Source organism: Ipomoea nil, unplaced genomic scaffold, assembly GCF_001879475.1.
Source record: "Ipomoea nil cultivar Tokyo-kokei standard unplaced genomic scaffold, Asagao_1.1 scaffold2926, whole genome shotgun sequence".
NCBI lineage: Eukaryota > Viridiplantae > Streptophyta > Magnoliopsida > Solanales > Convolvulaceae > Ipomoea > Ipomoea nil.
This window is the reverse complement of record NW_017619354.1, coordinates 3159724-3299956: the sequence shown is the minus strand read 5'-3', so window position 1 is coordinate 3299956 and position 140233 is coordinate 3159724. Positions and strand designations below refer to the sequence as shown.

At 34.9% G+C, this 140233-nt stretch overlaps 16 protein-coding genes and 1 long non-coding RNA gene across 36 annotated transcripts; 7 read left to right on the top strand and 10 right to left on the bottom strand.

The window, feature by feature from the left end:
• Nucleotides 1-10684: 10684 nt before the first annotated feature.
• Nucleotides 10685-11458, bottom strand: LOC109161695 (glycine-rich RNA-binding protein-like). Its single transcript, XM_019310185.1, has 2 exons — nucleotides 11301-11458; nucleotides 10685-10987 (listed from the first exon to the last, which is right to left on the bottom strand). Exons 1-2 carry the CDS (start codon nucleotides 11409-11411, stop codon nucleotides 10685-10687), a joined length of 414 nt encoding a protein of 137 aa, XP_019165730.1. The 5' UTR covers nucleotides 11412-11458.
• A 964-nt stretch (nucleotides 11459-12422) lies between these two features.
• On the top strand, nucleotides 12423-13430 carry LOC109162164 (glycine-rich protein 2-like). Its single transcript, XM_019310888.1, has one exon. The coding sequence runs from the start codon at nucleotides 12526-12528 to the stop codon at nucleotides 13162-13164; it is 639 nt and encodes a 212-aa protein (XP_019166433.1). The 5' UTR covers nucleotides 12423-12525; the 3' UTR covers nucleotides 13165-13430.
• Nucleotides 13431-14432: 1002 nt separating this feature from the next.
• On the bottom strand, nucleotides 14433-19057 carry LOC109162163 (protein DETOXIFICATION 24-like). 3 transcript variants are annotated; one of them, XM_019310884.1, is made up of 8 exons: nucleotides 18953-19057; nucleotides 16252-16518; nucleotides 15632-16173; nucleotides 15471-15557; nucleotides 15323-15379; nucleotides 15001-15239; nucleotides 14797-14915; nucleotides 14433-14712 (listed from the first exon to the last, which is right to left on the bottom strand). In XM_019310884.1, the coding sequence occupies exons 2-8, from the start codon at nucleotides 16507-16509 to the stop codon at nucleotides 14554-14556; spliced, it is 1461 nt and encodes a 486-aa protein (XP_019166429.1). In that variant the 5' UTR covers nucleotides 16510-16518; nucleotides 18953-19057; the 3' UTR covers nucleotides 14433-14553. The 3 variants fall into 3 exon arrangements, with proteins under 3 accessions (XP_019166429.1, XP_019166430.1, XP_019166428.1); XM_019310885.1 differs by having other exon boundaries at nucleotides 16252-16513; nucleotides 18953-19056; XM_019310883.1 differs by having other exon boundaries at nucleotides 18987-19040.
• Nucleotides 19058-21815: 2758 nt separating this feature from the next.
• LOC109162033 (protein DETOXIFICATION 24-like) lies at nucleotides 21816-27760 on the bottom strand. Its single transcript, XM_019310676.1, has 9 exons — nucleotides 27611-27760; nucleotides 24047-24299; nucleotides 23405-23946; nucleotides 23098-23184; nucleotides 22942-22998; nucleotides 22619-22857; nucleotides 22415-22533; nucleotides 22249-22335; nucleotides 21816-22148 (listed from the first exon to the last, which is right to left on the bottom strand). The coding sequence occupies exons 2-9, from the start codon at nucleotides 24293-24295 to the stop codon at nucleotides 22071-22073; spliced, it is 1458 nt and encodes a 485-aa protein (XP_019166221.1). The 5' UTR covers nucleotides 24296-24299; nucleotides 27611-27760; the 3' UTR covers nucleotides 21816-22070.
• Nucleotides 27761-62754: 34994 nt separating this feature from the next.
• LOC109162034 (protein DETOXIFICATION 24-like) lies at nucleotides 62755-71517 on the bottom strand. Of its 3 annotated transcripts, none has more exons than XR_002050997.1 (9): nucleotides 68471-68590; nucleotides 64894-65146; nucleotides 64255-64796; nucleotides 63892-63978; nucleotides 63766-63822; nucleotides 63451-63689; nucleotides 63238-63360; nucleotides 63064-63154; nucleotides 62755-62957 (listed from the first exon to the last, which is right to left on the bottom strand). XR_002050997.1 is itself a non-coding variant. In XM_019310677.1 (9 exons), the coding sequence occupies exons 2-9, from the start codon at nucleotides 65140-65142 to the stop codon at nucleotides 62889-62891; spliced, it is 1449 nt and encodes a 482-aa protein (XP_019166222.1). In that variant the 5' UTR covers nucleotides 65143-65146; nucleotides 68471-68590; the 3' UTR covers nucleotides 62755-62888. The 3 variants fall into 3 exon arrangements, 2 of the variants coding, with proteins under 2 accessions (XP_019166222.1, XP_019166224.1); XM_019310677.1 differs by having other exon boundaries at nucleotides 63064-63150; nucleotides 63242-63360; XM_019310679.1 differs by lacking the exons at nucleotides 64894-65146; nucleotides 68471-68590 and adding an exon at nucleotides 71507-71517 and having other exon boundaries at nucleotides 63064-63150; nucleotides 63242-63360; nucleotides 64255-64816.
• A 5835-nt stretch (nucleotides 71518-77352) lies between these two features.
• On the top strand, nucleotides 77353-79290 carry LOC109162037. The gene is made up of 3 exons (XM_019310683.1): nucleotides 77353-77712; nucleotides 77797-77883; nucleotides 79182-79290. Exons 1-3 carry the CDS (start codon nucleotides 77519-77521, stop codon nucleotides 79201-79203), a joined length of 303 nt encoding a protein of 100 aa, XP_019166228.1. The 5' UTR covers nucleotides 77353-77518; the 3' UTR covers nucleotides 79204-79290.
• Nucleotides 79291-81405: 2115 nt separating this feature from the next.
• LOC109162036 (U1 small nuclear ribonucleoprotein 70 kDa-like) lies at nucleotides 81406-83915 on the top strand. Its single transcript, XM_019310682.1, has 5 exons — nucleotides 81406-81434; nucleotides 82424-82851; nucleotides 83313-83388; nucleotides 83504-83568; nucleotides 83655-83915. Exons 2-5 carry the CDS (start codon nucleotides 82708-82710, stop codon nucleotides 83760-83762), a joined length of 393 nt encoding a protein of 130 aa, XP_019166227.1. The 5' UTR covers nucleotides 81406-81434; nucleotides 82424-82707; the 3' UTR covers nucleotides 83763-83915.
• Nucleotides 83916-84555: 640 nt separating this feature from the next.
• Nucleotides 84556-85915, bottom strand: LOC109162038. Of its 4 annotated transcripts, none has more exons than XR_002051001.1 (6): nucleotides 85869-85915; nucleotides 85472-85790; nucleotides 85283-85350; nucleotides 85080-85202; nucleotides 84865-84964; nucleotides 84556-84739 (listed from the first exon to the last, which is right to left on the bottom strand). It is a non-coding gene; the product is annotated as an uncharacterized LOC109162038 (long non-coding RNA). The 4 variants fall into 4 exon arrangements; XR_002050999.1 differs by having other exon boundaries at nucleotides 84556-84964; nucleotides 85472-85623; nucleotides 85723-85790; nucleotides 85869-85902; XR_002051000.1 differs by having other exon boundaries at nucleotides 84556-84973; nucleotides 85869-85913.
• An 880-nt stretch (nucleotides 85916-86795) lies between these two features.
• LOC109162035 (eIF-2-alpha kinase activator gcn1-like) lies at nucleotides 86796-89681 on the bottom strand. Of its 2 annotated transcripts, none has more exons than XM_019310681.1 (10): nucleotides 89622-89681; nucleotides 89026-89201; nucleotides 88848-88907; nucleotides 88647-88731; nucleotides 88150-88202; nucleotides 87876-88065; nucleotides 87633-87747; nucleotides 87409-87516; nucleotides 87179-87316; nucleotides 86796-87002 (listed from the first exon to the last, which is right to left on the bottom strand). In XM_019310681.1, exons 6-10 carry the CDS (start codon nucleotides 87938-87940, stop codon nucleotides 86979-86981), a joined length of 450 nt encoding a protein of 149 aa, XP_019166226.1. In that variant the 5' UTR covers nucleotides 87941-88065; nucleotides 88150-88202; nucleotides 88647-88731; nucleotides 88848-88907; nucleotides 89026-89201; nucleotides 89622-89681; the 3' UTR covers nucleotides 86796-86978. The 2 variants fall into 2 exon arrangements, with proteins under 2 accessions (XP_019166226.1, XP_019166225.1); XM_019310680.1 differs by lacking the exon at nucleotides 86796-87002 and adding an exon at nucleotides 87009-87100.
• Nucleotides 88690-91531, bottom strand: LOC109161694 (AP-2 complex subunit sigma-like). The gene is made up of 6 exons (XM_019310184.1): nucleotides 91497-91531; nucleotides 89622-89721; nucleotides 89173-89244; nucleotides 89026-89085; nucleotides 88848-88907; nucleotides 88690-88731 (listed from the first exon to the last, which is right to left on the bottom strand). The coding sequence occupies exons 1-6, from the start codon at nucleotides 91529-91531 to the stop codon at nucleotides 88690-88692; spliced, it is 369 nt and encodes a 122-aa protein (XP_019165729.1).
• A 565-nt stretch (nucleotides 91532-92096) lies between these two features.
• Nucleotides 92097-93581, bottom strand: LOC109161582 (membrane steroid-binding protein 1-like). 2 transcript variants are annotated; one of them, XM_019310046.1, is made up of 3 exons: nucleotides 93180-93581; nucleotides 92574-92797; nucleotides 92459-92539 (listed from the first exon to the last, which is right to left on the bottom strand). In XM_019310046.1, exons 1-3 carry the CDS (start codon nucleotides 93479-93481, stop codon nucleotides 92535-92537), a joined length of 531 nt encoding a protein of 176 aa, XP_019165591.1. In that variant the 5' UTR covers nucleotides 93482-93581; the 3' UTR covers nucleotides 92459-92534. The 2 variants fall into 2 exon arrangements, with proteins under 2 accessions (XP_019165590.1, XP_019165591.1); XM_019310045.1 differs by having other exon boundaries at nucleotides 92097-92797; nucleotides 93180-93579.
• A 9992-nt stretch (nucleotides 93582-103573) lies between these two features.
• On the top strand, nucleotides 103574-105164 carry LOC109161772 (random slug protein 5-like). The gene is made up of 5 exons (XM_019310274.1): nucleotides 103574-103690; nucleotides 103784-103960; nucleotides 104065-104163; nucleotides 104241-104483; nucleotides 104661-105164. The coding sequence occupies exons 1-5, from the start codon at nucleotides 103628-103630 to the stop codon at nucleotides 105030-105032; spliced, it is 954 nt and encodes a 317-aa protein (XP_019165819.1). The 5' UTR covers nucleotides 103574-103627; the 3' UTR covers nucleotides 105033-105164.
• Nucleotides 105165-108638: 3474 nt separating this feature from the next.
• LOC109161637 (transcriptional activator Myb-like) lies at nucleotides 108639-109998 on the top strand. The gene is made up of 2 exons (XM_019310126.1): nucleotides 108639-109157; nucleotides 109236-109998. The coding sequence occupies exons 1-2, from the start codon at nucleotides 108905-108907 to the stop codon at nucleotides 109775-109777; spliced, it is 795 nt and encodes a 264-aa protein (XP_019165671.1). The 5' UTR covers nucleotides 108639-108904; the 3' UTR covers nucleotides 109778-109998.
• Nucleotides 109999-114701: 4703 nt separating this feature from the next.
• LOC109161989 (probable serine/threonine-protein kinase kinX) lies at nucleotides 114702-120259 on the top strand. Of its 8 annotated transcripts, XM_019310604.1 has the most exons (6): nucleotides 114703-114944; nucleotides 115039-116036; nucleotides 116244-118291; nucleotides 119056-119375; nucleotides 119439-119504; nucleotides 119667-120259. In XM_019310604.1, exons 2-6 carry the CDS (start codon nucleotides 115076-115078, stop codon nucleotides 119944-119946), a joined length of 3675 nt encoding a protein of 1224 aa, XP_019166149.1. In that variant the 5' UTR covers nucleotides 114703-114944; nucleotides 115039-115075; the 3' UTR covers nucleotides 119947-120259. The 8 variants fall into 8 exon arrangements, with proteins under 8 accessions (XP_019166146.1, XP_019166148.1, XP_019166149.1 ...); XM_019310601.1 differs by having other exon boundaries at nucleotides 114702-114944; nucleotides 119439-120259; XM_019310605.1 differs by having other exon boundaries at nucleotides 119056-119471; nucleotides 119733-120259.
• A 131-nt stretch (nucleotides 120260-120390) lies between these two features.
• Nucleotides 120391-123449, bottom strand: LOC109161990 (somatic embryogenesis receptor kinase 1-like). Its single transcript, XM_019310606.1, has 6 exons — nucleotides 123074-123449; nucleotides 122382-122453; nucleotides 122092-122235; nucleotides 121856-121927; nucleotides 121683-121754; nucleotides 120391-120649 (listed from the first exon to the last, which is right to left on the bottom strand). Exons 1-6 carry the CDS (start codon nucleotides 123292-123294, stop codon nucleotides 120577-120579), a joined length of 654 nt encoding a protein of 217 aa, XP_019166151.1. The 5' UTR covers nucleotides 123295-123449; the 3' UTR covers nucleotides 120391-120576.
• Nucleotides 123450-125811: 2362 nt separating this feature from the next.
• On the top strand, nucleotides 125812-128355 carry LOC109162191 (protein arv1 homolog). 3 transcript variants are annotated; one of them, XM_019310932.1, is made up of 10 exons: nucleotides 126005-126155; nucleotides 126243-126292; nucleotides 126408-126497; nucleotides 126604-126649; nucleotides 126796-126878; nucleotides 126969-127063; nucleotides 127208-127274; nucleotides 127416-127491; nucleotides 127899-128063; nucleotides 128244-128355. In XM_019310932.1, the coding sequence occupies exons 1-9, from the start codon at nucleotides 126023-126025 to the stop codon at nucleotides 128021-128023; spliced, it is 765 nt and encodes a 254-aa protein (XP_019166477.1). In that variant the 5' UTR covers nucleotides 126005-126022; the 3' UTR covers nucleotides 128024-128063; nucleotides 128244-128355. The 3 variants fall into 3 exon arrangements, with proteins under 3 accessions (XP_019166478.1, XP_019166477.1, XP_019166476.1); XM_019310933.1 differs by lacking the exon at nucleotides 128244-128355 and having other exon boundaries at nucleotides 125812-126098; nucleotides 126245-126292; nucleotides 127899-128218; XM_019310931.1 differs by lacking the exon at nucleotides 128244-128355 and having other exon boundaries at nucleotides 127899-128218.
• LOC109162190 lies at nucleotides 128184-130960 on the bottom strand. Of its 2 annotated transcripts, none has more exons than XM_019310929.1 (3): nucleotides 130700-130960; nucleotides 130106-130606; nucleotides 128184-128668 (listed from the first exon to the last, which is right to left on the bottom strand). In XM_019310929.1, the coding sequence occupies exons 1-3, from the start codon at nucleotides 130848-130850 to the stop codon at nucleotides 128328-128330; spliced, it is 993 nt and encodes a 330-aa protein (XP_019166474.1). In that variant the 5' UTR covers nucleotides 130851-130960; the 3' UTR covers nucleotides 128184-128327. The 2 variants fall into 2 exon arrangements, with proteins under 2 accessions (XP_019166474.1, XP_019166475.1); XM_019310930.1 differs by having other exon boundaries at nucleotides 128184-128669; nucleotides 130110-130606.
• Between the last annotated feature and the right edge of the window lie 9273 nt (nucleotides 130961-140233).

Genomic DNA, 140233 nt, shown 5'->3' with positions numbered 1-140233 from the left:
AACAAGTTAGTTAATTTACAGAAACATGAACACATACTCAAAAACTGATTAACACATTAAAACATGTAATTTTAAACAAATTATCAAATAAATCACGAATTGCACATTTCATCAAATTAATTTGCATGGCATATGATCTCACGTTAAATAATACATGCAAATACATAAATAAGATCCTAACACATATTGCAGTTTTATCACATAAGTATTTCGAATAAAAACATGCATAGAAACACATAAAACAATTTATCCACGTAAACAATTAATCTTGAGCACAAGTATCAAATTAAATAGAGAGTTTAAGTCCAGTGATACTTAGCTCATTTCAATCATTCCCAGCTCGTGCCTTAAGGTAGAAAATCTCGTTTCGCATAAAGGCTTCGTGAGAATATCAGCAACTTGGTTTTCCGTAGAGATATATTCGATCTTCAGATTTTTCTTTTCAACGTGATCCCTTATAAAATGATGTCGAATGTCGATGTGTTTGGTTCTTGAGTGAAGCACCGGATTGTGAGTGATAGCGATTGCACTAGTATTATCACAATAAATACTGACGTCATCACAATTAACTCCGTAATCCTTCAATTGTTGCTTCATCCACAAAATTTGCGCACAACAACTTCCTGCAGCAATATATTCGGCCTCGGCGGTACTAGTTGCGATGGAATTTTGCTTTTTGCTGAACCAAGAAACAAGCCTTCCCCCCAAGAACTGGCATGTCCCGGAAGTGTTTTTTCTGTCTATTTTGCAACCTGCAAAATCCGCATCTGAAAAACCCGTTAGAGTAAAATCTGTACCTTTTGGATACCACAATCCAACATTGATTGTGCCTTTCAGATATCGTATGATCTTCTTTGTTGCGGTGAGGTGGCTTTCTTTTGGATTTGCTTGGAATCTTGCACACACTCCCACAGCATAAGAAATGTCCGGCCTGCTTGCAGTAAGATATAGAAGTGAACCAATCATTCCTCTATATTTTGTTTGATCGACATCTTTTCCATCTTCATCTTTGTCTGGCCTTGTTGATGTGCTCATTGGAATTTTGATCGATGATTTTCCATCAAGGCCAAACTTCTTTATCAAGTCGCAGGTGTACTTTGCTTGATTGATGAATACTCCTTCTTTCAGTTGTTTGACTTGTAAGCCCAAGAAGTAATTCAATTCACCCATCATGCTCATTTCGAATTTATTCTGCATAAGCTTAGAAAATTTCTCACACAAAGAATTGTTAGTGCTTCCAAAAATAATATCATCAACATATATTTGCACTAATAAAATATGATCACCATCTTGAATTCTAAATAGAGTTTTGTCAACAAGGCCTTTGGTGAATCCACAGCTTATCAAGAACATTGACAAGGTATCATACCAAGCTCTAGGTGCTTGTTTCAACCCATACAATGCCTTTTTAAGTTTGTAGACTTTATCACCTTCGCCTTTTACCTCAAAACCTGGGGGTTGTTCGACATAAACTTCTTCTTCGAGTAGACCATTCAAGAATGCGCTTTTCACGTCCATTTGATAAACAGTGAAATCTTTGTGTGCGGCGTAGGCTAGGAAAATTCTGATTGCTTCAAGTCGAGCCACCGGTGCAAAGGTTTCATCTAAATCAATTCCTTCTTCTTGAGAGTATCCTTTTGCAACGAGCCTTGCTTTATTCCTAACAATCACGCCTTCTTCGTTTGCTTTGTTCCGGAAGACCCATTTGGTTCCTACAACATTGTGGTTCGCCGGTCTTGGAACAAGTTCCCAAACATCATTTCTTTTGAATTGATCGAGCTCCTCTTGCATAGCATTTATCCAATCCGGATCATTGAGAGCTTCGTCAATTTCTTTTGGTTCAATCTGAGATAGATAACACGTGAATAATGCTTCCATGGTAGATGATCTTGTTTTCACGCCTTCATGAATATTCCCAATAATTAATTCTGGAGGGTGATTTTTGAGCCATCTTAAATCTGGTTGAAATGGGTGCATGGTACTGGGTGGATCCATTTGTTGTGAATTTGCAGTGTTGGTTCTAATTTCATCAATTAAATTGTCTTGAAATTGATTACCAACATCACATGCAATTTGATAATTAATTGGATCACCAACTTGTACTGAATTTCCATTCCCACGTGAGGCATCACTCCCAAAATTATTATTTAAAGAATTTCCAACTTCTTCTGGGTGAGGGATGGGATTTTCTAGAGAATTAATTTCCAACTCATCCATTCCCTGCAAAACATCATCTTCACACGTATCATTAGTATCACAAAAATCAATATGACACTTGTTACCATTTTGTGCAATTTCTTCGTCCAGAGCGCCATTTTTGATTTGTGATTTTTCATCAAATACCACGTGTATGGATTCTTCAACCACCATTGATCTTTTATTCAGAACTCTGTACGCCTTGCTGGTAGCTGAATATCCTAGAAAAATTCCTTCATCTGCACGCTCATCAAAAGCTTTTAGATGCAATTTATCATTAATATGAATAAAACATTTGCATCCAAAAATATGAAAATAACCAATATTTGGTTTTCTCCCTTTATATAGCTCGTATGGCGTCTTCTTGTACTGCTTATGGATCATGCTTCGATTTTGTGTGTAACAAGTAGTGTTGATAGCTTCCGCCCAATAGCGTTTCGGGAGACCGACAGCACTAATCATCACTCGTGCGGCTTCTTTGAGCGTCCGGTTTCTTCTTTCGGCAACACCGTTTTGTTGCGGTGTTCTTGCGGCAGATAATTGATGAGAAATTCCATGTGAATTGTAAAAAGCTTGTATAACTCCATTCACGAACTCGGTTCCGCGATCCGTTCGTATTTTTTATATTTGCAATTCTTTCTCATTTTGTAGTTGCTTCAACAGCTTCGGTAGAACTGGCTCAACTTCATTTTTCTTCTTGAGAAACACGGTCCAAGTGTACCTGAAAAAATCATCAACAACAACGAGAGTATATTTCTTACCACTTACACTTATTGGATCAACTGGTCCAAATAAGTCCATATGTAGTAAGCTTAGCGGTCTTGACGTTGACTCGTGCGTCTTTGATTTGAATGATGATTTGATTTGCTTTCCGTGTTGGCATGCATCACACACTCGGTCCTTTTTGAAGATAATATCTGGCAAGCCTTCTACTAGATTCTTCTTTGCAAGCTGATTGATGGTCTTGAAGTTTAAGTGGTTGAGCTTTCTGTGCCATTCCCAATTAGCTTCATTTGAATTTCTGGCCATTAAGCACACTGAATCTTTGCTAGTGCTCCAATCCACAATATGCATATTCTTTCGCCGTTTTCCAGATAAAATAATCTCATTTGTGAGCTCATTTTTGATTAGGCAATTATCTTTAGAAAATTCTACAAGATAGCCTTTATCACAAAATTGACTAGTGCTCAACAAATTAAATTTTAATCCTTCAACGAAAGAAACATCTTCAATCTTCAAACCATTTTTCTTGATCGTGCCAACTCCTTTTGTAATTCCATAATTTTGATTTCCTCCGAATATAACTTTTGGTCCATCGATTTCTTTGAAATTCACTAGATATGATTTATTTCTAGTCATGTGGCGTGAGCAACCACTATCAATGTACCAAACATCCTCTTCTTCCTCTGCTTCAAGAGCCATAGGACAATCTTTACTTGTACTCAACTCCATTAGCTTACATATTAGCGCCGTATCATCGTCCGAATATGAACTTTCATCGCTTGATGATGAATCCTCCGAATCATCATTTTCGTTTGGTTCGTTGCCAACGAGAGCTTTTCTTTTGTCGCGCTTGAACCTTTTGCTTTCGGATTTGCTCGGCGTAGATTCAACATTTTTGCCTTGATACTTGCTAACGATCGGATACGGACAATTTATTTTAAAATGTCCGGGTTTGCGGCAATTGTAGCACAAATCCTTATTTTCTTCGACTTTTTCTTCTTGTGTTATGCGAGAGATGAATTTTCCACGAGCAGAATTTTTGTTGTCTCCTTTTCGCATAAACCTTCTAAACTTTTTGACAAAAAGAGCAAATTGTTCGTCAGTCATAAAATCAACATTATTTTCTACTGACCTGGAGGTTGACGGTTGTTCGGCCATTAGAGCAGCATTTCGAGCTTCATGAACATCATCATCTTTGGCCTTCATTTCGAACTCATATGCTTTTAGATCACTAAATAATTTGTCTGTTGACAACATTCTTAGATCTCGGTGATCGCGCATAGCCGTAACCTTCATATCCCATGCAGATGGTAAGCCTCGTAGGATTTTGAGATTAATTTCTTTTTGGCCAATATTTTTGCCAAGATCACTAATCTCTCCAAGAACTTTGATCATTCGAGCTTCCATGTCTGCAACATTTTCATTTGAGAGCATTTTGAAATCTTCGAACTTCTTCATGGCGATTGTGAGCTTATTGTCTTTTTCTTGTTCATCTCCTTCGCCAATCTTGATGAGAGTTTCCCATATTTCTTTGGCAGTGGCACACTTTCGGATCTTCGGAAATATTGTATCATCAACGGCTTTGAATAGAATATCCTTGGCAATATTGTCAAGATTATTCCGCGTTCTATCGTCCGATGTCCATTCCGGTTTTGGCTTTTGTACGTACTGTGGAGCATCCGGGGATATAACAAACGCCGTATTGACTTTTAATATTTCTATAGGGCCAGTGGAAATAACTTCCCACATTTCATCGTGTAAGGCCGATAAGTGTACCTGCATACGAACTTTCCAATCATCAAATTTATCAAGAGAGAATAATAGATTTTGAGCTAAATCTTTTTTCATCATCATCACGTGAGATATGAAGGATTAATCCAATTCACACACTTTGTAGAATGGATCTGTCTAGCAGTCAAAAATAGTTGACCCACTTTAGGGACAATTTTGACTCGGGTAAACACCCGCTTTGATACCAATTGTTGGTCCCAAAAGAGGTTAGGTGAAAGTCTAGAGGGGGGGGGGGGGTGAATAGACTTTCAAACTTTTTCGCACAACACAACAATTGCTAAGACAGAGATAAACCAAAACTCTTAACTAGATTGTTAGAGTATGGTGCACAGCGGAAATAATTAAACATAAAGTGTGTGTGAGATTGTGTGAGCAGTATATCTTCGTGAGAGCGAATATGTAAAGAGCGGTATGTAAAGAAAGCAGTAAAGAACACAAGACAATTATAGTGGTTCGCGAGGTGGTGTAATCCTCCTACTCCACTTGCTCTTTTCTCCAAGAGCCAATTCACTATATCTACCACTCCTTGGTTCCAAGATACAATGAATTTCCGTGATCTAGTGCTTTGATCACAAAGCCCGCACTAATCATGCCCAGTGACACCACACTGTTGCTTCGGGTTTCACGTCGCCGCGCTACTATCCCAGGATTTCACGACTCCGCGTTACTTTCCCCCCGTCTTCCACACTCCGGTAGAAACGTATCCCGTGATCTGGTGCTTTGATCACCAAGCCCACACCAATCACGCCCAGTGCCTCCGACACTGCTGCTTCGGATCTCACAGCTCCGTGTGACAATCCAGGATTTCACAGCTCCGTGCTACTTTCCTCTCTTCTCTTGTTTTGCTCCAAAACAAGTGTTGTCTTGCTTCCAACTTCTGAGACTCTGTAGATGATCTTCAATGATGCGCAGGTCTCTTTGATGAAGATAAACACTCTGGAATGATTTCTCTTGACAGCTCTGAGTGTTTTCTCTTTTTGAATATATCAAGTAAAGCACTTGATATTTTGCTCTGCTTTGCTCTGTTTAAGAACTCTCAGAATATTTCTCTTTTGAAGCTCTCTGAGTTCTTTTTCTTTTCTCACACTTGAAGATTTTAGCTCTTAGAATTTTAGCTCTCTGCTCTTTTAAGCTTAATTGCTCTATTCGATCCCTTGATGGATTCGAATTTTCTGCTCTCTTGTTCACTGCTCTGTCCTTCAAGTCTTCATCATTTTATAGCTGGTGATGAGAATCTGTCCGTTGGAAAGAGACGCTCCCATGTCAGAGATCTTATCTTATCTTCTGCAAAAATGTCAGAAAGAGATAAGCTAGCCGTTTGAAAGATCTTCATCTCCATGTAAATGAGCTCCCAAACTTCATATGATATTCCTCCGTTTTAACGTTGGATGGAAATATCTGGGTCTCAGTTTTGGTGTAGAATGGTTTCTCTGATCAGCTCTGAAGTGGTCCTTGTATCTTTGGGATTCAAAAATAATCTTTATTTTAATCCCATACTAGTTAGACTAGTATTTTCCTTGTGAGAATATTTTTCACTGTAAGTTCTGCTTCATCTTCTTCATTCTCACGTCTGGGTGTTCTCAGACTTCAAACTGGCTTTGAACTTCCACCCAATTTGAATTTCTCCATTGTAATTGACACCTAATTTCAATTGGCTTGTAATTGGCACCCAAATTGAATTTCTCCTTTGTAATTGGCTCCCAATTGACTTTGACTTGCAATTGGCTCCCAACATCTCCTGGTGCTCCAATTACTTCTCAACGTTGACTTCGAAATTGGACTTCTCTTTGAATTTCATCTCAATTCAATTGTCTTCTTTTAATTTCAATTGTCTTCTTTTAATTGGTCCCCAATCTGAATTGCATCCCATACTACAACTTGAATTTGCATCCCATACTACAACTTCAACTTGAATTTGCATCCCATACTACAACTTCAACTTGAATTGGGAGTTGTCTTCTTTACAACTTCAACTTGAATTGGGAGTTGTCTTCTTTTAATTGGTCCCCAATCTGAATTGCATCCCATACTACAACTTGAATTTGCATCCCATACTACAACTTCAACTTGAATTTGCATCCCATACTACAACTTCAACTTGAATTGGCTCCCAATTTCAATTCTACATTGAAACTGGCTCCCAATTTCAATTGCTTCGAAACTAGCTCCCAATTTCAATTTCTATGAAATCGGCTCCCAATTCCTTTAAATTGGCTCCCACAATTGCATTTCAATTGCCACCCAAGTGAAATTGCTTCCCAATTTCCAATTTCCATTGCCACCCAAGTGAAATTGCTTCCCAATTTCCAATTTCCACTTGTAATCGGCGCCCAAAGCTTAAACTAGCGCCCAACTCCATCAGATTAATTTAATTTGACTTCTCAAATTTTACCTTGTAAAATTGTTGATGGTGAGTTTCAAACTTGAGCCATTTCGGATAATATATCAAGCATCATCCACTTCGTCCGTACAGCTTTTAATTAAATCTCCAATCACATTTGATGTAATTCTTCCTTTCCATAGATGCTTGAACTCCAAGTCAATTTCATGTATTCTTCCAATATTAATTTTCTTCACGAAAATTCTTCTGGGATATCTTCTTTGAGTAGTAGCGACGTGAATATTGTATCATTCATCTTCTTCTTCAATTTGTCATTTTCAACAGACAAATTCTTGATTTTCGGCTTTATATCTTCTTCTTCTTCTTCTTCTATTTTCATCCATTTTCTTATGTTTTTCTCTTTTCATAATTAAATAATTTCCCGATCATGGTCTAAGACTCTACTAGACCTATAAATAAGATTGGGGGATCTACAGATACAAATTTGGCATATCAAAACCATTACACTTTATTCCTAACACTGTGTGTGTATATATATATATATATATGTATATATATATAAAAGAAAAATTTGCACTCAATGAAAAGCTATATATGTATCATTTATTTTATTATGCTAATACATTGTGTAAGAGCTACAATACATAGCGAACTGATGACTGTGTACAATACTACGACACATAGCCAATTGGTTGTGTACAATGGTGTAACACATAGTCAACGGACAACATGTGTTACTTGTGTCCACTTGGCGAAAGATAATTGGACAATCTGTTTGTCACTGGCCATTCTTCATTTTATTTATTTATTTATTTTTAAAATTTTAACCGTTGAATATATAATATTTTATATGAAATGTTTGTTTTATTATATATCTCCTAACAAAGCAATTTGCAACTCACAAATTATAAAATTTTATCAATTGTAAATTTTCATAACATTTACTACTACTTTGTTACAAGTTAAAAATACTTTTCTTTATTATATTAAAAATAATAATTGTTATTTTATATCGAGTATTAATTATTTAATATTTAAAATTGTACTAAATATTTACTTATTTTAATTTTCGCGGTGGATATTACTTTTTTTTTTCAAAAATAAATTTTATTAATCAAAGGAATTAAAATAATTTACAAAGGATGGCCCAAAAGTGACCGTAAAACATACTTAGCCCTTTAGATTGGGCCTATACTAATCTAAAGAAATATAAATAACGAACGGACCCAAAACCCAAACAGGTCAAGTCTAAGGGATGAAAAGGAATAAATAAAAGAATTGACCCACGCCCAAATAATAGGCTAGATCAAAGAGTATAAAAAGGTAAAAAACAATAGTGGAGATGTCAGGATGGCGACGCATCTACCAGTAACAGTCAGACGTAAGCCTTTCGGCTGGCTAAACACGCTTATCTTGCAGTGCACCAATGAACGTAAAATCTGACAGCATAACGGCTATATCTAGGACTAATGTGGAGCCCTAACAACTGTCAAATAAACAGTCAAATAATGCTGGTGGACATTAATTTAATCACGCAATGCGCACATTAGTAATTACTATTAAATAAATAAATAAGAATGAGTTAATTCATGCATATGCTAGTAAGTTGTATACTATATATAAGAAAAAGTTGCACTCAACAAAAAGCTATGTATCATTTATTTAATTGTGCTAATAGGTTGTGTAAAGTGCTACAACATAGAGTCAACTGGTTGTTTACAATGCTATAGCGGTAGCCAACTGACACATTAAATAGCACCTAGTTAACGGAAGAAATAAACTTAGTGTATTTTTCACGCCTTGCTTAACGGGCAACATGCACTACATGTGTCCACCTGATGAAAGATAATAGTGGATAGCATGTCTCTCTCTGCCCCTTCCTTTTATTTATTTATTTTTTTTTTAAATTTTCAATATTTGAATATATAATATTTTATATGCAATGTTTGTTTCTTATAACTCCTCACAAATTGTAATATTTAATCAATCGTAAATTTTCATAATCTTTATTACTACTTTCTTAGACGTTGAAAATACTTATTTTGATTATATTAAAAATAATCATTTTATTTTATATGGAGTATTAATTATTTAATATTTAAAAATTGTACTAAGTATTTACTTATTTTAATTTTCATGTTGGGTATTAATTAATCACGCAATGCGCACGTTATTACTAGTAAATAAATAAATATTGATGAGTGAATTCACGCGCGCACGCGCACACACACACACACACACACACACACACACACACACACACACACACACACACATATATATATATATAAATAAGTGCACTCAACGAAAAGTTATATATCATTTATTTTATTGTGCTCTAACAGGTTGTGTATAGTGTTATAACACATAGCCAATTGGTTGTGTATAGTGCTACAACACAGCCAACTAGTTGTGTACAGTGCTACAACACAACCAACCTTTTTTTTTTGAAAGCCACAACACAACCAACCTGATTTTGTACAATGCTACAACACATAGTGAACTAGCTCTGTACAGCACTACAACACATAGCTAATTGGCACATTAAATAGCACCAATGAAAAGTAATAGTGGAGAACATGTTTGTCACGACCCCTCATTCCTTTTTATTTATTTTTTAATTTTTAACTGTTGAATATAGAATATTTTATATGCAATGTTTGTTTCATTATATCTCATTACAAAGCAATTTGCAACTCACGAATTGTAATATTTTAGCAATTGTAAATTTTTATAATTTTTTTTTTATATTTCATTGAATTTATGGTTATTTGAATTTTCAATGTTATATTGGCTTAAATTTATATTTTAAAAGAGCACAAGAAATATATAGCTTAATTAATATAATCTAGATTGGACTTTTGTTTGCAATGAGAAACTATATGACAAAAATAAGTTACAATTTCTTGAAAAATGAATAATTGAGAATAAGGTAAGAATTCAATTTGTATTATTTGGTTGTTGGAAATATAATTATTTGAAATTTCAATTCCTATGTGTCGTTTACATGAAAATTAAAAATGACTAAGTACTAATAATATCACAATATATATACATATTATTACTATTATTATTGTTATTATTGTAAATTACAATTAATTACACAATTATAATTTGGTAATAATTATACAATATAATATCATTATTATAATACTATTATCATAATCTTATTATAATAATAAATTCTCAGTAAACAATTAAATCGAATTGTAATTGAGTAAGAATAATGATTTTGTCCATTTCTTTAGATGATTCATAAAATTACAATTTCTCAACATGGAAAAAATATAAAGGCTCAAGTGCCAAATAGCACCATGAACCAACAACGAAATGTCATCCCGCACCCTAATCTTACATAAGTGATTATTCGATTCACAAACCAAAAAAAATTGTTCACCTAGCCTTTTTTACAGGTAACCTTCAAGTTAAAGGTAATAAGTTGGTGATGTGGAGGTGATTTGGCATAGATGTGTGTTATTTTGTAGATGTGGCAGCAATTTGAGAATATGTGGCATCCATTCATCAGTTTAATGTAATATAACATTCATTTCAATCCAACTCCTTTCGGCCAAAATTTCCTGCCAATGGGACTTTAATCCATTTTTTTGGATTAAAATTTCCAAAATTTCCCTGCTATAAAAATTCACAATCGCATACAGCCCAAAGGAGACCATCTATGCGGACACCATAAACGCCACCACCGTAACCACCTTCCCTGCGGCCACCATAACCGCCACCACGGCCTCCGCCCTCACGACGTCCACCACGGAAACCGCCACCGCCGCCGCTGCCGCGAGACTGAGCCTCGTTAACAGTTATGTTACGCCCGTCAAGAAACTGGCCGTTCATCCCCTGGACAGCATCCTTCATTGCTTGCTCATCCTTGAAGGTAACGAAGCCAAAACCTTTGGATCTCCCGGTCTCACGATCGTTGATCTGATCCACCACAAAATTCAACAACAAAGTCAACACCATCGAAATCTAAAGCTAAAAACACAGTAATAACACCGAACTTAGAAAATACATATATACGTATAGGGACGAAACACAAAAGCGATCGATCTTAACCTCTCAACAGAAAGAGGAAGATGAACGTACCGTTTCAGGGGAAAGTAATAGTAACAAATAGTAGCACAGAGAGAGAGAGAACAGTAGATCAATCAAGTAACATAGTAGTAGTAACAGAGAGATCATGTCAACAAAGCCGAATCGGTCAAACCGAGATTCGATCACTGCTCTGAGACAGACAGACCTTCGATTCGATGACCTCGCCGAAGGAAGAGAACGCATCATGGAGAGAGCTTTCGGTGGTGGCCCAGGCCAAACCACCGACGAAGCATCGGTACTCAACTTCTGCCATTTTTTCAGGACTGAAAGGAGAAAATACAAGAGACTACAAGAGAAGACGATGAGAAAAGGAGAGAAGGAAGCTGTGAATAAATAGGCGAATGAATCTTGAGAGACTTGTGGCTTCTAGTTTGCACTGAAATTCAATGGAGAACTGGAAACGAAAATTGGGTCGCCGGAAGTAGTCGTCTTCCATAGCTTCTGCGATAGGAGAAGATGAATTCAATATAAATAAGCGAAATTCATAATTAGTTTCCACGTCAGCCTTTAACCGGATCCATGTCATCAAAGCAACAGGGAAACCTATTAGAAATGTTAGATGGACAATTTTTTTTAGTTTGTGATTCGAATAATCACTTATGTAAGTATATGGTGCGGGATGACATATAGCAATTGGTTCAGGGTGCTATTTGACACTTCACCCAAATATAAATAATTGGAAACACAAATATAAATAATTGGAAACACAAATCTTTAATACTTTTTTTTTTTTTTTGAATGAATGCTACTAGCTCTATTACATGAGTATCTGTTCATATACTTTCTCAACCTACTAAAACACAAAAAGCTAGTAACGCCTCCGCTGAGGCTCAAACTCACAATCTTTCAAATGGAAGTCCAACCTGGATACCATTAGACCACATAGTCCTAGTTTTCATACTAAACTATAGAATTTTTTCCTTTTTGGAATTTGAGGGAAGGAATACCAAACATGCAATGATGGTATAACATTAAAAAGAAAATAAAGAGTCTTGGATATGTACTCAAAAAAAAAAAAAAAAAAAAACGAGTGTTTGATATTTTTAATAAGTTTTAGAAAAAAATTAAATGAGGTTACATGAAAATGAAAATATCTGTTGCGGAGAGCCCAAAATCCCAAAGTGACAGTAGCAGAAGGGTCATCTGCGAAACCCTGGCCGTTAGATATCTTCGAAAATGGATTACCCAATAGGAAGAGAGGCCCCACCGCCCACACAACTTCATCCGTTAAACCCCACCCCCCTAACGCACCCATAAACGTGGCACCTCCTCACTATATAGCCAAGCCATCGCTAAAGAGGACTCTAAAAATCGCTAGAGAGAGAAAGAAAGGAAGAGAGAGAGAGAGAGGTAGGGTTTGTGAAAAAATGGCTGAGGAGAGTGAACAGAGGATGAAGGGCTGCGTGAAGTGGTTCAGTGACCAGAAGGGGTTTGGGTTCATAACCCCCGACGACGGCAGCGAAGATCTGTTTGTTCACCAGTCCGGTATCAGATCTGAGGGTTTCCGCAGCCTCGCTGAAGGGGAGGTTGTGGAGTTTGAGGTTTCGTCTGGTGACGACGGCCGTACCAAGGCCGTTAACGTTACGGGCCCTGATGGAGGCCCCGTTCAAGGAGGACCAAGCGGCGGCGGCCGTGGCGGCGGCGGCGGCCGTGGCGGAGGCGGGGGATATGGCTTTAACAGCGGAAGCCGGAGCGGCGGTGGCCGTGGTGGTGGCTACGGAGGCGGCGGCGGTGGCTACGGAGGTGGTGGAGGCTACGGCGGTGGCGGGTATGGAGGAGGCGGCGGCGGCTACGGTGGCGGAGGTTACGGTGGAGGCGGAGGCGGCCGTGGTGGAGGCTGTTTCAAATGTGGCGAGGATGGGCACTTTGCTAGGGAGTGCACACAGAGCGGAGGCGGAGGAGGTGGCGGTGGCCGTTACGGCGGCGGAGGCGGAGGCGGCGGTGGTTGCTTCAGCTGTGGGGAGGATGGGCACTTTGCTCGTGACTGCCCAAACAGCAATCGCTAGACTGTTTACCCAACAACCAACCCAGAGGGAGGGAAAATGTGGATCATCACATTCCATTCCTCTGTTCTATGCCCTTTCATTTTGTTTCAACTGTTTTTGTGAACTGGTGATGAAAAAAAAACTAGCTAGCCACCTATCTTCTTTTTAAGTCTTTTTTGCTGCTTATGATGCTCAGTAGTAGAAGTAATGAAAAATTAATGTGTTTTGGGATTTGGAGTGTAATATGCTTGGTTGGTTTAGTTATAATCCATGAATCTTGAAATCTACTCTCTCCATTTCACAGTGATGAAGTTAGTAATTACATTTGGTTTTGTATTTTGAAAGAAAATTGAAAAGGACATTGAAGAAGGAATTTTCTTTTCAAATAGTGGGGACACATTGGGGGTTGAGTCCTTTGAGATCTTTTCATTTTCTGGTAAAAGTTTATGAATAGACTGGTTGAAGGTCATTCTTATAGTCGACATTGCATTTACAATGCATTGGAAAGTTGAATGAATAGTTATCTTGATTTGGCAATTTGATTTAGGCCCCTCGAATTGACCACTTCCCTCTCCCCTTGTACTGATGTAACAATACAGTTTAAAGTCTGAAATTTGGAACCTAATATCCTGCCAAAGCTGAATCAATATATCTACTGTTTGTTACAGCCACCCATGAAAGTTAAATACACCTAACACCTTACATTTGGTTTGGTACAATGGTGAGAGATGATGGGTTATAGGTTGTTTCTAACGGCGTTATGCTTGATTGGTGGACAAAATGGTGGTGGGGAAAAAGACATTCTTTGGTGGTTTACTGTGGAGGGACAGGTCATGGGTGGTGGACGGTGAAATCCACCATTGGCAGAGGTGCTGTGACTGTATCCTCAGTTATAACTCAAAAGGTGGAGAAAGTGGTGGCCTTGCTTGCTTGTCTGTCCCATCTAGGATTGCATCCCAATCCTGCTTAGGATTGCATCCCAATCCCGCTTCTATAATGAAGTCTGAATCGTGGGATGTGGCTCAACGAGCTCATCTCAATCCCGCTTCTATACTGAAGTCGTGAATTGTAAGGATTGCATCTCAATCCCACTTTTATACTGAAGTTTGAATCGTAAGGCATGGCTCAACTGGCTCTCTTGTTTTTCTCCTCATAATGTAGTGACAAGATGGGCAGGTGGGTTTGGTTCAACTACCATTGTTGTTTTGCTGGGAGAAGGGTAGATGTCAGCCTCCTCCTCATATTCATTGCATGTTCAAACAATCCAATTGATGAATTGCAAACAAAAATAATCATACGAAACCGGGTATTATTGAACTAATAGCAATGAGACTCTTATTTTTGTGCTGCAAAATAGTGTAAAAGTTGAGTTTAAAGGCACATGAACATGAAGTTGAGCAGTCTTGAATGTCAAGCTAATAGTTGATGGGAATGCTCAGATGTCAAGTAGAATCTCTGGAGACGATTTTGAGCCTTAGTCACCTCACTATCCCACTCTGTTCTCCAAGTCATATAGCACAAGGCAAGGGTCTCAGTGAGCACCCCACAAATCATTCCAATCCATATACCCTAAACCAAACAATCAACAATAATAATATCACCACTTTGGGGCTAAACTAAACTATGATCTGAGAACAAAGAGAGCTACCATACCTTCACTTCAAGATGAGCAACATAGCCAAGCAAAGCACCAATGGGTATTCCAATAACATAAAAGCAAACCAGGTTTATAATTGCAACTGCGCTTTGTAAGCCCGCTCCAACAGCCACACCTGATGATGATGATGGACAAAATTTAAGTGATCAAAGTTCTTTGTGAAATGCATCAAGAACTTGTACATATACGCGAAAACTTGCCCGAGAGTACTGGGTAAATGCTGTTGAGTAATATGGAGAACGCGTTCAACACAGACAGGTCGGACACAGCATCTGCAACCTCCTTTTCGTTGGTAAACAGGTATCCAATTTGGTTCCCAAACGCCAAGCACAGAGCCCAGAAGAATAATCCAATCAGAACTGAAGTTGCTAGGGTGACTTTAATGGAAAATTTTGTAGCTTTAGCATCTCCTCTTCCAAGTTCATTCGCAACACGAACACTACAGATTGAATAAACCCAATACACAATCACAGACATATCGATAACCTTAAAAAACATCCTAGTTATGGCAAAAATACATACCAAGCAGCACCTAGGAAGCCCAGGCTAATCATGAGTTCCCATGCATTTACATTAAGGCTGCAGAAGTGCAGAATGAAAATTTAGTGAATTGGAGCCTTACTAGTGCACTAAACATTCAACAGAGAAAGGGGAGATAGTTCTTAATTACCAGATGGAGAAGGCTGATATGGCAACCTCTGCATTCTGCATATATCCAGCTAATAAGACCAATATGGCATTGTACCATATCTCCAAACTAGAAAAAATCATGATTGTAAGTGGCATTTATGAAGTTAAGCCAAGAAACAGGAGTTAAGGGAGGGCAGATACCAAAGCATAAGTCCTGATGATATGGAGAGCTTGACAACAGGGAATATATCTTTAAAGGCAGCCATTGTAAACCCTTTCCATGTGTTTGGGCACCAGCCTCCAAATACGTAGATAAACTCGCCGATCACAATAAACCAGGAGGATATGAGAAGGGCTATCATTGCACCTGGAACCCCAAACTCCAGCTTGTAAACTAGCAGCCAAGACAGTGGAATGTGGATGATGAATTGAGCTATGGATAGCCAAGCAATAATCATGTTCTTTTGCTGTGCTTGTAGATACATCTGGATGGTCCAGCTAAATATGAAGCTGTAATTGACAGGGATGAACCATAGAGAGATATATCCAGCAGAGCTTGCAATAGAGTCTTCCTGTCCAAGAAGTTTGAAGATTGGGGTGGCAAAGATGAACAAGGGATTCAAGAGTGTGAGTGTGATTAACTCAACAACCCATGATCTCTGCAAGTAAATGCCCATCATATGATAATGCCCAGCTCCATATGCTTGCCCACATAGAGTTTCTGTTGCACTTGACATTCCTATCTGCATTTTTTCCATGTAAAGTGCAATTTTTTATGGATTCAAACCAAGAAGGTGAATCTGAGAGTAAAATGAAGTTACCAATATTCCGTTGATAAAGCGGACGGCGAGAATTTGAATAAGTGCATAACCAGCAACATCAACATCACTGATATGGCCAATGAAGGACTGTGTCACCACTAAGCTTCCGAATGAAGAGACTCTTGAGAGTATACCGGGGAAGGCAACCACCCATATCTTCTTGGATTCGTCGTATACTCTGGCTTTCAGATCATTTCCTGTCTTCTCTACTTGATGGGAAGCAAGAAACCTTTCACTTTCACTGCTGAGATTATCCATGGTTCTGTTCTATATGCAGCAACAAGGAACACAAGAATTAGCATTTTGCCACCTTATATATCACAAGCAACAGTTTTTTTTTACAGTGTAGTGTATTGTAGTTAGACAAACTGGTTTTTACAATGTTGAAGTGTCATCTATTAAGGTGTGAAACAATGCATCTAAAATAATTGAAATGAATTGGTGGGTCTGATTCAAATTTCTTCTTAATTGTTGGAGTCTACTGATAGAAACCCAGTTGAAGAACTCACGTAATGCAATTCCCGTAGAGGAATATCGTCAAATGGGCTAATATTAACTTTTGGGCTATATGGGGATATGGCTCCAAATTAAATTGAAATTCATCTGATGTAGGAAATATTATTAAAGTTAATAGAAATTAGGGGTGTTAGCGAACTACTTTTGTTCGTGTTCGGTAAGTGTTCATTTATTTAAGTAGATAAAAATAAATGAACATATTTTAGAGCTCAGTTCACAAATTAACAGAGTCTGAATAGTTGTAGGCTCGTTTGCTAAGAGTTCGTGAACAAACTCGTTTGTGTTTGTTTAATAATGTTAATGAACAAGCTCTTTTAGTATTCATTTAATAATGTTCACAAACAAATTTATGAACAAGCAGTTAAGCATATATATATATATATATATATATATATATATATGTATATGTATATATATATATGTATATATATATATATACATATACATATATATATATATATATATATATATATAAAACTTTAATAATGTAAGAATAATTTATCCCCATAAAAATAATAATAATGCAATTTTTGTAATGTAATGTATAATTGTACCATTATAAAAATACATACAAAAAATATTAATACCAACCTATATCATTCCCAATAATAAGTATAATTAAAAATACTGAGTATTGTTTCTAAATAATCAAAAAAAGATTAATTAAACGAAAAAAAAAAACACTCAACATAGATTTGTTTCATAAAAATGAAAGATGGTCAAATTTTTTGTTAAATTTTATATTGTATTTTTTAATACATTCTAACATATTAATAGTATATGTTCAAAAGTTATGTCAACTATGAATGAGATGAGGTTCGAACTTAAGACCTTAATTATGAAAATTAATGAGTAAGTTAAGAATAATAAATAGTTGCCCGCATGGGCAGCTCAATTGGTCATAGAGGTGAAAGTTTGGAAGAATGACCAGAGATCGAGTCTCACTCGCGGCGGCAGTGTGGGAGCAACCTCGGCTTCTTGTGCGCAGTAGGTCTAGCCTCTGTGTTTCATGTTAGACGCTTTGTCGGGTAATTTAAAAAAATAAATGATATAATAGAGGATAAAATCAAAATAATATTAACCATTCATTTCAATGAACAATTGAATCAACATATTGGCTCTTATTAAATTAGTATTAGTAGATTATAACAATTTTGTAAAGAAATTTAAACACATGAGATGTAGTTTGATTAATTCATGATGAAATTAAATCATCATATGAAAATTAGAGACGTATCCATATTTTTCGGTGGCAAAGATGGGTGGGTAGCATGTTTTTATTATTCTTGCAAAGGTTAAACCCCAACCCTAAACCATGTTTTTATTATCAATATATAAGATGAAGTTAATCCAAGAAGGTAGTTTAAGTGGTTAATGAGTTCTCTTTGTGGGGATAATTCAGAATAATTTGGATTCAATTTTTACAAGTGACGATTCCCTTTGGGTCAGTCCCTGTGCCTCTCGTGGTTTACACCAAAAAAATATATAAGATGAAGTTTAGATTTTTTTTCTTCTTCGATCTCTCAAAAGATTGGTGGCTTAATGACTTAACAGACTGGGTCAAATACCGGTGCCCAGAAGGGACCTTTTCGGCATAAACCCCGTACTAGGTTGGTGACTTAATGACTCAACAGACTGGGCCAAATGCTGGTGCCCAGAAGGAATTTTTTGGCATAATCCTCACATTGTCATGGCCACAGTTCCAACATTGATCTCATTCTCCTAATTAATACCTACTGAACCATTGAGCTAAGCCAGTGTGAACTAGATTTTTTTTTTTTTTCAACTAAATGATATGCTGAACACACCAATCACATATGATAAGCTCGATCTTGCCTACAGTTGGATACTAAAGTGAATGATATGTTTTGACTTAATTAAAAGTTTAAATTGATAATTGGACTGATGTTTATATATTATATATATAGGCTCAACATTAACAACCTAGTGCATTCATCCTATCTTCTACGGCTTAACACCACCGACCTTTGGTATATAGTAGTTTCATGTTGTTGACCAAAAACAGGAAAAAGAAAAACGAGCAAGATAGTATGTAGCAGGCTTGGACTATAAAAGATGAGTGTGTAATACGTACCCAATATTCTAGATATATAGGATTATTGTTAAAGAGATAGATTATTGAACAATAATGACCTAAACATCAACAAACAAACATAAAACTTACCTCAATTATATTGAGACTACTGCTACACAGCCACCCGGAGTTTCTGTTCTTCTTCTTCTGAAGCACCCAGCATGACCGTGATAGGGAGAGAGAGAGAGAGAGAGAGGGGGGTTAATGAATGACGTGAAATAGTGGAGCTCAACAACTTGTATTTATGGTACGTAGACTTTCATAATTTCTATTACGCAATATAATTTATGAAAAATATAATTTGATTAATTCTTATAATACAATAGGTATAACTTTCATTCTATCTTGTACGGCTTGAAATGTCGGTATAATCATCTATATATTTCAACGCCACGGGGATCGGAGCACGTGTTGTGTACTCAACTAATAACAGCAAAATGAGCAAGATAGTAGCCAAGAAGCTAAGCAGTGGACTATAAAAGACAAGAGAGTAATTCATGCGAGCTGAGAAAAAAAAAATTTCTTGACATCATCATTGATTAGATTAGGGGTGTGAAATAGCATTCAAAAAAAAAAAAAAAAAAAAAAGATTAGGGGTGTGAAATAGATGGTTTAGTCTAAAGTTCAATTCAGGCACAATCCGTCTAGAGCCGATTCATTTGTTACATTGGGTAGACTAGGACTAGTCCGTTTCATATACTATGGACATGATTGTACTTTAATTTTTGGCTTCCATGTTGAACACAAATTATATACCTAAATCAAATTTGAAAAAAAATAAATATATAACATGTGTATATATGTGCCTTTTGTTATGATTTTTTGTGTTTTGTGTTATGAAATTTTGTACCTGGAACAATTTAGTAATTGTGTCTTATGTTAAAAGTTTCTGTGTTTTATGTTTTGAAAATCTATACCTCGTCGTTTCAATTCAGGGTCCATAATGCTATGTGTCTTCTGTTGTGATTTTTTGTGTTTTGTGTTATGAAATTTTGTACCTTATAGTAATTAATTTTGTATCTCGTCGTTTCGATTCAGAGTCCATAATATTATGTAGACTCTAGTCCATAATATAAATTGCCTTTTTTGAGTTAGATGGCCTAAATACAATTTTTTTTTTTTGATATAGTTCTATAGTCTATTTGAGCATTATTTCTTATTTTATAGTCCGAGTAGTAGAAGGGTAACATACATAGGAATTTCAAAACATGAGTGGAAGATATTATCCCGTAGGCAAGGCAATAATCAATACCTATTTTGTAATCATTACTGACTGAGATTTTGACGATTACTCAATTGGAGTTGCCTTGATGTAACTATTCCTCAATTTATGAACCATAACACAAAAACATATGGAAATTATAAATGGTACGGTATCGCAGCAACACATACTCACAAATTAAAGAGACTGACATTGTAAATAAATTAGCTCAACAACTTGTATTTATGGTGGACGTACTTTCGCATGAAAAGTTCATTCTAACGGATTTGTAAATCAGCTTCTTATGGATTGATTATATTTTGAAGAATTGAGAAATGGAAAAACAATTAACAATTAAAAATAAATTATACAGAATAGCTAGTATGTAGCGACCTTAAAATTCTGTGTACTGACCCCTAATTGAATTGTTTGGGATTCATAAGTGAAAGAAATCATTTGATCTAGTTTCAAAATAAATTATTATTTTAAATTCTTTATGTTTTATCAAACAGAATTTATAACTTATTTGTAATTTAACTAAACTTTACAAAACAGAGCATATATGTAAATCTCTATATTTGTGATGGGTGAATTGAATGGGGGGTATGGAGTGGTTGAGTTGTTGGAAAATGCCATTAAGAAGGATAATATCGGGTAGGTAGAGAAATGATAAGCGTTAGAGGTGACTAAAGATGGACCAAAATCATTCAAATATGTTCCCATGCATTCAATTCGTATTCATTTAAAATGGATGTAATGTGAACCTACTTAGGCTTTGTTTGGTTCGTACATGGGTATCGAAATTGGGATGGGTATCAAATACTTAGTAATGGTAATTGGTTTTAGTAAAAATATTTTGCATGTTTGGTAGTATGGTGGAATGAGAATGATTATCAATTAGTTATGTATGATCCAATAATGGGAATAAAGATTTTAAAAATACAAGAACACAAAATCAAGACAATTGTTTCTAATATAAAGACATCCAAAACACCAATAAAAAAAAAAAACAAAAATTTAAAACACTAATCAAATGGGATGAGAAGGAATAAGGAAATGAAAAGGGATGATACCCTTATTTAATTTGGGTATAGATTTTTCAATTAAGGCCAGGGGTATTTGAAACTCATTGTATTATTCTAAAAATCTATCAACTAAACAATATAATCACTTTGATACTCATTCCTTAGAGCTAAAGATTTCAATCAACACACCTATAGTGAAAATTTATTACTAGTGAGTTGAATGTACATGTGATATTTCAAAATTTGCTATGTCAATCTGCTACCGGAATGACGCGCGTGTAGAAGTGGTAAAAAACAATAAGGTACGGGAAAATTAATAATCTTAATAAATGTAAATGGACATGTCAGGTAGTATAAATACACACAAATAAATAATGTCTTGGTGAATGTAGCACGACAAGTTATACGATAAACCATGATCCACTTTGCCCTGTTAGTCTTGGTTCAAAATGACATTTAAATTATATTTATTATAAACACATAATTTTTGAATTAAATATTTAAATCCATAATATAAGTTGGACCCTAGTCCATTGTATAACAATTGATGAAGCACAAAAATTTTAGAGAAAAATTTAAGTTAAAGAATATATATACAAATGAAAATAACGAAAAACACCTAGTACTAGAAAAATTTATGAATAATATAATATAAAATGAAAGTCTCATAAATTTCGTAACTACTACGCTGCAATGTTGAATCTATCATCAAGCATTGTCAATCTGGTTGCAACAAATGTTGGAATTAAAATTACTAGCCGAGCAATTTCATAAATTGGTAACTCTCACATAAGTGCTCTATCTCTAGATTGAGTAACACAAAAATTTCAAAGCACAATACAAGTTAAATAAAAATGACGAGAAATTCTGCATCATGGTTATTAATTAAACTAGTGCACAATGCCAATAGTACTAGAGAATTGATAAATAATACCAAATGAAAGGATGGTATTCATAAATATTCTGCTCTACTTTTTGAACCTCAAGCTAGTTGAGAAGGTTGATTGGAATCTTCAGAATTCAAGAAAAATCTTTTGAGGCGTGTTTTAGACTTAGCCACCTGTTACAAAATCACAAATGAATCTCATACTTTTTCCATGATAGATTCAATCATCATATCGTATTACAGTAATATTCAAGAGTTTAGTTTAAGTATGTACCTCGTTATCCCAATTTGTTTTCCATGTCATATAACACAAGGCAAGTGTCTCAGTGACCACCCCAAAAATCATACCAACCCAAATACCCTACCAAACAATATAAGCAAGAAGAATATCACAACTTTGGACTTCTGTATATGATGAGAACAAGGATAACTATTCATACCTTCACTTGAAGATTGGCTACATAGCCAAGCAAAGCACCAATGGGTATTCCAACACCATAAAAGCAAACCAGGTTTATAACTGCTACTGTGGTTTGTAAACCTGCTCCAATCGACACACCTGATGCCCAAAATTCAAGTGAAAGAAAGAAATTCTTAGTAAAAAGCATTGAAAACTTAACCAAATTTGCACAATCTTAACTTGCCTGACAGTACTGGATAAATACTATTGAGCAATACAGAGAATGCGAGCAGTATAGAGAGGTCCGACACAGCATCTGCAACCTCCTTCTCGTTGGTAAACATGTATCCAATTTTGTTCCCAAACACCAAGCACACAACAAAGAAGAATAACCCAATCACAATCGAATTCCCTATAGCTACTTTAATAGAAAATATTGTAGCTTTAGCATCCCCTTTGCCAAGTTCATTCGCAACGCGTACACTGCATGGAAGTTAAGTAGAAAATTATAAATATATAGATCGATGAAATATATATTGATGGTAATACTAGTTAATGGTAACGTACCAGACACCCCCAAGTAAGCCCAAGCTAATCATGAATAACCATGCATATACATTAATGCTGTAGAATATAATGAAATTAAGTCAGTTGGAGTGTTACATACATTACTGCTGCAATAACCATTCAACAGATCAGAATTGAAAGAAACTATTAGCTTACCTGATGGAGAAGGCTGATATGGCAACCTCTGCATTCTTCATATATCCAGCTAGCAAAACCAATATAGCATAGTACCATAGCTCCAAACTAGAAACCAAATTAAAGATATTGGAAGTGGCATTGATCAAATTAAGTTATGAAGTGAAAAGCCCGCACAGGTAGCTCAGTTAGTTTCAGGTGGCAGATTGTGAAAAAGGACGCAAGACTGAGCCCTAACAGTGACAGTGTAAGAGTCACACCCAATATGGCGGACTCCTTGTGAGCACTAGACACAGGTCCTCAAAGTTATGAAGTGAAAAGCACTTACCAAAGCATAAGTCCTGAAGATATGGAGAGCTTGACAACAGGGAATATATCTTTGAAGGCATCCATTGTAAATCCTCTCCATGTATTTGGGCACCAGCCTCCAAATATGTACACAAACTCACTGATCACAACGAACCAGGAGGATATGGAGAGGGCAATCATCGCACCCGCAACCCCAAACTCGAACTTGTAAACTAATAACCAAGAAAGTGGAATGTGGATGACAAATTGCGCTATAGATAGCCACGCAATAATCATGTTCTTTTGCTGTGCTTGTAGATACATTTGGATGGTGGTGCTAAATACTACGCTGTAGACGAAAGGAATGAACCACAAAGAGATATATCCAGAAGCCTCTGCAATGGATTCTTCCTCTCCAAGAAGCTTGAAGAATGGAGTGGCAAAGAAGTAATACGGAATAAAGATTGTCAATGTCACCAAATCAACAATCCATGATCTTTGCAAGTAAATTCCCAGCATATGATACTGCCCAGCTCCATATGCTTGCCCACATAGAGTCTCTGTTGCACTCGACATCCCTAACTGCAATTAAAACACCCAGACATAAACATGCGAATTCGACCACATTTTCGGTGCAAACTTGCTAACAAGAATGCCTGATTATATATGCATTAAAAATTACCAAAATTCCATTGACAAATCGGACAATGAGAGTTTGAACAAGGGCATAAGCAGCAAGATCAAGCGCGCTGACGTGGCCAATGAATGACTGCGTGGCTATTATACTTCCAAATGAAGTCACCCGCGAGAGTACACCGGGCAATGCAATTCTCCATATCTTGCTGGATTCCTCGTATACCCTAACTTTTAGATCATCACTTGTGTTCTCTGCTTGAGAACTTAGCAGCCTTTTATGTATGTCATTATCCATATCTCTATATCACACAACAACATGGAATTCAAGAATCAGTAACAAGTAAAATAAATATTTAATCATAGAGCTCTCAGCGTTAATTAATTCTAGGCACACTCGACCCTCTCCAGAATATTACCACTTACCATTTCTATCGTGACTATAACTCTTTGTATTCTTATAAATATATCTCTTCATCATGTACTTTAGATTATCATGGATTGATCAATAATAACATAATTTTCAAAACTATTGTTCTCATATGATATCAGTATTCAGTATACCAATAATACATGGCTACAAACCCTATCAAGAAAAAAAAAAAAATCACCGCCACAAATTCAGCCGCGGGCCAATGAAACCACATCCTCACGTTTCAAGAGTACCACGACTGGTTAAAATTTAATAGTTGAAGGATCATGAGTGGTTAACTTGACCAGGAATGGTTAAATTTGAAAGTCAAAAGATCACAAATAGTCAATTTTAAAGTTTAGGACTAAACGTGGCAAAATCACTATACCATGAGAACCTCAAATGATATTAATTTCATAAAAAATAATATTATATGTGCATAAAAATTTTCAGATAAATAAAAATAATACTACATGTTCATAAAAATAGCATAGTGAATTTATGTAATTGAGTTAATACCTCCAATGGTCCTCCGAGTATTAGCGATTTACCAGCTGTGATCATCCGAGTTTTAAATGACCTCCAATGGTCCTCCATATTTAAAAAAATAACCACCCGTGGTCCTTTTTTTTTTTTTTTTTTTAATCCGAGTTTAAAATGACCATGAGATATCTAAGGACCACGGATGATTATTTTTTAAAACATGAAGGACCATTCGCAAGTCATTTAAAACTCGGATGACCATAACTGGTAAATCGCTAATATTCAAAATACCATTGAAGGTATTAACTCTTATCTTATGCCTTTTATGAACCAAATATGAACCAAATCTACCATCATTCAGCAATTAGTTTACAAATCTTTATAGAACGACTTGGTAAAAAGTGATTATTGATTTCAACCACCCATCATAATTTATTAATGATTTAGAGTTCTAATATTAAAAAATAGGATGTTTTTTAGACATTTTCCGCTTATTTTCCCATAACGGTCTATCCAAATGGATAAATCAAATAAGTTCTCACTTTGCATGTGCAAGCACATTCTTACGGACTCGAACTCTCATATATATATATATATATATATATACTAGCCTTTTGTACGATGCGCGAAAATTTATGCCCAATATTAAAATATTTGTAAATAACAAAATTTTAAAAATTAGTTAAAATTATGTTTTGCAATTTCTTAAAGTGATGATACTTTTTAATTATTATATTTTTTGAATAATATAGTGATCAAAACAAAAAAATAAATAAATAAATTATATTTTTATATAATAATAATTTACAAATAATACTATGCTAAGACTCACATATATGATATATTGATATGGATACACAAATAATATATATATATATATATATATATATATATATATATATATATATATATAATTTAACATTCATATAAATATTTAATTAAAATATAATTTATAATTAAATTAATTGTTATATGATAATTTTAATAAAATGATCATTAAAAATAGGAAAAAGATATGATAGATGTAGGTGTATGGTAAGATTGATAGATATATTAAAAACTAACGGTGTTATAACGGTGTAAGGGTGATTTTGTCCAATGCAAATGAATGTACAACAATTAAAGCAAAATGTATATATTTATTAGCATATAAAAAAGGGACAAAAATCAAGGACATAACTTGTATTGACCCTTATTATGTTTTTAGATATATAGACTTTTTCCGCTTATTTTCCCGTAACGTCTAGCCTTTTTCTGCTTATTTTCCGCTTATTTTCCCGTAACACTGAGATAGTGAGATAGAACATTTGTTTACGCAATTTAAAGATAAACATCAAGTTTGGAGAGCACGCCAAAACTTTCTAAAAACATACAATAATTTAGAAAGTATTTACATCAATGTTGGCTAAAAAATAACACAATGCCAACAAAATACAGTGCACTCACTAATAATTACACCAACAGTGCATATGGAGAATAATTGTGACAATATTTTATGTTTTCTTAAATTCTCCACAGTATCAATCACCATTATAAAAGAAGTAACGCAATACAAACTTTTTTTTTTATTTTTATTTTTTATAATTCCATTATTTTACTATATATGCCGCTGGATCATGCTAGGGAGAAGAAGCTTGAAATCGAATCATTAGAGGATGTTTGGTTCATGGAAAATGTTTTCTTTTGGAAAACATTTTTCTTAAAGTGGAGGAAAATTTTTGTTTTCTTGTGTATGGTTCATTGAAATCATTTTTCATTGGAAAATGAATTCTTCAAATTTGAGGAAAACAAAATTCTTGGTTGGACCAAGAATTTTGTTTTCCATGAAAGATGGGAAGACAAAGTGATATGAATTGTCAATTTTACCCTTATTTTCTTTTTTAATTATATTACTCTTATTAATTTATAGGGGCATATAAGTCTTTATACTCATTATTTTTTACAATTTCAAATTTAATCAAACAATAAAATTAGTATTCCTAATAATTATTTTTCTACCAACCAAACAATGAAATTCATCTTCTTAGTAATTATTTTTCCATAAAATTTCAATTCCACTTTTCTTAAAATATTTTCCGCGAAGTGTAGAACAAAAATAAATAGGTGCCAATTCAGCCAATAGGAACCACGTCGACGGTCAGGAATATATCATCATTATATTTATAATAGTACCGACAAGGCGACAAGAAAATTAAACATGAATATATTCTATTGACTGTAAAAAGGATTTAAAAAAAAAAAACAATATTTCACAACTAAGAGAGAGAAACGTTAATGCACCACAGTCTGCGGTGTTTAGTAAAAATAGTTGTTGATTAATTGGGTTAGTGGATTTGACTAGTTAGTAGTATTAGCTGATTGTAAAAAAAAAAATATTTAGTAAATTAGCTGATAACTGAATATATACAAAATGACTTTCTTAAAAAATTGATCGAAAAATTTAATTTAAACAATTTTTAAATTTTAACATTTTTGAACAATAAGTTATTATAAAAGAAAAACAAATTAATTAATCAAACACACTCATATGAATTACCTAAATCAAACAGCTAATAATGATCAAATAAACCAAAATTAATTGATACTTAACTATTTACCAAATAGGGCCTGCATCTGTGGATGGAAAGGTCGAACATTATGTGGCTGCTCGATCTCACATAAACAAACGCAGTGCAGTACAGTACATGCATAAGGCATTAATTAAGGCGATAGACTTACGTCGATTAAGCTCGGCCGGTTTTTGGTCCGCCGGAGTTTCTGCTCTTCTTCTTCTGAACCGCCGAGCAGCGATGATCTTCCGAGCGAGAGAGGGAGAGTGAGAGAAGAAACGAGATGAAATGATCGTATCTTACATATATGGCTCAGCGACTTGTATTTATGGTTGACCTTTCTGGTATAGAGTACGCTTTAGAATTTGCCATTGAATAGTTAATATTATTCCATTCTTGACAATAACTTTATGGCAAAAACTGATGTTAGAGGATCTCATAAATTCTTGTTCATAAAACGGATCAGGTTAATATGAAAATGTAACATCTATACTAAAAAATATAATATTAATAAGGATTAAAATATTAATTATTTATAAAAAAAAATATAATACTTTTACATTTTTATTTAAAATACTGTATTTTTTTTTTTCAAAAGTAGACATTCTTTTATAAATAACAACCTTTACTTTTACTTTTTTTTTTGAAAGGACCTTTACTTTTACTTTGTATTGCATTTTTTAATATAAATAGTATATTTCCATATTGAACTTCTTTAGGCAATCATTTTTTATCCTTAATATTATTTAACTTGACATGAAAATGATGGCACGAACCATAATATTCAAAGTGATGTGACAACGTGTATAAAATGTGGTAATTTAATATCAATTTGTGACAACATGTTGACCAGACAAAAAAGAAAGCTATATAGAATAAAAAGTTTTCTAATTTGTCGTTGTTATCATAAAATATGACACCCTTCAATAATACACGGTCTTACACTTGAAAAATAATGGTTTATGTCATTAACTCATTATGTGTTACGTGTGGTGAGAGCTAATTCAATTACTATATTATTTAATTTAATATCAGTAAAAAAAAAACTATGGATGTAAACAATTATTTTAATTTAAATTAAAAATCAATATTTCAGTTGATATTATTAAATAATTTTATTGTCTTATAATATAATATTTTTAAAATACAAAATCGTACTTACGACATAGCAATATAGCATTTGCAAGTGATAAATTATTTAATTTGTAATATCAGTAATATAATTCAAATAGTAAATTTTGACAAACACCATATATAATGAATGTAAGTGACTAAGTCACAGTTATCTATTAATAATTTTATAGTAGAGTGGCTAGAACCTGTAATTTATAGTTTCGTGAAGTAGAAAATTATGAGTTTTTTTTTTTTTTTTTTTAGTACTACCGACTCAAGTTATTACATTGTAATATTTCTTTATAATACATATTTTCTCAACGTATTAAAAATACAAAGAGTCAATGTTCTTATTAAGGTTCGAACTTGTGACCTCCCATTTACGAATAAAAAAAAAAAAGATAAAGTGTAAGGTCATAAATTTGATTTTTGTTTCCCTTTAAATGTATAGAAAATTTTGTATAACATTAATTTACACGATCGATTCAATACAAATTTTCAAAATTGATAAATTTATATGATAATGAGTATATTGTGTGGCCAATTACTATATATGCAGTATGATGATACATCTGTTACTATTTTAAATTGGTGGCCATAAGATCGAACCTCGGTAGTGAGTTCATTAATCTTTTTAAGTTGAAAAAATTTGAGAAAGTATAAAACAGATATTGACCCTGTTTGGTAAATGACTGTTAGCTTATTAGGTTAATTAAATGGTATAACTAGTTGATAAGGGTTAATTACAGGGTGGTGTTTGGTAAATTAGTTGTTAGCTGATGTTGGGTATAATTTCCTTTCTCAAAAAGTTAATTGAAAAAGTTACTTTGAGCTGCTTTTTAAATTTTAGCATTTTAGAGTTACAAAATGCTAATTAATCAAACACTTATATTGATTTTTTAACAAAATAAAAAAAAAGCTTATAACAATGATAAAAAAAAAAAAAAAAAAAAAAAAAGACTATAAGTTAACTATTTTATCAAATAGGCTATTACCTTCTATGAAAGATTGAAAGACATTAGATAGAGATGATTTAACTCTCATGAGTCTGTCTATATATGATGGGTGAATTGAATGTGTGTATCGTTGAGTGGTTGACCAACGCCATTAAAAGGGTGGTTGTGTGAAATGTTCACTATCAGTTTGTTGTCTTCACAGATCTTAAGAACGCTTATAATAACTTTTTGATATAATAATTATTGTCAAAGGATCGACGGAATCTTTATATAATTTTATTTTATTTTTATACATCAATTTAGTTAATTTATTCTTTATATTTTAAAATTTATAATTAAAATAATCATTAACACCATTTATAACAAACATTAATTTTACTATCATGACCTTTCTAAGTTCTAACTATTTGGAAGATTTAAAAAATTGATCGAACTACTAATCAAAAGTGATTAGTAGTATTGACCTATAGAAACATTCTCAAAAAAATTGAACAATTGAACCGACCTGGACAACTAGCGAATATTATATCGGTAATTTCTAACCATTCAATAATTTTTTTTAAAAAATACTATTATCAATTTCTATAGAATGACTCTATTCTTTTCTTTTTAATTCCGACAACCAAAACTCACTATAAGTAATTGTTGATTGATAATTAAGACACTTCAATAATTTTAATTGGTGATTATAATAGTTGTTGGTTTTATGACTATTGGGTTAGTTAATCGGTGGATCAACACTATTGTAAATTTGACGAATAATGTACGGAACATTTAACAGTATTAAATACATGACAATATTAGTTTTACAAAGAGTACACCTGGACAATATTTTTAGAAATGATATGTGAGTCACAAATGGATTACTTAAATACTATGTTTTAACTAGAGATTTTCATAGACATGCACAATCATTCGACCAGGATTAATCCTTATAGACGATACAAGAAATAATTACATAGCAACAGTGAAATTAATATTGAGAGATTTTTCGTGAAAAACTTCAATAGGGTAAAACTCATGGGGCAAAACTAAAAGTATTTCACTATGAGGAAAGTGTTACAACTTCTCTTTTTATGTAGCAAAGAGGAAACAATGAAGGATCTTTCTCTTTCTAGGAAGGGGAAGAGCAACTACAAAAGGGAAGATTGGAGTGATTTTGGAATGATGAGAATAATAAATGGCTAGGATATTTATTGGTGGAGATTTAGGGTCTAATCTCATATATAATCTAAAGTTTAAAGAATATAATGTAATTTTTCCATTCACTTTAATAATTTATCTATAAAATATATTTTCCACTCCATAATTTCCTAACAACTCCCCATAAATTATCTTCAATCTGTCTTCAAGTTTGTGTAATGTATTCTCCAAAATGATTGCATTCATTTGAAGAAAATCATGCACTATTGCCTTTTATGACATTTTTTTTTTTTTACCATGCATGGTAAGATCTGAATCGATCCTGATAATCTTTATGAAAATCGTAGTCCTTTGAATTGTCTTTCTACCGGCTCAAGAGTCGTCTGATTCGGACATTCCTGAATCATGATATGATCAAAATATCAAATTATTGACAAACTGAGCGGTAAATATAACTTTATGTCATTTTGTTCCAATTCATCCTTCCATAATTATATCTTCATAACTTCGAGTGAGTTATGTATATAGATCGAATTACCATATACATTTTGGGTCTTCATTGAACATCTAATCGGGTTAGAGTGACAAATCATTCTGAGTTGATCGCCTAAGTCCAAGTCCAAGTTATTTGTTAATATTAATAAAAAGTAAAGTATGAGTTTGTATGACGACGTACGTAATATTTTTGTTGATGTGATAACGATGATGTTAGTGTTCACTGCTAATATAAATAATATTAATGATAGTGGCGAAGTAGGTATGGGAATCTTGCATATACTTTCACCTACACTAATTTGTTTGGTAGAAATATGATGATACATTGCTACCTACTCCCTTTATAATGCCAAAATATTCTTCGTAAGAGCAAATACTAATTATAGTTTCACGAGTATTAGCAAAATGACGGTTTTGATTCACATGTTTAATTCTTATCAATTTTTATTCACGATTATTGTTTTAGTACCAATTTTCATCAACGACTATTTTAGTACTAAAATTCATCACGTTGGTCACCCTTCCATTTAAGACATGCCAAAATCTAAACAATTTAAGAGCATTTTCGTTCTTTTCAACTTAAATTTTCAATTTGAGCATGAATAAAGAGGTATTTAAGCCCTCTCCTCCTCATCCTACTTTAATTTGAGGAGGAGAATTACAAATTGAGATAGATCTTACGACTTAAATCACTTTATTCATGTTCTAATAGGAACCAGTACACATGGAATCCAGTAAGGGTAAATAGTGGGCTCATCACAAGGCCCATAACTACATCCTTAAAGCATCATTGGTGGAAGAATCAAGGAATTCCAATAATAATTTCATTCGACAGAGGAAAGTATTATAGTGGCCCGTTTCAAGTGATGTCACGGATCGCAGACAATGTTTAGAAGATTCGAGGTCGAATCATTTTTCAAGAAGGGGAGGATGATGCGGCCCAACATAATGAAGATCAATAGTTATGCTGTGTAACCGAATGTACCATGCGCATGGTGCATACGATGCAAAACGACGTCGTTTTGACTAAAAACGCGCGTCCCACTTTTAAAAAAAAAAATCAGGTTCGATTCTCGGCAATAGCATTATTGTGGATATATAGTTATGAATTTCTGGATATATAGTTATAAATTTGTGGATATATAGTTATGAATTTATGAATATTTAGTTCATTCATTGTGGATATTTAGTTCATTCATTGTAGATATTTACTTCATTCATTCACTGTGGATATATAGTTATGAATTTATGGATATATAGTTATGAATTTATGGATATACAGTTATGAATTTCTGGATATTTAGTTCATTCATTGTGGATATTTAGTTCAATCATTACGGATATTTAGTTCAATCATTGTGGATATTTAGTTCATTCATTGTGGATTTTTACTTCATTCATTCATTCATTGTGGATTTTTACTTCATTCATTCATTCATTGTGGATTTTTACTTCATTCATTCATTCATTGTGGATTTTTACTTCATTCATTCACTGTGGATATATAGTTATGAATTTGTGGATATATAGTTATGAATTTCTTGATATATAGTTATAAATTTCTGGATATATAAAAATGCTATTGTCGGGAATCGAACTTGATTTCTTCTTTAAGTGGGACGCGCGTTTTTTAACCAAAACGGCGCCGTTTTGCAACCGTATGCACCTTGCAAGGTGCATTCGGTTGCACAACATAATTTGCGAATGAAGATCCATTAAGAGTACAAATTAGGCCAATCACAAGATCCAAGGCCCAAATCAGCTTTATTATTCGTGGTCATCATTATTTTAAATTGTTTGGAATTAAAGAGAAAACACTAGTTTATATTTAGAAAGGATTCCTTAAATCTCTTTCTAAATAGAGCTATATTTATTTGATTTCTAGATTAGGTTTAGGACTCTTTTTGTATTTAGAAAAGGATTCTTTAAATCCCTTTCTAAATAGGACTATATTTACTTGCTTTCTAGATTAGGTTTATGACTCTTTTTTCAATTGTATTTAGGATTACAATGCTGCCCTATACCTATAAATAGGGCACATCCATATCAGTTTTAGGGAGGCTTTAATTCAATAAAATTCTTAAGTTTTTCTTTACACTTGTGTAAGAAACCTTATGGCTAATTGTGGACTCAATTAATGGCTAGTCGTGGACTCGACTAGCAAATTGATTCGTGGACTCGAATCAATCTTCCTTTCTTCAACCTTAGATTTAGGTTCGTGACTCGTTCCTGAATCGAAGGAAACTAGATCAGACTCTAGTTGATTGAAGATTGCAACATCGATGTACTTGAAGCTACATGGGATTCTTCTAAGTCTTTGAGGATTCAGGACTAAGGGTTTCTCATGAGGTTTAAGTTATTTTGATCCATTCCTATCTTTACTTTTGAGAGCATTCTTGGGACAATATTCCATTTTATTTGAACCTTAGACTAGGTTCATATCATGTTCAAATCGATATCTTAATTTGAAACTAAAGGATGAAATTACTCTTAATAATTTCATATTTAGGCATGTCTGCATGTCTTAAATTGGGTGGCCTAAATGGCTAAATAGTTTTTATCCATGGCAACAAATATTTTCACGTTAGAAACTAGCTAAGTAGCTTTTACTTGATGCTTACATTTGGAAAATGAAAATTAATTGCACATGCTTTTGTTTTGTAACTCAATTATACAAAATATTTTCACGTTAGAAACTAGCTAAGTAGCTTTTACTTGAACTTATGCTTACATTTGGAAAATGAAAATTAATTGCACATGCTTTTGTTTTGTAACTCAATTATACAAAATAAATTCAATGTCATATTTAATACTTATTCCTTAATTTTCATATTTTATATTGTTGCTTTTGTTGTGTGGTATGAATATAGATATATACTATTATTGTGTGATGTACGTGATTGTCGTATAAGATGTACGTGATTGTCGTATAATATTGGAAAAATATCACTTTTCCCTCTGTGTTATATATTTATAGTATTTTTTTTCTGAATTATTTAAATGATAGTTTTTTCCTTTGATATGTTAAATGGACATATTTACCATTAAAATAAATATTTCATTTATTCTTTTTCTCCAACAAATTATAATCATAATTAGATTTAAACCAAACAGACACTATAGTAACCAAACAGAAAGGTTATGATGACAATTTAGAACCGGAACCCAATAATTATAGTTTATTAAAATTGAGAACCGAAACCGCCAATTCATTTTCTGAATTGAAAAAATAAAATACATTAGTTGTTGAATTTAGAATATTTTAAAAATAAAAAATAAAATTTTAAAAGAAAGTTTGAACTAGCAGTTCAAATTGGATCTGAAACAGTCAATTGACAGTTCAAAATCAAAATCAAATCGCTTTTATATATACTTATATGTGAGAATCAGAATAAACGCGAAAAAGAACATACAATATTTACAAATATTATAATTCTAATTTTAAGCTAATGCTAGTAGTTGTTCCGATTTGAACCTCCGGTTCATGGTTCAGGATCCATCTTTTTCAGTTCACGATTTTAATAAATGGAAACCCAAATATTGGGTTCTGGTTCTGAATCAAAACAAAAAAATTTCGATTTGATTGTTATAGTGTCCGGTTCAGTTCGAATCGAACCGTGGTCATCCCTATATATAAGCAATAATTTATTGAAGAAGAGAAATAAATAAAATATTTATTTATTAAGAGGGGGGGGGGGGGGAGGGGGGGGATTGCCGCTTTTATAATAATTGAGGAGGCAAATGTAGATGTATGAATAATTCAGAGGAAAAAAGTGCTATAAGCATATAACTCAGGGATAAAAGTGTCATTTTTCTATAATATTCGATTCAACATTTATTTTTGTTTAGATGACATTTAAATTCTTTAATAGTGGAAAGGTATTGGCCATGTTTGGTAACATAGTTAGCTTATCATCTAATTTAGCTTATTTGACCACTATTAACTGTTTGACTTGGTTAAACAATCAATGAATGTTTGATTAATTAGTTCTTTGTGTATTGCTCCAAAAGGCTAAAATTCAAAAGGCTACTTAAAATAACCTTTTTGATCAATTTTTTGATAGAGTAAATACCCAAAATGGTCCCTCGACTATAGCTAAATTCACAAATTGATCCTTGACTTTCAATTTCAACCAATTAAGTCCTTAACTTTGCAATTTTAACACGATTTGATCCTCCGCCTATTTGACCGTTTGTTGACTGTGATTTTTGAGGATATATATGTAATTTCATGGTCCATCGTCGATTTTTTAAGGTTCCGGTTGTATTTTCATACCGCACTCTAGTTGAGTTCGTACCAGAGCGAAGAAGACGACGTGTTTCCGAAATGGTGCAACGTCATCCTGGAGGCCTCCATGTGCTCCGACGAGAGCTACATGTTCTTCTGGAGATCGTCGATGACGGCGCAGCCGCTAGCGATGATGCAGAATCGTGAAATTACATATATATCCTCAAAGATTACGGTCAACAAACTGTCAAATAGACGGATGACCAAATTGTGTTAAAATTGCAAAGTTAAGGACTTAATTGGTTGAAATTGAAAGTCGAGGACCAATTTGTGAATTTAGCTATAGTCAATGGACCATTTTGGGTATTTACTCTTTTTGATATAATCAACTATTAGCTAACAACTAATTTATCAAACACTTTTCTACAATCAACTAATGTTATCAACTTGTCAAACCCACTAACCCAATAAGCTAATGCGTAGTAAATATTTTCTAAACACCCTATTATAGAATTAATATTTGATGCACTGTGCCCGCATGGGCAGCTCAACTAGTCATAGAGGTGAAACTTTGGAATAATGACCAGGGATCGAGTCTCACCAGCGGCAGTGTGGGAGCAACCTCACAAAGTGAGGGGGGCTCCTTGTGCATAGTGAGCACCGGTCTAGCCTTTATAGTTCATGTTCGATTGAGTCACCATGGATGTAGCTCTGTCGGGTTGGGGTTCAGCCTTTTGGAATAATATTTGACATATCATTAAAAACTAAAATCAATACTAATTGAGTCCTTTTATGCAAAATAACTAAGATTTGTATTTTTTAGGAAACTTCATTTATTTCTAATTAACAAAATATATATACTTTCCTAAACATATTTATTACTTAATTATATATATATATATATATATATATATATATATATATATATATATATATAATTATGTAATCTTACTCTATATAATAGTAAAAAAAATTTTGCCACATCATTTTCCAGCCTAAAACATACTAGGTATTGAGTATGTACTGCCCACGAGATTCAGGCGGCAATTCATCTGTCTATTGAATGCCGCCTAAAATTATGATTGCATAATTATGATTGCGGATTCTAAGGAGTAGCACTGCCTAAAATTATGATTACCTAAAATTATGATTGATTGCCTAAAATTATGATTGTTGATTTAGGAAATTATGATCATGAGAGGCATACTTGCTACTTAAAAAATTAGTATAAATATGCACTAATCCAATAGTGTTCTTCACCAACGTAACTTTCTGAGAAATCAAACTTTGCAAAAAAAAAAAAAAAATGTTAAAATGGTTTCTCAATACATTATTGCATCTCAAGTTAGTCTTATGCACACCCGGAGAGCTATCCGGGTGCGCTTGGTGAGAACCTATGAAGTCCCTCAATTACGTGGGGGAACAGCGAGCAAGAGCAAGGAATTACTCTTTCATGATCAAGATGTAAGTTTAATACGGTATTTTATATTAAAATATTCCACCTATTTTTTAAGTTTAATACGGTATTTTATATTAAAATATTCAAACTGTTTTTAAATTTTTGCATTGCATTTTTATTGGTGTTATATAGGGGACCTACATCCATGGAACTATTTCCAGGGAAGATGTTGCTAAGTATCGCACTGTGTTCATTGAGGAAAAAGTATATTCCATCAAGAACTTTTTAGTAGTGACCAACTACTACACCTACAAAACATCCACACACAAATACCTTATAAAGTTCAATTACTCTACCACAGTTAAGGAATGTAAAAGCAACAACTTTCCTTATTTCATGTTTTGATTAAAGTCGTTTGAGTTATTGATGGATGCAGCAGATCTAAATGACAAGGAATTATTTGGTATATCCCTCTTTTGTGTTATCAATTTTTTTTGTTAATTTTAAATTTTTAATTATTCAATGTTTGGTTTCATATTTTAATTCAATGTTTTTCTATGTTAAACTAGACATAATAGGCCGTGTTGTTGAGATTCATTCACCGGTGGAGAAGCTAATTGCCGGTAAACAATCCCGTCTTATGGATTTTTTAATAGAGAACATAGAATAAGTACTAACCTAAAATCATATCACTGCTATTGACTAATACAAATTCGTAATTCAATTATAATTACTCTATTAGAGTATTATTATTCTGTGATAATTAATGTTCAATCTCGACCTATGAGGGACAGGCAACTAAAGTGCACAATCTGGGATGATCATGTGGAATCAATGATTCCATATTTTAATACAACTCAAGAAGAGCCCCTAATTGTGTCTTGATATAATTGTGTAGGTCTAAAATTGTCAATGGTAAGTTTGTTCACATAAACTGTTGTTATTTTATTTTAATTTAAATTCTAATACAAATCTATGTTCATTTAAGGCGAAGTGAGAATTACAACCTCCTACGATGCAATTAAACTGTGGTTTAAACACAGTTGTCCAGAAATTACAGAATTTAAGGTCAAGTATGAAAAGCATGTATTATTTATGTATAAGCCAATACTATCAGTTATGCCCATATTTGTTGTAGCTTATAGAGTTAGAAATTCCAAAGGTCACAAAATTTTGATTTTGTAGTGACTCTGAAAATTGTAATTCAACTACTAATGTAGTTTACTAAGTCTAAAAAATTTTAAATTTAAATACTTTGTATTAAACATATAATATAGTTTATTATTTATAGTAATTACTCACCTTTATTGTACCAAATTAACATAATTATGTTCATTATGCTCATATCTTTATTGTACAAAATTAACATAATTATTAAATAAAACTTTATAGCAGTTATATCATTAATAATTTTTAATAGCAGTACATAATTATAATATTTTAAATCTTTAGTGCCTTCAACCTTAGATTCAATTTTGATAATTAATGTAATTTTTTTTTAACAATAAAATTACTTAAATTTTATATCGTGTATCGCATTATAATATTTTTTATTTTTTTTTATTATTACTATTATACAGTACTTTTAAATTATTAAGAGGCCATATTTAATGAACATGCATCGCACGGGAAACTTACTAGTTATTATTAATGAAAGATTAATAACATGTACGTTAATTAAGCATCACATATTAATTCATTAGTTAATTGTTGGATTAATTCATTATTTAATTACAGAATTAATCCATTAATGTTAATTAACCTGTACAAGAATTCTAATTAACAATAATGTTAATTAACAGGTTCTTTACTCAAACTATTATAATTAAGAATTATAATTGATATCTAAAAATAAATTTCTAAATTATTATATTTATAATTAAGAATTCTTTAATTTTAATTAATAAAAACCATCTAATTTCCTATATCTATATTAATAACTCCTAAATCTATTTAAACCCCTAAACTCCTAAATTTAAATTACAACCTTAGTTACTATTATAAACAATTGCAATATCTTGTAAAAAAATTGCAATATATATTTAATAATGTAAAAAATAACACTTAATTAAATATTATGTAATAGTCAAATTATTGGATATTGGTGTGTGGAGTGTATTACATTGTATCTTTTTAGGAGTGTTATGATGTGCAACCGCATGGTGCACACGGTTGCAAAAACGACGTCGTTTTGACATCCGACTTGAACAAAAAAAAATCAGTTTCGATTGCTGTTAACGGCGTTATGTTGTGCATAATTTGAACTATATAGTCTATTCATTCTGGATATATAGTTCAAAAAAAATCAATTTCGATTGCCGTTAACGGCGTTATGTTGTGCATAATTTGAACTATGTAGTTCATTCATTCTGAATATATAGTTCATTCATTCTGGATCAGGGTTGTAAAAACCAATCTAGGCGTCCGCCTAGTGCCTAACTCGGCCGATTTGGCCGCCTAGCGTCTAAGTTAGTCGAGTTAACTCGTCCATTTCGATCAAGTTAACCCGATCGGCTCGGTCTATTTTTTTATTTTATATATGTGTGTGTGTGTGTGTGTGTGTGTGTGTGTGTGCGCGCGCGCGCGCATACATATATATAATATTACATATATACACTCGTAGACTAGTTTGATACTTTGAATCTTTGTATGATTTCATATTTGAGTATTTTTTTTATTTTTAATAGTTTTAATGGTTTTTTTTTTTTGTTTTTGAAAATCATTGTTTTGATGTTATGACTTATGAATTATCATTAATTCATTTATTTGGATGTGTTATTTGATTAAATGTTGAAAACAACCTCATTAAAATTGTCAAACTGCAAGTCTACCACTGTTTTTTTGGTGCCCGCCTAGCGCCGCCTAGATTCCACCTAGGCGCTAGGCGCTGTCCGGGCGCCCGACTAGCGCCTACTGCAACCATGTTCTGGATATATAGTTCATTCATTCTGAATATATAGTTCATTAATTCTGGATATATAGTTCAAATTATGAACAACATAACACCGTTAACGGCAATCGAAACTGATTTTTTTAAGTTGGACGCGTCGTTTCTAATCAAAACGACGCTGTTTTTGCGACCGTGTGCACCATGCTCGGCATAATTTGCAAACTTTTTAATAATGGATTAATCCAACAATTAACTAATGAATAAATATGTGATGCATTATGTTAATTAACGTACAGGTTATTAATCTTTCATAGAGTTAATACCATCTGAGGTCCTCCGAGTATAGCGGTTTTGCCATGTTTAGTACTAAACTTTCAAATTGACCATATGTGGTCCTTCGACTTTCAAACTTAACCATTCGTGGTCCAAGTTAACCACACATGGTCCTTCAACTATTAAATTTTAACCAATCATGGTCCTTTCATAAGGACCACTACTAGTTAAATTTTAAAACTTGAAGGACCATGGGTGGTTAACTTGGACCAAGAATGGTTAAATTTGAAAGTCGAAGGACCACAAGTAGTCGATTTGAAAGTTTAGGACTAAACGTGGCAAAACCAGTATACTCGGAGGACCTCAGATGGTATTAACTCTAATTACATAATTAGATATATATATATATATATATAAGTCGACTTACAAAATATAATAATAATAATAATAATAATAATAATAATAATAATAATAATAATAATAATAATAATTAAGTAATAAATATGTTTAGGAAAGTATATATATTTTGTTAATTAGAAATAAACGAAGTTTTCTAAAAAATACAAATATTAGTTATTTTGTATAAAAGGACTCAATTAGTATTAATTTTGTTATAAATATTTTATTAGTGGCCATTAAACCATTAGACCTTTCAATAGCTTAACCTTTAATCATGTATTGATGTTGAGTATGTGAAAGGTTGTATGAAACCTTATATAATGGAGTGAAGGCTAATGAAATGACACACATATTGTTGTGCCCTACATTTGGTGTTCTTCCTCTTCTTCTCCTTTTTTCTTCTTTACGTATACATGCATACATATATATGAACCTCCGGGCGAGTTACCGTGCAAACATCACGTGAGAACTGAGCTAGTTGATAGGCCAAACTACAACACGTTATCAGCACGAGTCTCTATTGTAATCTCCGGTGAACGGTACTATTGGTTTATTTTTACTATGCACTTTTGTTTTTGAATCATATGCCATTGTTTATATATAAATATTATGTGTATATATGGCTATGAGTTTGGTTTGGAACCTTCAATTATTGTTTCTATGAAATGAGTGATAATTCTTCATATTTGTTAACAACTTTTGAGTGATGAACCCCTCATCAAGACATTGTTAAGAATTTGGGTAAATACATGAATTTGTAAATACATATTATTTTTATTTATTCTCTCAATTCATGTATATGAGTTAGGTTCTACATATGCCATGGTGCTTTGAAATGGTAAATACATGTGGTTATATGTTAAATTGTATGTGTGTACGTGCAAATGTAAATGTGTTCATATATATATATATATATATATATATATATATATATATATATATATGGGTTAAATATACACATGTTTGATATTTACCAGGGAAACAATGATTCTTGCACTATTCTCCATTATTGGAATTTACTATATTCACTTAAAATGACTTCATGCCTTAGGAAAAGATAATATTTACTGATACTGCTAATTCTACGTAAGCAATATATAACAACACGAGACCAATCAAAGCAAGTAAATATCTTTATTGATCACGGTAAAGGCCCTAAGTACAATCTACTTGGTTGCTCTGAGTACCGACTGACTGCGGTCGGGATTCTCTAGCAACAACCTATCGATCGTCCAAAAGTCCCTTACACTGTAGCTACTGTGGGTATTTATAGCCGCTATGCCGGGGACAGGATTCCAGCCGTTCGGCATGTCCTCCACGTAACCACTACGTGTCGCCCTCCCGGGTGCCCTGTCTGTCGTCGCAGAGAACCGCCACGTGTCTTTCGTCAGCTCTCTTGCCAAAGGGCTACCGCTCGGCAGTCGACACCGTTGCTCGGGCAACTCCCGGTCGGCACCCGACCGGGTTCTTCTCAAGGAGCCCGACCTGCTACCTGCAAAGGCAAAGAGAAAAAGACAAAGGCCTCTCGGTCGCGGTGAAGCTAGGTCGGTCGGGATATTCCCTACCAAGAGCCCCCCAGCCCGGGCCTTTTTGATTGTCCGGGAAAAAATGGGCCGGGATGCAGAAGCCCAACCATCGGCCGCTAAACCGACCGGCCAGCTGTCATTCCCTTCTCCGCCACGTGTCGGCCACTGCCGGCCTCTGCGACTGCAACCCTTGCCTCGGAATCAGCGCGGGTCGTGTCGCGCAAGTGGACAACTTTCCCGCCTAAATGCCCTCCTATAAATAGGCCCTTGAGGCCCCCATTTGAACTTTCCTCAATCTTCTGAAGCAATCGGAACCCTCAGAGAGTCCCGAGCAGCAGATCGGCAATCCGACCAAGCAAAGCAAAAGCTCAAATCCACTTCCAAGTTTCTTCACTCGGTAAGCTTCTAGCCCTTCTCCTTTCTTTACACTTCTATGCTAGGTAGAACTGCTAGGTCAACTAACTGTCCCGGACACTTTAAGTCCTTCACTAACCCCGACCGACCATTAGGTAGATCGAAATGACGGACTCTGACAGTCAAAACGCATCGATCGCGGATTACGACGAGGAGGTCGAGCACCTCAGCGACGAGGAGGTGGACATCATGTCCTACTCCCCCGAAGCTACTAGCCGGCCGGGGCCAGCTCCCGAGCAGGCCGCCGCACAAGACACGTCGTCCAGCTCTTCCGGGTCGTCGAGCTCTAGCTCAAGCAGATCGGGGAGCTCCGACGAAGAAGAAGAAGAAGGAACCACGTCGGGGAGACAAGGATCCCCGACCGAAGGCGTTAGGGAAACGCCCACCCGGGTGGTTGGGGACCACCCGAGTCCTGCTCCCGAGCCGGCCGAAGAGGACACGGCCGGGCCAGCCGCCCCAGCCGTAGCGGAGTTCGAATTCTTGAACAGCGAGAATGTCGAACAACAAATGAGTCAGCTAACCAAGGGCGAGGCGGCTAGGATTGCCGAAAGGCTCGTGGGTCGGGTAGAATTTGACACGAGCCGGCAGTTAGGGAATGTCATCGATCGGCATCGGGGCAAATGGATCAGGATGCACTACGACTCCCTGATGGCCCCGATCGCCATTCCCTTCACCCCCCTCCTGAATGCCTTCTTGGCCTACTACCGGGTCGTCCCGGCCCAGATCTGCCCTAATGCGCACCGGATCATCGCCTGCTTTCCGCAGATATGCGCTCGGCATGAAGCCGCTTGCACGATGGAGCTGTTCAACTTCATCTACCAGGTCAAAGTTCTCCCGGGCAACTATGGAGGCGGGTTCCTGATGTTGCAATCCCGGGCCGATATGTGCGCAATCAAAGGCCTGCCCGGGAACAACAGGGGGTGGAAGAATAGGATCTTCTCCCTCAAATACGACCCCTGGATCCTCCCGGTTGATCGCGCTTGGAGCACCCACTTTCGGAAACAAGTGGTGCCGGTCGAGACGCAAGCGCTGAGGGAAACGGTCAGCCGGATTTCGAGCGAGCTGCACGAATACACAGTCTTCCGGACGGCTGAAAGTCTCGAGGCGGCTCAACTCCCGCCCCCCACATACGAGCTGCAGGAGAAGTAACTGCCCGTGCCGATGGGCGTGACGGTCGCCAAACCCGCGAGGCGAACGAAGAAAGGTTTAACTCGAGCTAACCCTCCCGACTCATCTTTATGCCTCGATCTCACTAACGATCTCTTTGTTTTGCAGCTATGGCAGACTTCGGTGAAGAAGAGGCCCCCCTTCCCCCGCCCGCCAAGATCTCCCTTGGCGGCAAGAAGAAGGCCAAGGCGAAACCGGCCGGGGAGAAGGAGATCCCCGTGGCCCGACCATTAAGCGCCTCGACCGTGACGACGGGCGAGGGCTTCATCGTCGAGCCCTCCGACGTCCTGATCACCCGGGTGGAAGTCGCCCGGGGAAAGGAGAAGGTGCCCGACCAGGGCGTGAAGGAAGTGGGCGGCATGAAACGCCGCCGTGAGCAACGAAGCCCGAGCCCTTCGGTCGGGCGAGAAAGGGACGGTTCGTCCATCTTGGCCCGCATTGGCAATGCGGGGCGGGCCAAGGAAGATCTGGGGAAGATGACCCCGACCCAGGTAGCCGAGAGGATCGGCTACGACCTAGCAGAGGTAAGCCTTCTTTAACTATCCATCTTTCATTTTTTGTGCAAGTGCCTTCAACCGGGCTAACTCGTCTGTGTTTGCCTTTGCAGATCTCCCGAGCGGCCCAACTTCTTCAGGGCCGGGCTATGCTGGCCGAGGAGGCCGATCACCACAAGAAGACGGCTGCCCGTCGCCTTCTGGAGGTTAAAGAGCTCCAAGCTGAGCTCGAGAAGGTCCAGAAGGCCTTGAAGAAGAGCGAGGAGGACCGGGCCCTCGCGGAGAAGGTCGCCCAGCGGGCTATCGGCGAGAACAAGGAGCTGAAGACCCGGCTGGAGAGCCCGGAGGAGCTGGCCCACTCGGCCTTCAAGGACGACCAGATCGGCTCGGCCTTCCTCACAGCTGCTCGGAGGACCAAGGTCGGGGAGGACCTGATTCTCTCCTTCGGTCGGTGGGCCTTCAAGGCCGGCCAAAGGAAGATGCTCGAAAAGGCCCAAAAACGGCTGGGGGAAGCCCTCGAAGGCGACGACCTCCAGCTCGTACTATCCGCCCTTCCTCCCGACCTAGCTGATCTTGGCCCCTCTCCCTTCGCTCCGAAGGAAAGAGCGGCTGAGCCCGGTGGAACCTCAGCGGCCACCTCGAGCGGAAAGGAACCGGCTGCCGGAGCTCGGGAGACGAAGAAGTAGAATAGGCTCCTTTCTTCTTCTTCTTTTTTGTAAAGGACCATTGATCGGGAGCCCGGTCCCGATTTGTACCAGGCACTCCATTACATCAATGAAACTTCTTCTCTCTTTTTTTTGTCGAACTCCAACTGCTCGTCTTTCTTCTTGCTTTTTACTTTACTCACGCGCAAGCCGAACCTTAATGCTTGACCTCATAGCCTTTTGGCCCGGTCTTGCATTACTCGACCCGCTCGACGTCCAACCTTAGGGCTTTATAGCCCGGTCGTGCGTCTGAGATTTCGACATCAACCTGGCCAACCTGATCAGGTTTATCCGATCTTCAGGCCTTGTCGAAATTCCTGAAAATAGATTCGTCCTAATATTGACCTATCCGACCAGGTTGACCCGGTCTCCAGGTCTTGACGAATTTTCGAAAAACAAGCCCCACGGTTAGGATATACCGAGCGATATGGGCCTATCAACACTTCATATATCCCAGCCCCCACACTATTGTGCCTTCGAGGCACGAGTGGGTGCGATAGTGGACAGAAGTTGGACGAATTGGGGAATTATGCTGTGAGCTCCTGGCTTCCCCGATCAATGGCGTGACTCGAATGTCCGCCGATGTGGAGCGCATCTGACCGGTCGATAGATTCGCCCGGTCGGTGTAACTTGTAGATAAATTGATCTGCATGCACTGAAGGTATAGAAAATAACCGATCGGGCCGCCGTATGCAAACGGTCGAACAATCACCGATCGTATATACATTAATCCTTCCCGCTCGCAGGGGGTTCAGTAAATATTTACAAACTTAGAAATTCAATTACAGGCGACGACCGGGACCTACACGCAGGTCAAGCCCCCTCTTCGTCCAAAGATTACAAAAAAGAGGCCTAATGCCTAAACATAACGAGGTGCTCGGAATTCCAAGTCCCCTCGATTACCCGACCAGTTGTCGTCTCCAGTCGGTATGTTCCCGGGCGTATAATTGCGCTAATAATATACGGCCATTCCCAATTTTGAGCTAGCTTTCCGCCCTCTAAAGGTTGACTGGCCTCCCTTCGTCGTAGAACGTAGTCTCCGACCTGAAAATAACGAGGGTTGACCCGAACATCTTTAGAACTCTTGACGCGCTTCTGATACTCGGCTATGCGCCGAGCGGCTAGCTCCCTTTTTTCTTCGACCCCATCGAGATCCACCGCCATGGCATGTTCATTTTCCTCGGCGTTGTAGGTTCTCTCTCGATCGGTCGGGATCCAAGCCTCGATCGGGAGTCGGGCCTCTGCTCCATAAACCAAGGCGAAAGGGGTCTCAAAAGTAGCTTCCCTCGGGGTCGTCCGATAAGTCCATAAGACATATGGCAACTCATCGGCCCAACTACGACCAGCCGAGTGTAACTTTTTTTTCAGACCTTCCAAAATCGTCCGGTTCGCGTTCTCCACTTGACCGTTTCCCTGAGGGTAAGCCACCGACGACCGGACGTGAGTCGTCCCGATCGTGGCCAAGAAGTTCTGGAAATATTGGCTTACGAATTGGCGGCCGTTGTCGCTGATGAGATGCACGGGCACACCAAAGCGGGAAACTACATTGCGCCAAAGGAAGCGAGCACATTGCTGAGAGGTAATCGTGGCTAAGGGCTCGGCTTCTATCCACTTGGAGAAGTAATCGATGGCGACGATCACAAATTTTCTTCGACCGGAGAGCTGAGGGAAGGGGCCCAAGATGTCTACTCCCCACCTAGCGAAAGGAATTGCGGTCGTGACCGGCTGATAGAAGGTTGCCGGTCGTCCAGGCGTCCGGGCGTACAGTTGGCACGTCTCACATTCCCGAGCTAACTTTTCACAGTCCAGCTGGAGGGACGGCCAATAGTACCCGATCAGCATGATACGACGGGCCAGGGAACGGCCTCCTTGATGTGAAGAGCAAATTCCCGAGTGTAGTTCCTTCATAACTAAATCGGCCTCAAAGGCGGTCAAGCAACGCATGAGGGGGCCTCCATACGATCGTCGATATAGACGACTGTCCAAGACTTGGAACCTTGGGGCTCGAAGCTTGGCCTTCCGAGCACGCTGTGGGTCGTCTGGGAGGCGATCGTGCTCGAGGTACTCCTTCAGGTCGGCGATCCAATTGTCATCTACCGGTTGGATGGGATTGATCGGTAGACGATGAATACTGTGCCTCGGGATCACCAAGATCCGAGCTATCTTCGACATGTGTTCTGGGGCGTCTTGAGCTAATTTGGATAAGATATCTGCATCGGCGTTATCCAATCGGGGTATGTGCCGGACGGTATATCCTCGGAACTGAGCAAGCTTCTCCATGGCAAGATCTCGGTAAAGCTGTAGACGTTCTCCATTGATTTCATAATCCCCGAGAACTTGCCCGACCACGAGCGCGGAATCTGTTTGAGCTCGGATGTATTCAGCCCCCAAGTCCCGAGCGCACTGCAAGCCGTTAACGAACGCTTCGTACTCGGCTTCGTTGTTGGTCGGGTGGAACTGGTACATAAGAGCAAAATAGACCTTGAATCCTTCCGGGCTCGTGACCACCACTCCTCCTCCTGCTCCTTTCTTGCTACTCGACCCATCTGTAGCCAGCGACCACCATTCAGCCTCGGGATCCGCAACCTCAGGAGGCCGGGTATCCCGGGCGGTGCACTCAACCAAGAAATCCGCAAGAGCTTGACCTTTAATAGCCGGTCTCGGTTGGTACTCGATCGCGTACTGGGTCAACATTAACGCCCATTTGACTAGGCGGCCGGACGATGAAGCAGTTCGGAGGACTGGCCCGATCGGCTAATCGGTCAACACGCGAATTGCTCGACCTTGGAAGTAGGGAGCCAACTTCTTTGCGGCAATGTATAAGGCATAGACGACCTTCTCTAGCCGGGAGTACCAGAGCTCGGGACCATGTAGCGCGTGGCTCACATAGTACACCGGTCGCTGGACCCCTTCCGGATCGGTTCGGCACAACACTGCGCTTACTGCGCGATCGGACACGGCGAGGTACACGTCTAGCTCTTCTCCGAGCTCGGGCTTTGAGAGCACGATTGGTGACATGAGATACTCCTTCAGCTCGTCAAAAGCCGCTCGGCATTCTTCGTCCCAGACGAATCCATTAACCTTCCCCAATACCTTAAAGAAAGGTAAAGCGCGCTCGGCTAGCTTGGAGAGGAACCGGCTGAGGGCTGCCAATCGACCGGTCAATTGCTGGACTTCCCGAACGGTGGATGGGGGCTGCATGTCCAGAATCGCTTTTACTTTGGCCGGGTTAGGCTCGATTCCTCTCTTAGTCATCATATAGCCGAGGAACTTGCCGGTCTGAACCGCGAATGTGCACTTGGTCGGGTTCAGCCGCAACTGGTACTTCCTCATGATCTGGAAGCACTCCCGAAGGTCCCGAGTGTGGTCGGATCGGTCCCGACTCTTGACCAGCATATCATCGATGTAAGCCTCCATCGTTCGGCCCAGTAGATCAGCAAAGAGCATGTTGACCATCCTTTGGTAGGTCGCTCCTGCATTTCGGAGGCCGAACGGCATCACTCGGTAACAATACAGCCCATCCGGGGTCACGAAGGCTGTCTTACTTTCGTCTTCATGGTGCATCATGATCTGATGGTACCCCTTGAAGGCATCCATGAAGCTCATTAACTCGGCCCCTGCCGTCTCGTCGACCATCTGATGAATGCTCGGTAGAGGATACGGGTCGAGCGGACAGGCCTTGTTGAGGTCCGTGAAGTCGATGCACATCCTCCATGCTGGGGGCTTAGGAACAAGAACAATATTCGCCACCCACTCAGGATAGACCACCGGACGGATGTGCTCGATCGCCGCCATCTTCTTGACTTCTTCTCTTACAAACTCGCGGCGATCGGAAGAGAGGTGTCGTGTCTTCTGCACGACCGGCTTAGCTGCGGGATCGACGGCCAATTTGTGACAAATGACCGACCGATCGATCCCGGGCATATCTTCAGGCCCCCATGCAAAGATATCAGCATACTCCCGAAGCACGGTCAGAACTTCCGCTCGGATCTCGGGGGTGAGGGCTCGGCCAATCTTGATCTTCCTATCCGGGCGATCCTCGTATAGGGAAACTTCTTCTATTTCTTCGGAAGGCTCAGGCTGCTCCTTCCGTTCCTTAGCCTCCTCTTTAGCTATGGTGTTCACCCGGGAAGATGGACCGGAATCACGTCTATTAACCGCTCGGGTGTAACACTTCCAGGCGGATTGGGCATCGCCACGGACTACGCCGACCCCGTTAGGGGTGGGGAATTTCATGCACAGGTGGGGCATAGAAATTATCCCACCGATCTTCATGATGGCGGGTCGGCCCAAGATAATGTTGTGGACGCAGTGGAGGTTGACCACAACAAATTCCAGCTCCGCTTGGATCGACTTTGGAGGCGTGCCGATCTCGACCGGGAGCGTTATTTTTCCCTCGGGGTAAATAAGAGCCCCGGAAAATCCTGACAGTGGTACACCGACCGGAGTCAGCTCCTTCCTGTCAAGGCCAAGCTTCTCAAATACGTCCAAGTATAGGACGTTCACGCTGCTGCCCGTGTCGACCATAACCCTTTGGACGTCCGTCCCCTTAACGTCAATCGTGACCACGAGCGCCTCCATGCCGTGATCACTGCTGGTAGGTTGGTCCTCAAGGGTGAAGGTTATGGGTTCCATCTTCTGCCTCTTCCCGGTTCCCCGGGAATCCACTATTGCTACCGGGCAATTAGTCCGTGGTCGGGAAGCATCTTCCAGCCCACCAAAAATGACGTGGATGGTAGGTTTTCCGGACGGGCGGCTACCGGACGGAGGATCGGGGTCCCGTCGGTCATCATGACGATCATCCCTTCTGTCTTGCCCAGATCGATCAGAGCGGTGTTGAGAACGTCTATGATCCCTCCGATCGGTGTTCCTTTTGTTTTCCTCTCTCTTCCCCACACACTTGTCCAATTTTCCTCTGTTCAGCAGATCTTCCAACAATTGGCGCAAGTGGGTACACTCCTCGGTGTCATGCCCGGCACATCGATGGTAAGCACAGTGCTTACTCTTGTCAGGGCTGTCTCGATCGGGATGGGGGAGCTTGATGAGATTGCAGGACTGGGCGTATTGCATGGCCTCCGCTGCGGATCGGTTCAAGGCCGTAAATTCTCCAGGCCTGGTGCGGGATCGAGGGTTGTCATCTCCCGACCTATGTTCCGACCGGCCGGCCGGTTTACGGGACGAAGAGCCGACCTCCTGCGAGCGCTTGACGGCATTCGCCTCGCCGGCGTTGGCATAGTCTGTGACCCTCCGAAGGGCCTCCTCGTAAGTGGTCGGGGGGTGTAGGATGAAGTCCTGGTACAAATGTCCCGCCCGGAGAGATATGTGAAGCATGTGGGTGGCGGTCGCATCGTCCATAGGCTCGACCTCCCCGACCGCCGCTTTCCACTTGATGAGGAAATCGGTCAAGCTTTCCCCTTCTAATTGCTTGGCCTTCTCGAGATACATGTAGGACTTCCTCACCACTTTGGAAGTGATGAACTTCCTCACGAATTTGATCGCCAGGGTTTCAAATTTGTCGATCGACCCCGGGGGCAGGGTACGGAACCACTCTGCTGCCCGACCGGTGAGGGTCGAGTAAAAGGCTCTGCACATCACGGCGTCCGAAACGCCCTTCAGCATCATGTTGCTGAAAAAATCATTCACGTGGGCCTCAGGATCTGCCCGTCCGTCATAACTCTTCTCTCTAGAGACCTTTAAATCGAGCGGGTAAGGCTGGGCCATTACCGCTGCTGTGAAAGGCGTCTGGTGCAAGGTTGATTGGTTGACCGGGGGAGTTCCAGGGTACGCATTCCTGAGCTGCGCAACTTCCGCTTGGAGATTGTAGAGTAATCCTCGGGTTTCATTGAGCTCGGCGGCTTGAGCGGCTTGGGCTGTATCCCGAGCGCGTCGCCGTCGGTGAGATCTCGACCCACTATACCCGGATGAAGCCTCGTGGCTAGCTTCCTGCATTTGTACGTCTTCGTGCCCGCGGTCCGGGTCTTGGGGTCCCAAACGTTGGCGCATCTCCGGTCGAAGACGATCAAAAGCTACCGCTCGGGCAACCTCTTCAGGGTCCTCCGCTTGAACGGCCTGAGCTGGTGCCTCCATCGCATCAGCACCCCCCGACCCCAACCGCGAATGAGCCGAGCGTCGAGCCCGAGATGTGGACTGACGCTGCGGCTCCACTTGGGCGGTCGGTTGTACTGGAGGGGCGGCGGCTGGAGCTGTATAAGCAGGCGTATACGGTGGATAGCCAACCGGGGAAGTGTAGCACATTGGTTGGCCTGGCCAGTACCCATACGGTGGAGGTGGGACCGGGTACGGATATTGGGCGGGATACATCATCGGCTGCTGCTGGTATGGCAGACCGGGTGTTGGGTATCCCGGTTGTATGTAATTCACCGGCTGCTGGGCGGCCGGGTATGTATTTGATGGATGCGGTGGTGAGAGGTTGAGGTTGAGGTCCATCGTCTGACCCTGCTGTTGGGTAGCATAGTGGTCGGAGGAGCTCGCCGCATCCGCCTGGTCGTCGGCAAAGTTATTGTGTGCCCACGGATACATGTCGATGTAATGATCGGGTGCTCGTCAAAACGTTGGTTTCTTGCACGGGTCCCCACAGACGGCGCCAAAATGATACTGCTAATTCTACGTAAGCAATATATAACAACACGAGACCAATCAAAGCAAGTAAATATCTTTATTGATCACGGTAAAGGCCCTAAGTACAATCTACTTGGTTGCTCTGAGTACCGACTGACTGCGGTCGGGATTCTCTAGCAACAACCTATCGATCGTCCAAAAGTCCCTTACACTGTAGCTACTGTGGGTATTTATAGCCGCTATGCCGGGGACAGGATTCCAGCCGTTCGGCATGTCCTCCACGTAACCACCACGTGTCGCCCTCCCGGGTGCCCTGTCTGTCGTCGCAGAGAACCGCCACGTGTCTTTCGTCAGCTCTCTTGCCAAAGGGCTACCGCTCGGCAGTCGACACCGTTGCTCGGGCAACTCCCGGTCGGCACCCGACCGGGTTCTTCTCAAGGAGCCCGACCTGCTACCTGCAAAGGCAAAGAGAAAAAGACAAAGGCCTCTCGGTCGTGGTGAAGCTAGGTCGGTCGGGATATTCCCTACCATTTACTATATTGATCATGTAGATTGATTATGTACTATTTCCCATTTTTGGCATTTATGCTTCTTTTGAAAAATATATATATATATATATAAATTGACTACATGGAGAGATATGAATCTGTATGAGAACATGTGAAATATTCCCTTTTCACATTCTATTTGAAATTTGCTTACAAGACATGTTTTTCACATGAATATCAACTACTGTTTCTGTAAGTATAAGTTGCATCAAATGATGATCTTGTATAGGGGTGTTCATTCGGTTAACCGTTCGGTTAACCGAACCGTTTTAACCGAACCGAATTAACCGAACTTTTTTTTGCTTTAACCGTTAACCGAACCGAAATTTACTCTACCGAATTGACCGAACCGAACTTTTTTTCGGTTAATCGGTCGGTTAACCGATTAACCGAAATTTTTAACCCTAAAATTTAAAATCTATAAAATAATTCCTAAAATAATAATTCCAATTAAAATAAAATACATATCATAATAAATTCATATTATTATGTATTCTATTTGACATTTTGACTATTTTTTATTTTAGTAATTATATATTTAATATTTAATATATTATATATTATATATATATTCTAAAATTCGGTTAACCGTTCGGTTAATTCGGTTAACCGACACTTTCGAACCGAATTAACCGTTAACCGAATTTTAAGAAAACCTTTAACCATTAACCGAACCGAAATATTTCGGTTCGAAAACGGTTAACCGAATTTCGTCGGTTCGGTCGGTTAACCGAAATTTCTCCAAAATTTGCACACCCCTAATCTTGTAGATCATGCTTTTCATTGAAAATGTAAATTTATTAAGCTCACTTATGAATGAAGCAATTATTTATCTTGAGCTCTTGATATTGAAATATATTCGGCATCTAAAGAATTGAGCCAAGTTTTTTGTTGCTAAGTCACAGAGCACCGATGCCTAGAAGGCACAAGCTCTCATTTTCATACGTCACCACTTGAACCACAACCTTAAAAAATGAGTATCTGATTGAAAAAGAACCCCTTGAATTAATGGAAGTCCCTGAAGGACTATTCCGACCAGAAGTCATCAAATGTTCTTCCTTAGACACATTTTGACTAGTTTAATCTCATGTTTAATTTTGAGATTATAATATAAGTAAGTGATTAATTATAATTCAGCTATGCACAAAATAGTCTCGCAAGTGAAACTCTAAACAAGAAGTTTCAGAGAAATATTTAATTGGAAAGACATTGCCAACTTTTCATGAGAGTAATTTGTACTCCAGCAGTAGTACAAGACACAAAATTATGAGAAGTATCCTAAGCTGATTTTAGCACTCCTTGTTGCTAAAAAACATAAATAGTTGTTGACGAAGAATCAAAATGCATGCCTGGTTGGGTTTGCAAAGGTGCCTGAAGCACATAATATTACCTAGTTGAGTAACGTTATAAGGGGATGTGGTCGAGATTATAACCAGTGTGGTATAAGTTTCGAGCTCAGAATAAGAAACAAAGTGATCAAGATATTCAAGGACGACCAAACTTATCGAGGCAAAATCTTAGCCAGAAGCAGATTTGCTAACAATGTGGGTGTGAAGGGCATTGATCCCTACGTGCCGCACACCAAAGCATTTGGTCATCGGAGAATGAACATCATCTTGATGATTCTAGCTAATTTGCCTGAAGCAAATATTGCGATAAAAGATGATAATGAAGTGATGAGGTATTGATGAAGAAATGATTGGTGTCATGATAATGTTTTTGAACAATGCATGAAAATATATTCATGGCCGAAAAAGTTAGTTCATGCCTGAAGCATGAAGTATCCGAGTAGTTAGCTCATGCTTGAAGCATCCAAGAAGTTAGCTTATGCTTGAAGCATTCGAGAAGTTAGTTTATGCCTGAAGCATCCGAAAAGTAAATTCATGACCGCAATATTCGAAAAGTTAAGTTATTTTTGGACGCAAATTATTTTGAGGGCAATGTGATTTTACTTTGCTGATTTTACTACTCGGATTAACTATCTGAAATGTACTATTCGGGAAGTTTACTTCTCAGAGTTACTTCTCTTAATTTGCATGCTTATTTACTCAATTTTGTTCTCATGCATGCAACATGACTCTCGTATGCAATTGACTGGTTGCCAATTCAAAATTAAATTATTATTTGTTCCATAAATTCTGTATCAATCCCGGAAGGATTGCTATTATCAACAAATTATGATAATCCTCTTTTGACCAAATTTATGATGTCAACATGACAAAATCCTCTTCGAATATGGCTTAGTACAATCATGTGCTGTTTAAGGAGTGTTATACTCCTTTATAAAAAATGATCTTTGACTTATTGCCATACATGATATGATTGATTTAGATATTATTGGTTTGAAAGATAGAAGCAAATTATATCATATCAATTTGCCCGAAGCAAACGAGAGAATGGATCATATCATATCAATTTGCCTGAAGCAAACGGAGGACTAAATTATTTCATATTAGTTTGCCCGAAGCAAATGAGGGAATGAATTATATCATGTGAATTTGCACGAAGCAATTCCCAAACCAGTGAGTGAACTAATGTAAAGTTGAGGATAAGGATTTTTGGGAGATCTTGAAGATCTATTTTATTTGACAAGCTTCACAGCTTCCCTATGAGTGTTGTGTAGCCTTGTAATATCAATTGATATGTATGCTTTCATATCTGATTATATATTTTCTTGTTGGGGACATCAGTTTTATATGCTATTGTGGTTATCACAATTTGACCTACTGCATATCATAATTATTCCCCCTAGAACCTAGCACGTGGTATAAAACCAAACTTTTCCCATCTGCGTTTTATTCACAGTGTGCAATCTTTTTCCTATATCACCACCATAGCGTACCTTTGTGGACATGTATATGTTGATTATAAACCTTTGTCTGTTATTTAAATTCTTAGAGCCCATGATAAGGGATCAATATATAATTAGGTACACTGACTGCACACTTTATGAAGATCATTTCACGGCATTAGGGGGAGATAAGATCTCAAATTTTATAGAATGCCGAGAAATTCTATGAATGATTGATCTTCAATATTTAAATCCACGTACTAGGTAGATTGAACTAGAAGTTCATAAGAAGTAAACTGAACTGAAAGTTCAGAAGATAATTAATCTGCCAATATATATACTGATAAAAAGAGTGACTAGGTCTCATGTATCTTCCCGAACTTGGACCGTATGTATTTACCAATGCTCCTTGACGCCAGAAGCGTGGAGACATGTTGGTATAAAAGACAAGAATCCGCGGAAAACTAAAGCTAGTAGAAAATTTCGTCACTCTTGAAATCGCTTAAAGAAGTATGTCCTGCATATATTCGTCCGGAAGGCGAAAACCCCCAGTAAAATTATAGGTGCACCCAAAATCATAATACTGGGGATGCGGAACAACCAGATAAAAATATCTTTGGGAAATGGCTAGAGTCTGGTTGAATTAGAAATTGTCATTATTTTATATATATGGGAGAGATTTATGAAAAATGTTATAGTTGTCGACAACAGAATTGCCTTTACAAATTGTTCTCGTTATATGATAATTTGGATCCAGAGCTAGGCACCAGCTGTGCCTTGGTATTTTTTATGTATAACGAAGCAATTAAGGCATGTACAGCTCAGCTCGCTAAAACTGTATTCTCTTTATAACACATACACCATTTAATGTTAACCCTGTAGGTTACAAATGAGTGTTTGTACGAAAGAGAAATACAAACAATATGGTGGTATAATATAAAGCGAGACTGGTAGCTTAAGGGTTTACGCAGAGACCCTGAATTAATTTTGATCAAATATTCTCTCCCACAACATATGGCATTACGTTCCGCAAATTAACATTATTGGCAGTGAATTATAAATTTAGATATGCAGTTGATGAGTGTCATGACCGCAAACTTACCGGTCGTTAGACGCTAATATTTAGTTGTAAATCCTTGATGGATTCAAAACTTTTGAAATAAGGAAAGTGAAAAATGGCAACGTGTATCATTAAACTACTAAAGTCTTTGTATGACTTGAATATTATTGACTGAGTGTTTTCCTCCCGAAGAAGGAATATGCAAATATGTACCATTATGTGTTTGTTAAAGAATTGCTAAAGGAGTTATTTGTTTATTATCTCAGTCGTTAATGATGATTTAAATGTTATTGAAACACATAGAGAGCTTGGTGATATCAACTCATGCCGAAAGACGAAGTTTTGAAATAAAAGACTTGGAAATCCAAGTATTGTCTCGACCTGAAGATGGAGCTTCTCCTTGAAGAAGTTTTATACACCAGTTAGCCTACTTGAAAAATATCTTGAAGATGTTTTATATGGATAAGTATTATTTACTTATCACACTAACGGTTATCCAATAACCTCTTAAAGTAGATAAAGGACAATTTAGACTCGAAGATGATAATGAGGATATTTTGGGACTGGAAGTCCATTAGTTGATATTTTTATTGGAGCACTATTATAGAACTAGAAGTTTATAGTCGCATCAGGCCTGATATTGAATTTGCGATGAATTTGCTAGCAAAGTTTAGTGCTCCCTCTACAATGAAATATTGGAATTGTGTTTAACATATCCTCCAGCATTTTCGAGGTATAAAGATTTTGACATTTATGTGAGCAAACAATATGTGGTTTTGCTGGCTACTTGGGTGCTGACTCTTTTATTTGATCCATATGATGCCAAGTCCAAAATTGGTTATGCTATATTTTTACCCCCAATGTCCCATATGAGGACAAATAAGATTGTGTTGCACAAGCAAGTAATAATTTTGTTAAGGGGAACCTTACAAAACATGTTGCACCTAAATCTTTCTACACACATGAACTCTAGAAGAGTTGTAAAATTCTTGTTGAGAATGTTTTCCCAACTGAACAATCTTGCAGATATGTTCACTAAGTCTCTGCCTACATCCACTTTTGAGTAATATGTTTATAAAATTGGGATGCGTAGGCTTAGAAGATTGTTATCTTCAGGGGGAGTGACAACCCCTAACTGCACTGGAATGTATAATCTAGAAGGCTTTTGAAATCCTGAAAATTATGCTCCGAAAGCATATGGTTGTACTCTTTTTCCCTTAGCTAAGTTTTTTCCCACAGGGTTTTCTTAGGCTAAGGTTTTTAATGAGGCAATCGATGATGGTGCACTTGAGTGGATAGTCCTGAAGGCCTTTGAAATCTTGAAGATTATGCCCGGAAGGCTTATGGTTGTACTCTTTTCCTTAGCTAAGTTTTTTTCCACTGGGTTTTCTTAGGCTAAGGTTTTTAATGAGGCAACCAGTGCAACACGGTGGTTTGACATACTTCGTGTACTCTTTTCCTCGTCTAGGTTTTTTCCACTGGGTTTTTCTAGCGAGGTTTTTAACGAGGCATGAGTATAGTTATTTAATGGCCAAGGGGGAGTGTTATAAATATTTTATTAGTGGCCATTAAACCATTAGACCTTTTAATAGCTTAACCTTTAATCATGTATTGATGTTGAGTATGTGAAAGGTTGTATGAAACCTTATATAATGGAGTGAAGGCTAATGAAATGACACACATATTGTTGTGCCCTACATTTGGTGTTCTTCCTCTTCTTCTCCTTTTTTCTTCTTTACGTATACATGCATACATATATATATGAACCTCCGGACGAGTTACCGTGCAAACATCACTTGAGAACTGAGCTAGTTGATAGACCAAACTACAACAAATTTTAATTTTTAATGATGTGTTATCACCTCATTCAAAAAATAATAATAATAATAATAATAATAGTATGAAATAATTAAAATAATTTATTACTTTAATTGATGGGAGGCCTAGGCAATAGTTCAACGCCATGACAACGCTTAAAATCCCAAATAGCCAACTACCTTAATAATGAGCTTTTCCCCTAAAAAAATTAAGTTAAAATCGTGTGGACCATTAGCCCACGTATCAGATATTAAACTAATAAGAACAGATACTACACTTGATTTTAGCCAAAAGGCAGAGAAGGGTATGGCTAGAACTGTGCACGGCCCGCTCCTTTTATTTTGGCTCACAGACATCAATCGTTATGCTGTGCATTCGTATGCACCATGCATGGTGCATACGGATGCCAAAACGACGTCGTTTTATTAAAAAACGCGCGTCTCCCATTTTAAAAAAATTCAGGTTCGATTCCCAGTAACAACATTATATTGTTCATTCATTCTGAAATTTTAGTTCATAGATTATGGAATTATAGTTCATTGATTATGGAATTATAGTTCATCGATTATGGAATTGTAGTTCATCGATTCTGAAATTTTAGTTTATAGATTATGGAATTTTAGTTCATTCATTCTGGAATTTTTAGTTCATAGATTAGATTATGAAATTATAGTTTATCGATTATGGAATTATAGTTCATCGATTATGGTATTATAGTTCATCGATTATGGAATTTTAATTCATATGTTGTTGCTGGGAATCGAACCTGATTTTTTTTTTTAAGAGGAGACGCGCGTTTTATTAAAACGACATCGTTTTTGCATCCGTATGCACATGGTGCATACGGATGCACAGCATAATTTGCCCACAGACATACGCTTCCACGATAGAAGCGATGTGGGACAAATTGGCTACCCTTATTACTCACAACGCATAAGCAGTAGCTGGTGCTCTATTCTCACCTTTTGTCTTCGTCTTCTCCTACGATCTAATTTCTGTCAACGAGGTACAACAACGTTATAATTCATTGTTCCTATGGAATTTATTTCTAATGAATTGAATGCCTCTGCAATTGAACACCAGAAGGTTCTTTTTTGAGCTTCAGGTTTAGGGATGAGCATTGAGCAGTGATCTTTCCCTCAGCGGAAGAACTTCCGTGGTGATTAAATGTCTTAGTTAGCCTAACAAAATGGATGATTTTTTTTTTTTTTAATTCATGTGTGTCATTTAGGTAATTTTGATACATTGATTATAAAATCAAGTAAATTGGAATTTAATTTGATATATTTTGAAGTCATATGGTACACCATGGTGTAATGTTATTGCAATTAATTAATTAATTAATTAATTAATTAATTAATAATAATAATAATAATAATAATAATAATAATAATAATAATAATAATAATAATAATAATAATAATAATACAGAATAACGGGTAAATTGCAATTAACATTAATCAAAATTAGGAGACCCAATTGCACCATTCACTCAATTTAGTGTTAGCTTTTTCCAAAAAAAAAAAAAAAAAAAAAAAAAAAAAGAACATCATTTTAATTTACTTAACATTATTAAAATATATTTTAAAAATGTCAAATGGCGCTCGATAACCAGGTAGTAAATGATTTTACTAATAAATTAGACGAATTGCACTGAATTGGTTCATTTAGGATCCAAATATACTTTTTAAAAAGTTTAGTTGCCCAATTGTATTATTATGTGCACTTTAACAGTCTATTTTTACATTATTATGATTACTTTATTTTAACATTATTATGGTTACTGCCTTAGTTATGACTACTCTTTTCTATTATAATAATATGGTTGTGCAGTAAGTGTTTTTCTTCATAATTAGTGTTATTATTATAGATCGTGGACTAATATTATGTTTTATTGTTTGCATTTAAACAAATTAGATAAATGACTAATAATATATTTATATGATATAAATCTCAGTACTTCGAATAACAATGTAGACTTTGTTGTTTCTGGATTAAATAGAAAAAGAAAAAAAAAAGTACCATTGAGGAGAAATAATATTTAATTTTTAATAATAAAAATAATATTTATATTTTGTTATACAATTGATTACAATTACGTGGGAATATGTCTGTAACATTATAACAAGAGCACTTGCATTGTATACAACGAAATAATTATAAGCTTACATATCAGTGGCCAGAAACCCGCAAATTATGCCGTGAACACAAGTCAAAACGACGTCGTTTTTAGGCACAAAAAAAAAAAAAAAATCGCGAATGTGGAGTTAACGGCGCGTTACTGATCAAATTATGAATTTTCTGTTATGAGATTATGAATTTTATGAAAATTCATAATCTCATAACAGAAAATTCATAATCGCATAACAGAAAATTCATAATCGCATAACAGAAAATTCATAATCTCACAACTGAAAATTCATAATCTCACAACTGAAAATTCATAATCTCATAACAGAAAATTCATAATCTTATAACAGAAAATTCATAATCTCATGGTTCCAAAGTGAATGTGTAGACATGGTTCCAAAGTGAATGTGCAGGCATGGATTCATAATTTATGAATGTCCGTGATTTCGGACGGGAATATGTAGGCATGGTTCCAAAGTGAATGTGCATGCATGAATTCATAATTTATGAATGTCCGAAACTCCGAAATTATGAATGTAATGAAAATTCATAATCTCATAACAAAAAATTCATAATCGCATAACAGAAAATTTATGATCTCATAACAGAAAATTCATAATCTCATAACAGAAAATTTATAATCTCATAGTAAATGTGTAGGCATGGTTCCAAAGTGAATGTGTAAGCAATCACGTAATTAAAAAAAAAAAAAAAAAAAAAAAAAAAAAAAAAAAAAAAAAGATAACGGTACACTAACACCGTTGGAACCGTGTTCACCATTCATGGTGAACACGGTTCCATGGCATAACGTCTGCCAGAAACCCATTAGGGTCATAAAGCCTTTAATTTAAAATCTTAATACTTGAATTGGTGGGGTGCGCCCGGCCTAGGCAGTAGTGCAACGCCCAGACGACGCTCGAAAGCCCAAGTAGCAAGCTACTTTATATGGGCTTTCTCCTTAAAAAAATTAAGTTAATATCGTGTGGACCATTGGCCCACGTATCAGATATTAAATTGATAAGAACAGATACTACACTTGATCTTAGCCAAAACGCCGAGAAAGGTATGACTTTAACGTTGCACGGCCCGCTTCTTTTATTTCGTCTCACAGACATACGCTTCCACAACAGAAGCGATGTGGGACAAATTGGCTACCTTCATTACTCATAACTCATAAGCAGTAGCTGGTGCACTATTATCATCTTTTCTCTTCGTTTTCTTCTACGATCTAATTTCTGTCAACCAGGTACAACAACGCTATAATTCCTATGGAATTTATTTCTAATGAATTGAATGCCTCTGCCATTAAACAGTACACCAGAAGGTTCTTTTTTGAGCTTCAGGTATAGGCATGAGCAGTGATCTTTCCCTCAGTGGAAGAACTTCCATGGGTGATTAAATGTCTTTGTTAGCCTAACAGAATGGATGATTTTTTTTTTTTTATTTAGGTGATTTGGATACATTGATTATAAAATTAAGTAATAAATTGAAGGTGTTTTTTTTTTTTTTTAAACTAAGTAAAATGGAGGTTAATTGGATATATTTTAAAGTCATATGATACACCCTGGTGTAATGTTATTGCAGTTATTATTATTATTATTATTATTATTATTATTATTATAATAGTGGAATAACCACTATTCTAGGTATTTCATGGGTAGGTATAACAAGTAATTAATGGGATAGTGGATGGTTAAGGGGTAGTGGGTGATTTATATGATCATGTATATATATAGCTACCTATGTAATTGTATAAGACACTGAAGAATATATTGAATTTGTCTTGAGACATTCTTTTTCTTATCTCTTTTATGGAGTTGGGTTGCCACTCGAAGCACATACAATCATGTCTCTTCTTCTCCCATTTTTTGAAGTTTAGCTCTTGACTCGAAAAAGAGCTTACAACATCAGGGTTGTATCATCATCTTGACATAAATGTGTGTTGCTTGTCATGACTCGAGGACCCAAATAAGCAAAAGAAAAAATGAACAAAAATCAACTTTAATTTAGAGTAAAGAAAGTGTCGCGCTGACAATCTCGTTTGTGACCACAAAGAATTACAACTTTAATAAATACAACAAAGTCTAATTTGAACATCTATAATAGGTAAAAATAATTTAGAAATCATGATTGAAAGTGCCAAGCATAAAACTATGGAAGTCACGACTAGAGTCAAGATGTGACTCTGAGTGCGACTCAACCTAATATTTTATGAGTAGGCACAATTTCAGTAGCTATAAAAAACCAATTAGTAGTTAAAACAATTATTTTCTAACTTCTCCCAACTTAGAATAGGATTACATTATGTTAGATTAGACTTTAATTCAATATTACAATTCAATTTAAACTTCACTTCAAGCTAAGAATATAACACTTTATATTGGACATACTACTATAATCACAATCTTATTTTGAAAAAAGAGGACTAAGTGAGGATTTGTAGGCTATATGGGGTTGTTTGGATAATGATTTATCAGTCAAAATTTGATTTGTTTGATCAAATCAAACAGCTAAATCAAATTTTTGGTAAACAACATTTTTGCTTGGTTAATTGATACCAATAAGACTAAAAATGAAAAAGTTACAAGTATATAATATGTTAATTATTACATGTACATAATTTGAATGTCATTTTAAATCATGGTACATAATGTAAGATGCATTCAATCTATGGTATAATTTGCCGAGAATTACTATTAGCCCAAGAGTAATATATAGGGTATAGAGTTCAGATAACTATGTTTTAAAGAAAGAGAGATTATAATTTCACAATTTTCTTCTCAAACAATTATACAGAATAACGGATAAATTGCAATTAACATTAATGAAATGGATTGACAAAATTGGGTTTCATTTTAAATTGAAACGTTTAAATTCTCAAACACTAAGAGAGTGCACAATATGAAAAAAAAAAAAAAAGATAAAGTGGAAACACTTTATGCAGTCAAACACAAATGACCAAATGTAACTAAAAAGACGGAGTATGAACTTTTGAAAAATAAATATTCGTGAAATGTGTAATATTTTTTAATTAAAATTTATTATTTTTTTTGAGTATATAAAAATGTATATTTTAACTAAAAAGTATTACATATACAATACTTACTCTCTGGTGAATGTAGAGGTTAAAGAATTTATCTACTAATGAAAAATTCTAGATAATATGATATTAAAAATATGAGAAAATTGATAAATAATACCAAATGAATTTAATATTGAACTAATAATTAACCTCAAATCTTTTATTTCCTTATTAAACGGTGAAGAAATTTGCATAAAGAGAACAAAAATTTTATAAATATTTTTTATTATCCTGAACCTCAAGCTAGTTGATTAGACTCATCAGACTTCAAGTAAAACTTCTGGAGGCGCTGTTTAGCCTTTGCCACCTGTTACATAATCACAAATTGTGTAATTCCCCATTCATGTTACAGATAAATGTACCCATTATATATGATACTGTAATAATTTTAAAATGTTTAGTTTAGGTAATACCTCGTTATCCCAATCTGTTTTCCATGTCATGTAGCACAAGGCAAGTGATTGCGTGACCACCCCACAAATCATTCCAAGCCATATACCCTACCAAACAATATCACAACTTTGAGACTTTTCTATGCACTACAGTATATATTATATATATGCATATATGAATGATCTTAGCAAGCAGTACCTGCACTTCAAGATTAGCTACATAGCCAAGCACAGCACCAATCGGTATTCCAATAAGATAATAGCAACACAGGTTTATAATTGCAACTGTGCTTTGTAAGCCTGCTCCAACTGCCACACCTGATTACACAAATTTTTAAGTACTTAGTAAAATATAATGGATTAAGAAGTTATCCAGAACAGATGAGATGATATGAGCAAAAAACTTGCCTGAGAGTACTGGATAAATGCTATTGAGCAATACAGAGAATGCGAGGAGCATAGAGAGGTCTGCCACGGCATCTGCAACCTCCTTTTCGTTGGTAAACAAGTATCCAATTTTGCTCCCAAATGCCAGGCACAAAACCCAGAAGAATAATCCAACTACAATTGAAGTAGATACGAGTACTTTGATAGAAAATCGCGTAGCTTTCGCATCCCCTCTTCCAAGTTCATTCGCGACACGTACACTGCACACCATGAAAGTATATAAACCTAACTGTACTATTGATGGTATGTAATAATAGTTAATGGTAACATGCATACCAAGCAGCGCCAAGGAAGCCTAGGCTAATCATGAACTCCCATCCATTAATGTTAAGGCTGTGGAATGAAATTTAGTGTTAGTTACTGGTGCAATAACATTCAAAAGGGGAGTTAGTTCATAATTACCAGATGGAGAAGGCTGATATGGCAACCTCTGCATTCTTCATATATCCAGCTAGTAGGACTAATACAGCATTGTACCATAGCTCCAAACTAGAAACCAATTCAGATATTATTATAAGTATAATTACAAGTAGGTAGCAGTGATGAATTCACTGCTGGAAATTATGAAATTTTCCAACCACCTGAAAGTGATCTTAAATCAAGTCAAAAGCCTTGTTACGACCACTTTTGGTATCTGAAAAAACCTTTGTCGCTATTTCCGACCACTTTTTTGCTTTTGACTTGATTTAAGATCACTTTCAGGTGGTCGGAAATTCCATAATTTGCAGCAGTGATTGAATAAAGAGAAGAGGACTTAGTACTTACCAAACCATAACTCCTGATGATATGGAGAGCTTGACAACAGGGAATATATCTTTGAAGGCATCCTTTGTAAATCCCCTCCATGTGTTTGGGCACCAGCCGCCAAATATGTACACAAACTCACCGATCACAACGGACCAGGAGGATATGGTGAGGGCAAGCATTGCACCCGGAACCCCAAACTCGAACTGGTAAACTAACAACCAAGAGAGTGGGATGTGGATGACGAATTGCGCGACAGATAGCCACGCGATGATCATGTTCTTTTGTTGTGCTTGGAGATACATTTGGATGGTCAAGCTAAACACGAAGTTGTAGATGAAGGGAATGAACCAATAAGAAACATATCCAGCAGCGCCTGCAATAGAGTCTGCCTGTCCAAGAAGTTTGAAGATTGGGGTGGCAAAGATGAAAAAGGGGAGCAGGATTGTCAATGTCACCAAATCAACAATCCATGATCTTTGCAAGTAAATCCCCATCATATGATACTGCCCGGCTCCATATGCTTGCCCACATAGAGTTTCTGTTGCACTCGACATTCCTAACTGCAATTAATTAATTAAAACTCATCACAGATCAGATCAGATGGATATGGGTACAGAATTGAAATATAATGCATATGCATGCATGCAGTATAGTTACCAATATTCCATTCACAAATCGGACGGTGAGAGTTTGAACAAGAGCATAACCGGCGAGATCAAGTTCACCGATGTGGCCAATGAATGACTGTGTGACTACTATGCTTCCAAATGAAGCCACCCGTGAGAGTACACCTGGCAATGCAACTCTCCATATCTTCCTTGATTCATCGTATACCCTAACTTTCAGATCATCATTTGTCTTATCTACTTCAGAACTAAGCAGCCTTTCACTTATGCCATTATCCATAGCTCTATATTACACAACAGCATTTAATAATTAGCAAGAAGTAAAACAAACATTTATTTGTGTATATTTATTTACAAATTTATTCATGTGTATACGACTTATTTTGAGGCATCAAAGTAAAATAGTTTTCTAATTATAAAGATTATCATTAACTAAACAAGTTAATACGGAGTATTAAATATCTTTAGTTTTAGCTAAATCCAAATTGAGCACATTTTTTATTGTGGATAATTCTACAAGGATAAAAAAATTATGCAGGTTATGAAAATTTTTTGTCCTTATAAGTTATATAACATAATGCTTTCAATAATATGTAGAAGTAATAGTTTAAGGGGTAATATAATAACCTAAGCTAATGTAATCAAACATTCCATAATTAAATGCTTTCCAGTTTCCAAGCTTTTTAAAGATAAATTGGTTTATAGGCAAGGGCAAAAAAATAAATTATTAAAAGTATATGTAGTCAAGTGCAGACTGCATAGCAATGTTAACTCCACTTGCATGGACAACTCAGTTAGTCACAAAGGAAAAGTTTAAAAAGAATGACTAGAGTTTTGCCATCTGTAGTGTAGAGCAACCTCTCAAAATGAGGGAGTCCTTGTGGCGCAGTAAGCAAGGTCTAGCATATGTGTTAGTTACATAGATTTACATCATCCCAGATACTCTAAAAACTCTAAAGAGTTCTATTACATGTACTCCCAAATCTTACTCTCTTAATTTTTATTCCCTTATGTGACGGATACCGATAAACTATTCTTCCATGTAAGTCCAATACAAATATCTACCTCAAAATTTTATGTGTGTGAGTAAACATTAGGAATATAAACAGAAATACACATAGTACTTTCCCATTATAATAAGTTAACAATGTCATAGATAATTACATAGATCAGGTTTATACAAGAATACAATATAATATTAGTAAAAGCCCAGATTTTTCAACGATTGGTTAAATGGGGAAAACATATATATTAGGGAAAATAACACTTTTTCCTTTTAAATTATATACTTATAGTACCTTTTTTTTGCCTGAATTGTTCAAATGGCTGTTATTCCCTCTGAAATATTAAATGAACATATTTACCCTCCTTAAAATAAATATTTTATATACTTTTATTCTCCAACAAATTATGACTATAATTTGGTTCAAACCAAACAGACACTATAGCAACCAAACCGAAATATTCCAATTACAATTTAGAATCGAAATCCAATATTTAGAGTTTATTAAAATCGCGAACCAGAACGGTCAAATCATGTTCTGAACTGAAAAAATAAAATACATTTATTGTTGAATTTAGATTATTTTAAAATAAAAAATAAAATTTTAAAATAAAGATGGTTCAAAATCGCCAACCGAATCCGGAACCGTCGGTTCACTGTTCAGGATCTAATTTTTTTAATTCATAATTTTAATAAATTGAAATCCAAATATTGGGTTCTAAATCTGAATCATAATCATAAATTTTTAATTCCATTGTTATAATGTCAGGTTCAGTTCGAACCGAACCGTGGTCATCCCTACGTATACGTAATAATTTGTTGGAGAAATAAAATAAATAAAATATTTACTTTAAGGGTAGAAATGTCAATTTATTAATATATCAAGGAGAAAAATTATCACTTTTATAATAATTGAAAATGCTAATATGTTTACCTACATAATTTAGAGAGGAAAAGTGCTAATGTCATTTTTCCTGTATATATTATAACTTCTTTTCAATTAGTGCGCACTAATTTGGTTTGAACATTTATCTTGAATAATTGCGACAACACTTTACGTTTTCCTATGGTCTTTCAATCACCACCAACCGCCATTACAAACGTTAGCCACACAGATACAGATGTAACATTATTACAGTAATTAATTATTCTGACAATTTGATGGCCGGCGGGATCATGCTATGCACAAAAGGTGTAGCTTGAAACCATTATCGACACGGAATAAAAAATATATGGCTGCCAATACACCCAACAAATTAAATGCCATAAAGTGCAATAACCAAAACAATAAAAGCTGGTCTGGATGCCCAATGTGGTGAATGTGGTCATGTTATTCCCACGTCCACGATTCATCATGATACAGTTGTCAAAATTATATGAAATAGTAATACTTACCAATAAAAACGAATCTTATTTTTGTGATAGTAATAATAATAATAATGGTATAAAAGGGCAAGGAGTAATTCTAAATAGTAAATAGCTAGCAAGTGGCAAGTAACACAATTATGGCTAGACGTGACACCTTTTTATTTACTACTCCAACGAAATTGACCGTTAAATAATAAAACAATCATTATTATGTGAACTATAAATATAAAGTACTAAAAAGATATATTATTTGAGTATTAAAAATATATTATTTTATATAATATATATTTTATACACAAATAATACACTTTTTATGATTCACACAGTACAATACAGATCATGGTCCATATAATAATTTGTAGTAATAAAATATGTAGGCTAAAAAGAAATTATCTTGCATGTGGAGCAATAACCATTTTCCAATACAAAAATAGTTTGAATGGATCATGCAAGCGTATAAAATCTCGACCATAGATTCTGGTCCATTCTGCATACTTCCAAGATTCACTCTTCTTAAAAAGGTCGAGTCTACGAGTCTACAACGTAGTACTCCGTCGTATTTTTATTTCCCACGAATAATTCTATGCCACGTGTCCTGTAGAGTGCTTCTTAATTACTGTAATAATTTATGTTTTTTTGCCCAAAAACAAAAAAAGAAAGATAACAAAAATTAGGCATGTCTACAAAAGATGCCGAGTGCCAGGTCACTGCCAAATTTCTTCAATCCCACTTGAAAAAGGTGACTATTTGTCTATTTTTGTTAATAATTTTATTTTGTTATTTTTAGATACACACAAGCAAAGGGATGACTCACTGACTTCTCCTTCTCAGGGATAGTTTTCTACTCTTCTGCGCTCATAATTTTTATAATTTAACACAAAGATGGTGAGGACTCTAAAATTCAACGGCAGAAGATTAAAAAAAGGAAAAAAAGAAATCGAGATTCCGATATGATATAGAAGAAGAACAAGATCCAAGTTTAACGCTCCACACCGCCGAACCAATCTTTTGTTGTCGCATACTATGTGGAGTTTATGTTACCACCGTTGCAGAAAGCAAATCGGAGAATTCGTAAATAAGAGCAAGAAGGATTATTTAGCATATATTATATGCAGATATAGTATAATAGGCATCTTCATGGAGCTGAGGGAAAGTATAAATTAAAGCATATATAATTGCACTAACATGCATAGACAAACAAACACCGTGCTCGGTACGAGGTATGTAATAGACTTACGTGAATTGAGAGAGGCCGATTTATGGCCGGCCGGAATTTCTGCTCTTCTTCGTCTGAAGCTCCTCCGAGCAGCGAGACTGAGAGAGAGAAGGAGACGAGATGAAATGATCTCATAATATGGTTCAACCACTCCTATTTATGGTGGACTTTCTTCATCGGTTTATCATTTTTAAATTAGAAAGCTTACTAAAGGAAGAAGACTAAATAATTAATATATTATCAACTATACTATATAGTGTAATAACACGCTTTTTTTTTTATCATCATAAATGGTGTTTATAAAATCGAACTCAATAACAAATCTAGATTAAAGTTTAAAATAGATATTACATCGTAAATAATTATGAATATTTTTAAACAATAATTATATATCTTATTTTATGTCATTTCTGATTAGATACAATCGTATACATATGTATACTGACGGTTATTTAATGAAATGGGTTTCTGAGTTATGGAGTTCATATTATTCTTTTTCCCTTTTCCCTTGTATGTATTATGTATCGTCTTATAAGATTTACACTCAACTACCTATAATTTATAACAATTCTTTTATATAGTATAATAATATTTTACCTAATACGACTTCGTACTTGCAAGTTGCAACATTATACAGTTCCCTTCGTGAAATAAAATAATTTGCGGCTATAGGTTGGTCGTGCCATTTATGTCAGTACACGGACAACACTGGTTGATGGATTGTACTATGAGGAGTTTATTATTTCATTTATTTTTTTTCCTTAAATTCGTCACGTAGTATTCAGTCCTCTTCCTGCTGGTTTTTTTTTTTTTAATTTTTTTTTAATTTTTTATAATAATATTTATTTCCTTCTTCTTCTTTTTTTTTTTTTTTTTTTTTTTTAGTAAATAGGAAGGACATTAATATATGGAACATTTCAAAAATAATAATTTATTTATTTCCCTGTTATCTCTTACGGAACATTAAATATATGGAGTATTTCAAAAATAATAATTTTTTATATGGTGTTTCCCAATATGTTTTGAAATTCATATACCTAAAATTAATATTTTAAAATATAGAGTTAATTCAAAGAATAATCTCTTAGTTGTTGATATTTATTAATTTTTATTCTCAATTTAAATTTAATCATAAGTAGCTCATTGACTATTAATTTTGTTACATATTTAGTCATCTAGTTAATTTTTTAGTTAGTAAGCGTTAAATTTAATGGTAAAAATGTAAAAATTAATCTGTAATTGAGATGGATGAATTAGGTTCATAAAGTTCACACATTAGGTTCATCATAAGTTGGAATGTGAAGACCAATTTGATCCATAAGCCAATTTGGATCAGGCTAATGATAAGTCTCTACCCCAATTTTGAGACGATTATATATTTTGTTTAACACCATTAAATATGTAAATATAGATAAGCGATTCTACTAGTTAATTTTTACATATTTACCCTCAAATTTGATACATATTAAATGAATATTTAATCGGATGACATATGGAACAAAATTAATAGTCAAGTGACCAAATTAAATGTTGTCAAACTGAAAGTCAATGATACAAATTCATAAATATCAGTAGTCAATGGATCATTTCTAAAATTAACTATAAAATATATTATACAATGGCAAAAACTTTTGTGACACCGTCTCACGGATCTTTGTCTGTGAGACGGGTCATGTCAAGATTAAGTGTAATACTTATACTAGCAAATGTAATACTAAATCATGAATAAAATGTTTATTACTTATATGAGAAAATGTAATACTTTTGAGGACAAATGTAATACTTTTACATTTTTATATAAAATTATTACATTTTTCTAAGTGCAACATTACTTACAAGCAAAAATATAATGCTTACATCAAAATATAAAGGTATTACATTTGTTATCAAAAGTATTATGTTTTCCTTTATAAGTAACTAACATTTTACTCCTGATTTAGTATTACATTTGCTAGTATAAATATTACATTTGCATAGTAACTCGATTCGACCCGATCCGTCTAACAGATAAAGATCCGTGAGAAAGTTTCACACAAGTGTGATCGTTATACTATTGTTAATTCATAATATTTCCAAACGATAAATTATTTATTTTCTAATAACAGCAATATAATTAAAATAGTACATTTTAGCGAGCACCATAATAATGCATTAAGTCACAATCATCTTATGTAACCTATTAAATATAGTTAATAAGGCATAGTTGTGCATTAAGTCACAATCATCTTATGTAACCTATTAAATATAGTTAATAAGGCATAGTTACTTTTTAATGATTTGGTCGAGTGGTATAAACACGTAACTTTAAAATAAAAAATTACAAATTCACTTCTTATTTCTCTCAAATTTATCCTAAAATATGATGTAGTGATATTTATTTATTTTTTTACATCGAATAAGAGGGTCTATACCTCGAGAGGGAAACTAGTTCCTGTCACTATGAATCAAAGTTGCACGAAGGCAATCATTATTAATACTTTCTTCCAAACTCAGGGGACACCAATTTAGCTCATTTCATTCCTCGTTTAAGTTCACGCCCAAGTCTGCAAGGGTGATGTAGTGGTACTTTAAAAAGAGAGATTGATAAATTTATAAGTCATTTAACAATTTAAAAGGGGAAAAGTTATTGACTTATTTAGTGTGTTTTGATTTACAAAGTTGGAGATTGGAAGGGAAAGCGCCAACATCTTTATGTATGATTTGGAGAGTACTATACAATAGTGGGGTTATTCTGTTCATACCTTTAAAAACTAGTTATGAGTTGTTACCATTAAAAAAAATAATAATAACAATAACAACAAAAATTTACAATTTTAAAATAAATGGTCGAGTTATTGTTATACATACAAATTACAAGTTCAAATCTTGTCAATATCTTTTGAATTCATTATACATGATTTTTTTTAGTCTGATTTATATGTCTTATATGATTTGTAAGCTATTTTGATAAAAACTAAAATAAAATTAGAGTGGTGTGGTGTGGTTTGTACTTGCAAATGGATATTTATTGCGATGTGAGTGTGGGGACCCTTTTCATTTATTTTATCTGTCAATCACCCAAAAGGAGAGGCATAATTTTTGGGTGGGTGGAAATGTGACACATTGCTACTTAATTTTATTTGGATTTTATAAACAACAGAATATTCTTCTTCATACACTGATACAAGTTTTTAAAAAGTAATGCAAATTTTCACTCTCAATCTTTTCATTACCAAAAAGACTTATATAGAATCTACAAAAACCAGCTTTATACTTTATAAAAATATGTAATACAAATTAATAGAGGATACAGTGATACACTAATAAATTTCCTACAATATTTCTCTTTATCATATTGACTTGGAAACTTTTGAAATTGTTTAATTTTTTAAAAGAGATTTGAGTGTTGTGACATGATAAACTTTAAATAGTTTAATAGTTATATTAAAATTGAATTTTAATATAACTATTTTTGTCTAGTAGCATTCAAAAAAATAGTTATATTAAAATTGAATTTAAATGGAAAAAAAGTATTTATAAACTAGTTTGAATCAAGTTAGTGAGAATTAATAATAAAATTAATAAAACTATAAATAATAACAAATGATACTACACATACTCTCATTTTCTATTCTATTTTTTAAATAATATTTGCTATTATGTTATTTTTAATTGATTAAAACAAAAAGGGATCATCGTTTTATTTCTCATTGTTCTTCACTAAATAAAATTTGAGCACACAACATGAGTTACTCAATAAGAGTACATCTATTATCAGGGACAACCTAACCAAATTGGTCCAACAGTTAACTTGGTAATCATAAAATTTTAATTTTACTTTGCATTAAAATTGTATATTGGTATATTCTTAGTTTGAGGTGATTAATTATGTGTAATTAGACTAATTTAAATAGTGATTTACCTTCTTATCATCATTTGTTGACAAATATCACAAGATGAATTTTATTTAATACACCCTTCAAGTAACGGTTACTTGTTTTTTGGTAAATAAAAGTTTACATCTAATATGAAAAGGGGTTAGGTAAAGTTTACGGTAGAGAGACGACCACACATGCATGGTATAGTAACGTTGATTGGTTGGTGGAGTGTGAGGCCAGGTTGACCGCAGGTACTTGGGTGGGTTTTTTGTTTTTTGTTTTTTTTTTTGTTTTTGTTTTTTGTTTTTTGTTTTTTTTATTTTTGTTTTGTTTTTTTGTTTTTTGTTTTTTTTGTTTTGTTTTTTTTTTTGTTTTTTTTTTTGGGTTTTTAATCATGAAGTGTTACGTGTCTTTCTTCTTTCGTCTTATGGTCCTAGTACTGTCGATTGATCATTGCTTACCCTAAGAGGCACAAGAACTAACTTAGGGGGAATCTCTACTTGTGAAAATTGAACTTAAATTATTCTAAGATTCTTTCTCACAAAGAGAGTTTATTTGATACTCGAACTACCCGTTAGGTTTGGGTGGTTGGTTTATCCTTCTTTTAAGTCGGGAGATGACGAAATGTTGACTGAAGGATTTAAGCAATTTATTTATAAATATAAAAGTTCATTTTAACCCCACAATTATATGCATGTCATCATTCATCAATATATCATTTTATTTTTTTTCGTACAACTTTATTAACATTATCGTCTATCAATTTTTGTTGTTTATTATTCATTTATATATAAGTTTTCAACCAAAAAAATCAATCTAATGTTATGAAATTAATGAATTGTCCCAAAATGCAATGAAAATTATTACAAATATAACTAAATATAATATAACAATATTAGTAAAAGCATGAGATTAAATAAAAATGCAATATGTGAATTGAATGAATGCATTACAACTGCGTACTCTAACTTCATCAAATATCTCTGTCAGTCCTACAGGTATGCTAAAGTAGTTGTGGTGCATTCATTAATGTTTTCACCTAAGACATAGTTCTTATTGAAACGGGACTATTATACATAAAAAGTGTAGTGAGTTTTTATTACAAATGATTAACAGAACAAATTACATTGTAACCACTAACCTCTAATATTAGTTTTATCTCTCTCTCTCTCTCTAACACACTTTAAATATATTTTTTAATTTCATCATCTCATTATAATGAACTATCTAAGTAAAGTAATCTAAAATTTTAATTTGTACATCATCGTATTTACATTAATTAGTTTAAAAATATTTAGAGTTGATCTAATTGAAATAAAAAGTATTTATAAATATGTTAATAGAGTTGGTTTACAATTTATTCCAAACATTTTATATTTTATTATAAATATTCTTTTATCACGTTTTGAAATTTTATTTTTCATCCCCGGTGATTAAAATTTTTGACTTTATCCCTGACTATATGTTTTATATATAAGTGATATAAAGAGAGTAAAAATTAGTATTCAATATTTATGTGATGGAACATATGATTAATTACATCAATTTTTTTTTATCAAAGTTATATAGTATCTAGCAGACACACATGGCTTCTATCACACATTATAATCGTAGGTTTATGAAGATCTTATGGGGTATAATATTATAAATGAGATATTGATCTTTTTATAATAATATATTTAATATAAGTTTTTAAAATATAAAATTTACACTCATGCAAATAAGTTATATGAGATAGTGCTCGTTTTATTTTGATTAATAAGTCAATAACTCATTATTGTATGTGGAATTTAAACATGAGAAAAGTGAATTGGGTCATCTAAATCATGAGCAGGTCCATTTCAGTCTATGTTTGTGATGATAGTATGTTCATCATTCATTTTCCAACAGCCTGGAATTGGACGATCCAAGCTAAGAAAAGCGCATTAATTATTGTCAAACTTTTTCTTCTTCACTATATATAATTGTAGCTTCTGTAATGCCAATTAAGTAGACACTGTGTCAAATATATATTAAAACCATAACTTTTTTGAATAATTAAGAATGTATATTTCAACAACTGGTAAAAAGTTAGCGATTAAAACGACTAGTAAGGAATCATTGAGGACTAAAAATGCAATTTTTTTTTTAATGAGGCTTAGTGTAAACTTTTAAGTCGACTTTATTAACTTAAGGCGTGTATTCAATTTTGACTTTTAGGGGGAGTTTGGTTGGATGGAAAACATTTTCCATGGAAAATGTTTTCCTAAAAGTGAAGGAAAATGATGTTTTATGTTGTTTGATTGGATGAAAAATATTTTTCATTGGAAAAAGTTGTCCTTAAAGAGGAAAATCAATTCCTAGCTCATCCTAGGTATTTTGTTTTTCATGGAAAAAGTTTTTCATGGAAAACTAATATGACAAACTTACCCTCACCATTCTTTATTAATTACTCTTATTGTTATTATATTATTATTATTGTTGTGTAGGGTTATACTTGTCATTATACTCATTATTCCTTACCATTCCAAACTCAATCAAATAATGGAATTCATATTCCGGTAATTTCTTTTCCACCAACCAAACAATGGAATCTATTTTTTCTTGGAATTTATTTTCCATGGAATTTCAATTCCATTTACCTTCAAATATTTTCTAGCGAACCAAGCGAGTTGTCATAGATTTTTAAAGACTTTTATGAACTTTACAGGGCGTTTGGTTGGAGGGATTTTAAATTCCCTTCCCACTTAATTCCCACCTAATTCCAAAGGCCATTAAATTCCGTAGTTTGGTTGGAGGGAATTGCAATTCCCCCATTTTCATGGAATTAAAATCCCATGTCCCCCCTGGTATTTTAATTCCTGAGAAAAAAAGATAGTAATGAGTCAAAATTACCCCTTCATTTTTTAACCTAAAATTAATGTCTAACAACAATAATGGACATTTTTTACTTTATACTACTTATTCCCTTTCAATTCCCATGTATACCAAACATTGGAATTGAAATTCCCAGTAATTCTATTCCTGTCAACAAAACACTGGAATTTAAATTCCCACTTTATTCCCAGTAATTCAACTCCCATGGAATTACAATTCCTTTCCCACGTAATTCCCCCTCTCCAACCAAACGCCCTGTTAGGGTGCAATGTTTAGTAGGATGGGAATTGCAATTCCATTCCTACCAAACTTCATGGAATTGCAATTCCATGATTTGGTTGGAGGGATTTGTAATTCCGTGTGGAATTACAAATCCCTCCAACTATAGAATTGCGTCCTCCCTAGGAATTGTAATTCCACAAAGTGTGGAATTGTAATTTAGTGTTGAATTACCATTTTATCATCATCATCATCATTATTATTATTATTATACATGACATTTTAGTCTTTTTTCACGTTTCCCTTTCAAGTCCTAATCATTCTATTCCTTCATATAAAAAATGTAATTTAAATTCTCACTTTCTATTTTTCACGCGAAATTACAATTCATTTCTCCCTAGTTCCCTCCTTTCAACCAAACGCCCTGTAAAAGTTTGGAGGTTTCAATTCGAACTTTTAGAGAGTCTTTAAGAATCATGAGGTATTCAGTCAATATTTTTAAAGGATTTTAAAAAATCGGGTGATATTCCATTAAGATTTTAAAAGTCATGCAATATTCAAAAAGTTATGAACTTTTGTAGACTTTTTAATTTTAGACTTTTGTAGACTATTTTTTTTTCCAACTATAAATAGTTGAAATCCAATCATCAATTTCAATATTTTAAATTTTTTATTTCTACCAACTCTGAATGTTTTTCTCTATATTTAAACTCTATTTTGTATTCATTTTTTTGGTAAGACCTTTCATATTTAAACTTTATAAACCTTATACCTAATTTAATAAATTATTTTTTCTTCATATCATACTCTACCATTTTTTTTTTTCTCACCTAAACTTTACAATTTTACTCAAAAAATTCTAAATAATATTATTTCCTATATATTATTAATATATATATTTTAATTTATGCAACTAGTAATTATATTTTTAAATATTTTATTTGAACAATTATGTTACTATAAATTTTAGTATTTAATATTATCATGAATCATGAATTTCTTATAGTAGTTTTTGTATGCTTAAGAATACTATATAAGTAATTAGCATATAACTCTCATCATACAATTGATAAAAATATTAATGTTGAGAATGTTGGTGTGAGTGAAAAACTATATAATAATAAGAATTTTATGATATATATTGTAATATGTTTTGTAAGGAAATTATAAATGTTACGAATCGAAATCATTGAAAGCTTGTAAATGTATTGAATTTAGAATTTCAATGACTTTTGTATATTTTTTAAAATAAAAAAAAAGTTAATAAAAATTTATGAATATTATTTATATAGACTTTTATAGAGCCTACAAAGTTCTAAAAAAAAAAAATTGGACGCTTCTATGAAAGTGAATAAAAATTTATTAAAATATATCATTTTAAAAGTTTACAAAAGTGATAATTGAAATTCATTTCGCAACTTAACCTTCTCCAGTTAACTATATTAAAATAAGCAATTTAAATTTAAGCATTTGTGCCATTATTGGATTGTACCAATACTGTTTCATTATTCACAATTGAATCAATAATCCAACAATGTCAAATTGGACTTTAAAAAAATTAAATCAAATTAGAGAAATATACAATTTTTAATCGCTCAATTATTTATTGTTAACTATTTTAGTTCATAATTTTTTACAATTGTAATATAGGGAGTACTTTTTTAACTTTTCAAAAAAAAAAGTACAGTTTTAATATTTAGAGAGTGTTTGGTTTAAATTATACAACATAACCGAGGGAATGTGAGAATATACTGAAAATATTTATTTTAATATGGTATTTAATAGGGATTTTTGGTGTTTTGATATAAAATAGGCTGAAAATTACCTCAGAAAAAAGTCGTGGGAAATAAATTGTTTTTGAAAAAACAATTAACTATTAGCGACCCTTTATTCTAAAAAGTCTAAAAAGGGTCGCCAAAAATCTTTCGAATTTCTTTGTTAAAACTTAATTAAAACCCAAACGGTCGCTTTTAATCTACTCGATTTCCATAATATCCCAGATTTCCGATAGGGTAAGATCTATTTTTCGAACATCATTATTTACAAAATTTCCAAATTGTAATTAAGCAATTGCCTCGCCGTTTTCTTCTTCTCCAAACAAGCCCTAGATCCCACCGCCTAGATCCCACCATTCCCCATGGCCTCCACTCCATCTCTGTCGCCTTCGCTGACTATGCTACTCTCCCTTTCCTCTCGCCATTTCCGGCGGCCAAGCCCTCTCCGTCGCCAGATCGGGGGTTTGGTTCGTTGTCCCGGTGAAGAACGGGTGGTAATCACCCGGGACTTCGGCGACCTTTGCTGGTTTTCTCGGCGATCTTCCGGCAGTTGCATGTAAGATTGTTCGCCCTATCTACCATTTCTCTCTTGGTTTTTATTGTTTGATATCTTTCTACTCCAGGGTTTTTGTTGGTACAGAATAAGAAGACCTTGTCCGAGGTTTTCGCCGAGTTTATCAGGTCGCGGCGGTGATTCCCGTACGATTTTCTGGCCGAGCGACTTGTGGTTCGGAATCAATAGATTTCTTCTCGTTTCGTGACTTTGGTCAGAGCGGAGGATCTACCTTACTTCGTTGAGGTTAGATTTACTACGGGCGATTTGGTTGATTTTACCAGTTTCTTGAATTCATTGTTTTTTTTTTTTTCCTAGAGTTGTTCATACTCTTGGTGGCAATTTTGGACTTCTTAAACATGGGTTATTATTATAATTATAATTATAATTATAATTAATCATAATTAATAATAATAATAATAATAATAATATTAATTAATAATAATAATAATAATAATAATAATAATAATTATTATTATTATTATTATTATTATATATTATATATTATATATTGTAATGATGATGCTAAATATTATAGTTGTATTTTAAAAATTTTCATTCGAATTTTGATTAATTTGTGTTTATTTTTGAAAGTATATTTTAATATGTAAAAAAATATAAACAAGGTGCAGGCATACAAAAAATATAAACAATATTAACAAAACATGTTGGTTCAAAATGAGAATTCTCCACTATTGTTCAGTATCTATTGTGTTTTCCAGTTTGTGCAATAATGTCAATTAGTAGGCTTACAAGCAACAGTTTTCATTTTAAAATAGTATATTGGAGGCCACCCATATAACAACCCATGTGTCGCCAAGCATGAATGGTGGATGAAGGAGTGTTCTTATTAGTTTTAAAAATAATTTTCAAGTATTCTTTTTAGTTTGAAAAATGATTTTCTAGTGTTATTTTTATTTTTAAAAATGATTTTCAAGTGTTCTTTTTAGTATTAAAAATGATTTTCATGTGTTTTTTTTAGTTTTTAAAATGATTTTCAAGTGTTCTTATTAGTTTTTAAAATGATTTTCAAGTGTTATGTTTAGTTTTTAAAATGATTTTCAAGTGTTATGTTTTTTAAAATGATTTTCAAGTATTCTTTTTGGCTTTTAAAACAATTTTCAAGTGTTTCTTTTTAGTTCTTAAAATGATTTTCAAGTTTTCTCTTTAGTTTTTAAAATAATTTTAAAGTCTTCTCTTTTAGTTTTTAAAATGATTTTCTAGTGTTTTTCTTAGTTTTAAAAGTGATTTTCAAGTGTTCTTTTTAGTTTTAAAAATTATTTTCAAGTGCTTTGTTTGGTTTTGAAAATTATTTTCAAGTGTTTCTAGTCTTCATGCAGTCACCTGAATCCATGCGTTCCATTTTTTGAAACCCTGCATTGAGTGCTAAGAACATCATTCTTGGACTGGTATATTGAATTTATTTTGTAACATTCTGGAATCTGGCTAATTTTTTCTTGATCATTTCTCAGGATGAGCGCTGCTCAAAGTTGAAAATTTATCCAATCTTGCAGAAGGTATGCTCCTGCTTGTTTTGAATCTGTAAATTCTGCATTCTGCTCTACCTCCTACACGCTCTAACTGTTCATCCAGTGAAATATTTACTTAAGTAATACTGGTATATTCATGTATTCAGCATGTAAGTGGAGCACAAGAATCATCTTGGTTGCCGCCATAATATGCATTTTCACTTTTCAGATCTATCTAGAGAGAATTCCGAGAAAACTTGAAGTTGATGCTTTTGCTGAAGAACTAAAACCATACCATGTTTTCTTTTATTTGGTTTAAGTACTGTTAATATTTATATGATTTCAAGTGCCTAAAATCTAATTCTTAACCTAATTGTTACACCAGCAAGCACTTCTGCCAACTTTACTGTTCTGGATCGTGCCATGATTGAGCGTAACCTACTGAGTGCTAGCAAACTTTATACAAATATAAGGTAAGAGGCAAAGGGATAATACTATTTTCTTTCATACCATTGTTTTATAGATTTCCCCTTTGTTGTTTCCAATTTCCCTATTATTGCTTTGTTACTGCTCATTGGATGTTGCTAATAACTTTGTCCTTGTTCATCTATTGGGCAGCTTTGATGAGTTGGGCACACTGTTGGGAATTCCTCCTCAGAAGGTACCACACTATCTTCAAACAGTCCTGTTAAATTATAGAACATCATTACTTGGCTTGTAGTTATATGTTTCATGTTCGTTTACAATGGAGGAGGCCAAGCTCAATCCTCATGGTCTCTTATATTTCTGCTAAAGAAATTTGCACTTTGAGTTTTCCAATGATTTTCAGATAAGATCTTTCTCTCTTTTTTATTGTTCATTATGTTTTTATTTGGTGTTCTTTCTACTTATTTTTAGTTTTGTTGTGTAATTTCATAGTTCATTTTTCAATTTTGTACTTATATTTCTAATAAAATTTCTTTTCAAGTTATTTTTAGTATTCTTTTTAGTTTTTAAAATGATTTCAAGTGTTCTTTTTAATGTTTAAAAATGATTTTCAAGTGTTCCTTTTAGTTTTAAAAATGATTTTCAAGTGATCTTTTTAGTTTTACAAATGATTTTCAAGTGTTCTTTTTCGTTTTAAAAATGATTTTCAAGTGTTCTTTTTCATTTTAAAAGTGATTTTCAAGTGTTCTTTTAGTTTTAAAAATGATTTTCAAGTGTTCTTATTATTTAAAATGATTTTCAAGTGTTCTTTTTAGTGTTTAAAAATGAGTTTCAAGTGTTCTTTTTAGTGTTTAAAAATGAGTTTCATGTATCCTCTTTAGTTTTAAAAATGATTTTCAAGTTCTCTTTAGTTTTTAAAATGATTTTCAAGTGGTTTTCTTAGTTAAAAAAATGATTTTCAAGTGTTCTTTTTTAGTTTTAAAAATTATTTTCAAGTGTTTTGTTTGGTTTTAAAAAATGATTTTCAAGTGTTTCTAGTCTTCATGCAGTCACCTGAATCCATGCATTCTATTTTTTGAAACCATGCATCGAGTGCTAAGAACATCATTTTTGTATTGGTATATTCAATTTATTCTGTAACATTCTGGAATCTTGCTAATTTTTTCTTTGTCTTTCCTCAGGATGAGTGCTGCTCAAAGTTGAAAATTTGTCCAATCTTGTAGAAGGTATGCTCCTGCTTGTTTTGAATCCGTAAATTCTGCATTCTGCTATACCTCCTACACACTCAAACTGTTCATCCTAGTGGAATATTTGCCTTAGTAATACTGGTATATTCATGTATTCAGCATGTCAGTGAAGCACAAGAATCATCTTGGTTGCCATAATATGCATTTTTCACTTTTCAGGTCTATCTAGAGAGGATTCTGAGAAAACCTGGAATTGATGCTTTTGCCGAAGAACAAAAACTACACCCAAAGGGTTATCTTTTATTTGGTTTAAGTACTGTTAATATTTATATGATTTCAAGTGCCTAAAATCTAATTCTTAACCTAATTGTTACAACAGCAAGCACTTCTGCCAGATAACTTACTGTTCTGGATCGTGCTTACGATTGAGCATAACCTACTGAGTGCTAGCAAACTTTATACAAATATAAGGTAAGAGGCAAAGGGATAATACTATTGTTTATTAGATTTCCCGTTTGTTGTTTACAGTTTCCCTATTATTGCTTTGGTACTGCTCATTGGATGTTGCTAATAACTTTGTCCTTGTTCATCTATGGGCAGCTTTGATGAGTTGGGCACACTGTTGGGAATTCCTCCTCAAAAGGTACCACACTATCTTCAAACAGTTATGTTAAATTATAGAACATCATTACTTGGCTTGTAGTTAGATGTTACAAGTTTGTTTACAATGGAGGAGGCTAAGCTCAATCCTCATGGTCTCTTATATTTCTGTTTTAGATATGATGCTCTGCTAAAGAAATTAGCGCTTTGAGTTTTCCTATGATTTTCAGATAAGATCTCTCTCTTGGATAATTTCTCTTTTTTATTGATCATTATGTTTTTATTATTTGGTGTTCTTTCTACTTATTTTTAGTTTTGTTGTGTAATTTCATAGTTCATTTTTCAATTTTGTACTTATATTTCTAAAATTTCTTTTTGAGTTATTTTTAGCATTAATTTTAGTATTCTTTTTAGTTTTTAAAATGATGTTCAAGTGTTCTTTTTAATGTTTAAAAATGATTTTCAAGTGTTCTTTTAAATGTTTAAAAATGATTTTCAAGTGTTTTTTTTTTTTTTTAGTTTTTAAAATGATTTTCATGTGTTCTTTTTAGTTTTAAAAATGGTTTTCAAGTGTTTTTTTTTTTTTTTTTTTTTTTTTTTTTAGTTTTAAAAATGGTTTTCAAATGTTCTTTTTAGTTTTTAAAATGATTTTCATGTGTTCTATTTAGTTTTAAAAATGGTTTTCAAGTGTTCTTTCTAGTTTTAAAAGTGATTTTCTAGTGTTCTTTTTAGTTTTAAAAATGATTTTCAAGTGTTCTTTTTAGTTCTTAAAATGATTTTCAAGTGTTCTTATTAGCTTTTAAAATGATTTTCAAGTGTTCTTTTTAGTTTTAAAAATTAATTTCAAGTGTTTTGTTTGGATTTAAAAACGATTTTCATGTGTTTCTAGTCTTCATGCAGTCACCTGAATCCATGTATTATATTTTTTGAAACCCTGCATTGAGTGCTAAGAACATCATTTTTGGACTGGTATATTGAATTTATTCTGTAACATTCTGGAATCTTGCTAATTTTTTCTTTATCATTCCTCAGGATGAGGGCAACTCAAAGTTGAAAATTTATCCAATCTTGCAGAAGGTATGCTCATGCTTGTTTTGAATCTGTAAATTCTGCATTCTGCTCTACGTCCTACACCCTCAAACTGTTCATCCCAGTGAAATATTTGCTAAAGTAATACTGGTATATAAATCAATATGTCAGTGGAGCACAAGAATCGTCTTGGTTGCCATAGTATGCATTTTTCACTTTTCAGGTCTGTCCCTAAATTCCTTATTCAATTTATCCTATCTCATAATTTCATTAAGCCCTAAATCCCTATGTTTTTCTTACTCTGTAATTTTATTGTTGAATTTTCCATATTTGAAAGTTTTGAATTTGAATATTTTCAAGTATTCTATAAAAAGTTGTATTGTGACAGTAAATGGATTTTAAGGACAGTTACCAAGGAGGTTGAAACTCGGGTAAGATTTTCGTTTTAGGAAAATGCTCTATCGGACCTCTTTAAAAGGTTAGATATCATTGATTAATTATTTCTTTCATGTTGATTTTAAGTTCAATAGTTCATATTTTCTTATGGAGAATTTTTTTTTTTGGTTAGTTTAACCTATTACATTTTAATAGTTTTGTAAGGAGAAAAATTCCTTGGCCGATCTTAATATTGATAGATTTTCCAACCTCCAACACACTCAAACATGTCAACATATTAATTCATGATCTCCCTTAATTGTATTACCTATTAGTGTCTAGTCTGTCATTTATCTTCCTCTTGATTCATCTTTCCCCTTTAGTAATTTTCATTTCCCTGATTTTTAGTATGCTTTTTGATCAATCTTTGTTTTCCTTGACATGTCTGAACAATTTTGCTATCTGGAAGATGCCATTTCCACTTCTAGTTCTGTAGCAGAAGCTACTTGAAATCCAGGCACAAAGAAGAGCTAGGGTCCACAAGATACGACTGGAAGAGGGTGCAAAAAAGGTTGCTGAAGAGCTTAAGAAATGTATACAAGCCCTTGTCTTCTATTCTAAGATGCACGCACGATCCATGACTCTGTTTGTTTATATACATATGTCTATTGGAATAACACTCAATGTTCTCATGCTACAAATCTGCAGATGGTCCAAATAATGACCCTAATGTTACTGGAGATCCATACAAGACACCTTTTGTAGCTAGACTTGTGAGTAGAGCTTATTAACTTCAATTTAAGCCGCAGTCTGTTTGTATATTGTAGGACTTTTTTGATTGTGTTGTTTTTGTTTTCAGAACTATGAGACGACTGAAAACAGAAATGAGGCATATGGTCCTATCAAGAGGGTAGGTATTACGACCCATTGTGGGGCTCAAGTTTCTGAAATTGGGTTGGTAAGGTGAAGTTTTATGGTCGGATAGCATTGCTGTTCCATAAATTTTATGCAAAGTTCCTATTTTATTACTCATCCCAAGTCATATGTTTTCTGGTGTGTCCTATATTCTAATTTCTCTAAAATGTATCACCATGTTTTATTTTTCCAAACCTTATTTTATAGACAGGTTGTTTATATGTTTTGTTGCCTCCTTTTGTGTCAGTATTGGTTGTGTCTTCTCTTTGCTTTCTTTTTTATTACAATTGATGTATTTTTCCAGTGGGAATATTTAATTCTAAGTACTTTTTTCAGTAAATTATTAGCATTTTTTCATGTAATCTTTTATACTTTCTAAAATGATTCAGTGTTATTTTTAATATATTTGATTTGATTTGATTTTTCTTTTTGAGTTTTTTGTTCTTTTCTTGTGTTATATTCACTTCCTTATTTTTAAAATTTACATTCTTAATATGATTTTCCTACATTTTTGGGTTCTTTTTGCTTTGTTATTTTTTATGCTTTTTTGGTTGTTTTTTTATGGTTCATTTTTATGGTTCAGTTTTTTATTTAACATTTTTTCTACAAAGCTTATTTTGAAATTAAGTACTTTTATATTTTTATAACTGTGAACGAGGAAACCAAGTAAATGGTAATATGGCATAAAAATTAGGTTCCTACCATATCAGTATAGCCAAATCAGGGTTTGATCCCTACATACTTTTGTGCAACCTTGTCCAAATCAGGGTTTGTTTGCATATTAGTCTACATCGGGCCCGGTTGCAGATTTAGGGGAAATAAACTGTTTTAGAGATCAGAGTATATTTCATTATAGAGACATGCACAGTAAAGCTCTAATGGCATTTCACCTCATCACAAGAAAAGGATGGAGAATGTTTGCAAAGTTGTGAAGAACTTTGCCTTGTGCTACATGGTTCATCGACAACAAACTGTCAGTTCCCAGTCCCAAAAATGCATATCAGATTTCGAACCACATGTCTGAATAATCTGAAAGAACCCTTGAAAATGCTATTACTTCTAACACACACACAAATCAGAGCTTTCTTGGAGGGTATTTAAAGAGCATGAGAAAATGGGAAACCAAACAAACTTGCTGGGGCTGCAAATCTTACTTTAGATTTCTTGTAGAGGGCATCATAGAAATCACGCTCTGCTTCCGACTGTTCACACTCAATGACTTGGATGTCAGTTGGTGGCAGGACAAGAATTGGACTAATTGAGCTGCCAGATAAGGCTTTGCCTCTCAAGTAAACTTTGAGTTTTCAAGAAAACTATTATAAAAAAAAAAAAAAAAAAAAAAAAAAAAAAAAAAAAGACAATGAACTACCTCCCTTCCTTGTCCTTTGTTTCCTTTGTTCTCATAAGCATTAGTGGCCTAAGAATTGCCTTGATCAGTTTCAATGCTCTCTGATCACCATTCTCATAAGGTCTCTGTATTAACTTATTCCACCTAAAAGATAGCAAACAATTAAGTAATTCAGTTAAACTTATTAGCATGTATATATACAGTTAGTAATATAGAAAACATACCATGCCCAATTGCACCATGGCTCAACATGCAAGAAACACAGAAGGCTGTAAAGATCTTGCAAATTATTCTGCAGCAATTAGTGAGGACATCATTAACATAAATCAGATTTCTAACAAATGAGACGGTCTTATGAAAGCCTCATTTTTTTAGGAAATATGATAAATGGGAACTTAGATGAGGAAACATACCTGAAGTCCATACCAGTGAGACACCACCTGCAATGTGCAGACAATGTGAATGCAGCCCTAGCACTCACAGTTCTCCAGGATTTTATGGTGAGTGCTTCATCCAGTTCAATTCGATGCCAATCAACTTCATGGAATATGCTACTCTCCGCATCCTAAATCACAGTTAAAAACTGGTTAATGCACATAGAACCAAATGAACAGAATACACTTTCAAGCTCATGGGAAAAACATTGATACTGATCTGAACCAACTTTATATACGAAGGAAGAACTCCTTTAGGAACTGAACTTATCGCACTAAACAATGCTTCCCAAGCAATCTGTAAAGGAGCACGGTAAGATAAACCAGTACATAGAAGTGCATTGTATTAATGTCATGCAATGAATCAAAATAATACCGTCACGGTAGCTGAATCTGAATCACTTTAAGTATGCAGAACTTTGTCTGATTAAATCCTGGAAGAATAAAACTTAAATAGTGTTAGCTAAAGAATGCAATACAAAGAAAGAATGTCACATTATCATAATGTAAAACAATAAATCATGCCTGAATATCTCCAACTCCTTTAAGAACCTCCGACAGCAAAAACTCGATACCTTCCTCATCAATTACAGTGACAACAGTTTCTGCTGCTTTCTTGGCGAGACTTTGAACCTCCTATATTTTCAAGGTAAAAGCATTACAAATGTAAATTATGCAACGGCTCAAATTTACAAATGAAATTAAGCAATGACTCAAATTTAAATGATGTGAATGAGGAAACCAAGTAAATGGCATTATGGGCATAAAAATTAGGTTCCTACCATATCAGTATAGCCCATTGCAGTGGGTAAAGCAGGTCCAGCAACCTCTGCTAAAGCTCCCAAAGAAAATACACTGCAAACGGTTTTCAACCTTAAAATCTGTTTCAAACCATCCAGAGCAGTATCAGAGATTTGATCATCATCAAGAGCGTGCAGAAGTGTCGGAACAATCTCATCAATTGCTTGCATTCCAGCAGTCTACACAAGGAACCATCATCAATTCATCATCAAACTAATATTCACACACCAAGAACTAACTAGTGGTACCTTGTAGAGAGAGCTGAATGCCAACCCTGCTGATTCACGAACCTCAGGTTATGCTATAACATCAGAAAATCAGTAAGAAATTTTTCATACAGGAAAGCAGAAAAATTGCTTCCTTCAATACAAGTAAACAATCTCAAACCTATCACAAAGTGCTGTCCGAATGGTAGGGATAAGCTTGTCCATGAAACTCAGCAACTGGCTCTTCCCAGCACTGGCCATCACATCACTTAAACCACTGCAAATACTATACCCTGAAATCAAGTTCCATTACATTAAAGGCTTTAGTAGATTTGAAGAATTCAACCAATGGTGAGAATAAGAGAAAGAAGAAGATACCACTCCAGAGTGCAATCAGTCGGACAACAAAGCAGGAATACCTGGAGGGAAATAGGAAGCACGCACAGGTTGAAGAGCTTTCCGGAGGCAAAAACCAGGTATTAGAAATTTAGAACTGGTCCTCCCTGCATGTTTGTATACATCACGAACCAACTTTATATACGAAGGAAGAACTCCTTTAGGAACTGAACTTATAACACTAGACAAATGCTTCCCAAGCAATCTGTAAAGGAGCACGGTAAGATAAACCAGTAAATTAAAGTGCATTGTATTAATGTCATGCAATGAATCAAAATAATACCGTCACGGTAGCTGAATCTGAATCACTTAGTAAAATAATCAGGGTGGATATCACATTTGGAGCCCCATCAACAAGATATAGATCACTGGTTTTGAATAAATATCCAATTAAGTACGCAGAACTTTGTCTGATTGAAGCCTGGAAGAATAAAACTTAAATAGTGTTAGCTAAGAACTGGAATACAAAGAAAAGAAAGTCACATTAGCATTATGCAAAACAATAAATCATGCCTGAATATCTCCAACTCCTTTGAGAAGCTCCGACAGTAAAGACTCGATACCTTCCTCATCAATTACAGTGACAACAGTTTCTGCTGCTTTCTTGGTGAGACTTTGAACCTCCGATATTTTCAAGGTGAAAGCATGACACATGCAAATTATGCAATGAAAAAAAAAACACAAATCAACTTAGAAACCAAGTAAATGGCATTATGGCATAAAAATTAGGTTCCTACCATATCAGTATAGCCCATTGCAGTGAGTAAAGCAGGAAGGATGGTACCAAGGGGGCCATCAAGACCAGGTCCAGCAACCTCTGCTAAAGCTCCCAAAGCATGTGCATTGAAGGCGCTGGATATAAAACCAAAGATCATTGTGAATAATAAAGAAATACTACTCTATAAAAAATAAAAATAAAATAAAAAATAAAAATAAAATAAAAAATAAAAAAAGCTATAAGAAATAGTCACAATACTTACGAAAGGGGAAGGTAGACAAGCTTGGGAAGGATATGAGGCAGGCAGAAATGTAAGAAAATACACATTTGCAAATGGTTTTCAACCAAGAAATCTGTTTTAAACCATCCAGAGCAGTATCAGAGGTTTGATCTTCCTCCAGAGCATGCAGAAGTGTAGGAACAATCTCATCAATTGCTTGCATTCCAGCAGTCTACACAATGAACCATCATCAAACTAATATTTAAAATATAAAAACTGGTATGTCAACAACACACCAAGAACTAACAAGTGGTACCATGTAGAGAGTGCTGAATGCCAACCCTGCTGATTCACGAACCTCAGGTCACGCTATAACATCGGAAAATCAGTAAGAAATTTTTCATACAGGAAAGCAGAAACAAAATTGCTTCCTTCAATACAAATGATGTTTCGTATCATACATAATAACTTCAATAAGTTGTGAATTAAGTAAGCGTTTCAAGATAATCATTGACGAGACAAATGTTTCATGTTTGACAAGATATGACATTGGACCGAAACAAAAAGAGTTGAGCAATCTCACATGAAAGCACTCTCTACCTAAAGGACAGAAGCAAACTCAATCATGAATAGGGGGAGGAAATGACCTATCAATCACAATATCTTCTTCAATCATATGACATGAACACTCAATCCATCTTCTTTACGAGTAAAATCGAAAGAAATTCTAGAGATTCAATGTCTCAAACAGAAGCAGGCATAATCCTAAATGTTCAGAAAGATCAAAGGGGAGCAAATGAAAAAGGTGCATACTTTGGAATATGGATGAAGGTTGGCCATCATGGATCATCAATCTTTACTCCAACTTCTCCAATTCATTCAAACTCTCTATGATAGCCTGCAGTTTCAGAAGAAATCAAACATCCATTTTTTCTGCAAAATCTATGCAAAGTACACGTCACTAGAACAAGGATAAGGCGCGAGAAAAATCCTTCTTCTCGCGATTACTCTCACCTTCTTACTTGTTTCTTGGAGCTCCCAACCGAGAACGAATTCATCTAAGATTAGATATACCTTCATAGGAAAACAATCAATCAGAAGTATAAATTACAATGCAGCATACACAAGGTGAATACAGTAGAAATAAAAGAAAATACAGAGATTCACAATGAGAAAGACTGACAAACCATACCTTGTGAAAGTTAAAAACCAAATCTAACTCGCAGACATTACTAAAAAAGTGATCCAGTATCTACACAAACAAGTGGATGCACTCCAAATAAGCCAACTCCCTGTCCGTCATATATCAACACAGAGCAAGAAGAATAGCCCAGCATACAGCCTGTAGATCATCTTGTGTGTTCAGAACTGACAGGAAAACATCAACTATTAAAAAGAATACTTTAAAACCCTAAAAATCATTTTAAAAATAACAAAGGGAAAAGAACCAAAAATAAAGGAAAAAAACATATCAAGAATGTAAATGTTAAAAAAAATAACTCTGAAAACTAATTAAAAATAACACTTCCAAATGCTGAAAATCATTTTAAAAACTAACAAGAACAGCGAAAAAAACATTTTAAAAACTATAAAGAATACTTAAACACACTAAAAATCATTTTTTAAATAATAACGGATAAAGAACCCAAAAATGTGGGGAAATCCAGGAATACAGAAAGGGAGCAAAGAACTACATAGTGATTAAACTTTATCTGCCAAATCTAACAAGTATTCAAAGAAAATACAAAGATTCAAAATAACACTAGCAAGTTTTTGTTGAATACTTACCATAGTAATTGACGAGTCGGCGAGGCCGGGGAGATCGCAGCAGTCTTTCGTAGTAAAGGGGTCTTCCAGGCGATGAAGAACTGGAGATTGGCAGAGGTATCTATATAAAGGGGTCAGTAAGTGTACGTTGGGCAGTTTCCAAAAAAAAAAAAAAAAAAAGTGTACGTTGGGCAGGCTCGACCGACTTCTTCCGCATTCTTCTCAACTGACAATAATGTATTTGTTGGGCAGTTATTTAGATTTTAAATTTTAGATATTTGTGTGTTTTTTTTTTTTTTTGAAAGCATAAATTTTTGTGTTATATTACTCACTTTGGTTTATAATCTATTTTTCAAACACCCCATAAATATTTCATGGAAAACATAAAGAAACAAAAAATTAGATAAAATAATAAATCATAAATGCGGTAAGTAATGTGTAATTATCATTATCATATCATAATTTAGTAGAATTATTATGATTGAATAATTAATATTTTTTTATGTGACAAACAAAAATAAAAAAAATTTGCAATCACTACATGATGGTGTATACAATGTAAGTTCTATAAATCGCAAGAAGAATACTTAGTGTGATGGGCTCAGTCAATAAAGTGTTTTTTATTATTATAGATTAATTTAACATAAATATAATTAATTTTTATTAAAGGATCTTTTACAATAAATAGCTACTATTGGCACTAACAAACAAAATTTATAATGTATAATGTTTAAATAAAAATACCGTAATAATTTAAATCTCATTCTTTTTTTTTGCCACTTTGACTCATATTCGGGTATTGAATTTTAAATATTTGTGTTTATACTAACTTTGGCTTATAATTTATTTTTCAAACACTCCATCAATTAAATTTTTATGAAAAAAAAAACTAATAGTAACAAAAAATACATGAGAGAATAAATCATATAAGTAATTTTATTTAATTTAAAAACAATGTGTAATTAAATATCAATATTTAGTTGAATTATTATAATTGAATAATTAATACTTATTTTTAGTACTGTTGATTTTGTTACAATGTATTATATGTTCATAATTACTTTCTCAAGCTTATACAAAAAAAAAAAAGTCAATACTGCCTCATTGGGGCTTAAACCCATGACGTCCCATTTAGAAGAACCACTTCGTACCACTAGACATTTTTATATGACAAGAAAATTGCAACCATTACATGATTTTATTTTTTATTTTTTTGCATAGGAGGGACCGGGAATACTATGACGGTGTATACCAATTTACAGAATTACATAGTATACATTTATAGTCCCTCGACTATAATACATGTATCAATTTTAGTTATTGACTATTAAAATTTTTAAATTAAGTGCATAACTATTCAATTTGTGTCACATTTAATTTTGCCTTTAAATTTTCTGGTCAAATTTCCAGTCAAATCACCGGTGACCGACTAATTTATTTATTTAATTTTTAAATTAAAAACTTTTTAAAAAATGAAAATTAAAAAAAAAAAAAAAAAAAAAAAAAAAAAAAAAGCCACCCCACCTCCTCTTCCTTCGTCTCCGGCAAAGACGAAGGATGAGGGGTAGGATGACCGTCGTTTTTTATTTTATTATATATATATTTTAAGATTTATAATTTAAAAATTATTAAAATATACTCTTAACATTTTAAAAAACTGTTAAACGAACTTATCCATGGGTCAAAGGGGCACAATATGTTAAGCATTTTTAATACCTATAATCTAGGTAACACAAAAATAGAAAAATACAAAATATGTAGCATGCACAGATATTTATGTATTTATAATTTTTAAAAAAAATATTAAATACTAATGGATTATTAGTTTCATTTCAATAAATGTATTTTTAAATCTATTAAAATTATGGAAACAATACTAAAATATTGAGTAAATACCGGTAAAGGTCCTCCGACTTTGGTGGCACTGTCATTTTTAGTCTTCAACTTTTAAATTAACCACTTTTAGTCCTCTTACTTTTTGTTTCTAGCCATCTATGTAGAGCATATTCTAAGATCCTGCCCAGAAGCGGATGCTGTTTGGAGATTAATCCTGCCCTCTTCGTATCCAAGTTGTGCCTCCAAATTGTTTGGGAGGTGGCTGGAAAAAGGATTTTTAGAAAGTAATGCACTCTTTGCAGTAACAGCATGGTGAATATGGAAGTGGAGGAACGGGGCGATCTTCAATAACTCTAAGAAGATGTTAAGCGTTGAGATTTCATGGATCAGATCACAGGAAGATGAATAAGCAGGGCCTTTGGAAGGGCGAAAGGCTTCTCGTCACAATCAGATCACTCTTTCGGGAAGCAGCTGTGTTGGATGAGTCCTCTGCAAGAGTTTGTGAAAGTCAACGTGGATGGTTACAGAGAAAGCTAACTGCCGGGGTGCTATTAGAGACTGCTATAGGGAGTGGAAGATGGGATTTACATATAGTATTGGCAGCTGTTCTCCGTTAGAAGACGCTCACCCTTAAAAACAACTAACAGGGAACAACTGAGAGACTACAAATACATTTTTTCGTTTTAAATTACAACCGAGATGAATAAAAACTAAATTAAAATCTCTCCTATGAAATTTAAAGTTGACACCACTAAATAACAAGGTTTGATGTCAATAGTGAAATACCATTTCATTAATCCGTGTGTTTGAGTCTCTAGTAATGACTAGGTAGTAGGGAATGAATACACAGCCACAATGGCAGTTCAGAAGAACTATTAACAAATTGTTTGTTCTGCTTTGTAGCTTATAACCTCAACTAATCAACAATAACTCCATTAACTACATCTCTGATCTTTATGTATACATTTCCTTCTACCAAGCCATACCAAGTGGACAACAGGGAACCACATCTTGATCACTGAGTTTCTGGTTGTGCTTCATCATCTTCATTGCTGTTTTTACTTCCCTGGAGTTTATCGTGTTCATGGTTTTCGTCATTTATACTTCTTCCCACTACCTTGTTGCCAGTTTCTTTACCCTCGAGCAACTCACCGACCATCTTCTTTGGAACAAGCTGCCCCACCTTAGCATACTTCTCCATGAATTTATACTCCCAGTCTAGCAGAATTTCAAGCTCATCATCACTTAGGCCTTCAAGGTTCCCATTAATCTCTCTAGGGTCAAATGACAGTTGAGCTAAGGCTCTGCTTGCATCCTTCCCAGTAAACATTGCATAAGGCCCACCAGGACCATAGAACATCCTAAACATTGAACCAAAGAAAACTTTAAGTTATTTTTAATTCAATGATGTAGTAGTTCGTCTCTTAGAAGATTAATCAACTGATCCTATCTATCAAACTAAGAATAAAACAAGAAACAGGACAAAAATCAACAATCACAGCAATATATTAAAATCAATCTAATTTTACTTGATTACATAGTATTGCCCTAATCTTTTTATAGGTTTGGCTTCTCCATTAATCTTTCTGCAGATATTATATTGTTCCTGAAGCTAGACAAATATTTGTTCCTGGATTTCCAATCTCTATCAAATGGAAAACAAGGGCTAAATTCCAGTATACAGATTTATCAATTCGATGAGTTTGGGGTATGAATAGCGAGCGAAAAGGGGGAGAATTATACCTGGAGCTAGAGACATCGTAGATTTGTCGTTTGATAGCCATGAGCAAGGGCTTTTTAGGATCGGAGCCATTGTAAGCTAAAAGCTCCTCTTCGGTCATATCGCCCATATGTAAGGGCTGCTGGCGGCTGGCGGCCTCCTCGGCCTTCTTCACATACATGTCGTCATCGTCGGCGCCGAACATCCCGCAAACCACCTTGTAAGTCACCACCATCATGGCCGCAATGGTAAAGAACGCCGTCGGCGACAGGCCAGTGTACTGGAAGATAGCTTCCGTGAGCTGCGTCCATAGATTCAGGGCCATTTTTCCCCTCAAGCTCAAGCTTGTTGGTGAGGAAGGAAGTTGTTGGATTGTTTTAAAGTGATAGGTGGCGTCTCAAGGCCGAATCCACCTACCGAGTTGGACCGATCCACCTACAACTCACCGGGTCACCACGCCGTCCACGCTGTAATATAAATTATAATAGTGATGCAATCAAATGAAAAATTAGGTACAATAAAATAAAAACACGACAATAAAGAAAGCCTGTTGAAAAAAAGTACAAACAATCTGTGTCCTTAGACAAACAAATACAGAGTAATATATGTGTGCGCGTGCGTGTTGCACTACTGAAGAATAAAAAGAAAATTGGTGAGATCAATTTTATAATAATTACAAATTTTTAAAATTTTAATAATTATGAAACTTTGAGCCATTTTCAAAAAAAAAAAATGAAACTTTGAGCCAATTTAAAGATTTGGAAATTATTTTTTGAAAAATATGTTTTATTTTTCAATATTTAGTTGAAAGTCAAAAAAATTTATTTTCTAAAGTATAACATAAAACTATTATTTATTTTTAATAAATATTAATGATTTTAGTGTTGATAATAATAATTATTTCTATTTTTAAAAAGTTATAAATTAAATTTTTTTAATAATTATAAAGATTAACAATAAATCTTGCATTCAAAAAAAAAAAAAAACAATAAATCTTAACTATAATATAGTTATATGGTTTGGTGAGCAATTATTGTAACAATAATTGCTCACCAAACCATATGATTATATTATAGTTAAGAAACCATATCTGCTATACTAATAAGAGCCCAAAAGAGTTAGGCCTATAATGGGTAGAAAAAATGGCGATCAAATTTTTTTAATCAAATGAATGGCTCAGATGGATCAGATTTTAATTTTCTCTTAAGATTTCCTAATTTATCCTTAATGAATATGACTTTCCGTTAACTTTTCCGTTAAATATTATTTTTTCCGTTAATTTTCTTAGTTCACCGTTAACTTATCCATTGATTTCAATAAAAAGGTTTTAGGTTTGAACCTCATCCCAATCAAAGTTGACATAATTAGTACTCTATTTTACTCTTATTAAATTAAATAATAATTTAATAGCTATAACATAAAATAATACATATGCATTCCTTTAATTTAAAATTATGTGTCTACAATGTCTTTATTCAAAAAAATTATTCATTATCAATAAATTAAATAAGAGAAATAATTTCATTAGTTATATTGTCTTTATTTTTCTCCAATATAAAAATTCTTTACATTCAAATTCATCAATTGATTATATTCATTACATTGTCCCTACAATGTATTTATTAAAAAAATTATTAATTATCAATAAATTAATTAAGATAAATAATTTCAATTAGTTATATTGTCTTTACATTTCTCCAATTTAAAAATTCTTTACATTCAAATTCATCAATTGATTATATTCACTACATTGTCTATTATCTTTTTTGTGTACTATTTTTTAATTAAATATTAAAGTTATAATACAAAATAATGCTATATATTTATTTACCAAGTATTTTTTTAATACCATAAATATATATATATATATATATATATATATATATATAATTAATTAATAAAGTCAATCATATTACCTCGCAATGTTCTTGTTCGATAATCAGCAGTTAGTGGCTAGCGTTAGCGGATTTGACCAGCGAATTATATCAACGGTTGGTAAAAAGATATTTCAAAAAATTAACTGATTAGATTAACATGTAAAATGACCTAAAGTACTTACCTTGATTTAGTTTAAAGTACTTATTTAAAATAAAAAAAAATAAAAAAAAATAAAAAAAAAACATTAGGCATTATCTCAATCGAGCAATGCGCGTAAAAAATTAGTGGTTATATAATAGTTAAAATTTATTTATTTACTTATTATATGGTGCATAAAAATTCAAATTAACCTTAATCCATTTTCATCTCTCTTGCCTCATCCAATCCATCCAAAAACTCACAAATAAACTTCAATTTGTTAAGTTTTGGCCTATTCACTCGTTAGTCCCCGCGTGATGCTTGCACAATTATACACCCAGAATTGCGTATATATATATATATATATATATATATATATATATATATATATATATATATATATATATATATATATATATATATATGTGTGTGTGTGTTTGTATATGTAAAGAGAAGAAAAAAGGAGGAGGAGAAGAACATCAAGTTATAGTATAACCATCATGTAAGTGTGTCCCTTTCATTCATCTTCACTCACTTTATATAGTGGTCATATACAACCTTTCAAGTACACAACATCAATACATGATTAAATGATAAGCAAATGAAAGGTCTAAATAGTTTAATGGCCATAAATATAAATATTTACAACACTCCCCATTGGCCATTAAATAATTATACTCATGCCTCGTTAAAAACCTCGCTAGAAAAACCCTGTGGAAAAAACCTAGTCGAGGAAAAGAGTACATGTAGTATCAATCATGTGTTGCATCGGTTGCCTCGTTAAAAACCTTAGCCTAAGAAAAACCCAGTGGGAAAAAAAACTTAGCTAAGGGAAAAAGAGTACAACCATAAGTCTTCTGGGCATCATCTTCAGGATTTAAAAGTCTCCTAGACCGAGTTTATCGCTCCCCCTGAAGACAACAGTCTTCCTAGACTCCGCATCCCAATTTTATAAACATACTTCTCAAAAGTGGATGTAGGCAGGGACTTAGTGAACAAATCTGCCAGATTTTCACTAGAGCGAACCTTTTCAATGAGTATTTCACCACTCTTCTGGAGTTCATGTGGGTAAAAGAACTTAGGAGCAATATGTTTAGTAAGACCTCCTTTAACGTACCCATTACTCATCTGTGCAACACATGCCGCATTGTCCTCATATAGGACAGTCGGGGAATCAACATTGCTCATTGTTCCGCATGAGCGATGAATATGCTGTATCAGTGATCTCAACCATACGCATTCGCGTGCGGTTTCATATAAAGCAATTATCTCCGAGTGATTAGATGAGGTAGTAACTAAGGTCTGTTTAATGGACCTCCAAGATATAGCTGTACCTCCACAAAGAAAAACATAACCAGTTTGCGATTTAGCAGTATGAGGGTCAGACATATAACCAGCGTCTGAATACCCTTTCAAAGTAATGTCCTGGTTGTTTTCAAAATAAAGACCAAGGTCTTTTGTCCCTTGGAGATATCTAAAGATATGCTTTATTCCACTCCAATGTCTTCTGGTCGGAGATGCACTAAATCTAGCAAGTAAATTCACTGAAAAGGCAATATCAGGCCTTGTGCAATTAGCCAGGTAAAGCAAGGCTCCAATAGCACTTAGGTAAGGAACTTCAGGTCCTAGAACCTCCTCATTATCCTCCTTAGGTCTAAATGGGTCCTTTTCCGCTTTAAGGGATCGGACCACCATTGGGGTGCTAAGGGGATGAGATTTATCCATATAGAATTTCTCCAATAATTTATTAGTGTAGTTGGCTTGGTGAATGAAAATTTCATTTGGAAGATGCTCGATCTGCAGGCCGAGGCAGAACTTGGTTTTTCCCAAGTCTTTCATTTCAAATTCTGCTTTTAAGCATGAACATGCTTCTATAAGGTCTTCCTTTGTTCCAATAATGTTCATGTCATCGACATAGACAGATATAATGCAGAAGCCATTATATGACTTCTTAATGAATATACAAGGGCAAATATCATTTTTAACATATCCCTTCTTCAGGAGGAATTCACTCAGATGGTTATACCACATTCTACCAGATTGCTTCAAGCCATATAATGACCTTTGAAGTTTGATGCTATACATGTTTCGATCTTTATCCCTCATATTGGAATTTTGAATACCCTCGGGTATTTTCATGTATATATCAGCATCTAGTGACCCATAAAGGTAAGTTGTCACTACATCCATCAACTGCATATCTAATTTCATACTTACTGCCAATGATATTAAATAGCGGAATGAGATGCCATCAATAACAGGAGAGTATGTTTGATCAAAATCAATTCCGGGTCTCTGCGTGAACCCCTGAGCTACCAATCTCGCTTTATATCTAACCACCTCATTGTTTTCATTCCTCTTCCGTACGAATACCCACCTGGATCCTACTGGGATCACATCTTTTGGGGTAAGTACGGTGGGACCAAAAACTTTTCTTTGATTAAGCGAGTTGAGCTATGCCTCAATTGCCTGTTTCCACTTCAACCAGTCAGAGCGCTTCCGGCACTCGGTTATTGACTTTGGTTCTGGATCCAGATTATTTTGTGGAATATTACAGGCAACTGCATAGGTAAAAGTGTCGTCGACAACTATTAAATCTCTGTTATATGTTTCTCCTGTATCAACAAAATTTATGGTCGTTTCTATATTGACATCAACCAGATCATCGTCATTTCCCAAAATATTTTGATCTGGATGTTCCGCCTTCCCAGTGTTCGTGTTATTTAAAGCACGTGCAGGTTCACTGGGTTCTCCGTCTTCGGGACGATCGTCTTCAGGACGGTTAACATTTTTCTGGAGTGACTGAGATATTTTACCAATTCTCGTCTTCCGTGGATTTAAATATTTTGCACCAAGTGGTCTCCCGCGCTTCTGGCGATGGGGAGTGTCAGTGTGCATACTTGGTCCCACGGGGACTTCAACTCTCGAAGGAGCATTCACAGCAGGGATATGGGACCTAGTCACTCCTCTGTTATCAGTAAAAGCATCTGGCAGGTTATTTGCTAAATTTTGCAAATTAATAATTTTCTGAACTTCTAGTTCAGTTTGACTAGTACGTGGGTCTAGATACTGAAGATCATTTTCATCCCATGAGATTTCTCGGCATTTCGTTAAATAAGGTCTTTTATCTCCCCCTAATGCCGGGAAATGATCTTCATCAAAAATGCAGTCAGCGTACCTCGCGGTAAACTGATCTCCTGTCATGGGCTCTAGGTATTTAATGATGGAAGGAGATTCATAACCAACATATATACCTAGTTTTCGTTGCGGGCCCATGGAGGTACGATTTGTAGGTGGTATGGGGGTATAAACTGCACACCCAAATACACGTAGATGGGAAATGTTAGGTTCTACGCCACGTAGTAGTTGCAAGGGGGAATAATCATGATATGCACTATGTCGGATTTGAATTAAAGCTGCAGCATGTAATACTGCGTGTCCCCAACATGAGACTGGTAAACCAGACTTCTGCAGTAATGGTCTAGCGATTAATTTAATACGCTTAATCAGAGACTCAGCCAAGCCATTCTGAGTATGGACATAAGGTACAGGATGCTTCACTTTGATGCCCAAGGCCATACAATAATCATTGAAAGCCGTTGATGTGAATTCTCCAGCATTATCCATTCTTATTGATTTAATGGGATAATCTGGGAATTGGGCATTCAACTCAATAATTTTCGCAACAAATTTAGCGAAAGCTTTGTTCCTCATGGACAGTAGACTAACATGAGTCCAACGAGTGGAAGCATCAATAAGGACCATAAAATATCTAAATGGTCCAGAAGGTGGACTAATAGGTCCACAAATGTCGCCCTGCAATCTCTGCAGAAATATAGGTGATTCATGTCCAACCTTAGTACGCGACGGGCGTACAATATATTTACCTTTCGCACAAGCCACACATGTAAACATATTTGGCGAAAGTACCTGAGATCTAGACAGGTTATGTCCAGCAGAATTAGATATGATCCGGCCCATCATATTCTGCCCAGGATGACCCAGACGGTCATGCCACATTTGAAAAGAATGTGGATTTTTTAGTTTCATGGTAAGTGCCACAAATGAATCATTGGGTTGTATATAGGTATAATATAACCCAGAGGATAAAGAGGCAAGTTCCTCAACCTCCCGCTTTTGACCAGTGATCAACTGAGTCGTGGTCAAGAACTCCTCTTTGTTCTTAGTCTTGGTTTCAATATGGAAACCATTTGAACGAATATCCTTGAAACTCAGCAAGGTTCGTTTAGATTGAGGGTACAACAAAGCATTTTCAATTAGTAACTTTGTACCCTTATGGAGGATGATGGATGCTCTTCCGGAGCCCACTATTTGTACCTGATCATTAGAAATGGTAGTAATATTACTACTTGATTTGTTTAAGGTACGAAAAAACCTCATATCCGTTAGGATAGTATGCGTGGTTGCACTATCCACCAAACACAATGTTGGTTCATGCTCCATTGTGCGAACAACAACTTTGTAATGTTGTAAGATCTTCGGGGTTACTTCTCGAACAGTGGTTGTTCGTTACTAATTAACCAATGCCGTTCACCGAAGAGCGTGCTTGATAACGTGTTAAGTTTTGGCCTATTCACTCGTTAGTCCCCGCATGATGCTTGCACAATTATACACCCGGAATTGCGTATATATATATATATATATATATATATATATATATATATATATATATATATATATATATATATATATATATATATATATATGTGTGTGTGTGTGTGTGTGTGTGTGTGTGTGTGTGTGTGTGTGTGTGTGTGTGTGTGTGTTTGTATATGTAAAGAGAAGAAAAAAGGAGGAGGAGAAGAACACCAAGTTATAGTATAACCATCATGTAAGTGTGTCCCTTTCATTCATCTTCACTCACTTTATATAGTGGTCATATACAACCTTTCAAGTACACAACATCAATACATGATTAAATGATAAGCAAATGAAAGGTCTAAATAGTTTAATGGCCATAAATATAAATATTTACAACACAATTAAGATTATTCTAATGAGGTCAATCTTATAAATTTAGTACATAGTATTTAATATTACAAAATTTTAAGAATTTAGTAAACTACAATAGTAACTGAATTACAATTTTCAGAGTCACCGCGGATCAAAAATTTTAGACCTTTGAGATTTCTAGAGTACTATTGTAGTTTACTAAGTCCTTAAAAATTTGTAATATTAAATACTATGTACTAAATTTTTAATATAGTTTAAGATTTGTAGTAATCACCCACCTTAAATATCAATTCTTATTTTAATTGTAAATATATTTATATATGTTCATAATTTTATCATAGCATTTCACACATAATTATTAAATAATAATTTTTTTTTATATATGAATAAACCTCATATAGGGTATATTTTTATAACATATTTATCGTGCATCGCACGGGACAAATACTAGTACAATAAAAAGATGTAAATAAATAATTTTAAATTGTAACTTATTATGATAAAAAATAAATACATAAAGTGATAGATATAATAACTTTAAACTAAACAAATTGAAGAAAAAAAATTTAGTATTTTTACAAAATTTTGGGAAGATTTTTATTATTTTGTCCTGCTTAGGGTAACCTATATTTAATTGGACATTGATAAATGTAATAACTCTTTTTAAAAACTTAATTAAAAAAAAATGGATTGTGGGCTAAGCAATTTTTTTTTTTATATATTGTTTAGTATGATCCAACTTGACTCCTATTGTTAGGGGTGTGCAATTTTTTAAATTTTGGTAAATTTTCGGTTAATCGACCGAACCAACAAAGTTTGGTTAAATGTTTTTTAATCGAACTTTTTCAGTTAACGGTTAATTCGGATCGAAACTTCGGTTAATCGAAATTATATATATATATATATATATATATATATATATATATATATATATATAATCTAATATGTAAAATCCCTATAAATTTTTAATGTTGTTATGATATTATTTTTGTATTTTTTTATGGATTTATTATTATATGTATTATTTTTAGGATTTAAAAAATTCCGTTAATCGGTTAACCGAAAAAAATTTCGGTTCGGTTAATTCGGTAATATAAAGTTCAGTTCGATTAACGGTTAAAATTTTAAAAATTTCGATTTGAACGGTTTGGTTAACTGAACGGTTAATCAATTGAACACCCTTGCATATCGTAATCATACATTGATAAATGTAATAACTTTGAACTAAAGAAATTGAAGAAAAAAATTAAAACTTTTGGGGTTGTGGGTTAGAATGAGTTTTTTTTTTTTTTTTCATATGTTAATTAAGCTTTCCTAGTTCAATTCTAAATAATAACCAGAGACAAATGATAAGCCAACTCACACATTTAACACCACTCAGATAGATAGAAAGAACTAAGTGTAAGACAATAATAATCGATAATTTGGCCTAGTGGTGCACTTCATTTAATTGCATTTGGCGTGTATCTGATCTTAAAATGTATTTGAGTTGAAAATCACTTTGACTTGCATTGTTTTAATTGTAGGTAAGGAAGAGTGGTCAAGCATGAGAAAAGGCAAGCTTAGGAAGCACAAGACAAAGGCATAAAGGCGCAACACGAGACAATGGGCCAAGTTGGAGAGCAAATTAAAAGAGGAAGTTGTAAGCACTCACGATGGCTGTTGATAACGCTATCACTCCCATCATGGTGTGATCGCAACCGTGACCATGCGTTTAGAATGTCTTTTAAGTTGTTATTTATGGTGCGGTTTGAAAAGTATAAATAAGGATAGACAGTTATTTGTAGAGAATTTTTTATTTTTTCACTCTTAACTCTTTCTAAGATTTTCTTAGGACCTCTCCAAACATTTCTCTTTTACAATCAATCCAACTTTGACGAAGAATAGAAAAACATTTTCAACTTTAGATTGCAATTTCCAAATTTCATCTTTCCTAGTTCTTAACCAACTTTATGTCTTTTTTGTTACTTTCCTTTCATCTCATTACTTTCAATTGTTTTTACAAATGTCTTTAATTTCAATTCATTGTTTATTTATATTCCGGGTGAGCTAATTACCACGTGTGTAATGCTATTACAATAGTAGATTAAAACAAGATAGAACATGATGTCCTAAAGGGACAAAATAAATACTTTTATACTCAAAGGAGACCCGGCCATAACAACCCCTAAAGAGGGGGGATGGTTACAATACCGCGCCCGGTCTCACGATTGGACACCCAGGTAGGTCGGCCGAGGCCTTGCCTAGACGACTTGGGTCAAGCGCAGTGCTTGATCCTAGGGCGCTGGGTCTTCAATAATGCTCCATCTCTCCGAGTCGATTTGCTCCATTTTCAATGTGTTCATCAACTCCCAAGGCGTGAATTGAAGAATCACATACATGTAAGTATTTTCCCTAATTATAATATATTGTATTATTGGGTGGCTGTGGTCCAAGTAGGAGATTGAGTCAATTAGTGACTTAATCTGTTAGGCAACTCAAGATATTGAGTGAATATCTGCCTACGTTGATGGTATGTAGGCTTCTAATCAAAACAGTCCTCTCACAACTCCCGTGTTCAGAATTCACGCACCATCAGGTATTCGAGAGAAAAGTGGTAGACAAAACACTAACTTTTATTCTGCAGGTTTACCTTCCCGTGACAACACCAACAACTATGGCTAGAGACATTAAGAATCCTAAAGCTTCCGCTATTACGAGTCACGTTACTCGTTTATGTTACTCAATTTATTATCTAACAATACAATCCTAAAGTTGGATATATTGCTCCTGCTAGCCAATGCCCATTAGATTTGACCCATTGAGTCGGAACTACCATATCCTCAATTGTCTTTAATACATGCATGGAAATTAAAGGTCTGTATACAACATTTTTGACACAAAAAACTTCATTCTTAATGTATCTAAATATTAAATAAGGCTCAAATTTTTGATAGTGTATGATTGATAAAACCATTCCTTGTTAAGAGAAAGAGAGAAGTTGGTGAAACGGCAATGGAGACCCAACAACCATCCCCAATTTTATTTCGCAACAAAGATTAAAAATAAAAAATAATAAAAAAAGACAATTTTCAAAAGAAATAAAATAAAAAGGACAAACTTGTCTCCTTATAATAATAATATTTGTATCGTAATTACGACAACTTGGAGGGAGGGATTGCGTGCGTAGTTCCTTCAATTGGAAGTTGATTGGTGAATGATATCAACGGTCTGTGAGTTTACCGTAGGTTAAGCGACAGTGTCGGAAAGCCAATTCTGTGGCGCCGTCTTTTGCTCACATCTCCGGTTCAACGTCTCTCTAGCGCTCTCTTCGCTTTTTCTTCTCTAACCCTGTCGTTATTATCTCCTTCTCTGCATCATATCTGTGTCGTCTCAATTGGAATAATCTTCCTTCAAATATAATTTCTTTTCGTCTTTCATCTTTCCTTAATAATTAGCTTCACCCAAGTAAAGTAAGCTGTGTCGTGTCGAGTCGTCTACCATGGCCTCCTTGAAACTGCGAGCTCCTGCGCCCTGTCTCACTCAAGCAGATCTGCAAGCAAAAGTACGTTCCTTCTAATAACTTCAATTCCTTCTAATAATATTATAATTAAGCAACTCCATTCATGTGATGCATGCATATATGCAATTTATATAGATAAGTGAGGTCAGGGGGTTGATCGGTCCTGCCTTGACTAAGTTCCCGACAATGTCATCGGACGCGTCGATATTAAGGTTTCTGAGAGCTAGGAACTGGAACTCAAAAAAGGCTGCCAAGATGCTCAAAGAAACCTTGAAATGGCGGATGGACTACAAGCCCGAGATGATTCGATGGGTATATAATATATATCACTCCTTAAATTAATTACCTTCGTCCCTATACATACTAATCATATATAGACTTCACATTTAATTTCATTTCTTGATTTGATGATTAAGGAACACATTGCCCGTGAAGGAGAGACTGGAAAAGTTTACAAAGCCCACTACACTGACAAGATCGGCCGCACCGTTCTTGTCATGAGGCCAGGCTTCCAGGTTAATTATACTAATATGAATTCAATTTTATTTTTGTCCACGTATAATTTTATTTTTTATTGGTTTTGGGTGTGCAGAATACAAGCAAGACCGATGGGCAAATCAGGTACTTGGTGTACTGCATGGAGAATGCAGTACTGGATCTGAAACCGGGGCAGCAGCAAATGGTGTGGCTAATTGATTTTTGTGGATGGAACATGTCCAGCATTTCAGTTAAGACAACCCAGGAAACAGCCCGTGTCTTACAAAACCGTTACCCTGAGCGCTTGGCCCTTGCTATTCTTTACAACCCACCAAAGCTCTTCGAGTCCTTCTGGACAGTACGTGCCATACATATTATGTGTCTGCAATTAACATATTATATACATTCAGTTAATTATTGCATCTAATGGGTGCAGATGGTGAAGCATTTCTTGACAGTATATGCTATACATATTATGTGTCTGCAATTAACATATTATATACATTCAGTTAATTATTGCATCTAATGGGTGCAGATGGTGAAGCCATTTCTTGAGCGGAAGACGCACAAGAAAGTGAGATTCGTGTACGCTGAGAACCCAGAGAGCAGGAAGATAATGGAGGAACTGTTCGAGAAAGACAAGTTGGAGGCGGCGTTTGGAGGGAGTTGCGGCACTCAGGGCTTTGACTACAAAACCCACTCCCAGCGCATGAAAGAGGACGACAAGAAGATGATGGACTTCATCAAATCCGGCGCCCCTTTGCCGTCCGACCAAAACGTCCAGAACCAGTCGGAACCGCTCAGCCCGGAGTCCCCTTCCGCCGGCTTATACGAAGACGATGACGATGACGACGACTCTTCCGATGACGACAATTCCCCCAGCAGCGTCCAGCATATACGGTTTTAGAAATTAGAAAACACATACAGGATGAAAATTCAATTTTATATGATTCATCTCACACGTACGTTAACATAAAAGTAGAAATTAAATATAATGCACCGCAATAAAGAGCATGCATGAATGCATGCATGCGCCAACTCCATTTTTGAGGATTGAAATCAAATTTTGTTTTTATTTATTTATTTACTTTTTTCAACTGTATAATTAATTAAGTGATTAAAAATATAGGTAGTAGGAGTAGGTGTGTTAATTTTTGAAAAACTCCAACGAGGCAAGGTTATGTTTTGTCGGATCGAGGAACGAGAAATAATCTGGGTCCGATAAATTGAAAACCTTGGTTGTCGGTCTTCAACAAAAGCCGAGGAACGGTTTCCCAAAGTGGGATTGTCAGAAACAAAAGCCACACGTACAGCTGGAGACACCATTCATAACTGCCAACGTGGAGTGGGGTGGAAGTGGAGCCCTCACCCCGCCCTGCCTGCCTCTCATCAACGGAATATCACATGCATTTCATATCTTTTTCCAAAAAACAATTCTAATCTTCCCAATAATTTTTTTTTTTTCTATCAATCAAACAATAAAATTCATCTCTCTAATAAGTATTTTTCCATAAAATTTCAATTCAATTCCTCCTAAAATATTTTCAGCAAACCATCCTTAATGATAAAAATCACAAGTGCATTCTTCTAGGACTTGGTAATTGCGTGAACACCCTTCTACTTTCATAATTAAACTTTTTTTAAAAAAAAAAAATCCTATAATGTTAATCCTTTAGTAAACAATATTATTTTATATGAACGTTATCTCTAACAACAAGCTTGAACCCATCTTCTTCAACCTTTACATGTAAACTTATTATATATATATCACAAGGACACTCTGGTAGGACTTGGTAATTGTATGAACAACCATTGAGTTTCACAATTAGAGTTTCTATAATATTAATCTTTTATAGTAAAAAAAGATTATTCTTTTTTAAATGTAATAAATGAACAAGCTTATCAAAAATTGAGAGTCAAAATATAGCAGCACGTTAAGGTTTACTTGATTAAAAAATTTAAAAAATAATTCCATAGTCATTAAATTGTACTTAAGAATTTAGGAGGTAGGACAAGCCAATGACCTGGTAGTCTAGTAGTACAAAATAAATTACAATAAAGATGATATTGATAAAAATAGTTATGAACATATACTAAATAATAACAGAGTCAATAGTACTAAAGAAAATGACAATTTGGATAAATTTTATTTGTAATGTAACACTTTTGTTTGTGGGCCTCAGGGGCTGGCAAGAGAAGAAATGCAAAACGTGTGGGTGCGAGAGAAATGTGAGGGATAAAGGTGGTGCAGTGCCCTCACGTGCGCATCAGTCAAACAAAACCCACTGTTTCCGTTGAATACCTTTACCTTAGCTTAGGTTTGTGTTGGCAAAAAAACAAGAAAAGGTTGTTGTTATGTACGTGTGCCACCTCAGTGTTTCAGTATAATGTATTTCGCGTGACCCCTCCCCCTCTCATAACGGTTACGGACCTACCGCTATATCTTTTCAATACTGCTCAACCAATTGCCTTTAAAAAAAAATCATTTTTTCTTTTTGTTTCTTATAATACATTTTACAGAAATGTTAAAAATATATAAAAAGCATATAATAATGTTGGTATAATTTGACAGGAAAATACTACTTATACTCCAAACTTTGATTGACTTACTTAAAATTTTAAGGTAGACATTTTCTTGAGATCCACAAGATAAAAATAACATATCAATGTTAACCACATCATAGAGTAAATGTGAGGAAGTCCATATAGTATAACTCAATTTGGCATGCAATAACCATAATATATATATCAAATATAGATTGCACATAGAGCTTAGTAACTATAAGGTTCATGTGAGAGTTGTTTATTGGTTTTTTTTTTTTTGACGTGTCAGCTACGAGGAATCTAGATTGGTTGACGTCCTTATGATTTTTTTCAACTATGATTACAAGTCGCATTCACCCATAATCAACATTTAGATACGAATTGAAATTTTCTCGTAATTATATTGAAGTATAAGTTGTAGATTATATGTGAAAAGTAGAATATATTGCACAAAATAATGAAATAGGAAAAGTTCTTAGTAGTTCAGGGTTACAATAACATAATGTATTAAATTAGAAAACTTTAAACTCGTTTGCAAATTATTTCTAATTTTACTATATTTTTTCCCTCCACGTTGTTAATATAATTACATATATTAAATAATTTGTACATTATGAAAAGTAGAATATATTACACAAAATAATGGAATAAGCAAAGTTGTTAGTAGTTCAAGATTACAATAACAATATTGTATTAAATAATAAAAGTTTGAACTCTCTTAGGCTAGTCGCCATTGATTATTATTGAAAAGTATAAGAACGATCGTCGGAACCCTAGGTAACCTGTAAGTATAAGTTATTAATCAATTCATAGACTTAAATGTTTTAAAATAATATATTTTTAATTTTAATTGTAACTTTTAAAATTTTAAAAATTTAATTAACTTTTTGAATAAAGTTCATAGCCTATTTAAACTTTTTTTCCTTTATTTTATATATCCATAAACATAATTTTATTCTTTAAAAACATACTTTATCACATTAAAAAAAAAAAAAAATAGGGAGAGAAAAGTGGTTTGTGAGAGGAGAATCTGTATTGACGTTGGAAGTGACGCCGGGTGAGTTACAAGAGTTCCAAAGTCCAACAGCGTGTAGTGGTGAGACTTGGGAGTCCCACCATCCACACGAGCGGTTCTCGGTTCCTACGCTTACACTTACTTCCACATTTACTACGGACTATTTTTTTTTCTTTTCCTTTAATTACCACCATTTCATTTTTTTTTATCTTTTCTATGCTAACGGAGTTGGTGAATACAGAATACTCAATCTGTGGGTGACTCCCAATTTAAACTTCACAAATTCCGTCACCCTCTACGAAAATACAACCCAAATTCCGACAAAACACTCGTGTAATACTATCTAGTTTAATTTTTTTAATGAAAATATAAAAAATATTACATATTTCACGTAAAATAATCTTACACAATGAGCGTATTTGGTAAATAGTTGGTAGCTGATTGGATTAGAGAGTTTGATTAGTTGATAGCACTAGCTGATTGTAGATAGATGTTTGGTAAATTAACTATTAACTATTAACTATAGTTGGTTACATGTAAAATGACTTTCTCAACAAGCTGCTTTCAATAACTTTTTGAATTTTATTATTTTGGAGCAATAAACTATTATAAAAAAGTTAATTAATCAAACACTTATATTTGTTGTTTAATCAAATCAAACAGCTAATAGTGATTAAATAAGTTAAAATTAACTGATAAGTTAACTATGTTACCAAATTGAGCTCATATTTACTCTTTTATTTTTCACAAGATTTACACTTTTTTTTTTAATGTAGGGAATCATTTAATTTAAAATTTAACATGTAAGAATAATATAGCCATTTATTTATTTATTTATTTATTAAGAAATTATTTTCTGAATTAAAAAATCACATTATATTCGTGTGTATTTTATATTGAGTGGATTTTTTAAAAATTTTTGTTTTATACTAATAATTTTATACTTTTTTCTCTCTCGTACGTTGCTCGTCGTCTTTCGTTTGCCTTGAACGTTACAATTGTTTCCTCTTTCTTCATTCCTTTTTTAGCATCACCCTCAGATTGGACGTTCATACCCGAGACCTGTTTTCCCTCTCCTCTCTCTCTCTCTCTTTCTCTCTGAAAAACCATTAAAGAACTGGAGCAGAAGGTTCTTGAACATCAGATACCACATGTCACTGCTGGCTTGAATAACCGAGTTTATTTCTGATCGATTTCCTGCTGTTGAGTTTGCCGGAGAAATGAGTTTCAAAGCATTTGAGAGTAGTAGTTCCGGTGCTTTCCGGTTTCCCCCGCCGCCGGACCTCCGGTTTCCTCCTCTCGGAGCGGCGTTGGGTTTAGAAGAACCGGAGAAGAGAAGCGCCGACCAAACGCACAGGCTTTGCGCCAGGGGGCATTGGAGACCTCACGAAGATGGCAGGCTGCGAGAGCTCGTTGCTAAGCACGGCCCGCAGAACTGGAACCTGATTGCTGAAAAGATTCCTGGGAGATCAGGTACGTAAATACGGTGATTAATTAAGGAATCATATATAATTAGTTGGTTAAGTTAAGATTGGAAATGAAATGGAACAGGGAAGAGCTGCAGATTGAGGTGGTTCAACCAGCTGGACCCGAGGATAAACACGAAACCGTTCACGGAGGAGGAAGAGGAGAGGCTACGGGCGGCGCACCGCATGTACGGCAACAAATGGGCTATCATCGCCCGCCTCTTCCCTGGCCGGACGGATAACGCCGTCAAGAACCACTGGCATGTCATCATGGCCCGCCTCCACAGACACCAAACCACTGGCGGCGCCAGGCGGAGACAGCCCAGAAACCACAACAACAATAATACCATGGATTCTAACAACCTTAACGATGAATCCGCCGCCTCTACTTGCACAGATCTTTCCCTCTCTACTTCATCTTCTTCGGCGTTATATATGGCAGGTTCATCCTTGAAGGGCGTGAAAGCAGCAGAGGCAAGTGGCCGGCGGCCTGAGTCCTCGCCTGACTCAGTAGCGAACAACAACACCACTGGCAGTGAAGCAGAGATGTGTGGACAAAACCAGACTGCAATTTATGACAACAACAAAATGCTCTTCTTCGATTTCCTAGGAGTCGGAGCCAACTGAGAAAACCAAAACCCAGGGAAAAACGAAACCTGGACTGGGGTTTGGTTAATTGGTTGGAAGAAGAAGATGACTATGATGATGATGATAGTTAAGGTAAAAATGGGTTGGATGCTCTGAATCTATCTATCTTAGTTGTTCAATCCGAATAACATTTGTATATGTCACTATAGAGATGAAAAATGAGGCATCAACAACCCAATCCAACCCCCCATTCATTTCAACGTTTAACTCCCCTAAAATTAGTGATGTAATTGACTCCATCTTTCCCATTTTCATGCTAAAGGACACAGCCCAAGCAGTCTTTGTTGAAAACACACAACAAAAGCGCATCAAAAGCCTTAATCTATGCGACTTTGCACTGCTACTATTTGGACTCCATTTTCTCTAATGCGTCAATTAATCATTATTTTATAAAAACGTCGTTTTCAACATAATCAATACAGATCACGTGAACTATACAGCATACGCTTCCGTCACATTTTTAACCCTCGAGTGGTGAAAAATGTGAAATTTTGCAATATGGTTTGAATATTAGCCCATGAGGCTACCGACAGCCTGCGAGAAGGGTACCCAGAAAAAACAAGAATTAGGTACAGAATCGAAGTATTGTTTATATTACTAAACAGCACATTTTTATATTGTCACAAAACTGAACAAGTGTTTCCACTACCTACATATTTTTCGCCGACAATAATATTCTATATCCTATAATTAATTAATCAATTAATAATTAATATATGGCATGAACTTATATGCGGAGAGTCCCTCTCAAGTAGTCTAATCTTAAACCAAACTGGCATTACTACGATCTCATCTGTATTATTATAACGACAACACAGTGACACATTAACTATTAAAAAAAAGAAGAAAAGAATTTGGTTATTATATTCCACGTCGTATAGGGAGTAGAATCCAAACTATGATCCAGACTTCAACAACTGACATGATGGCGACAAGAGTTTAATTAATATTAACCTCGTTAGTATCATACTTATATATTAATCTAATATATAATCTAATGCTCTCCGAATAATAATGGAATATTATATTTATTGTGGCATATTATTTCCATGGAATAATTAGCCAACCCTTTTTGAAGTTAAAATTTATAATACTTTTCCTAAATGCAAGTGATGAGTGCTGATGATGTCTGGGTCATATATTATAGGTATAAATTAACTTAAATTTAGAGTCTTTTTTATTTTATTTATGAAAATTTTGAGTTATAGGTAATAATGCGTAAATGCGCTCACTTTCTAAGTTCATCACTTTTAGATTTGAAATGACATTGAAGTTATATTTTTCATCCATCATTTAACAAATTTGTTAAAATTTATTGTTAATCTGCGAGATATTTCTTGTGTATATAAGCCTTAAAAATGACACGTAAAAGATTCACAATTTTTATCACTTTCAAGTAATACACTAATTTTACCGTTCTTAGTAATTAATTTTATTGATTTGTGAAATATTATATTGACAAACCATTAACTGTTACAACCATAAAGGTTCATTCGCTAATGTTTATAGACTATAAATGATGGTGTCTATAACATAATCACTATTGTCTTATAATTTAACGATTAAAAGTGTGATTTTTTTTTTTTTGGATAAATTACACTTTTGAAAAATGCAAATAAATAAATAAAAGCACAAATTCGTGAGCCTAACAACGAAGATATTAGTTAAACATAATGGAAGTCTAAGTTCCTGCTTTTGTCTTTACTATTCCGTTTGCTGTCGTAACGGTAAAACCAAATTATTAGATAACAAAAAAAAACGAAAAAGAGACGACAAGACCACATTGTCGTCAACACGTTGAATGAAACCTAATTTCGGACGTGTCGCGATTCGCCGAAAACAGAAAACAAAGAGATTCTTTGCCATATTATTTTAATGGTCGATACATCTCAGGTTCTTTGGAATTACAACTGGAGATCTAATCACAACAACACCAATCCAACTTATACTTCATGGCCCGATTCTTATAACAATATTCCAACTTCAACCTTATGGGTTTAGCTCAATGATTCAGTATGCAGTATTTGAATGAAAAGATTAATGTTCAAACTTCGATAATAACAGTGTAGGAATTATGTTTAAAGTGCAATGTCGCACGGGTAACTACTCTTTTAATTAGTTTCTTAATTGTGGGTATGTACATTTAGTTTTTTTAATGGTTCACATGTTAGATTTAATTTCTAAGTTTTAATAAAATGTAATATTTGACATTAAAAATCTAAATGATTAAATCCGTCACTTTGTTAAAAATTTAAGAACTACAAAAATTGAGACACTAAATCGTTAGGTTTTGGACGTGAGATACATTAGTTAAGCACACACTAAGAAAAAAAGATTAAGAGTATATGAGGTTATGAAGGTAAGAAAGTGAATTCTTCACTATTAAGAAACAAGCTCCTCAAATGCCACAAGTGTTTGCAGTACAACTTTACCATTTAAGTATAATTTCTAGAATGGTGGATCTTCTTCACGAGCTTTTTAGAGCAACCTCAATAGGAGTTTTTTTTTTTTTTTTTTTTTTTTTTTTTTTTTTTTTTTTTAGGTGTCAATTAGGAGGGGGAAGAAGGAGAAAACGGGGGAAAATTAGACCCAAAAAAAAAAACAATTAACGCGTCAGCCAGCGTGTGCATTGCATGCGCCCCGCTTAGTGCTGTATGTGCGCGAAACGCGCTAGGCTGCGCCTCTCTTCTCCACTTTTTCTCTCCTGCGAGACCCACAAAAAAAAGAATCTCTTACATGCCCCCAAATCTTCTTTCTCTTCCCTCTCTTTCCTCCACATAAGCTATGTTCTCCTAAAAAAGGTGAGCACAACCCACTATTGTGGGTGATCTTAGAGACCTAAGTGCAATTGTGCTCTTAGAGACCTCGAGGGTATTTTACAAGATGAACCCTAATATAAATTTTTTAAAAATAATACAAATTCGTTTTTAATCATGATCCATCTTGCAAAATTGGTCTAGGGTCCACGATATAATTTCCCTCCATGAGGTGTCTTGTTAGTCCAACAAAGGTAATAAATAAACAATTGTTATGCCATGGACCTGGCCAAAACGACGCCGTTTGATTTTTTTTAAAAAAAAATTGTTCTTTCCTTGTTGTTAGTCTTCTGAATTCATTCCTCTGTATTCATAATTTTAAACTTTATATTCACAATTTTAAAACTCTATATTCACAATATATATATATATATATATATATATATATATATATATCATTGGCTGAGAAAACAGTGCCACTAACGACACTGTTATTCCAGATGCGCGTTTTGGACTTGGGTCCATAATTTGCCGTAAATAAAGGAGCCTACTAGATTATTGGGCTTTTCCGGTTTATTCTAAGCCCACTACAAATCATGGCCTATAGTTGGTCCAATGGCAAATTATATTATGCACCGCGGTGCATAATCGATTATGCACCGCGCGTCTTTTTTTTAAATGAAAATTAACAGTGTTTATTTCCGCCGTTTCACACCCTTTTACAAAAAGTAACTCTGTTATTCAGTGTCATTTTGTATACACTGCAGTTTCAGTTGAACACAACTACAGTTTCATTTCGATATAACTATAGTTTCATTCGATATTTTATAGACTCAAATATGTGAACATGTTATTTAATTTTATTTTATATACATTATAGTTTTATTAAAACACAACTACATGATCATTTTGATATAATTACAGCTTCATTGTACAATATACACTCAAATATGTGAAATGTTATTCAGTTTCAGTTTATATACACTGCAGTTTCATTTTACTATAACTATAGTATCATTTTGATATAACTGCAGTGTCGGTTTGGATATACTGTAGTGTCAGTTGGTGTTTAATACACCAAACAAACGGACTCCGTTAACTCTAACGGCGAGCCGTTTCTTTAAGTAAAGAAACGGCGCCGTATATGGGCCTCGGTGCATAATCGATTATGCACCGCGGTCTATAATATAACAACTGAGGTCCAATCTCAAATCATAACAAAAGCAAGAGATGGGAATAACCTCGGAATTTATATATGCTAAAGAAGAAGAAGAAAAAAAAAAACTATGACTCCCTTATTTTATGTGTGAATCAACGCACACATCAACAATGTGTAAAAATAAAATAAAAAAAAAAACAAAATAAAAATTTAAAATTAAGGGTAATATTATTCAAAACCAAATGGTCATATACAGATATACTACATAACTTACATACTAAGCAAGCTTATTTGACAATAAAGTATGTCTTTTTCCTTTTAATTTTTAGTTTTTAATTTTTTAAATCTAGTTAGCCGGCTGACAGCATCAGCCATCAGGGTTGTATAATATTTCTTATAATATTCAAAGAAATTTATACAATGTCTTATATTTAGTACTTTAGCAGTATGAATATTAGTATACTATATAATATTAGAAAGTGAAGCTTGCTTATATTTATCGTGAGCAAAATAAAATAACTGATTTTATGGCTATGTTGGCCTATAAGAGTGAAAGGGGTACAATTTACAAGTTTTTGATAGAACTCATAGGGACATTTTCAAAATTTTGACCGAGTACAAACATGGTGTTCTAAGTTTGAGGCATGTGGCTATTGAGTAGTTTTATAAGGTGATCTTTTCCCTATTCTCAAAAAAAAAAAAAAAAAAAAATTTATAACATTATAGATTCTATTGTTGTGTTAATAATAACTGACGTAATAATGTAAGGAATGATTAATTGTATGTAATACTATCAATTACAGTGTTATCGAGTCAGAATCTCGGTTAACATACCCCATACTCAATACAATCATGCATATATTTACTACCAAATATTGATATAAATTTCCTAAAATTATATGATTAAGCGAAATTGCTAAAAATGGAGTCCCTGGGGGCAAAATTGCAAAAGTATAACTATTCTAATGATATATTGATACATCCCACTCCCCCAACAGAAATGTGGACTTGATCAAAGTAATATCTAGTGCTGAAATGTACAGAATTGGAAAGAAGAAGAAGACAGAAAAGTGGCCGCCTTTGCCGTCACTTACCTAAATTCCTTCTTAGCGCTCTTTGTAAGTAATTCCCTCTTTTCATTGTCCAAAACCAACAACAAAAGGGTCAAAAAAGAAAACCACAATTTAACTTTGCTGAGCTGAAGTGAAGAATTGATCTTGCTTTTGAGCTGGTATTTTCCTTGTTTGATCGCCCAGAGCTTTCGATTGATCTTTTAAGCTAAACTTTTCTTGTTTCACTTGATCTAAATTCTTGACTTGATGCAGGTCTTCTGAAGATATTGTTGATAGAGGCGAGGAAGAAATGGGCGTCGGATTGCTGGAGATTGGGGTTCAAATGAGGAAAGTTGTGATCTTTTCGATTAGATTATGTTATAGAACTGTTAGAAATCATCCATTCCTGGTGGGTATGTTGTGTTTCTTGGCATTATTGTACAGATCATTTCCTTTTCTGTTTTCTGTATTGGTGTCTGTGTCTCCTGTTATTGTTTGCACTGCAATTCTGCTTGGTACTTTGTTAAGTTTTGGCCATCAAAATGCGCCCGAGATAGAAAGGGAAGAGAAAACAGTTCATGACATCTTAGTACCTCTGAAATCTGGAGTTTCCTGTGATGATGCTAGTGTTGTTGAGAAAGATGAGAGCTATTCTGTGGAAAGATACATTGATAAACGATGGGATGCTGCAGAGCAGCCATTTTATGAGGTTGAGAGGGATAATAGGTTTGGTGATGGCACTCCTCTCATTGAGAAAGAATCTCAGGAAATTCAACCGGTGAATAGCGTGTTTGATGAAGCAGCAAGGTTTTGTTATGATTCGGGATCTGAGCAGAAGAATGAAAATGTGGATGTTTTAGAGTACCAGTATTCTCCAATTCCGAATACAGATGACAATAATCTTGAATTTGATGTTGATAATGATAAATCTGTGGATTCCTATGACTCTAAAATGGTAAACATTGGTTCTCATCCTGGCTCACCAGGAGAGGAGGAGGAAGAAGACAGAGAAGAGGATGAGAGTATAGATTCGGGGTCAGATCGAGCAGAAAGTTCACCCGATGCTTCAATGGCCAATATCATCCCAATGCTAGATGAGTTTCACCCTCTTTTGGATGAAGGCAATCCTCAACGTGTTAATTTATCAGATGCCGATTTTGATGCAGAGTTTAAACACTCGAAGCTAAGTGACAGTGAGGATGAATTTACCGATGGCATTTCAAACCAAGGAGAGTTAGAAACTGCAGATGATGAGAATGAAGATGATGAAGATGAAGAGGACATACAAGGAGATAAAGAAGAAGGTGATAGATTTGGAATTGCATGGACCGAGGATGACCAGAAGATTATCATGGACTTGGGAAGCTCTGAGCTCGAAAGGAATCAACGGTTGGAGAGCCTTATTGCTAAAAGAAAAGCGCAGAAGGCACTGGCTGAAAGGGGTGAAGAGTTAGAAACTACAGATGATGAGAATGAAGATGAAGAAGACATACAAGGAGATAAAGAAGAAGGTGATAGATTTGGAATTGCATGGACCGAGGATGACCAGAAGATTATCATGGATTTGGGAAGCTCTGAGCTCGAAAGGAATCAACGGTTGGAGAGCCTTATTGCTAAAAGAAAAGCGCAGAAGAATATGAAGGCACTGGCTGAAAGGAGTGGAGAGTTAGAAACTGCAGATGATGAGAATGAAGATGATGAAGATGAAGATGAAGAAGACATACACGGAGATAAAGAAGAAGGTGATAGATTTGGAATTACATGGACCGAGGATGACCAGAAGAGTATCATGGACTTGGGAAGCTCTGAGCTCGAAAGGAATCAACGGTTGGAGAGCCTTATTGCTAAAAGAAAAGCGCAGAAGAATATGAAGGCACTGGCTGAAAGGAATTTGATAGACTTAGGAAGCGTTGATCTACCGTTCAATGTTGCTCCCATTTCAACTGCAAGAAAAAATCCTTTTGATATTCCCGATGATCAAAATGACCTTAGATTACCACCAATTCCTGGGTCTGCTCCATCTATTTTACTTCCTAGGAGAAATCCATTTGATCTTCCTTATGACGTAGGTGAAGAGAAACCTGATTCTGTGGAAGATAGTTTCCAAAAAGAGTTCATGACATTACAACCAAAAGAACCGTTCTTCAGGAGGCATGAAAGTTTCAATGTACAACCATCATTATTTGGCCCAAACAAGCAAGTACAAGATGATATCAGGTTGAGACCTTACTTCGTTCCAGAAAGGATGGAGATTGATGGACCAAGCTACACGCCATTTGAAAGACAGTTGAGTGATCTTAGTGACTCCAAAGTAAGCTCTATTCCTGAAACTGAATCATCAGGTTCAGTTAGTGATCTGGAAGAGAATGACCTTACTGAGGAAAATATCGTAGGCAAGAACCTTAATGACAAAGATCTGGTGGATGAGAACATAATTGATCAACATATCTCTCAGGAGCTAGATGTGATGTCTAGTATAGAGCCTGTTGGACATGTAAGCAGCTTTTCTGAAGAGGAGTTGTTGGAGTTGGGCAGAAATGGTAAAAAAGACTTATTTGGTGTCAAGATTGAATTTAAACAGAATCATGAAGAAATTCACCATGATGAGAACCCAAGTTTGATCCAGGAAGGAAATGTTGCCAACATGTTGGACTTCAGCTCGATAGAAACTAATTCAAGGTCGCCATCTTTTAAACAGAAAAGTAATTGGCATTCAAGCTCCTCATCACCCTCTGAAGCAAGTGAAAAGATCCTTGATGAGAGAGGAGCACAATGGCTGTCAGGTTTGGAAGAAAGAAGTGGTCATGCTGAAGAAAAAGTGATTTCTAGAGAGCCTTCATCAGAAAAGTCGGATGTCAATATCACAACCATAACGACTGATGAAAATCCACATAGGGAGCCTATTTACGACTCAAGCCCCGCTCCACTTCAGAAGCACATTTCTTTATCCTCCATTTCTTCAGATGTGAGAACGGATTCTTTATCCTCCATTTCTTCAGATGTGAGAGCAGATTCTGAAATGGGCTTCTCGCCTCCATCAGTCAGGGCAGCTCTTGCTTTTGCAGATAGGGAATCCATGCAAAGTGGTCTCAAAATCAATAAATATACCCCGATTAATGAAGAGATTCTAGCGACCTCAACCACCTCAGTAGCAGTACATAAAGTAGAATCTTTGTCAGCAGACCCTATGGATATAAATATGCAGGAAGTCTTGAAATTGAACTCCTCAGAAATTAATGAAGCCTATTTTGATGCATTTACTCCAGCAGTTGCTGAAAGTGTAGTCAGTAAGGTTTTTCTGGACTCAAAAGCGTCTTTGGGGACTTCTGAAGATGATAAAATTATTGAGCTTCTACAGGATGAAAGTTTATTTTCTGTGTTCAACCCAAATGTCAAGGCTTCGAATGGTGTAGACTTGATGATGGAATCTGTTTCCAAGAGCAAGGAGCCTTTTTCAACTGCTGAAGAGTTTTACCTTGTTCAACAGTCCTATAATCTCCCTCCCAGGGATCACAAAGAAGTGCAGGTTAGTCGAATTACATCAATTCTTCTTTTCTTGCACCTATTCTTTTCTAAACTTTTCCTCTTATTTATTTATTCATTTCAGTACCCACACTTTAGTTAACTGGTTAGAATCATATACTTTTATCATATGTTTATAATTTACAATTTGCCTTAATGGTTGGGCAAGGAACATGAAGATCATTACATCTCTCTAGCTAGCCTGGTGACATTGCAACAACTGCATTTTAGAGCTATCTGGACTACTAGGAAGAGAACAAACAACCTATGAAATTGCATAATTATTACTTGTATACATTTTCAGTCTTTGTGTGTGTGTGTGTGTGTTGTACTGACTTTTACCTATGCTATTGAAAATAATAATAATAATAATAATAATAATAATAATAATAATAATAATAATAATTAAAACACAGGAAAATAAAATTTAAATTCAATTTTACTAGTTACTGTTTTACTAAAGCACTGATGTCCCATATCAAGGCCATTCACTTTAACCCATGATCCCAATCTTTACAAGGTTGTTCTAGTTGTTGACTTGGTAACCACAAGATTGCAAGTTCGACTCCCAGCGGGAGTGGCCTATTGGCTTGCTTGGTTTGAGCCGGTCAACTATAGGCAACCTAGGCTGGTTTACCTCCTTCTAGTCCTTTGCCAGCTAGGGTCACAAGATGTGGTTTACCCAGTATGTCATGATATTAGTATATAATGTGCATCTTGTTTGCTATTCCGTGTGGCCAACATAATTATCCTTCCTTCTGACAAAAGCAGGAACAACCACTTATAGTGGTAGAAACAATTGGGGAAGCTGGCCTAACTGCTACACCTGCTTCAGTTCTCCACAAGGTTGATGAAGCCACAGGAGAAGTTAGTCAATCAGATATAAAGAAGAGTGCTTTTGATGAGGTGGAAGTTGCTAACCACATTCAGGGCTCTGAAAACCATGAACTTTTGCTGGAAACAGTTGAGTGTCGTGGCGATGTGCAACACTTAATCGAAGATACAGATTGTATCAAGGATGTCAGTGAAGAATTATTATCTGAATTAGATGCAGTTGGTGACTTTAGCATCAAAGAACCAGGATCAAGGTTGAACGAGTTTGGAAGTGAATCTGGGAGTTCTAAGAGAGTGATACTGCACAAAGATTCAAGTTTGATTGAAAATGAGATTGAATTTGAAGGAAGATCAACTGAAGATATTGATTTGGATCACAGGCAACTCCATGAAGATAACTCTAAGAGACATTTTCTTCATGATTCTGTTGATATGGAAGTGAAGACAGCAGAATCATCGGTCTTGGTTTTGCCGCAAGCTTTGGAAGCCAATCTAGAGAAATTTATGGAGTTAAATTCTAAAGATGGATTGCTTGAAGCCGGGCCAGATGAAGGGGACTCATTCAAGGGTGTGGAATCCACTTTAAAAGCATTTGATGTCCCAGAAGGAAGCAAAGTTGAATCTGGAAAGCTACATTATGAAGTTGACAGGTCAGAAGATTCACATTTGGCTACAGCTTCTGAACCTGCACATCATGAAGCCCCTGTACATAACAGTTCAAGTATAATCGATGTCAAAGACAAGAAGAAAGAAGATTCCCTCAAATCAGATTCAAGTTCAAGCTCCAGCTCAGACTCAAGCTCAAGTGACTCTGATAAAGAATGAGAAGCCAAGAAATATTATTGGACAACAAAGGAAAGATGGAATTGGATTTTCTGTTTCATTTTCTTTCTGTTCTTGAGTGACATTTCAGAGGATCAGTTTCTTCAAGAATGACTTTTTTTTATACAATTTCTTGAAGCACCCTTTTCTTTAATTTCAGTTTTGTGGCAATTGTGGAGTTTTGTGGGAGGAAATGTTTGTTATTTCCTGTTGACTTTTTTTGTACAAAGATCAGAGTTGAATTATTATATTTAAAGGCCAAAGATTTCTTCTTGAAAATAATGAATACTTTTGCCCTCTTTTATGGCTTCTTAAATCTTAACTATTATAGCAAATGCATTCAGAGCTGCTGGATCAAGCAAAGAAGGTAAGCATGGGGTTGAATCATAATCAGGAACTTGACTAATATTGCACAGCATTTAGTGCATAGAGATACATACAAAAAAAAAAAAAAATTCATAACTTTTTTTTTTTAAATATTATATTAAACAACCTTAATAACAAGGCTAAAGTTAAAGTATTTGATAAAGCTACAACTTTCAAGCATCTTACAGTGTCACACACATACATGCTTAGGTAGGTAAATAACAGGTGATCTTCAAGGACAGTTGCCTATTCATCAAGTCTTATCCTCTAAGAGCAGTTTGTATCATAACTTGCAAGTCCCATCAACTCTGGACCTTCCAGTCTAGGATTATTCTCAAAGCTGCAAGTTGAATGGCCCAGAAAACAATAATCACTATAACAACTTATAAAGGCAAAACTAAAGCAAACTTCATCAAGACAAATAAGACTTGGGCAATGCAAACATCATATCATGCTGACAATCAGCTGTACATATGTAATTATTTTCATTCCCCACATTATCGTGTCCAGTGTCCAAAATGCCCATGTGTGGACCAGAAACACCACTTGCTCTTAAAGCACAATGCTAACCGAAACAAAATATAAAGATTGAGAAAGAACAAAGTTTATCAAATGTGTGTCGAGGAGAATTTATTCAGAGAATCCGGTAGGTACACACTCTGGCAACCTTAAGGCAATACCGTGTATAGTATGTTACCCCCCACACTCACTCATTCACTCACACACACACACAAAGGTCATTCACCGCAAATTACATGCAACTTCCATAATTAACATCAGCTTTTAGCATTTTTGTTGATATATCTTTTCTCCTCCGGAAATTCAACTTCTTTTTTTTTTTTTTTTATTACAGAAAATTTACCTTTTGAAAAATATTTTGGTGGTAGTTAAACACTTTCAGTTTAAATGTGCTCTGGGATACAGGAATACCATTGGTCATCATATTTTAGAAGAAAAAGTATTGAAAGGAAAGTAATGTCTGTAAAAGGACAAACAGACAGAGGGGGAGAAGAACAGTGCACCAGTGCCAAAAGCATTGGTTCTAAGTGAATATTTAGAAAGACTAGACCTCTTATCAAATGAGAAAAACTTGGTAGAACAGTTTAGTACAGTTCGAGTGGTGGTCATTTCTGAAATCATGGTAAAAGTTCATTCCTTTATCCAAAATATAAAATTCAATCTTAAACGAAAAAGGGATTAGTCTTTACAATCTTTTCCTTTAGCTACATTGGATATTACGGCCCCTCAGGTAGTTCTTTTTTATCCCCAGAGAAGTGCATCATTTAACAAGTCTGGGCATTTTTATCAAATACTGCTCTTTATGGATCACAACTAAATTCGAGTTTGAAAACAATACAGACAAAGTGTCTTACTTGTTTAGTGGAATATGCTCAAATGGACCAGAAGTCGGAATTGTTCCACACAAATTGTTATTTGATACATCCCTGGAAAGGAGAGAAAAGAAAGGTACAGATTTTTAAATTTTCAATTTCTTCAACACCAAGTATGACAAAAGAACAGAATTTACAAGTCAAAATCCACTTACACAACTTTAAGAGTAGAAACACTAGTAAGTTCCCGTGGGATTGGCCCGGTTAACTTATTATCATTAAGGCGCCTGCAAAAGTAATTAGATTAGTGACTTCTTATCAACATAAGGGATGTGTCTGAGTTCTAGAGCACTACTAGTCTACTACATCCATTGGACAGGAATAATTAATTGATCACCTTAAAAAAAACTACAGGTGAGATAAAAAAAAGATTTCATGACCGCAAACTTACAGGAAAACAAGTGCTTTCAATTTCCCCAATGAAGGAGGAATTGTACCAGAGATATTGTTGTTGTACAGATCCAAACTTATAAGGCTCTTCAAGTTACCGAGTTCAACAGGAATTGTGCCCTGGATGTTATTTCTGTAAAGCTCCCTGCACATATAAAATTTTCCGATTTAAACAAAATATTTGCATTACTTTTGGCATAACATCAGACGTTAAATTTTCATAGCATCATTTCAGTTAAGACAAAGAGCATATTCCAAAGGTGGGAAAAGGAATTGTATAGAAACACTTACAGGTACTGCAAACGTTCAAGCTTCCCAAGATCAGGCACCAGGTGACCAGATAAGTTTGAGTTTCCAAGGTCCCTGCAAGAAATATTGAAATATATTGCACATAAGATCCATAATTACTAAACGAAGGAAATGAAAATAATAAACACTGCAACAAATGAGGAATATGAATGAAAAACACCAAGACCCAGATGAACAATAAAAAATACACCCAAATGTGCAGTTTGACTGAATGATTAAAATACAAAGTTGCAGTCTTTTCCAATAATCCACTCCTTCAAGAACTACCTAGTTTTGATTGTATTCTGTTATACTTGTAGGGCATCATTTGAAGTACCAGGAAGCATATGTTAACTAAAAATTGATCAATTACCAAAAAGGGAGATTCCAATAACACATGAATATCCCAGTACATGCTTATGAATCATCGTACAGAAACATTTAATCATTAATTATTTCACCAATACCAATGTAATCCCAGTGCTGCACGAGATTAGAAGTCCAAAGAACCATCCAATCAACTTTAAACTTAAAGTAGCCTTCCTCCACAAACCCCCCCCCCCCCCCCCCCCCCCCCCCCCAAAAAAAAAAAAATCACAACTTTAATTTCCATTTAGAACAGAAAATAGTGTATCTAGTAACAGAAAAGCTTAAATAGGATTTAGGATAAGTGCATAGCAGAGAAAGGAACCTACACGCGAGTGACACGGTTGTCTTTGTCGCAAGTGACGTGAAACCAGGTGCAAGGGTTCACCAGATTGGGATCCCAGCTCTGAAGCACGTTGTTGGGGTCCGACAAGCCCCGGCGCAGCGCGTACAGCGCGTCCCCTTCGGAATTTGCGCTCACGCCGCCGCACACAGCACCGGCCAGTGCTACAACTGCAACTGCAACTATCAACTTTGCAGCAGCCGCCATGGCGCTTCAATTCCCACCCACCCTAACTCAATTTCAACAGGCACTACTTGCGTACTAGTACACAAACACAAACAGTTAGTTACTCCCAGAATGCGAAGAAGAGAGGATCCGCGTCGGAAATGGGAAATCAGCCAGGGAGTACAAAAGGAAGAATTTTGTATGATTGGGTTATCTTTTAATAAAATGAAAATTTGCGTGTTTGCTCAGGTGCCCTCCAATTTTTGTTAAAATAAATTTTGGCACGGATAGAGGATGAAAAGTAATAAATATTTCTGATTAGGGAAATGACTTGGTCTTGGACGTAAATGGGGGGCTTAAAAGTCAAGTCAGTCATTCTTTTATCGTTTACTTTAAAAGTCTAACCCAACCAATCCAATTTGGCTGGCAGCCTCCTTTTACACGGTTCGCGAAAACGACAAGAAAAAAAAAAAAACTGTTATATGCGTTCATAAATTAAGTTTTAATATACTTTTTAAATTTAGTCCCAAAAAAAAAAATACTTTTTAAGTAAATAAAATTGTGGGATTGAGTCTAATGGTTTTTTTTTTTTTTTGAATGCTACTAGCTCTATTACATTGTAGTATCTGTTTATATACTTTCTCAACCTACTGAAACACAAAGAGCTAATAACGCCTCCACTGAGGCTCGAACTCACAACTTTCCAAATGGAAGTTCAACCCGGATTGAGTCTAATGGTTATTTATTATTCAGTAAATTTTTATTAATTTGGGTTAATTAGCATTTCACATATATTTTTTTCAAATATTATAGGAATTTCAATAATAAATTTAATAATGTTAACAAAATTTTAAAATTTAAAAAAAAAAAAAAAAAACAGATAAAGACATTCATGATTATCTTCATTTCACACTAATATAGTCATGACTATTAACGGTGACAATCATAACTAGTATGATACATAAGTGATTATTAGTTGTAATTTTTTTACTTAAAAATTTAAGTGTACTATTTTACTCATTTATAATACCTGTTTCTTATTTAAAATAATAATAATACCTTATTTTTTCAATAATGGAACTGAATTGCCCTATTCTACAATTTTATGATACATTTTTCAGTATTTCACATCAAATAAGTAATATCACACAAGCAATTCCACCTTAGTTGGTCAGACTGTTGACTTGGTAACTACAAGGTTACATGTTTAATCTTCAACGGGAGCAATCTATTGTCATTATTAGTTTGACGAGGTCAACAATGGACAATCTATGTTGATTGACTTCTTTGTGATCATTTGTCAACTAGGGTCATAAGACGAGGTTCCTTCGTCACCAAAATAATAATAATAATAATAATAATAATAATAATAATAATAAATAAATAAATAAATAATACATATTTTTGACACATCTTACTGACAAAAGAACAAAATCTAAAAGTCAAAATCCACTTTAGTGGTGCTGTAAATTACAGACTTACAGTGTGTATAAAATGAAATTGAATATCAAGTCTCACATATTAAATGTATATTGTCAAATGAAATTATAATTGAACAATAATGATACTTTGTGGTGATGTAATGAAATTACAATGTGTATAAAATGAAATGAATAACAAGAGAGATTACTACATAGACCATAACAGAATTTGTCGCCTATCATTGTTAACGAAAAAAACTTCAAATGACTATTTATCTACTTAGTTCATACTGCTACGTGAACCACGGTCCACGATAAAATTTGCCCTCTTTTATATGTGTATACTACGTGCATAGGGGAGGTTATGGGTTCAAGCCTTAGTGCAGACGGTATTGACTCATTGTACTTCAATAAATTGAGAAAGTAATTATGAACATATACTCCATTGTAACAGAGTCAGTAGTATTTAAAAAAAAAAAAAAAAACTCTCTCTGAAACAACTGTATGGATTAACTAATTGAATTGAGGCCGGATCTCATTTAAACCAATCGTTATATCCTACACCACGACGCACATAGCACTGTGCGACGCGCGCCTCCCAAAACGACATCGTTTTGGGTAGTGTTGGGAGGCACGGTATGAAGTTGCTGAGATTATGTGTATTTGTTCACAACGTTATGTGTATTTGTTCACAACGTTATGTGTATTGGTTCATACAGTTATGTGTATTTTTTATACAATTATGTACATTCTTTTTATACAATTATGTACATCCAAATCAGAAAATTTGTGTGTATTATGTTAAGAGTTGATGTGTATTATGTTAAAAGTTTATGTTTATTATGTATTATGTTAGATTATGTGTATTATCTTTTAAAAAGAGTATGTATATTTTGTTATATAATTATGTACATTCATGTATAACATTATGTGTATTCTAGTATAACATTATGTACATTCTTGAACAACGGATTTTTTTTTTTAAAGAAAAAACTACTGCTATTCACTGGGGCGAGAAATTAAAAAAAAAAAAAAAATTAAAACGACGTCATTTTGCATGTGGACGCATAGTGCAACGCGCGCCGTGATGTAGGATATAAATCCCCGATTCCATTAGAAATTTCATTTCCTCCAGGCCATGAGCCCACTAGAAAGCCCAAATTTTATAGCACGTGCCACTCAGGTGCTTCAAAATTTAGAACTTGAACGAACAGACGAAACGCCGCCGCCGATTGCCAGTGCTCGGAGCGCCGTCGCCATCTTCTCAGTTGATCTGTAAAGACGAAGGTAGAAGCCGGAGACGGGATTGGTTATTTCTTCCGCCGAATGGATAACGGCGGCAAATTCCGATGCGTCGAGTGTGGATTAGCAATCAACTCTCTCTACATTCAATACTCCCCCGGCAACATCCGCCTCATGAAATGCGTACTTTCCTTTCTTCTCCTTCTCCCCTTCCCCTCTTCTCAGCCCGGAGACTTCAAAGGTTTAGTGGGCTTATATCAGCTGAAATTTGGTAATTTTGATTAATTTAATAAAATGGTTACAGCGGCTTCTTTCCTTTTTCGTTGCAGGAGAACTGTAAAGCTGTCGCCGACGAGTACATCGAGTGCGAAATCATGGTTTTTTGAAAATAATAAAAATAAAAATCTCAACTTTAGATAAGAATTTTGAAGTTCAATGCTTGAATCATTGTTCCATGGTCTTAACTTCTATTTCTTGTTCTTTTGGATGTAGATTCTCATGATTGATTTGATTCTACATAAAAGGAAAGCCTATATGCACTTATTCTATAATATGTTTACTCGGGAGAAACTCAATTTTGAGGTATCATTTTAATGGAATACTTCCTCTACTATATATGCACATTCTTGTCTAGAACTCTAGCTATACTTTAATTTATTGATACTGGAATCTGTTTTTATTTTTGCAGGGATTGTTATGGAAATCACTTCTGGGATTTCTTCTCATGGATTCTTGTATCCATTTTGTGATGTTGCAATTACAGTTAACAGATTCTTATTCATTTTCTACTAGTGTTACTTATTTTGTTTCATCATAGATAGTGAACTGTTTTGCAAGAGCAGTGTAGTTCTATCACCCAAAAAAGTCTTAACTATGACAGACAGAGTGATGGTCTTAAGCACTAGTCCAAAGGAGAGGATCTTGCCTGCAAGCTTCAATTCATTTTTGTCCATCTATGGAAAGGTATGCCCTGGATTTGTAGGTTAAGGGCATTCTTGCCTGGTGTTAATGGTTTTACATTCTGCTTTAATTATAATGTGGAGAGCCATGTAGGCTCTGTATGGAGTCCTCTTTGGGAACCTCATCTTTCTTGGAATGTTACTATTTGGCACAAGGCGGTTTCTGAATGCAACCAGTAGAGATTCGGGGTAAAATTTTCTTGAACTTTAATTCCCTCTCAGATACTTGAAGTAGCAACTGGAGTCAACTTTCTACTAGTTTTTTAAGTATTGCATTAATCCTCACAGAAGTAAGAAGCATGTTGTAGTTTCTTATTAGCTCGAATTGGACAGGTTTAGGTCTGTATTGCTTGCAATCCTTGTTTCAAGTTACTTAAAGATATTCCTTGTGGCGATGATGGTATGTTTGTTTTCTTCCATAATTCTTATTCTAGTGTGGACCCAATTGTTTATGTCCTTTTCAATGCAAATTCTTCGTTAATTATCATAATGGTGGTTCAGTTGAATGATATTGTCATAGTAATATTCTTTAACTTCACAGGTATGGGAATTTCCTCGTCCTGTTATTTTCGTTATTGACATGTTTGTCTTCTCGTCCAATACACTAGCATTGAAAGGTAACATCTTTGAACCTTCATTCATTACCTTAGATATGGAAATCATGTTATATAGGTTAAGCTAAATTATGAAATTTGTTTGACCAACTATTGTTTCCACTATAAATTCCACCTAGGCAGTATTTACCCTTTTACCTTGTCTATTTCTATATACCCTGTAAAAGAATGTGAATAAGAATTCTGAATTGTGAATTTCAAATCTCGAGATGATTTGAGTATGTCAACATTTCAGCTTTCTGTTCTGGAAATGAATATAGGTTAACAAAATCTGCCAATTACACTTTTGCAAACCGGTCCAAGATGTGGCCCTGAGACTCTTATAACCCCACTTGGATGGAATAAGATTAACTTAAACTTCAGTTATATATGCCTCATTTAGCATTCATTTCGTCTTCTCCATGTACCAGTGGTTACTGACAAAGACATGATTCGATGCCTATGGATCTGCTTGGCTGCACATACCATGAAGTTATTCATTGAGCAAACCCTCATAGGATTTGCAGCGGTCTCCCAAATCTATTCATCTTCATAGTTACTTTGAATTGCAAACTTCTATGGTACTGGCTTCAGAGGTGTGGTTTCAATTTCCATATATTAGTTTTCATCTGCCTAGCAGAGTAGCGGAAACTATATATATATGTTCCATCTTTTGAGTATCTGTGGAAGTTGGTCAGGGTAATTGAGCGCCAAACTGGTTCAATTAATCTCATTCATTTGGATCAAGAAACTTTAATGTTATTGTATGTTTACAGATCTTCCTCCTGTTTATGAAAAATAAAATTGTGCCTAGAGTCAGTAACGAAAAGGAAAACCACACACGCTGGTGATCCGAGTGTCTAGAGACAAAGCCTTCTCCTACATGCCTCGAAGGGGAGTGAAACCGTGCAAGGAGAGGAGGAGCCCAAGTCTTTAACGAGCTCTTGAATCAAGTCTGCACAGATGTAATCTTGTAAAACCAGTCCGATTTTTCCAGCCTCTCTGTGCTCGCCGCAAGCTATGTCTCTGCACACTTCCTCCACGCTCTGAACCATCGCTTTGCTGCACCACATTACAGGAGAGGCGGCAACTGCCCCTCGCTTTGTTCGGAAAGAACTCGTGGTGAACTTGTTCAGAATACAGTTGGTATTACTGCCATCTGTCCCCCCTGCCTTCTTGCTCCTTTGCACAATGTGGAGTGCTGCAGAATAAGACAAACAAATCTAATCATGCATGCATGCATGCAAGAATGGAGAGATGAGAAGCTGGGAATGAAGTTTCTGATTCTTGAAAATAGGAAATTAAAGGGGGGAAGAAGAAAGGTTAATATGGAGATGGTGGAGAGTGGACCCAAATTAAAGCAGAGAAAGTGGAGGGGGAGAGGTCTGCAAACTAAAGCAATTATGATTGTGTGCTTTGCCTTTTGTGTGTCTCTTTGGATGCTTTGTTTTTCACTTTGGTACCTTTCATCATTTTTTGACCGTATCATCATCAGTAATTATGTGGGCTGTTGAGAAACATCACCTCATGCTCATGGACCATCATCCATACCCAACCACTGCTTACCATTCAAACTTCACATCATATTTTTCTTATTACTATTAATTTTAAAATATGACATTATAACATGTAACTATAGAAAATTATATATATATTTTTAAGAGTTAACCATCTAGAGTTTTTCGAGTATACTGATTTTGTCACGTTTAGTCCTAAACTTTTAAATTGATCACTTGTGGCCCTTCGACTTTCAAATTTTTATATATGTGGTCCAAGTTAACCACTCATAGTCTTTCAACTATCAAATTTTAACCACCCATGGTCTTTCTAGAAGGACCGTTGGTGGTTAAATTTTGAAAGTTAAAGGACCAAGGGTGTTTAAGTTGGACGGATGGTAACAATTTAAAAATTGAAGGAATACGAGTGGTCAATTTGAAAGTTTATGACTAAACGTGGCAAAACCACTATACTCGGAAGACCCCATATGTTATTAACTCATATTTTTAATTCATGTTATTTTGTGTATTACTTAGTATAATTAGTGAAATTTTATGATGTCAAAAATGTATTATGCCTACTACGTAGTATTATAAATAGAAATGTACTTTTTTTTGTAAATAAAAGTTGTCACAGTAATTTTTAATTTCTAGTATAATTATTATAAGAAAATTTACCATGCAAATACTATGCCTACTAATATAAATAAAAATATGTGATAATTATTTGTAAAAATGCCATTGCCTTTTTTATTTATAAAATAATAATAATATATATGTATGGTGTTTTTTTTTTATATTATAATTTTTTCTTAAATTATATTTTTTTTTTTTTTGAAAGTTACTGGCTCTATTACATTGTAGTATATAATTTTCTTAAATTATATATATCATATTTAATAAGATTATTGTGTCAGCAAGCACCATAAAGCTTCTCTATATTTGCCATACTCCATAACATATATCGTGACGAGTGTAAATACAACCTAGAAAGTAGAAAAGTAAACTTCTTTTTTTTTTTTTTTTTTTTTTTTTTTTGTGTGTGTGTGTGATCAGCAGTGAGAAGAAGCAAGAATAACCATATTATCATCTAAGCATTAATGGCGAATTGAAAATGGAGATTAGGGAAACTGAAAACGAACCAATATTGTCGTGAATTTTGCTCAAAGGTGGCGAACGACTTATCATCTGCTCGTCTAACACGCTGATCGGACTCAGAAGCTGATGCTCCGCCGTAGATTTGTTTTTGCATGTTTCCACAGCCGCCGCCGCCGGCGGAGTGGATGCGCCGCTCGCCGATGACGACGACGACCCCACGGCCTTTATAATTTTCTTAAGCGCTTCCAAGTCTTGGTTGCACTTGTCTAACGCCTTCAACAGCATCTTCCTCTTCACTTCCGTCAACGATGGTTCTCCTTCCGCCGCAACCACCGGCGAGCACTTCTCCTCCAACCCCATCAGCCGCACCACCAATGCGGAGGGTCGAGTTTTTACTCCATTTTCAGCGGAGGCTCGACGGCGGAGCTCCGGTGGCAGAGCGGGACTTCTCTGTACAATTACTTCAGCGTTATTATTCTGATCATCCACCGTCACTTTGTTGTTCGCCGGAGATGAATCTTCGCTGAATTTTCCTCGCTTTCCACCTGAAAATACTCCCTCCGATCCGTCACAGTTTGTTCTTTTTACCTTAAAAAAACCAAACCATATTAAAAGAAACGTAATTAATTCATACATACCAGACGTAAGGCGTTTGGTTCTGCTTTGGTATTTGGAGATGAGGTGAAAGATTCCGGACATGCAACCGACGGATTTCTCTCGACGGCGATTTTCCGGCGGCGGTGTCTGCCGGCGGGAGGAGGAGAGTAGAGAATCTTGTCGGTTCAGCATTTTGGTTGGGTGAAGCGAGTAGCGGACACTGGGAGAGAATAAAAGGCAGAAAAAGTGGTTTCTGAGGTCTCATTTATCATACCGTTGTTCGACAAAAGGGCCACGGAGTTACTACTTTTACAACTTTGCGTCATAATGTATTGTAGTTGTTAGTGAATGAATAACCAATCCCCATTTTACTTGGTTATACTGTTAAAGTATTTAATACGATAATGTACAATTTTAATCAACATAAAATTTAACCTAAGGGACTTTCACTTTTACATTCTAGAAGCAGTACAACAACTCTTGCATAAAGACTCGACTTATCTTATGAGTTCGTGTAAACAGATCTAGTCATATCTGACTCATTATCAAGTGTGCAAAGAGTCTCACAAGTGTGAACATGCAGTGAGATCTGAGTCGTTAGTCTAGAAATAATGAAAATTAAAAAAAAAAAAAAAACAAAAACAAAAACCGTCGTCCTGAAAGGAAGAAACAAAGTGTAAAAATTGTGCACCTTAATTACAAAGATGCACTTTAAGTGTTAGAATGACGCACCTTAAGTGTTAAAATGACGCACCTTAAGTCTTAACATCGCGCATCTTCAGTTTTTAAAATGGCGTACTTTAAGTGTTACAAAGACGCACCTTAAGCAGTAAAGTTACTTACCTAGTTACCTTAAGTGTAAAAATGATACACCTTAAGTGTAGAAGTTATGCACCTTAAGTGCATAACTGACACAACTTAAATGTTAAAATGACGCACCTTAAGTGTTAGAAGGACACACCTTAAGCTTTGTAACGACGCACCTTAAGCTTTAGAATGACGCACATTAAGTTTCAACAAAAATACACCTTAAGTTCTCAAGTGTGTATAACTAACACACCTTAAGTATTAACACGACGCACCTTAAGCCCAGAAAATACGCACCTTAAGTTTGAACAATATCCAAAATATCAAATTGTCACCATGTTTTTTAATCCGCGTTCATCCTAGACGTTGATTTTGACAAAATCAATAGTTGTCATTTCATCGCATGTTTCATCTGGACACAACCTCCACATCTGATCTCAATTATATATATATATATATATATATATATATATATATATATATATATATATATATATATATATATATATATATATATAGGCTTCGAATTTGTTGCACCCCCCTAATTATATGATCCTGTGAGATCACTTGATATCCATAGATTGATTCCAAATCAATGGTTGAGATCATGAGATCTCTTAGAATAAAATAAAGATATATCATTAAGTAAGGGTGTTAACAGTAATTCTACCTAGTGGCCTAATTATGGTTAAAATTAATATGGGAAGCTAAGCACGATTTAAGGGATATTAATACACTAAATATATATGGGGTGATACATCACATGGGAAGGGCAAAAAAAACGCGCGAGACATTCCAAGTGTGAAGCCGGACCGGCGAGGCGCACAGACAACATCTACCATCGCAGGTGTGTGCATTACAGGTACACGGTTTGTGCGTTTTCTGCTATTACAATCGTTTGTGAATGTCTTGCGAGTTACGAAGTTTTAACAGTAAAAACGGTTACAAAATATATGTGTGTTTGTGCGTGTATATGAGATTGCAAAGAGTGTGAAAATCAGTATATACACCAACCATTTCCGTTTTGGGAGGCTGTTTGGGTATAATGTGGTATGTACCGACGAGTGCGTGGAAGTACAATATGTTGACCAAACTGATGGGTATAATGTGACAAATGTGAATGTGAGCTGCTGTGTATGAATATTAGAAACCGCATCACATATGCGTATGAAGGGGAAGAGGTTTTTTTTTTTTTTTTTTTTGGTTTTTCCTCTTCTCCAATTTCCAATTATGGCCGGTGGGTGGTTTCATGGTTACACAAAGAGTATTTATACTTGTGCGTATTGCCTCAATTGCGTTAGTATTGGTTGATGCATGATACTATAACCAGAGAGACCGAGTTCGGTTGTGATGGCTGGTGCACGGCCGTATGAAGCATTGTGCATCACGCCTATCATGAGTCATCCACAATGTGGTCTTTTATGTAGTGAACTTTGTGTTATTTTGGTTAGTGCATGATAGATTATAGTCTTGTGCACTAAGCCTATAATGAGTTTACATAAATGCGATCACTGTGTATACTTAGATTTGTTTCAGTGGGTGCATCGTATGTGGTAGATGTGTGCATGGTGCCTTAATTCCATGCTACTGTGTCTACTATGTTTTCCACAATAATTTGGTCTTTGTATCTACTGAATTTGTGTTAAATCGGTTAGTGCACAATAGTCTATAGTCTTGTGCACTATGCGTATAATGAGTGGCCATAAATGCGCTGATTGTGTATACTTAGCAGTGTTTCAGTGGGTGCATCGTATGTTGTATGTTCGTGCATGTCGCCTTAATTCCATGCGAATGTGTCAAAATATGTTTTTTAATCTGTTAGCCTACGTAGGGACTAACGTAGTACAAAGCGGGTGCGTAATTACTGTTACGGTTTTTAACTCCAGTACTAATAATACGAATCATTACGTAGGTGGCATAAGCATGGAAGAAGGAGGGAAAAGCCAACACTGTGTGATGGATGAATCCCAAGACGGTACGAGCATTTGGTTTACGGAATGCAACCCAGCGATAAAACCAGTTGTCGATCAAGTGTTTGATACGTTGGAAGATGGCATCGCGTACTACAAGACATATGCATCCGTAACTGGGTTTGATGTGCGCAAGAGTTCCGACATTAAGAACAGGTATGGGATCATCCTCAAGAAGAAACTAGTTTGCAATCGTGAAGGGTATAAGGATGCAAAACCAAACACCACAACAGACCAAAATAACACCACACAAACAAAACGACGACGCCCGTCTAACAGAGTTGGGTGCATGGCGAAAATAGTTTTCAGAAGAAACAGTACAGGACGGTTTATAATATTTCTAAACATCAACAACATACTACATGATCCAATACAGGTTTATAATAGTAAGCACAAACTGACATAAAAGTATTATGCACTAACTGGCATCTCTGAACCAAATCGGGTATATAATAGAATGCACAAACTGACATAAAAGTGTTATGCACTAACTGACATCTCTGTATGCACAAACTCGCACTCAAAAACCACAAAACGGACCGCATCCACCCTTCTCCAAAAATATGAAACAATTACCTTTTCAGGAGCATCACCATCATCTTCATCGACATCACCCTCCTCATCGCGATCCTACCCCCCACACAATGATAAAACACACAGAAAATGATAATCTTTAATTAAAAAACACACGTAAAAAACACACAGGCGCGGCAGTCTCGTGCAAAACTGTTCCCCCATCTGCCGCAACCCCGGGCGCGTCAACCACAGGCAAAACTGCCACCCCATCTGCCACCCCATCTGCCGCACGCCCGGGCACCGCAGCAACATCAAACGGCACTGCATTACATACCACACACAATACAAAATAAAACAGACCAACCATATTACAACCACAATCCAAAATAAAATAAAGTAAAGCCAATAATCCACCAACAAATAAATGCACAAATTAGCAACCCCATCCCCGCACCAACCAGAAATGTAATACCCCTTGAAAAAACTATGGGTATTAGAATCTGTTTTCAATGTCCAATAACAATGTAAAAATTCCACACCCTTAAACAGAAAATAGATTGCAATAAACAAACAAAAACCCTCTCAATTTTACTCTTTTTTTTCCCCTACAGACAGAATCTAATATACCAACAACGTCAGCAAAATATGGGAGGATCTATATCTACGCAGGCTGGGAGTGATCAAATGGAAACACCCACACCCGCAAACAATACCCGGCTAATACCACATATGCACTCCCTAAACTGCAACGCGCACACCACCGGGATTAAAAAAAACACTGAACACTAAAATCAAAAATAAAAAAAAACACTGATATGCACAATGCGAAACAGTAGGACACACACACCATATTAATACAAAGAAACTGTAACCACTTCATTATCATTAAACCCCCCCTCCCCCATACCAACATACCATTACTGTACTAAACCTTTCAAACACAATGTGTATTAGAATCTGACTTCAATTTCTGATAAAAATGAAAAAAAACCACAACCTAGACATAATTAGATTACAATAAAACATACGCATTCACCACATACCATTCACCCGTGATTCCTAAACCCAACCAAAAATAACACACACTAAGTTGAAACACTACCCCGCACAAACCATGACCCCCCACAACACTCTCCCTCCCCACCTACATCCACCCCCCGTACGCGACACCAACACCGCCAACATAACACACAAACAAAACTATACTTTCCATCATCCCCCACACTCCAAAAACAAATTAAAGAATAATATCAACATAACCCCAACTGCCAACCCGTAACACCACTGTTTCCCGTACCCCCATTCCGGCCACCGCCCACCATCCCACCCCCCTCCCCCCCCCCCCAAACATACTCCAAACACACAGAAAAAGAAACACATAAATCACCCCACAAAATAGAAAACATAAACGCAGCAAAAACCATAAAATACACCAAGAAACAACAAAATATGAAAGAAAAATACCTCTAATGGGTTCGGGTGCACCACCCCTACGCCGCTTCGCACTCCTCGATCGCTTCCCTGCCATCGGCGCTGTCCGCACAAGCAAAACCCACCCCGGCCTCGACTAGAGAAACCTAGAGCGAATGATGAAGAAGCCTCTGGATGAAGACTTCTACTGAAGAGGCGGCGTCGTGGTGAGAGAATCAGACAAGACAATTGATTAATACACAAACGCTAGCACCCCACCCACGCGCGAATCAAGCATTGACATAATTAGACCACACGCAAAAAGACAATAATACCCCCCTGTAATTACATAATAGACCACGCGTGTACAAAATTTAATCTCATCATCACCGTTGAAATAACACAACAAATGGCCCAGATTACAACTCACAAACACATCTAAATAGGGGTGCATCAGATCCAAAATCTATATATATATATATATATATATATATATATATATATATATATATATAACTGTCATTCTTGACTAAGGGGCCGGGCCTTTAGTAATCAAGGCCATTCTGGACTAAGTCTTTTTTACTAACCATGAATGGTTTAGGGATTGGGATTTATTTACTTATGGATATGGAAACAAACTACAGTAGTTCATCGGATGTAGTAGCAGCCCAATACCGCAAATTATGCCGTGGAAACGTGTTCACCATGCTTGGTGAACACGATCCCAAACGGCATCGTTTTTACCGGAAAAAAAATTAGTTAATGTGCTGTTAACGGCGTTTTGCATTATATATTCAAATTATGAATTTACATTTATTAAATTATGAATTTTCTGTTATGAGATTATAAATTTACAGTTATGTAATTATGAATTTTCTGTACATTCATAATTTCATAACAGAAAATTCATAATCTCATAAAAAAATTCATAATTTCATAACAAAAAGTTCATAATATAAAAGAAAATTCATAATTTCATAACTGCACATTCATAATTTATGAATGTTGAAGAAACTTGCGCGAAGATGAAGTGAAACCGCAAAATGTGAATATGAAGAAGAAAAGTCGCGCTGTTAATTTTTTTTTTTTTTTTTTTTTTAAAGGCGATTGGTGAAAGATAACTATGTCCGGCCCATAGGCACCGTTACCATTTGAGACCATGTTCATCATGAAATGGTGAACACGATTCTATGGCATAACGATTCGCCCAATACTCCTCAGGCTACAATTTAATCTTACATAGATATTAAATTGGTAGTACATGAAACATAAATGTTTAGATATTTAGGACCCGTTGGCTGGAAAGTTTTTCTAGTTTTTTGAAAAATTAGAAAATTGAAAAACATAAAAATTAAAACATGTTTACTAGTAGAGTTTTTTAATCTATATATTTTGAATGTAAGAGACAAACAACACTCATCACCCTTGTGTTGTAATCATCCAAGATAGTTAATCTCCCTTTTTATTATTTAATCAGAGTAATATATATATATATATATATATATATATATATATATATCACTATTTAAATTTGTATTTATAAATTTATAAAAATGTCCAATAAAAAGTATTTTTACACTTTTCCTCTTATTATTCAATAACTAATTTTACTAAACACCTTAATTTCAATCATTTAGCTTATTAGCTACTAATTTTTCAGTTAAGCGTGCCAAATAGAGTCGTCGGGCCCTGATGTTTGATTCAAATTTATAATTAAGACTAGCTCATGTAGGCTCTGTTTGATATAACTTATTTTAGAGCTTATAACTTATTTTAAACTACAACTGAGCTATAAGTCTATTTGGTAAAACATTGAGAGGTTAAAATAATAACCTATTTTGAAACGTTACCTCAAGTATTCAAGTAGCGTTTCAAAATAAATAAACTCTTTGTTTGCTTTTTTTTTTTTTTTTTTTTTTTAATTTCCCATTTGTATCATCATTAATTTACAAAAATGACATCATCTACCATTTATTAATCAAAATCATAATATTTTAATTTATCATTTTATATCTTTTTAATTCAACAATTAATTTTACTAAATATTTTAATTTCAATTAGTTAACTTATTAGATACTAATTTTTCAGCTTTTAGCTAGGCGTGCCAAACAAAGTCATAGACTATTGTGGTATTATCATATTTAATTCTACGATTTTAATTTTGTCACATTAATTACATTCTTATCTACCATTTATTTGTCACAATTACTCATCATTTTAAATTTTTGTTATTCCATTATTTGATGAATATGATTAATGTATAATTTTAACATCATTTAATTAAAATAATTTATATTGAAACAAGAGATCTAAATGATAAAACTGCATATTAGTCATATTTATTAAATAATAAAATAACAAAAATTTAAACGGATAACTAATTATGACAAATAAATAAAAATTAAAAATATAATGATGCAAAATTAAAATTTTAAGACTAAAAGTGACAAAACTACAATAGTTGATAATTACAAATAAGATTTGTTCATTACAAAACAATGTGAAAATTTTTCCAAAAATTGTTAATTATTTAAAGAACTAAGAAATAATATGAAATGTCAAGTAACTAGTAGCTCAATGGCATCTTTGTGACTCTTCCAAATATGATAGGTTAAAAAAGTATGTATAAACAAATACTACATTGTATTCCGTAATAGAGTTAGTAGCACCCAAAATATATATATATATATATATATATATATATATATATATATATATATATATATATATATATATATATGAAAACCCTTTTGAAACTTGTTTGGAAGATGGATCAAATAGCGTGGATTTGTCTAGGTTATGGTAGAGACGGATGTTCTCCTAATCATACAAAAGCTAAACTCTCCCACAAGTGTTTTTTCTTTTGATCTACATGTTGTAGATCGACATTGCTAGATTACTAAATCAACTCTCACAAGTGTCTATCTTTTGTTAGACAATTTGTGAATATAGTAACTAATTATCTTACCAAGACTATGTGGTCTAATGGTACTTGGATTGGACGTTCATTTGGAAGGTTGTGAGTTTGAGTTTTAGTGAAGGCATTATTGGTTCTTTGTATTTTACTATATTGTAATAGAGCCAGTAGCATTAAAAAAAAAAAAAAAAAACTCATTATCTTACTGGAGAATTCCTTTCTATGAATGATCGATGGTTGCATGACTCTCCTGATTTCCTTTCTAATGCCCTCTTATGTGATAATAATTAATAAAGTTACTGTTTATTCTTAAAAAAAGAAAAAAAAAAAAACCAGAAATATGAGGCCCTATTAGAATTTTGGGGTAATTTATATCGTGGACTAAGGTCCACATAGCATTGTGGATCCTGAATCAAAACGACGCCGTTTGATGTGTAAGTTTAACAAATTCTATAACTTCTCGTTTTTCATGTTTCAACACAAAATTTTAATTTATTCTATGCACAAAATCTTTACATTTAATGTACAGAAATGCATAACATGATGTATAAAAACGCATACCACGATATACATACACATGTTTTCTATTTTATTTATTCTCATATTTGATTTATGTAAATAATTTATATCGTCATATAAGCACATAATTGCATAATACAAGACATAAATTCGTAAAATAAGACACACAATATGTTTTGTGTTATACAACTACTAATCAATTTCATGTACAGAATCCTTACGGTTAATATACAGAATTGCATAACATAATGTATAAAAACGCATAACACGATACACATACACATGTTTTCTATTTTATTTATTCTCATATTTGATTTATGTAAATAATGTATATCGTCATATAAGCACATAATTGCATAATACAAGACATAAATTCGTAAAATAAGACACACAATATGTTTTGTGTTATACAACTATTAATCAATTTCAAATACAGAATCTTTCAGTTTAAGATACATAATTTCGTAACATAATAGTCATAATGTACAAAATACATAACACAATGTACAAAAATATGCTTTATAGTATTAAAAAAAAACTTTGTAACGCGAATTGAAAAATAAATTAAAATGATCTCTATTAAAATTATAATTTACAGTGCATTGCGTACCTAGTCCATTGTATAACTATTGGAATTTTGGTGCATCCTGACTTAAAAGTTTGCCACTTGCCAGTGACTTGGCGAGAGGAAGAGGGGCCATTGGCGACAACGTGGGTACTATGCTTTTATGGTCAACGTAGGCCTACTTCCCGCGTATGAACCGCGTAACCGCGTTTAGCTGATTGATGTAGAGAGAGAGAGAGAGAGAGAGAGAGAGAGAGAGGATGTGTTTCTCAGAGAGGGGTTAGCAAAAAGAAAAGTAATACTAATACTCCATATTATTATTATTTGATTGTTTTTTCAAATGCCATTTGCTCATCACTTTTTCTTTTTATTTTCCCAAACCATCTGCTACACAAATGTTTTTGAATTACATTTATGCCCTTACATTTGATGAAAGAGTTTTTTAATAAAATGTTCAAATTTCATTATGGTCCCCACTATGATAATATTTTCAAGTTTAATATTTAATTAATAATTTGATCACATTTTTATTAATTTTGACAATTCTTTTATATTTAATCGTTCATTATCAAGTTTCTTTCATTTTCATGAGGTTGAGAATTGAAATACAAATTACTATTTCATTAATCGTAAATTTGTTAAATGTATCTTTAGTTAATCACCAATTTTACTTTGACAATAAAATATAGACACAAAATTTCTCTTTAAAATATATATATATATATATATATATATATATATATAGACACGATATTCAATATCTAAATCACAATTGGATTGTCAGTTCAAATAAACCGATAACATATATGTTCATATGAAATATAGTGAAAAATGTTGAGTAATGACTTCTTAGTCATAAGAAATTGTGCTA

What these genes read in the sequence shown, in the direction of transcription:
- LOC109162036 (XM_019310682.1), top strand. Translation starts at nt 82,708, where the DNA reads ATGTTTTTCTTACTCTGTAATTTTATTGTTGAATTTTCCATATTTGAA. An exon ending in TGCTGAAGAGCTTAAGAAAT is followed by an intron (nt 83,389 to 83,503) that starts GTATACAAGCCC and finishes ACAAATCTGCAG; the next exon opens with ATGGTCCAAATAATGACCCT. An exon ending in CACCTTTTGTAGCTAGACTT is followed by an intron (nt 83,569 to 83,654) that starts GTGAGTAGAGCT and finishes TTTTGTTTTCAG; the next exon opens with AACTATGAGACGACTGAAAA.
- LOC109162033 (XM_019310676.1), bottom strand. Translation starts at nt 24,295, where the DNA reads ATGGATAATGACATACATAAAAGGCTGCTAAGTTCTCAAGCAGAGAAC. An exon ending in GATTTGTCAATGGAATTTTG is followed by an intron (nt 23,947 to 24,046) that starts GTAATTTTTAAT and finishes TTTTAATTGCAG; the next exon opens with TTAGGGATGTCGAGTGCAAC. An exon ending in ATATCAGCCTTCTCCATCAG is followed by an intron (nt 22,999 to 23,097) that starts GTAAGCTAATAG and finishes TATATTCTACAG; the next exon opens with CATTAATGTATATGCATGGT.
- LOC109162035 (XM_019310681.1), bottom strand. Translation starts at nt 87,940, where the DNA reads ATGTGTATTTTCTTACATTTCTGCCTGCCTCATATCCTTCCCAAGCTT. An exon ending in CTTGTCTACCTTCCCCTTTC is followed by an intron (nt 87,748 to 87,875) that starts GTAAGTATTGTG and finishes TTTTATATCCAG; the next exon opens with CGCCTTCAATGCACATGCTT. An exon ending in CAGATTCAGCTACCGTGACG is followed by an intron (nt 87,003 to 87,178) that starts GTATTATTTTGA and finishes ACAAACATGCAG; the next exon opens with GGAGGACCAGTTCTAAATTT.
- LOC109162190 (XM_019310929.1), bottom strand. Translation starts at nt 130,850, where the DNA reads ATGCTGAACCGACAAGATTCTCTACTCTCCTCCTCCCGCCGGCAGACA. An exon ending in AACCAAACGCCTTACGTCTG is followed by an intron (nt 130,607 to 130,699) that starts GTATGTATGAAT and finishes GAGTATTTTCAG; the next exon opens with GTGGAAAGCGAGGAAAATTC. An exon ending in CAAAATTCACGACAATATTG is followed by an intron (nt 128,669 to 130,105) that starts GTTCGTTTTCAG and finishes CTTATTCTGCAG; the next exon opens with CACTCCACATTGTGCAAAGG.
- LOC109161772 (XM_019310274.1), top strand. Translation starts at nt 103,628, where the DNA reads ATGGCCTCCTTGAAACTGCGAGCTCCTGCGCCCTGTCTCACTCAAGCA. An exon ending in AAGCAGATCTGCAAGCAAAA is followed by an intron (nt 103,691 to 103,783) that starts GTACGTTCCTTC and finishes CAATTTATATAG; the next exon opens with ATAAGTGAGGTCAGGGGGTT. An exon ending in AGCCCGAGATGATTCGATGG is followed by an intron (nt 103,961 to 104,064) that starts GTATATAATATA and finishes TTGATGATTAAG; the next exon opens with GAACACATTGCCCGTGAAGG.
- LOC109161582 (XM_019310045.1), bottom strand. Translation starts at nt 93,481, where the DNA reads ATGGCCCTGAATCTATGGACGCAGCTCACGGAAGCTATCTTCCAGTAC. An exon ending in TACGATGTCTCTAGCTCCAG is followed by an intron (nt 92,798 to 93,179) that starts GTATAATTCTCC and finishes TTCAATGTTTAG; the next exon opens with GATGTTCTATGGTCCTGGTG.
- LOC109161695 (XM_019310185.1), bottom strand. Translation starts at nt 11,411, where the DNA reads ATGGCAGAAGTTGAGTACCGATGCTTCGTCGGTGGTTTGGCCTGGGCC. An exon ending in AGGTCATCGAATCGAAGGTC is followed by an intron (nt 10,988 to 11,300) that starts TGTCTGTCTCAG and finishes GTGGTGGATCAG; the next exon opens with ATCAACGATCGTGAGACCGG.
- LOC109161694 (XM_019310184.1), bottom strand. Translation starts at nt 91,531, where the DNA reads ATGACAGTGCCACCAAAGTCGGAGGACCTTTACCG. An exon ending in CACAAGATGATCTACAGGCT is followed by an intron (nt 89,086 to 89,172) that starts GTATGCTGGGCT and finishes TTGTTTGTGTAG; the next exon opens with ATACTGGATCACTTTTTTAG. An exon ending in TCCAAGAAACAAGTAAGAAG is followed by an intron (nt 88,732 to 88,847) that starts GTGAGAGTAATC and finishes CTGAAACTGCAG; the next exon opens with GCTATCATAGAGAGTTTGAA.
- LOC109162164 (XM_019310888.1), top strand. Translation starts at nt 12,526, where the DNA reads ATGGCTGAGGAGAGTGAACAGAGGATGAAGGGCTGCGTGAAGTGGTTC.
- LOC109161637 (XM_019310126.1), top strand. Translation starts at nt 108,905, where the DNA reads ATGAGTTTCAAAGCATTTGAGAGTAGTAGTTCCGGTGCTTTCCGGTTT. An exon ending in AAAGATTCCTGGGAGATCAG is followed by an intron (nt 109,158 to 109,235) that starts GTACGTAAATAC and finishes GAAATGGAACAG; the next exon opens with GGAAGAGCTGCAGATTGAGG.
- LOC109162034 (XM_019310677.1), bottom strand. Translation starts at nt 65,142, where the DNA reads ATGGATAATGGCATAAGTGAAAGGCTGCTTAGTTCTGAAGTAGATAAG. An exon ending in ATATCAGCCTTCTCCATCTG is followed by an intron (nt 63,823 to 63,891) that starts GTAATTATGAAC and finishes TTCATTCCACAG; the next exon opens with CCTTAACATTAATGGATGGG. An exon ending in GGCTTCCTTGGCGCTGCTTG is followed by an intron (nt 63,690 to 63,765) that starts GTATGCATGTTA and finishes CATGGTGTGCAG; the next exon opens with TGTACGTGTCGCGAATGAAC.
- LOC109161990 (XM_019310606.1), bottom strand. Translation starts at nt 123,294, where the DNA reads ATGGCGGCTGCTGCAAAGTTGATAGTTGCAGTTGCAGTTGTAGCACTG. An exon ending in GACAACCGTGTCACTCGCGT is followed by an intron (nt 122,454 to 123,073) that starts GTAGGTTCCTTT and finishes TATTTCTTGCAG; the next exon opens with GGACCTTGGAAACTCAAACT. An exon ending in GTTTCTACTCTTAAAGTTGT is followed by an intron (nt 121,755 to 121,855) that starts GTAAGTGGATTT and finishes TCTCCTTTCCAG; the next exon opens with GGATGTATCAAATAACAATT.
- LOC109162163 (XM_019310883.1), bottom strand. Translation starts at nt 19,025, where the DNA reads ATGCTGGGTGCTTCAGAAGAAGAAGAACAGAAACTCCGG. An exon ending in GCTTTATCAACGGAATATTG is followed by an intron (nt 16,174 to 16,251) that starts GTAACTTCATTT and finishes GAAAAAATGCAG; the next exon opens with ATAGGAATGTCAAGTGCAAC. An exon ending in TCATCAGGACTTATGCTTTG is followed by an intron (nt 15,558 to 15,631) that starts GTATCTGCCCTC and finishes GATTTTTTCTAG; the next exon opens with TTTGGAGATATGGTACAATG.
- LOC109162191 (XM_019310932.1), top strand. Translation starts at nt 126,023, where the DNA reads ATGCGTCGAGTGTGGATTAGCAATCAACTCTCTCTACATTCAATACTC. An exon ending in ATTTCTTCTCATGGATTCTT is followed by an intron (nt 126,650 to 126,795) that starts GTATCCATTTTG and finishes TAACTATGACAG; the next exon opens with ACAGAGTGATGGTCTTAAGC. An exon ending in TTTTGTCCATCTATGGAAAG is followed by an intron (nt 126,879 to 126,968) that starts GTATGCCCTGGA and finishes AGAGCCATGTAG; the next exon opens with GCTCTGTATGGAGTCCTCTT.
- LOC109161989 (XM_019310597.1), top strand. Translation starts at nt 115,076, where the DNA reads ATGGGCGTCGGATTGCTGGAGATTGGGGTTCAAATGAGGAAAGTTGTG. An exon ending in TGAGAATGAAGATGATGAAG is followed by an intron (nt 116,037 to 116,243) that starts ATGAAGAGGACA and finishes ATGAGAATGAAG; the next exon opens with ATGAAGAAGACATACAAGGA. An exon ending in GGGATCACAAAGAAGTGCAG is followed by an intron (nt 118,292 to 119,055) that starts GTTAGTCGAATT and finishes TTCTGACAAAAG; the next exon opens with CAGGAACAACCACTTATAGT.
- LOC109162037 (XM_019310683.1), top strand. Translation starts at nt 77,519, where the DNA reads ATGGCCTCCACTCCATCTCTGTCGCCTTCGCTGACTATGCTACTCTCC. An exon ending in CGATCTTCCGGCAGTTGCAT is followed by an intron (nt 77,713 to 77,796) that starts GTAAGATTGTTC and finishes TTGTTGGTACAG; the next exon opens with AATAAGAAGACCTTGTCCGA. An exon ending in TTCTGGCCGAGCGACTTGTG is followed by an intron (nt 77,884 to 79,181) that starts GTTCGGAATCAA and finishes ATCATTTCTCAG; the next exon opens with GATGAGCGCTGCTCAAAGTT.